This window comes from Phyllostomus hastatus, unplaced genomic scaffold (genome assembly GCF_019186645.2).
Source record: "Phyllostomus hastatus isolate PE091 unplaced genomic scaffold, TTU_PhHast_1.1 phas_contig_549, whole genome shotgun sequence".
Taxonomy (NCBI): Eukaryota; Metazoa; Chordata; class Mammalia; order Chiroptera; family Phyllostomidae; genus Phyllostomus; species Phyllostomus hastatus.
In genome coordinates this window covers 794,935-939,113 of record NW_025333907.1, presented here as the reverse complement: position 1 = coordinate 939,113, position 144,179 = coordinate 794,935, and the positions used below count along the sequence as shown (strand labels likewise).

General features: G+C 40.1%; 4 protein-coding genes and 2 pseudogenes across 4 annotated transcripts; all 6 read left to right on the top strand.

Annotated features, from left to right (window-relative positions):
- Window positions 1-3,204: 3,204 nt before the first annotated feature.
- On the top strand, window positions 3,205-30,207 carry PPP2R1A (protein phosphatase 2 scaffold subunit Aalpha). Its single transcript, XM_045847308.1, has 15 exons — window positions 3,205-3,374; window positions 9,179-9,269; window positions 12,918-13,018; window positions 17,057-17,289; window positions 18,287-18,434; window positions 18,553-18,708; window positions 20,910-21,024; window positions 21,140-21,210; window positions 21,654-21,788; window positions 24,043-24,216; window positions 24,506-24,566; window positions 25,303-25,457; window positions 27,100-27,242; window positions 29,504-29,595; window positions 29,748-30,207. The coding sequence occupies exons 1-15, from the start codon at window positions 3,297-3,299 to the stop codon at window positions 29,762-29,764; spliced, it is 1,770 nt and encodes a 589-aa protein (XP_045703264.1). The 5' UTR covers window positions 3,205-3,296; the 3' UTR covers window positions 29,765-30,207.
- Window positions 30,208-35,785: 5,578 nt separating this feature from the next.
- Window positions 35,786-61,191, top strand: LOC123824177 (zinc finger protein 85-like). Its single transcript, XM_045847293.1, has 6 exons — window positions 35,786-35,952; window positions 45,177-45,468; window positions 48,365-48,491; window positions 48,998-49,090; window positions 56,506-56,579; window positions 57,192-61,191. Exons 2-6 carry the CDS (start codon window positions 45,454-45,456, stop codon window positions 58,842-58,844), a joined length of 1,962 nt encoding a protein of 653 aa, XP_045703249.1. The 5' UTR covers window positions 35,786-35,952; window positions 45,177-45,453; the 3' UTR covers window positions 58,845-61,191.
- Window positions 61,192-79,252: 18,061 nt separating this feature from the next.
- On the top strand, window positions 79,253-100,068 carry LOC123824124 (annotated as a pseudogene).
- Window positions 100,069-103,753: 3,685 nt separating this feature from the next.
- Window positions 103,754-120,674, top strand: LOC123824123 (zinc finger protein 737-like). Its single transcript, XM_045847233.1, is given in 6 exon segments — window positions 103,754-103,789; window positions 105,448-105,574; window positions 105,937-106,032; window positions 106,177-106,277; window positions 118,943-120,378; window positions 120,380-120,674. Coding segments are annotated over 6 exon segments (2,073 nt in total). The 5' UTR covers window positions 103,754-103,771.
- Window positions 120,675-129,802: 9,128 nt separating this feature from the next.
- LOC123824122 (putative protein ZNF720) lies at window positions 129,803-134,743 on the top strand. Its single transcript, XM_045847232.1, has 3 exons — window positions 129,803-129,817; window positions 134,153-134,279; window positions 134,640-134,743. Exons 1-3 carry the CDS (start codon window positions 129,803-129,805, stop codon window positions 134,741-134,743), a joined length of 246 nt encoding a protein of 81 aa, XP_045703188.1.
- A 2,243-nt stretch (window positions 134,744-136,986) lies between these two features.
- LOC123824198 lies at window positions 136,987-137,452 on the top strand (annotated as a pseudogene).
- Window positions 137,453-144,179: the final 6,727 nt, after the last annotated feature.

Here is a 144,179-nt window from a genome sequence, read left to right as displayed (position 1 = left end):
GAGGTCAGGTAGTGGAGACAAACTACCATCAACTGTCACCAGAGTGTGGCTTGAGTTTTTAGATCAAGTGCCACTTCTGATACACAGTTTGTATTGTATGAATGATATTCTCTCTGTTGGCAGGTTGGAGGCCTGTATCCACAGCCCTAATGGGCTATCACCTCTCTGCCAGTGAGTGAGGCTGATGTACCCTGACCATATTCAGAGTCCCAGTGACATTACAGTTGATTGGGACCCTATGAGCAGATGTACTAAGCTCAGTCCTCCCAGCAGGGAAGAAACGTCTGTTGTCGCTCTGGCTCCCCACCATCTACAGGAGGCCAAGACTTACTTTTCTGTGAGATGGAAGGCGGCACATGTCTGTGAGTGTTGATTTTGTCATTTGGAGCCTCTAGCAAAGGCAGCAGGTCCCCTTAGAGAAGAGGGCACATTTGGTGATACCCTGACACAGCTAATAGGTACATTTTATTTATTTTTAGACAGAGGGGAAGGGAGGGAGAAAGAGAAGAGAAAACATCAATGTGTGGTTGCCTCTCACACGGACCCTACTGGGGACCTGGCCTGTAACTAAGGCATGTGCCCTGACTGGGAATCGAACCGGTGACCCTTTGGTTCACAGGCCAGCACTCAGTCCACTGAGCCATACCTGCCAAGGCTAATAGGTACACTTTTGAAGGCAGTAATTAGCTTACTAATTGGGCCTTTTCAAAACTGAAGTATGATTTTTAGGAACATGTGAAACTCTGGCTTGATAAATAAGAAAAATTCAAACAAGTAATTCTAAAGATCAAAGTGGCTTTATTCAATGATTCATTAATCTAGCAACATCCCATCTAGCAAATAGAAAGGAGCTCCAAAGGACTACAGAAAAGGAAAGATTTTTAAAGGTGGAAAAAGAGAAATCAGAAAAAGGAAATTTTTAGCAAAATTGCAGTTTTCAGCAAGAGGGAGGATTGCCTTGTAAGGGGATTAGAAGGTGACAAATTTTACCTCACTGGTGCTGCCCAGGTAATTCCAGGTGGAGTGACCAAAGGTCAAATTCCAAGAGCCCTTGAAACTGCCATTAGATTAGGTATTGTGTCTTGTTTTGCTGATGTGGGGTTTCCTGCAAGTGACTCCACTTTGGACATGCTGTCTCCTTTTTAACAGGTTTGATATTACAAGTTTGGAATGACTTGACTTGGACTCCACTACTCACAAAATAGGAGGGGTCCAAAAATTCCTGCATTTCCTGTCAAGTGCACATTCAAGAATGAAGCTAGTCTGGCCCCAGCAGCACCTTGGCTTTACAGAACAAGTGGTACCTGTCCTTTACAGAGGAAATTTTAAGTATCACACTGCAGCCAAAGCCACTGGCACTAGGAACCCCCATCCTCTGAGATTCTCCTCATTGCAGGGCCCTGGTTTACTGGTGATTTAAGCTGAAACCTAATGGTGCCCCATGGGCCCAGTGGCTGTTTTGTCTCAGTGCCAGCTGTGCAGAACTGAAATCAGATATGGAGGTTCCCTTCACTGGTCAGCTCCCAGGCAGCTGGACTGTTGCCAGTGGTCCAGACATTTAGTTTGCCAATTGGAAAACTACAGATTGGCAGATTAAGGACACCCTACTTTTGGGTTGTGAACTGTGGAAACTAATTGCAATGCTAAAATAGTTATCTGGATTACTCATTTAGGTGGTGGTGGTAAGGTCTGTTCTTGGTGAGTGACCAGAATCAAGCTGCTGATTCCACCTGTTTCTGATGCTTAGGCTACCTCTTTACCTTTGTTTGTTTGTTTTATTGTAATATAGTTGACAAGTGTAATTTTAAGATATAAAGTGCACCCTTAGTTAAGAACCAGTCTCGCTGAGCTGGTGGGGTGGGGGGAAATCCTAAGAATATAAAGGTCAAGGTGTGAATTATGCAAGCGCCCCACCCCCATCCCATTACTGGGTTTCCTAAGTAGATTGGGTAGGGGTTCTTTGGAAAAGATGGTTGGGCTATTTAGACCTACCCAGGAATCCTACTCAGGTTTACCCTTCAAGTGAAAGAATAAAGGGGGAAGGAGCATTTCAGGCCTCCCCATCCCTCAACTCCCTCAGAGTGTTCTTAAGACTGCAGGTGCTGGGGGCTGTGCTGGGTGAGGTAGGAACAGAGTACAGTCGGTCCGTCCCTGCTCCTGCCTCCAAGGCACAATCACAGCCCCAGCCATGGGAATTTTGAGACAAAGACAGAGAGAAGGAAGAGGGATTAATTGGCTCTGGGGGCTTGAGGCCCAAGCCTGAAGTGAGGGAAGGAGAGGGTAGACAGTTACAGTGTGTAAAGATCTGAAAATTGAGTAGGAAAACCTCTCCCAAGTAGGAGGTACGGTTTGGGCACGAAAAAGCGATGCGCCTGCTGCTCAGAGGGCCGTAATTTTCCGGCGCGCTCAAGTGGGAGGTAGAGGGTGTGTCTAGAGAGGATTCAGAAGTTAGAGGCACAAGGGTGTTGAAGACCAGCCCGAGTGGCTTGTCCTAGTTTTTTTATTTGCTTTTCAATTCTCACCCAAGGACATTTTTCATTCCTTTTTTTTGAAAGAGGGAAAGGAAGGGAGAGACAGAGAAACACGCTGGTTCGGGGATCGAATACGCAGTCTCCGTTACCAGAAAACGCTCCAGCAAGTGGGCCACACTAGCCAGGGCCCACAAGGGGCTTGTCTTTTAATCCAAACATTAAAGCAAATCACCACCCTCCTCTGAGCCTCAACGTAATACGGCGAACTAAATTAAAAACTCACTCTTCTCCTCGGGCACAAGAGCGCGGAGAGCGCTCCCGCAACCAACCGATCCTTGACCTCACAAGCCAGAACTAGCGGCTGGTTTTGGCTCCCCCGACACTGCATTCCTAGGACGCATGCGCAGAAGCTTTCTATAGGACTCGCAGGTGGACAGCCTTCGACTCCTCCAAAACATGCTCTTTATTGGCTAGAAACAACTGCTCATCTTGGCCGTTGCTAGTAGCAACGTAGGCGGGTGTAATGTGGATTTCTGAGCTACAACGTACTTCCATTTTCTACCCACCGTCCCCACCTTGGCCGCCGCAGGCCTCACCGCTGTCCTCCGACCAATAGCAAATGGGCTAGTGGGCGGGACTTTATTAGTCCGGACCAAACAAATGCGGGCTCGTCCCACGTAGGGCGGCCAATAACCGAGGGGCAGCCCCTGTAAAGTGGCTCGGGTGTCCCCACGATCGCCTTTTCCTTCTCCGGGCTGTGCCCTCCCCAGCCCGAAATCAGCAGGGCGCGGGCCGCAGTCTGACAGAAACCGGGCCGGAACTAAGATGGCGGCGGCCGACGGCGACGACTCCCTCTACCCTATCGCGGTGCTCATAGACGAGCTCCGCAACGAGGATGTTCAGGTCCGGAGACCACGGGGGTCTTTGGGAAGGAGGGAAAGGGGACCGGGAGCACTGGTGGCCCTCGCGGTGAAGGCTCGGTGTTCCCTGGGAGTGGCGGAAGGGGTGGCGGCCAATCAGCGTCCAGCTCTCTTCTCTCCGGATCTCTGGACTCGAGGAGACCGCGCCCTGGATTGGGTGTCGGCCCAGCGGAGGGCGGGAGCGAGGGCGAACCTCGAGGGTCCCCGGGCCTGCCCAGTGCGCGCGGGCGGTTCGGGGCCTGGAAGGCCGAGGCGGGACGGAAAGTCGGCAGCCAGGGTTCGAGAGAGGGGAGGGATCGGCGATTGGCAGCGGCCTCTGAATGGGCCCTTGGGGTTAGATGCGAGTGGGGGAGGGGCCGCCTGATTGGTCGAACCCGAGTGGGATTTTTCTCTTTTTCTGGGTTTCGGATACTAAGCCTCATCGCCGCGGGGTCAATTCCCGAAATGGGAAGGTGAATTGAGAGGTGAAAGCTGCCTTCCCAATACCTGCCCTCCCTTCTGGTTCGGGAGATCTTGCTAAATTTAGGAGAGTTGAGAGGTGGAGCCCCGCCCAGCTTCTGGGACCCTCCCATTGTCCCGGTTGCGGGTGCTTGACTAAACCGGCTGACATTCTGGTGAGTGGGATGGGCAAGGCTCAGGTCCCTGAGCCCGGCTGGCGTGGGATTGAGAAGAGTTAGGCTCCACGGTTTGCCCACCCAGTTTCACCTGCCACCCGCCGCGTGATCTTGGGCAGATTACTTCAATGCTCTGGACCTCTGCTTTCCACGAAATGTGGGCTAATAGTAATAGTCGCGGCCTCTTTGGGGAGTGGTGAGGGACTGAATGAGTTAATAATACAAGTGTCATAGAACGGTGTGTGGCCTCTTGTAAGAGCCCAATAAATGTTAGCTCTGATTATCGGGAGATGTAGCTGAAGAGGTCCCATCCGCCCTTTGGGCCTCCATTTCCCTGTTTATAAAAGACAGCCGGTCGCCCTGGGCCCAGCCACTGAGGTTCCGGCCGGGTACCTTGCTGGTTCTGGAGTCGGGTACATTGCTGGTTCTGGAGTGACACAGGCTGCGGCTGTATGGCCAGCTCTTACACTTGCTGATTGACACGGGCAGGTTACTTCAGCTCACTGAGCCTTCAGTGGCTCAGGGAGCTTTCCTCTTCTCTCCAGTGGAGGTAATTATCTAGTTCATAGGGCTGCTGTATGAACTCATTTGTTCACTGAATACCTGCCACGTGTCAGGTACACTGTTGATATAGTGGTGACATCAGTGGTTATATAAGAGACAGATGTGAAACAGAGCTGAATACTTGAGTAACTTGTGTGAGATGCTGAGGGAAGGAAACGGCAGGATGTTGTGATAGTAACCCAGTAAATATTTGTGGGGGCCTGTACTCTGTGTGGGGCACAGATGCACAGCAGAGAACCAGACAGAAACCCCTGACGAGCTTACCTTGTGGTGAGGGGAAACAGACCATAAGCAAGACAGTCAATAAAATGTGTTGTCTGTTAGATGGGGATAGTGCTAAGAAGAAAAATGAAGAGAGGTGGGGGGGTGAAGTTTTCAAGAGTGTTCAAGGAAAGCCTTGTCAAGAAGGTGATGTTGGAACAAAGACTTAAAGGAAGCAGCAAGAGTAGGAGCCAGGAGGCTGTCTGGGCAGAGCATACAGCAGGCATGAGGTGGGCCAGTCAGGGAAGGGATCTCTAAGGATGCAGAGTTTAAAATGGGACCAGAAGGACCTAGTCCCTGGAGGAAGCTGGGGAAGCGCCTTCCAGGAAGAAAGAGCAGGCAGGTAATGGCAATTTTGCCCACCAGGAGACATTTATTTGATAATGTCTGGAGACATTGTGGGTTGTCAAAACTGAGGTGTTAACTGGTATCTAGTTCATAGAGGTCAGGAGAGCTGCAAAATTTCCTGCAATTCACAGGACAGGCCCCACGTCAATGAATTATCTGCCCAAAATGTCCACAGTGATGAGATTGAGAGTCACAAGTCTCCCAGGGATCTCACTGGGCTAAAATCAAGGTGTTGGCAGGACTGCTTCCCTTGTGGAGTCTCCAGGGGAGAATCTGTCTCCTTGCATTTTTCAGCTTCCAGAGGCTGCCTGTATTTCTTGGCTTTTGGCCCCTTGCTCCATCCCCAAAGGAAATTCTAGGACTGGAGGTGAGGCATAGGAGTCAGTGCCACGGGAGAAGGTAGACCAGGGTCTGGCCATGCTACGAGTTACTCAACCCTTCTGGGCCTTGATTTTCTTGTGAAGTGGAAGAAAAGGTAGAAGACATACTTGGCCAGGGTACTATTTAAGACTTTGTGGAAACATACCTGTGTCCACATCTTAGAAATAGGATGTGACAGGCTCCGACCCCTTTTTGTACAGTGCCTGGGGATTTGGTGAAGCAGAACTTAGAAATAAGGTTGCCATCTGAGAGTATAAACCAAAAAAGAAGTTGGTTGGATGGTGCTAAGGAACATGGGTTCAAGTTCCAGGCCCCATCACGAATTCACTGGGTGACCTGCATTTCACTCTCAGTGCCTTAGTTTCCGTGTCTGTAAAATAAACACAAAGGTGGTATCTGCCTCATGGGTTTGTTACAAGATTTACAAGAGCCCTGGCTGCTGTGGCTCTGTGGATTGAGTGCTGGCCTGTGAACCCAAGGGTCACCAGTTTGATTTCCAGTCAAGGCACATGCCTGGGTTGCAGGCTGGGTCCCCAGTTGGGGGTGTGTAAGAGGCAACCAATGGATGTATCTTTCACATATCAGTGAATCTCTCCCTCTTTCTCTTCCTCTTCCCCTCTCTCTAAAAATAAATAAAAATTTTTTAAAAAAAGAATCACAAGAGAGAACATATGTAAAGTCTTGAGCTTTATACATAGTAAGCAGTCTTTACATGGGATGATTTCTTACTGATATTAATAGCTGTTCTATCAGAAATGTTACAGAGGATCCAACAAGTAGTTGTTTAAAGAAGTGAAGGGCTCATTTTCTCTTTATTACGAACAAGAATTATAGAATTTGGGTCAGATTGTGCCCTTTTCACCTGCTTCCTGTGGTCACAAGCTTGCTGCCTCATTGGCTCTCATTAAGTCTTTGCTAGAAGCAGGGGCTGTTCTAGGACAGAGGTTTTCATTGTCCTTTTGCCAAGGAGGAAAATCTTCCCTGGGAGCTCTTCAGCTGACTTGCTCTTGTGTCTCTGTCCAGAACTAGGTCATGTGCTGTTGGTTGGGATTAGGTTTAGCTGTAATAGGAAAACTCTAAATAAATGAGCTTGAAGTTTATTTCTGACTCAAGATCAGAAAATCCGGTGGTAGTAAAAGTTTATGTGGCACTTTGTGGTGTTAGGGTCCCCTGCTTGCCTGTTGTCCATCTGTCCTCCTTATCCCCCAGGTTACCTCAAGGTCCCATGATGGCCGCTCAAGCCTCAGACATCATAGCCCCATTCCAGACAGGAGAGGAAAAAGCTATGACCTGACCTCACCCGCTGTCCTCATAAGGACACTCCCTAGAAGTCACACACAGCATTCCCACTTAGATTTCATTGACCACACATTAGACTCATGGTAAAATCCAGATGAAAAAATGATTAGGAAATGTCTTTTCTTGGTGGGGTAGGGGTCATGTGCACAGCTGAAAACCAAGGGTTAAGGAGCAACAGTTAGCCAATGCAGCTCTTAACCTGAGGTCCATCTATATTTTAGGGCAGGTCCGTGAATTTGGATGAGAATAATAACATCTTTATTTTCTCTAACCTTTAAATCAAATTTAACTTCCCCTTCTATTATGAACTCTAGTATCACAAGAGCATATTGTAAGTAGCCTTAGTAAAACCTGTGACTCTGTCACCAATGGAAATCATGACTGTTCCTTTCTCATTTCAGCCATTGCAGATACTTATAGTGCTGTTGGTGCTCATTTCTGTTTCAAAATTGTGGTCGCTATTAGACCTGATAAAGAGGTCCATGGACCCCCTTCCCCCCACCTCCCAATAAAAACACAAATGCAGGTTGTTGGTGGTTACAGGTTAAGAGCTAGCTGGCTGGAGTTCAGATCCCGCTCCTGGCACCTACAAGTGCATGAAGTTTCTTCACCTCCCTTAGCCTTTCCTTTCTCTGCTGTGAGGTGATCCTGTATTTACCTTATGAGATTGGTATAAGGATCAAATAAGTTAAAACATGAACATATCAAGAACAGTGCCTGGCATATAGTAAATGCCATGGATATATTTGCTTTCTTTATTCTTTCACTGTGGGAGGGGGGAAAGAGACCTTGGTGAACAGCTACCCAGCCGCCTTGTGCACTTTTTGGTACCGAAACAACACCAGGACCCTGTCAGCAGGGTGAGGTGGTTGTACTGCCATTATTGATCTACCTCTGATGCTAGGGTATTCCCAGTATTGTGTCACTTGGTACTCACAGTAACCTTCCGAGAGTAGATATTATAATTGCATTTCACAGATAAGAAAATTGAGGCTTGGAAAGGTGCAAAGTATGGCCCCAGATCCCACAGCTAATATGTAAAGCAGCTTCTTAGCCTTGAACACAGGCAGTGCGGCTCCAAAGCACTACCCTATGCTGCCTTTCATAAGCCTTTATAGTGCTGTCTACTGAAGAAACCAGCAGATACTTCTTTAACAAAAGATTTTATTTATTTATTTTTAGACAGAGGGGAGGGAAAGGAGAAAGAAAGGGAGAGAAACATCAATGTGTGGTTGCCTTTCACATACCCCCTACTGGGGACCTGGCCCACAACCCAGGCATGTACCCTGACTGGGAATCCAACTGGTGACCCTTGGTTCACAGGCCCATGCTCAGTCTGCTGAGCCACACCAGCCAGGGCCCAGCAGATACTCTTAACAATACCCAACCCAGAATCTCCAAGGATGCCCGTGGCAGGGTAGGCTTTCCACCAAGGCAGAGATGACCTGATTCTCATGGGTCCACCCCTTGGGCGTCTTCCCTAAGTGACAGCATGATGTTCAGATTAAGGGTCAGGGCACTGGCTTCTGGTCCTGGCTCTTCTACTTTCTAGCAAGTGACCTTCTATGTGCCTTAGCATCCTTGCCTGTAAAGGGAGGATTCCAGTAACAATATCTACCTCAGAGCAGAGTTGAAGGATTGAATATGTTCATTATCCATGTTGAGCCCTTGAATGTTGCCAAGCACATGGTAAACATCCTCTAAACGTTAGCTGCTATTGTTCTGGCATCATCACGATGATATTCTCTGCCACATCTCACTGTCCTCAGGGCAGCTGCTTGCCTGTTATGGCTCTGGCCCAGGTGTACATTTCCCCATAGCCCATGTGTCAGAAGAACCCAGAGACCCAGCTTGAAGGTGACAAAAAGGAAAGAGATAGGCAGCTAAGTCACTGCTTTCCCTGAAGTTTTATTATAGAAGACTTCAAACATACAGAACATTGAAGGACTAGTACCAGGGCCGGCACAGAGGAAGTACTCTGTGACGTGGCTGCTGCTGTTAGAGTGTGATGTGTAGTGTGTCCCACAGTGCGGGGGGGGGGGGGCGAGGGCATGTGTAGGGAGTTGGGGAGAGGTAGGTATGGTTTTCCACAGAATGATCTTGGAGAGCGCCACTGCACAAGTGTCAGCCCAGTAAGACCCAAAAAAGGCTTTGCTGAGGCTGTTGCCCCCATGATAACTTAATGACTCAAGGTCACAGTGGCATGGTTGGTGTTCACCAAGTTATTTGATATCTTCACACATACTTAGTTCTGGGTGCTGTCAGACTCCTTGAGTCTGGGCTTGCTCATGTTTCCCCCTCCTTTTCTTGTTCTCATTAGCTTCGCCTCAACAGCATCAAGAAGCTGTCCACCATTGCCTTGGCCCTCGGTGTGGAAAGGACCCGCAGTGAGCTTCTGCCCTTCCTTACAGGTAATGAGGTGCAGTCCTGGGGCCTGGGTGGAGTGGGGACTATTAGGGTGGTGCCTGCTGGATAAGGGACCTCACCGTGGATTTAACGATCATTTGTAAGTGTCCGTCCTGTGCTAGGCATCATGGGTGGGCAGGGACTCTGGAGAGAAGTGTAGTCCTCTGTGGAAATGATCTGGGAAGTTAGGAGCAGGGATTGGGGACAGGAGCCTGGAGGCAGGTGGAGGCAAGTATGAGTTGTACTCCAGCCATTAGAAGCTGGTGACTTAGACTACTTCACTCTCTGTATAGTTTTATATGTAAAATGGGGTGAGCATATATAATAATAATCACCAATACTTAACTGTGTGCCAGGCACTGTGCTAAACCCTTTCTTGTGAGGAGTGAGTTCATTGCCTGTTGCTCAGACTGGTGACTGTGCTCAGTAAGTAAGTCGCCATCATTATCCAAATTAATCCCACAGCAATTCCTAAGGTTGGTAAGGCTGCCCCCATTTTTTGGATGAGGAAACTGAGGCAAGAAAATATGAAGTAATTTATTTCCTCAAGTCATACTGTTAGGAAGTGACTCAGAGAGGATATTGCCTAGTCATGCTGGCTCCAAACTCACAGCTTTGGTTAATGTCTTCAGGTCCCTACTACCTGGGTTCAAATCCAAGCTCTACTACTTCCTAGCTGTGTGACTTCAGACGAGGTATTTCATATCTGCCTGCTTCCAGTTCTTCATGTGTGAAGTGGGCATAATTGTATAACTTGACAGGAAAACTAAGATGACATGTGAAGTGCTATAACGGTGCCCAGCATGTGGTAAGTGCTGCTTAACTGTAAACAAGTAGCCTGTTCTGAGCACTCCTATCTGTGAAGATTGAGGTACAGCACTTAGGGCAATGTCTGATGCCAATTACTAGTAAATTCTCTCTTCCCATTATTCTCATTACAACTTTATACGAATTAAAATTGCAGTGAAGGCCTCAGAGTCACACAGAGCCTTGTTACTAATGAGCTTTCCTGCATCCAATCCTTTCTCTTGGACCTAGTGACAGTCCTGGGGAAGAAGGGGACGGAGCTTGTGCTCCTTCCTCATTTGACAGATGAGAAAGTAAGGTCTGAAGAGGTACAGGGACTTGCCCACAGTGACTCAGCTATGACTCAGGGGCAGAGGTGTATCTGCCTCTGAATGCCATGTGAGGAGTCGGCATCTGCACATGTGACATTGAGCAGATGGCCCCAAAACAGCTTGCTTCCACTGCTGAGCTGTTGGAGAGACCTGAAAGCTTTCAAATGCTAAGTCAGGGATAACTTCTGAGGCAGTGAGGGACAAGGTGTGTGACGCAAAGTGTAAAAAAATAGTTAAAAAGTTGTAGAGAAAGAAAAAGTTGGAGGAACCTGGGATTGACACCCAGTGGTGCCACCAATCTCCAACCTGCTTGGCAAACCTGGGTGAGCCACTCCACCTGTCTGCCTTAGTTCCCTCATCTGTAAGAGTCAGACCTAACTCAAAGGGTCAGTGGAAGGATAAAGTGCTCCACTCAGAGCCTGGTCTGGAGAAAACACTCAGTGCCATGCCGGTGGCAAATTCTGTAGTGAGGTGGTGGGGAGGCAGCCCAGGCAGGAAAATCAGCGAGAAGAAACTGCAAATGGAGGCAGGCTGGAACCTGGTGATTCATCAGGGAGAGGGGCAGGGGCAGGGGGTTGATGGTGGGTTGGATTTTGCAGGCCTTGGGTTACCAGGTGACAGTTTGGGTTTAATCCAGTAGATGAAGGCAGGGCAGCCATTGTAGATAGATGGTAGAGGTTGGGAGCATGAGATGTAGAAAAATAAACCTATGGGCAAGGCAGAATTGTATTGAGAGTGGGATGGGTGAAAGGAGGTCAGAGGCAAGATGTCACCTTGGGACACAGCAGCTAACAGCAGAGACCTCAGGGCTAGACTGCTGGGTTCTGTCGGCCTCAGTGGGCTTTGTTGCCTCACCGGTAAAAGGGGAATGAATACTCATGTAATCTAAATTAGGGCCATTGTGAAGATTCAGGGAGTGTAATGTATGTGTTATCTTTATTATATTATAGAATCCCATATAATACTAATAATCCAAGTGAAGGGACGGTAGGGGACAGAGTAGTATGGGAACCATAGCTTGAAGAGGAGCCACTTCTTTAAGAGAAAGTTTTCTTTGGGCTGCTGTAGTCCCAGGTGATAACAGATTTTCTTTACTTCAGGCTTTAAGAAATCAGAAAGTGTTCAAAATAGTAAATGGCAGATATACTAAGCTGATATTGTTTCAAACAGAACAAGCTAAAAGCCTTCTCTAAGCTTCCACCTACAGAAGGTTCAGAATTGGCATTATGAGGGGAAATTACCACATAATGTCCCCACTGTGTTAGAGAGACCAGTGCTGTGGTAATTTTTGGCCATAATTTGTGAGACATTGGGGAGCTCCAAGGTGAGTCAAGTCACCTGTGTGTCTGTCATCAGGCTGCTTAGTAACCTGCCATTTAAAGTCTTGTACTCAGGTAAACATTAATGAAAAATATGCTCTGAAATCCCAGGTTTGCCTTGAACACACCTTGTGGTTTTGTGGCAAAGAACTTTGAGTGTAGGTTGCCTGAGACAGAGGGAAGTAGCTTGATATCTGCCTTTAGACCCTGACATTTCAACATCAGAAAAGAGGAGTAGCTGGTGGCTACAAGATTGGGGCAATGGTGATGACATTATGAGAGGGCTGTGGTAAGGAGGTGACCCAGAGCTCAAACCTGCCACTTCCACTCCCCAACCCATTGGCCAGAGCTTAGTCATGTGGCCATGCTAGCTGTAGGGGAAGGGAGCCTGGGAAATGTAGTCTGGCTGGATTGCCATAAGTCTGACTTCAACTCAGGAAGTTTTGGTGCTAGGGGATGTTAGCATCTTCTGTCGTGGAGGTCAGCAGTTCCACCACCTCAGGGAAGACTGGATGGAGCTGGAGGGAAAGGTCTTCAGCATCAGGGTTCAGCATCAGGACAGAGCATTCTTCACGCTGTCATGTAGTTATTTCAGCAAACCCGATTGGCCTCCCACTGTGCTGTTCTCTGGTAGGAACTGGGACACAGAGAGGAGCCAGCCTGGACTCCTATGACAAGGGACTCTGATAAAGGTGGTATGAGTGGGGGGAGCCTAGAGAAGGGACCTGTCTGATTTGGTCAGGAACTCTTGGCGAAAATCTGTAGCTGAACCAAGTCTCGAAGGATGAAGAAGAAATTCTCAGACCAAAGGGAAAGAGGTTCCTGCAGAGAGATTGTGCTGAGGATGAAAGCTGGACTGAGCCAAAAGCTTCCTTCACTGGCTCTGCTCTTACTCACATGGACCCTTTGCTCCTCCCTAACCCTTGTTGAGAGGTGGAGGCGAGGAGTACCATTTTACAGGTGCAAAAAAGACTCAGAGGTGGTCTTACTCACCCTGTGTCCTATACCTTGTCAGGGGCAGAAGTAGTACTTGGGTGCTCTGTCATTCGACCCAGGCCTGTGCCTTGATCTCTTTGCCAGTCCTGGGCAGTGTGGGGGTTGTCAGTGCCCACAGTTTGAGGACGCAGAGTGAGGCTGCTTGTTCCAGCTTAGATCTCTGAGAGGCCGGGGTTAGATTTTGGGTGCGACTGGAACAGAGTCTGTCTTGGTCCCACAGATACTATCTATGATGAGGATGAGGTCCTCTTGGCCCTGGCGGAGCAGCTGGGAACCTTCACCACCCTGGTGGGAGGCCCCGAGTACGTGCACTGCCTGCTGGTGAGTCTGGAAGGTGGGGAAGTACCTTTGCCCTCCCCTTGGGAGTCAAGGAGGGGACAATGTCTGAGGCACCAGGAGGTCATCTCCTCAGAACACATGGGCCTTGGACATTCACTTTAATCCAGTAAGTCAGAGCTTTGCGTTAGAATCAGGCTGGCTTCTCCCACTGGTTTACTATGTGACTTGTAAAAATTACTTAACCCTTCTGTTCTGTTCTTTGCTCATCTCTAAATGGAACTCATTAACATCTATCTTTATAATTGACTTAAGAAGCCCTTAATAAATAAAATCTTTTAGAAAAAGAAGAAGCCTTTAGGCACAGAGTAACTCTTAACAAGTGTTAGCTGCTGTTGTCATGAGTGCGTGTGTTATGTGGACATGTCCACCGTTGGGGTAGGGAGGGTTCCCTTTTTATAGGTGAACCACTGGAGCACCGAGAGGTTGAGCATTTTGTCCAAGATCGAATGGCTAGTAAGTGGCAGAGCTAGGATTCCAGGTGTGTCCGTTGGACTCTCCCTCAGGCCCCTGCCCACTGCCTGCCTGTCTGGCCCTGCACTTGTGATGACCAGGGACATAGACATGCATCAGATGCTAACAGGAACTGCTGTCTGGGAGAGGAGGAGAGAGGTCTCCAGTCCTGTGATCTGGGAAGAAAGCACCTTAGAGCTGGCCCAGGCCATGGTTTTCTCTGTTCCCCAGACCCCTGAGCGTTCGCGTTTTCCCCAGTCATTCTGTATTTCATGGTTTCTAAAGACACATTTCAGACTTTGGCCTCTGCACTTGATGGTGTCCTGCAGTTATCATCAGCAGCCATTGTTCCTTTTAGTGGTATGAGAAGCATCTTGGATTTCAGCAAATGTGGTGATTTCTTTTGTCCCAAACAGCATTAGTCTAAGGGAATTTGCTAATTGCCATTCATTGGTGGTATATGAGCTTTCACCTGTGTGTATGTGTATAATACGTTTGTATGTACACAGGAAACTATATATGAATGAGTTCGTTTACATTTCTCGTAGAATAGGGCTGTGAAACAAGAGGAACGGGAGGCCCAGGGACTGGCCTGAAAGGGGCCCTTGAACTCTATGGAACTCTCTGCAGCCACTGGCCTTTGTCATCTGAGAGAATTCACAGCTTTCAGTAGCTTCTCAGAGGACTTGAGCAGAAAATGCTGCTAAGAACTCCAGAGCTCATAGGTAGGGTAAGACTCAGGCTTGCTGGGAGCCAGCACTGGCACCCAGGGGTCCTTCCCCAGTCAGGACAGAGTCTGCCCACAGAGCATTCTCAGTGAGGTGAACCCCAGTTTTCCCACGCTTCTTTCTGGGGAGCAGTCATGTGTGACCTCTGGTACTGGCCAGCACAGACACCCTGAGGCCCTCTGGGCCTGGCAGTGCTGGGAATCTAGATAGGAGTTAGGTCAGAGTGGCTGACACTCATTCAGTGCTCGGTGTGGCATATGTGCCAAGTGCCCGAGGCATAGTAACCCATCACATCTCACAGTGACCCTGTGAGAAACGCCCCAGTTCACAGATGGGAAGCTGAGGCACTGCCGGTTTAAGTGAATTACCTGAGCAGGAAAGAGGCATTCAGGATTTGAACCCAGGTTGCTGCCTCTTAATCACTACCTCTCCTCTGTACCATCCTCAGAGGGCTCCTGGGTGCTTCAAAGGCTGCTCAGAGCTGGGAAAGAGGGAAGCTGGGGCCTTTACTTAGAACCCAGAGGAAGCACCTAACCCAGTTTAGATGAGATGGGGGTGGGTATGGAAGGCCTCCTGGAGGAGGAGGCTGTTAACCTGGATTTTGACAAGTTATGAGAAATGGAAAACAGCTATTGTGCAGTTTGTTTATCCCATACATATGATCAAGGACTGTGAGCTGTGGGAACCCAGAAGGGCGCCTGACCCAACCCAGCCCTCCATCTCGGTGGTAGTAAAATGGAATTAATTTCCCAGGTACCCATGCAGCCATGGCATCAGGATTGTTCCTATATGCACAGCTCCTAACCTTTTTGGAATGGTGGATCCCTTTGAGAGTCTGGACCCTCTCTTCTTGAGGCAACAGATGATTTTAGGATTTTCTCCCCTCCCTCTCCCTCCTGGCTTGGTCTCAGTTTGGGAACCCTGCCCTCTATTATTCACACACAGGCCCCATCACAGTGGGTCCTCATTTGGCATTTCCTGAGTGTGTACCTTCCTGTGCTCCACCTTAGACTCTGATTCTTCAGGTGTGTGCTGGGGGTACCTCCTGGGTGACCCTGGTGTGGGCCATCCTGGCACCACACTGCAAGAGCCTGCCCCTGTGGTAATCTCTGGTGCACAGACCCATAGCTAACTACTGCCCAGCCTTGGTCCCCAGGCCTCTCTGACCATAACAGGTTGTGTAAGTTCGAATTCCAGTCACTTAGTAAACGCTGACTGAGTGCCAGTACCTGCAGTAGCCCAGAGACATCACCCTCCCACTGCAGCACCCCTGTGAGCTGTTCCTGAACCCAAAACCCTGGGAGAGTTAGCAGGACCTATGACAAAGGCTCACCCTGGGGGGCCTCGGGCTGGCACAGCATTACATTTTCCTCTTGAATCATTGCCAACCTTTTGTAAATGAGATTTTTAAAAACTTAATTATTTAATTTGTTTTAAAATGTTTTATTTTGGTAAAATATACATATATTTTTACCGTTTTATTCATTTTTAAGTGTACAGTGCTATGTACACTCACATGATGGAGGAGCCATCCCCACCATCCGTCTCTGCATCTTACCTTCCCAGAGTGAAACTATAGTCATTGACCAGTAACGCCCCCTGCCCTCAGAAACCACCATTCTACCTTCTGCATCTATGGGAATCCTGACTGGCTGATTTCATTTAGCATGTCTTCAAGGTCCATCCGTGATGTAGCACAGGTTAAATAAGATTTGTTTTACACTTAAAACCTGGCCCTTTGACCACTCTTGGAAAACCAGATTGGCTTTTACCAGCTATGTCATCCCCCCACCCTCCTCAGGGATGGTTGATGGTGGGAAGCAGCTTTCCTCCCCGGGCTGCATGCCATGGTTTCTGTCTCTCTCTGTTGTCCCCACCTGTCGCCTTTCCTTACTGCTTCATTCTGGTATCTGTCTGGGCCCTGGCAGCATTTTCCTTTGTGATTTCTTCCTGCCTTCTTTTCTTGTATCTGTCAGACCATACTGGACTTCAGACCTCCACACCTTTATTTGAACAGCATAGAGTGATAGAGTCTTCCTTCCTTAGATCAGTGCTTACTGAGTTCCTGCCCTGTGCTAGGATCTCTGCTATACTCTGGGGACACAGAGGTGAGCTAATCAAGTGTCCCTCCAGGCCTCACACTAACAAACCATTGAGCAGTCCCAAGCCCTGGGGTCCCCTGCTAATGCGAGCTCCTGATGCAGTCGCCTGTCAGAAACCACAGCTGTGCTTTCAGCCCTTGGAGACCCTGGAGTCAGGTGACCTGGTTTAGAGCCTGGAGTGTGAAGCTAGTGACAATTGTGGCCCTCTCCTCAGAAAGTGACATGAATCTCCCTGGCTGGTGTAGCTCAGTGGATTGAGTGCTGACCTGTGAACCAAAAGGTCACCAGTTCAGTTCCTGGTTGGGGCATGTGCCTGGGTTGTGGACCAGGTCCCCTGTTGGGGATGTGTGAGAGGCAACCCATCATTGTATCTCTTGCACATTGATGTTTCTCTTTCTCTCCCTCTCTCTAACCCTCTTTTCCCCCTCTCTCTAAAAATAAATAAATAAAATCTAAAAAAGCAGGGGGGTGTTACCTTGATATTCCAAAGATTTTTTTTTTTTAAGGAAAAAGAAAGTGATATTACCATTTTGAGGTTCCTAGACCCACCTCGCTGAAGCTCCCTTAAGGACCTCTAAACGAGGCTTGTTGTGGTTCTTCAGAGAAGACACGCTGGTTGAAGGCAGGGATGGGGTGATTACAGAAGGTTTCTGGAGAAAATGAACCCATGAGGGTTAGGGCTCCAGGGCCAGGGGTGGTGGGGAGGGAGCCATTCTGTGACATCATGCTCTGTGCCATAGCCACCCCTGGAGTCGCTGGCCACAGTGGAGGAGACAGTGGTGCGGGACAAAGCAGTGGAGTCCTTGCGGGCCATCTCACACGAGCATTCGCCATCTGATCTGGAGGCTCACTTCGTGCCACTGGTGAAGCGGCTGGCGGGCGGCGACTGGTTCACCTCCCGCACCTCGGCCTGTGGCCTCTTCTCTGTCTGCTATCCCCGTGTATCCAGTGCCGTGAAGGCGGAACTTCGACAGTGAGTCCTGGCCATGGCCCCTGAGAAGCTCAGCCTCCCCCTCAGCCTGGTCCTCTTCTCTCAAGCCCCAGCCTATTTAGGACTCCCCAGGTCCCAAACACCCCTGAGCTCTCTCACCCCCCAGCTCCCTTCCCACTCTTCGGAGAAGCTGTCACCAAAGGCCTGGCCTCCAACCCAGACACTGCCTCTTGCTTGTTTATGAATGGAAATGACACTTCCTTCTGAACCATTGGTTCTTGGGAGGATTTAAAAGAATTACCGCAGATGAAGTGCTTAGAACAGAATGTGGCACATAAAAGTACGTAATAGGTGATGTGTGGTGCTATCTTAGTCCTCCCCCAGGTTCAGACCCCTTGGTAGATGCACTGTTTCTTGGTTCAGCCTCCTCCACACTCCTCCCCCTGGGCCTGATACCTCAGGGAATTCCTTGTATGCAAGACTTGCCTCCCTGAAGAATGAATGAAAATGGTTTTAATTGGATGGCAATTTCCATTAATGTGTTTTTTCTCCTCCCTCTGGACTTGTGTGTACCCACCAAGCCCACAGACTTTTGAGCAGTAAGCCTAGGCCCTGAGCCCTTACTCACCCAGAGTACAACTGGACAGCTGCCCACATGTGCTTAGAGATCTGCTTTCAGCCTACTGTGTCTCCAACAGAATAGGTCACTGCCGAAAAGTAAAATCTTTGAGTTGCTCCAGACCAGCATCTCAGCTACACAATTTTATGTGGTCATTATAACATAATCAGCACCTACGTTTCTCTACAGACTTATGTGCAGACAGGCTGCTATGTGCTCACACATGTGAATTTGTTTAAGCCTCATGATGAGCCTGTTTGGATAGGTACTGTCCCTATCTGTCCATTATATAGGGCAGGGAAGATGGAGAGGACAAAGTCAGGACCTTTGTGACTACAGTCTGCTTGCTCCTCTCTGCCATGTTGCCTGCTGCCTTGAGATCCCAGGATTCCTTCTCCTAAGCCCCATCCTGACCCCCAGGTACTTCCGGAACCTGTGCTCAGATGATACCCCCATGGTGCGGCGGGCCGCAGCCTCCAAGCTGGGAGAGTTTGCCAAGGTGCTGGAGCTGGACAACGTCAAGAGTGAGATCATCCCCATGTTTTCCAACCTGGCCTCTGACGAGCAGGTGGGTTCTGCTGTCTGGACCTCCCCAACCCCTCCCTCTGGCAGGCCCTGCATCCAAAAGAGAATTCCAGTGCTAACGGGGCCTCTGCTGCCCTCTCTCTGCCCACATCCTCTCCTAGGACTCGGTGCGGCTGCTGGCGGTGGAGGCGTGTGTGAACATTGCCCAGCTCCTGCCCCAGGAGGATCTGGAGGCCCTGGTGATGCCCACCCTGCGCCAGGCTGCTGAGGACAAGTCCTGGCGCGTCCGATACATGGTGGCTGACAAGTTCACAGAGGTAAGTGAGGGACTATTAACAGCGTCTCACATATAGGCAAAATGAGGCCCTTAGATGCAAAGGAGTGACATGCGTAGCAGCAACTAAAGTTCATTGTGGTGACATCGTCAGGTGTGTGAGCAGTGTGGTCTCTGATCATCCCATTGGACCTCACTTCACACACCGACCTGGTTGCTTGGTAGTGGTACCTCGAAGCATCATTTTGAGAAGGGCTCTGATGGCCAAGTTCTATGGGAGAGGGTGACCAGGAGCAGAGAAGGGTAGTAGTGTGTGTGCCTTCCTGACCTGATCAAACTTTCTGTTCTTGGACAAAAGGGACGACGTAGCCTGTCCCTTTCGCTGGGGTTTGCTGGGGCTGCTGTTGCAAAGTACCACACACTGGGTGTACTCCATTTCCTCACAGTTCTGGAGGCTACAAGTCTGAAGTTAAGGTGTCAGCTGGGTGGTTTTGCTGAGATTTTTTTCGTGGCTTGTGGATGGCTGTCTTCTCCCTGTGTCTTCACATGGTTGTCCATCTGTGCATGTGTTTGTCCTAATCTTCCCTTAAAATGACTGCAGTCATTTTGCTTTAGGGCCGTCCTAATGACCTCAGTACACTTTAATGCTTTAGAGACCCTGTCTTCAAATATAGTCACCTTTGACATGCTGCGGGGTTGAGACTTCAACATATGAATCTTGGTGGTGGGGAGCACAGGCAGCCCAAATGCTTGACTAGTCAGTGACACCACAGGCAGACAGAACAGGGACGAATCCCACATCTCTTGAATCCCGGGACAGTGCTCTTTCCACGGCACTCACATGTGCTTTGATCCCACTAGTATGTGTGTCGAGCACCAGTTCTTTGGTGGGCACTGGAATGCTGTGAATTCAGCACGTTCCCATCTGTCGTGGAGCAGATGGCCTAAGGGGAATATCCAGGGAGATAAATGTTGTAGTCAAGTATCCTGGATGCTGGGGCGGACACATACGTGGGCATGGATGAGCTAAGGAGAGGAGGTGGTGTGACAGCTGTTCTAGAACATGAGTGGGTGAGAGCTGGAGCAGGAACTGATCTAGAAAAAGGGTAACACTTGCAAAGGACCTGTGGAGGGGAGAGCAAGCACAGGCAGGCACAGTCAGGGATGGCCCCTGGGGGCCCTTCAGAGAGGAAGCTGGAGTGGAGAGATAGGCAGGGCCCATCCAGAGAGGCCTCAGAGCCAGTGCACCCTGCAGCCCCTGGTCTCTATGAATATTTCCCCTGTGTTTGCTGGAAGGACTTGGAGTCTGAGGATGACATTTCCCAGGAACATCTGTTTTCCTCTGTGAAAATGTTAGCACAACGTGGTTGTGCTGCTGTGGCTCTGCTGAGAGCCTCAGCACCACAGTGAAAGGGGCTCCTTCCCAGTCTTGGCCCCTGGGCAGCATGACCTGGTTCACACTGGGGTTACATAAGAGCTCAGCCCTGTGAGAGCAGGGATCTTAGGTGGTTAAACAGTGCATTTGTTATATGAATACGAGGTGACATTTGCCCAGGATAGCATTAGGCCCTCCAAGGTCTTTACTTGTTTATTTCCTTCTAAGCTTCGAACCACCCTGCTGCCTACCAGGACTTCAAGACCCAGCTTTACAGTAGAACCCTGGTGTCAGGACAGGCAGGGCCTAGCATGCTTTCTTGCCCTTTAATTACCTAAGTGCTTCCGGTAACCAATTTTTAAAAAAGAAAAGAAAAAAACCACAAGTACATAAATCAAACAGTGAGAGCCACTATATCAGAATGTTTTGGATCAGGTAACGGAAAACTCAGCCCAAATAGCCTGAGCCATATGGAAGTCTCTTACTATTTTTCGTGTAGACACCACCACTATGCAGTAGGTATCCTTGTGGTCTATATTTTACTTTGGAGGAAATAGGATCAGAGATATTAACTGACCCATTCAAGTTCACACAGTTGATAAGTAAATTTGAGCCAGGCAGTTGGACTGCAGAGCCATACTTGTAACCACTGCCCTGCTCTGCCCAACTCTCTCACATAGTGAGGAAACCTTAGCTCAGAGATCCAGAAACTTGCCTGGGGTCACTCCCTGGGCTAGGAATAGATCTTGGCAATGCTTGGGGTCATACTTTTGCCCCTAATTCTGGTACCTTTAATTTTGATTTTGGTCTCATTTGCCCAGAGAGCTTGCCAGACTCTCACTTTCCCTTACCTCCTGCCCTTTTTGCAGCTCCAAAAAGCCGTGGGGCCAGAGATCACCAAGACAGACCTGGTCCCTGCCTTCCAGAACCTGATGAAAGACTGTGAGGCCGAGGTGAGGGCCGCAGCCTCCCACAAGGTCAAAGGTTGGTGCTGGCGACCAGAACACCACAAGTGGGTGGGAGTTGGAGGTGCAAGTGGGTGGGGGTAGAACCAGGATATCAGGTCTCACTGCACCCTCCTCCCTTCCCTTGTCCACAGAATTCTGTGAAAATCTCTCAGCTGACTGTCGGGAGAATGTGATCATGACCCAGATCTTGCCCTGCATCAAGGTAAAGGGGATTTAGTGGGAGGAATAGAGCAGACTGGGGCCTGCCAAAAAGAAGGGTGGAGATTGGGCTTTAGGGACAGCCAGATGCAAACTGAGTTCCCAGCTTTGTAGGGCTGGGCCGGCTTGGGTTTGAAGTAGTTGGGGACCCTGAGAGAAGGCAAAATCTGAGGCTAGGAGCTGAGCTTCAACATGAGATGCTTCCCCCTCAAAGGCCACTGAGTCCCCACATCCAGAATGCTTTGGGATCAGATGGGGACTGCCAGAGCAGGGGTCATTGAACTCAAAGCAGGTGGGACATATAGGAAATTATAATTCCCCTTATAACCTAAGCTGTCCCTGCTTCATGAATGACAAGGGCAAAAGCAGACCCCGACTCAGGCTTCATAGGCACTGGAGTGTACTTGACCACTAACCCTGTGGCTGCCCCTTTCTTCTTCCTCCCAGGAGCTGGTGTCCGACGCCAACCAACATGTCAAATCAGCTTTGGCCTCAGTCATCATGGGCCTCTCTCCCATCCTGGGCAAAGACAACACCATTGAGCACCTCCTACCCCTCTTCCTGGCTCAGCTAAAGGATGAGGTAAGGGCACTGGGCAGGCTCTGAATTCAGGTTTGCAGAAGCAACTGGTGGTGGGTCAGCTGTTTTCTCAGATTGGCCAGTTATCTCCTAGAATCTCAATAGACTTCCAGATCTCTGATGAGTGAATGTGGGCTCGATGGCCTGTGCAGTCACTTGTTTGTTTATTGGGCAGTTGTTTTGCATGCCCTTACTCTGTGCTAGTCCTTTTCCTGGGCATTGAAAGTGCCAGAATAGACAAGGTCTTGATCCTCAGAGAGAGATTGGCAGTGGAGAGAGACATATGGGTGATCCCATGATTCCATGACAGTACAGGTTTATGTTTATTGTGGTACAAGCTAAGCCCCCAAAATACAGTGGCCTAAATAAGGTGGAGAATTGTTTCTCTCACAATAGTCCAGAGGTGGGTGGGCCTACGTGGGCATTTAGCTCTGCCTTCTTCAATGCCTTCTGTGTCTGAGTCGGCTGCTCTGATTTTTAGCACCTCCTGGCCAGCATGAAGGGAGAAGGCACTGGACAGCAGCAGGCTTAGGCCTGTAAGCCCAAAAGAGGGCACCCATCAGCCTACTCACACCCCTGTACCCCATTAACCAGAGCCAGTCATGTGAGCATCCCTAGCTTAGTTGGCCTGGGGTATAGAACATGAGGGAGAACAATGGCTGGGCAATGGCTGGGGGGCTCATGGGCCCCAGCCAGAGGAGTGTGGACTTAAATCTGGTGAATGGAGGAGCTGGAACAGATGCGGGTGTTAAGAAGGAATGCCAAGGCTATTGTTGAAGAAAGAGTGAAGTCCCACAGCCAGGGAGGTACAGGACCACTAGCTTCTAGTTGTCCTCTGCCGCTGGAGTCACATGGACAGCACTCACATTTCCCACTAATGCTGTGTGGCGTTATGTCAAGAAGTGCTGCTGCTAGGGAAGTTCACCTCGGCCTGGGATGGAGCCTGGAGCCCCAGCTTGGTTACTGTGTCCCCACCCTCTCAGAGTTCATGGCCACAGGCCCCCAGCATAAATTGGGTTGTTAGCACAATCTGTCTGGCTTGGCTCCAGGCACCCAGGTAAACAAAGACTAACCAGGCAGAATAGTCCAGGGGCTTAGAGACCATCCATTGGAATGTGCCAGCCTGCTGAGTAACCCTGTACTGCACTGCATGCTTACATACTTGCTTACTTTCGTCATTGATCCATTTCTTACTTGATGTGCATTAGAAAGGATTAGCGGGTGGGTCTACTGTCTAGAATATGTGATGTAGGACAAGGACCTGGTAGGGCTTCTGCTTCAATGAACAAGAATTAATTGTGTTTATGTACCTTGTCTTATAAGTTGCTTCACATACTTTATGGAAGGTAGATGGGGTCTATATATATGTATTGTAAATCAGTACTCATAATATTGGTAGTCAGCAGGCAGTTTAAGAATACTTCTTTATTTCATTGTTCATTCTTTCAGCAGCAATGTATTGAGCACCTGCTATGGACCACAGACTATGCTGGGTACTAGAGAGAGAGAAGGCTGAATGTGACGTGCTCCTTGTGGAGCTCAAGGACTAGCAGAGAGAATAAAAGTAATAGAAGTGATCATGATAAGCTCCCACAGTGTTAAGTCATTTGTGGATCAGATCAAGTGCGCACTTGAATAGGCTTACCCACCCTTTGGGGCTGGATGAATGTTTCTTTGTCACAGTTTGATATCCAGAAGTGTTTCCAGCTAGCAAATAGCCTAGTGGGATTATTACATGTTTATATTTTCCAGGGTTTCATGTTTCTATACTGCAAGTCCTGCAAGTCTTTCGAAATAGCTGAACATTTCTTGTACTATTTATGAGATTTGAAAAGCTGCTTCTCTTTTTTTTTTAAGATAATTTTTTTTAAGATTTTACTTATTTATTTTTAGAGAGGGAAGGGAGGGAGAAAGAGAGAGAGAGAGAAACATTAATGTGTGGTTGCTGGGGGCCGTGGCCTGCAACCCAGGCATGTGCCCTGACTGGGAATAGAACCTGTGATGCTTTGGTTCGCAGCCCAAGCTCAATCCACTGAGCTATGCCAGCCAGGGCTGAAAAGCTGCTTCTCTTAATAATCCACATTGCTTGCTTCTCATGTGCCTTTAATGTGTCCCCAGGGCCGGGAGCTGGGCCTGGGCAGTAGTAGGTCCTTGGGAGATATTTGTTACACAGAGTTGATGTTGTTGGGCTGTTTTCATCCTGTTCTGGGTCACCATGTGAAGTGCATGCTCTCAGAACCCTCTGTTCTCTCTTCAGTGCCCAGAGGTACGGCTGAACATCATCTCCAACCTGGACTGTGTAAATGAGGTGATTGGTATCCGGCAGCTCTCCCAGTCCCTGCTCCCTGCCATTGTGGAACTGGCTGAAGATGCCAAGTGGCGAGTGCGGCTGGCCATCATTGAGTATATGCCCCTGTTAGCTGGACAGCTGGTGAGTGAGGAGGTTGGGTGCCAGGCACACTGCCGGGGGAGGAACAGCCAGGGCCTAGTGTTGGTGCAGTGAGATGAGGGAGCTGTGACCAGCACTGCAGGCTGTGAGGACTGTCGGGGAAGTGGGAGGAAGGGGCACAGGAAATAGGGCCCTGGAAGATGAATAGAATTCAGTTAGAAATAGAAGGGAAAGGAACCCCTCCGGAGAAGCGGAGACGTGTTTATCTGTGTGGGGATTTGCTGGAAATCACCCAGACTTCCTCCATCCCTTAACTCATTTTCTTCTGCAGGGGGTAGAGTTTTTTGATGAGAAACTCAACTCCTTGTGCATGGCTTGGCTTGTGGATCATGGTGAGTTGCCTCCAGTGGGCTGGGGGAGGAGATGGGGCTCCAGGAAGATGGGTGGCAAGTTGGCTGGGGCCAGTGCGAAGAGTGGGCAGGCTGGAGTCATTCTCCTTGCATCAGGTGCTTGTCAGATGTGGACCAATTCCCTTGCTTTTTGGTATCCTGGAGAGGTGTTGGGTTGGAGGGGGACATAACAGATCACGTAGGGGCTGCTTAGTGTAGTGGAGAGTCCAAAGGCCACCGAGCAGACAGGCCTGGGTTTGAATCGCACCTCCTGTCTTTTGAAGCTTATTAAGCAAGTCACCTACCACACTTCTTTCATGAAACCTGGGAGTTCTCATCCCAGTATTTTAGGGCCATGGTGAGCATTGCTCACTGTTTTCACTAAGACTGGTAAAAAAACAGAAGTTAACATCTGTCTGTATCAGGCACCATTCCAAGTACTAAGCACTAAATTCTTTGCCTGGGCATATCACTTCTTAAAGCCCTTTGTCCCATCTGTAAAACAAGACCAGTAATGGAACCTTTGTCTTGGGGCTGTTGAGAGGATACTGCATGAAAAGAAAAGCTCACGTTTAGTATGTAGTGAGTCCTTTTGTGAGGAGCTATTGGGTCACCTGTGGCCTGAGACCTAGGGGCTGCAGGCTGCTCAGGAGTCAGTAGAGAGCATGGCTGTTAGATCTCACACACATCATTCCTTCACCTCCTGAATCCCTGCTGTGTCTCCCTTGCTCTCCTGCAGTCTATGCCATCCGTGAGGCGGCCACCAGCAACCTGAAGAAGCTGGTGGAGAAGTTTGGGAAGGAGTGGGCCCATGCTACTATCATCCCCAAGGTCTTGGCCATGTCTGGGGATCCCAACTACCTGCACCGCATGACCACACTCTTCTGCATCAATGTGAGCACCCCCACCTACCCACCTGCCTGTCCCTAGGAACTAGGCGTGCCTGGGAGAGGGAGGGTAGGGGGGTCCTCAGGGGAGACACTTGGCTTAGAGTGGGAAAGTGGTGGGGACCTGGGGTGGCAGGAATGTAACCCTAGGAAACTGTAGGCCAGAGGTTGGGGCTCCCCCAGTCAGAATCTCAGGGCCTCTGGGGGTGGGTACCTGCCTGGTGAGAAACCCAGGACAAGGGAGGGGCACTTGGCCTATTGAAGCAGTGATAGCCAAACCTTTCTGAGCACCCTATCCTTTCCCACACGTTGGCATGCATATTTATTTATCATAGAATGGGAAAGTGTGAAGGCTCTAGACAGTGTCAGACCTATTTTTTTTTTATTGATTTTAGAGAGGAAGTGAGTAAGAGGGAGAAACAGAGAAATATCAATTTTTTGTTCCACTTACTCATGCATTCATTGGTTGAGTCTTGCATGTGCCCTGACTGGGGATCGAACCTGCAATCTTGGAGTATTGGGAGAAAATTCTAACCAACTGAGCTACCCAGCAGGACTTAGACTTAATTTTTATTTTTTATTCTTTTTTTTATCTTCACCCAAGGACGTGCTTATTGATTTTAGAGAGAGGGGGCGGGAGGGAGAGAGAGAAGGAGAGAAATATTGATCAGTTGGTTGCCTCTTATTCATGCCCCAACTGGAGATTGAACCCACAGCCTTTCAGTTTATGAGTTGATGCTCCAACCAACTGAGCCACAGTAGCCAGGGCACAGACCTAGTTTTTAATTCTAGCTCTTGAGTTTATTAGCTACGGACCTTGGGAAGCAGAGCTCACTTCTAAGTGCTTGAGTTTTCTCGTCTGGAAAGGATTTGTGCTGGCAGTCACAGAACTTTCTTCACCAGGTTGTGACAATAACTGGGTTGTACATGCAAAGGGCTTAGAACAGTAAAGTAATAAGAGCAAGTGCTCCTTCCTGGTCTTTACAAATAAACCATACATGTGGCTAGAAATAAAGGATAACATTTTTTTAATGTGTTCTTTTTTTTTAAAAGATTTTACTTATTTCGGGGGGGGGGCAAGAAAAAGAGGGAGAGAAACATTGAAGCGTGAGGGAAACTTTAGTTGGTTGCCTCTCATACACCCCCAACTGGGGACCTGGCCCACAACCCAGGCATGTGCCCTGACTGGGAATCAAACCTGTGACCTTTTGGTTTGCAGGCTGGCACTCAGTCTACTGAGGCACATCAGCCAGGGCAAAAGGATAACATTTAAAAACAGTTATAACTAAGTGTTCAGATAATTTATGCCCATGCCTCATCTTGGAGACCACTGAACTAAGGAAGGGGTCTGGGGTTTAGGAATCAAGCCCATTCCCAGAGGATGAAGGGAAATATGGGGATGGATCCAGGACCACCTAGGCTGGGAGTTACCTGGGCTGGGAGATAGTAGTATTAGGAGGGTGTTAGGGGAGATGGAAACTTCAGGAAGATAAATTGTGCCCTGGGAGGGTAACTCTGGGCTCAGAGTCCTCATATTGCTCAGCTTTATCCTCAGGCCTGGTAATCATTGATATGGCCTGGTCAGAGGAAGAAGGAAATGGGAGTTAGCCATGAACTTTGGATAATCACCCCTCTGCCACTCATCCCAGGTGCTGTCTGAGGTCTGTGGGCAGGACATCACCACAAAGCACATGCTGCCCACAGTCTTACGTATGGCTGGGGACCCTGTTGCCAACGTCCGCTTCAACGTGGCCAAGTCCCTGCAGAAGATAGGACCCATCCTGGACAACAGGTGAGGCCTGTACTGACCCTTAAACGCTGGAAGGGCAAATCTGGTCATCTTAATTTTTGACCTTTGAAGACAGAGCCTAGAGTTTGAGATGCTGCACTGCTCTTCCCTTTTTGTGTCATTGTAGTGGGTCTCTTTTTCCCAAGAGAGACATTTAAAATATTTAAATGTCTCTCTTTTAATTTCCTCAGATATAGAATGAGAATTCACATGGCCTAACTCACCGGGTGGGAAGGGGTAAGAGGGCAGCAGGTCTGTATACTAACAACAAATCATTAGAAAATAGAATTAACAAATACAAATATTTTTGTATGTGTGTAATTTATAAGGGCACCAAAGCCGTGAAATGCCCAGGAGTAAAGTTAATGAAAGATATGTACACCTCTAGTGAAAACTATAAAACCACTGCTTTGAGAACTCAAAAAAGACCTACATAATATTTTTGGATGGGATGGTTCCCCAAATTCTTGTAGAGGTTCAGTGTAATCTCAGGCAGTGTCAGCAGATTCAGTAATACTGCTGTAATCTCAGCAGTGATAGGTTGGTTCTGGAATTTACATGGAAACACAAAGATCTGAAAAGCCAAGGAGATCCTAAAGAAGAACAGAGTTGGAATACTTGTGCTACCAGATACCAAGACTCACTATGATACTGCTGTAATTAAAAAGTGAGGTGTTGGCACAGCTTTCGAATGGCCAGTGGGACAGGATGAAGGGCACAGAAACAGACCTGTGTGTATTCAGCTTGTGCCACTGTGGTTCGGGGAGGAAAGTGGGTATTTTCCATAGATGATTGGGTCAGTTTGATAGGCATGTGGGAGGAAAACCATTCACCTGAGTGCATAAAGTTGGAGATAACAATCATAAAGATCAAGAGAAAAAAGATCTTAGAAGAAAGCATCAGAAAATATCCTCAAGACTTACAGTAGGCACAGGTTTTACAAAAGCTCACCAGAGGAAAAAAATAAGTTGTCCCTCAGTAAAATGAAAGAACTTCATCTAGAGAACACTGTGAGACTCTGTGGTAGCAAGCCATTGACCAGGAGGAGATATTTGCAGTGCACATTTCTGACAGAACACCTTACTCAGAATTACTGTCCTGCAAGTTGCCACCACCAAAGAAAACCCAAGAAAGAGGTGGGGGGAAAAAAAAGACGAGCTTACAAAAGAGATTCCCACATAGCCAATGAACATATGATCAGATGCTCAACATCACTAGTCATCAGGAAAATGCAAGTGAAAACACACCCCAGAATGGCTAAACTATAAAAAGCTTGGTCATTTGGTGTTGGTACGTTGTAGGCGGGGCTGTAGATGGGTGCAGTCTCTTTGAAAACTGGTGAAATCTAGTGAAGGTACACTCCATGAGCCGACACATCCACTCCTGGGTATATATCCTAGAGAAGTGAGTGTTTATTTCTAACAGAAGAACGTTTGTGGTAGCTTTACTCACATTGTCCCTGAAATGGAAACAACCCAAGAGCCCAACAACAGGACAGTGGGTAAACTGTGGTTTATTCATACAGTGAAAAGGAACTGCTGTACTCAACAATGAAGCTGACTCTCATGACTCTCAAACCATTTTGTTGGGTGAGAAGCCAGACCCAGGAGAAATGTATCCTGTGATTCCATTTATATCAATTTCAAAAATTGAACGGATCCAGATGATAGAAATGAGAATGAATATATGGGGAAGGAGAGGAGCTGTCTGTCACCATGGAAGGGGACCCACGATGCCTGCCTCTCTGATGACTTTCTTTGCATCTGGTCCAGGACACCACCTTACACTTTTAGTTCCTCTCTGAAGTATACCTTCATTTTCCAACACAATGGACTGTCTGTGCAGACAGATTTCCCTGGCCCCCTTCCAGGACAGCAGGTGCCTCCCCTGGGCTCCTGGAGGGTCAAGTACTTCCCTTTTAGCACTTGCCTCTCCTCTGTTTCTTACCATCAGTTGGTTTTGTCTCACTCCTAGCCCAAGCTCCTCATGGACAAGAATGAAGAGTGTTGGGTTTACCTTTGTTCACATCCCATCCCCAGTAGGCCCCAGTAAACAGGTTAAACAAATGAAAGACATCCATCAGCTGACCTCAGAGACTTGTGGGTTATGTGATTCTCTGTTCCTGTTGCCTAGATTGTTTGACCTCCCTGTACCTGTTCTGGGCCCAGAGACCTCTTAATTCCCAGGTGAGCCTGTGTCTGCACCTCGTTCTCCCAGCCCTGCCCAGCTCACCCTTTCTTTGGCCTTCCCCCTTCTCCTTCCAGCACGCTGCAGAGTGAAGTAAAGCCCATCCTAGAGAAGCTGACTCAGGACCAGGATGTGGACGTCAAGTACTTTGCCCAGGAGGCCCTGACTGGTAAGGCTTTGAGAACTTGGAGACCCATTGGGAGGGTGGTGTGCAAGGAGGGGCCAAGGCCTGGGAGCAGCAGCTCCTGGCAGAGGAGATACAGGAGCAGTTGTGGGTGGGCTAGCTGTGGTTCTGACTCCCGCCTGTTCCTGTTCCCCCAGTTCTGTCTCTCGCCTGATGCTGGAAGAGGAGCCAACGCCGGCCTCTGGTGTCCACCCCCAGGCCCCAAGTTCCCTCCTTTGGGAGACAGCGGGGGGCCTTTGACTGTCACTCCCTGTGCATGGTCTGACCCCAGGCCCCACCCCAGCACGGTTTCTCTTCTCCCCAGCCTGGGAATCTGACTTCTCACTGTCTACCTTCCAAGGGGCTGGGGGAGCACAAGGTGGAACAGGGCAGTGACCCTGGGAGAAAGGGGTGGCTACTCCCACCTGAGGGAGGAGAGAGGTGAATATCCCAGGTCACTGGTTCCTGCTGCTGTAATGGGGACCCCTCCCCAGTCTACTTCTCCACCTCCCTCCCTCCCCCTCAGTGGTTTTTTTTGTGTGTCAACTGTGCCGTTTTTATTTTATTCTCCCCCCTCCCCTCCCACCCCTTCACAGAGAAATAAAGGTCTAGAAGTAGCTGGTCCTCTGGTCTGTCACTAGCATGGAGGAGGGGGCTCCATATCAGGGCCATGGTCTCTGCCCTGTCTTTGGGAAAGCCCTATTACTGGGCATGGGATTCCTATGGGGAGTGCAGCTGACCTGCAGAATAGAGGGTCCCTGAGGTAGTGCTGGCCGGCAGAGTCCTGTACTTATGGGATAGGGGCATGGCCACAATGAACTTAAACCACAGGCTTCGCAGTTTTGCAGACGTTGGTGGTGGTGAAGAGCAGGTACCTTGGAGCCAGACTGCCTAGGTCCAAATCCCAGTTCTTTCCATTAAGTGCTGTGTAACCATGAGTAGGTTACCCAGTCTCTCTGAACTTGGTTTTGTACTCTGCAAAATGGGAGTAACTCTAGCATGTAAACTGTAGAGCTGGTTGTGAAGACTAAATGAGTTCATGCATGTCAGGTGGGTAGTGGTGCCTGGCACAGAGCAGCAGTCAGTGAGGTAGCTCTGACTTAACCAGAGAACCTCCTTTGGGCTGGTTCCTGCCCCTGAGAGGGTCTCAGGATCATCAGGGCTGTAATGGAACAGGAGAGATGACTGCCTGGATTTAAGGTAGTTTCCCAGGTCTCCTGAAATTTGGTGTGGCAGGTAACTAAATTCTGGCCAATCAGTGTGAACAGAACAAGATCAGAAGAGCATTGGTCCTGACGCTGTGACGACCCATATCGGTATCAGTTACCTAGCTGAGTTAGACTGTTTGAGTGACTGTTCGTTTGGGATTTCATCACTTGCAGGTCACCTGAATTCTAACTGATGCAGGGGCCAGTGAGGCCTGGACAGAGGAGCAAGAGACTTAGTGGATGGCGGTGCATGTAAAGTTTCACAGTGGGCATGAGGGTGTGATGATACTTCAGTGAAATTTGGCTCAGCGGGGTGGAGAGGAAATTGGTATATTGGCTGGCAAGGTGATTTCACCAGCTCAGTCCTTACGTTAGTGAGTCCTTACTGTTTGTTAGTTTAGGCCCAATTGGGCCCTGGAGGAATGAGGGTGAATGAAATCCTGTTTTTCCCATTATTAGCTTATTTTGTGTTAGTTTCATAAGGTCAAAGCCTGTGGTTTAAGCTCATTGTGGCCATGCCCCTAGCCCAAACAGATGTACCTTTCCTAGGATATAAATATTTGAAGGACTTGAGTGAGTGAAGAATTCATGAGATTGGGAAGTAGGGGTTGGAGGGGCAATATAATCACTTTCAGCATGATATTGAATGTTCTAGCTTAGCAGGCAGCCTACCAGTAGTTACTGAAGGAACATTCAAATGAATGAACCATGGTGTTACAGTTATGTTTTACTGCACAACAACCTACCCCCAAAGCTTAGTGACTTCAAACAATAAAGATGTATTCTTCCTCATAATTCTGTAGTCTGGGCTTTGCTCAGTTGGAAGGTCCTAGTGCTCCTTGTGGTGTCTCCTGGGGCTGAAATGTTTGAGATGACTTTCTCACTCCTATGGCTGGTACCTGGGCTGAGGCCTGGGACAGCATGTGTCCCAGGTAGCCTGTCCACGGTGGCTGGACCTCTTCACCTGATCGCATATGTCTCCAAAGCAGTTTCCAAGAGAAAGAGAACAGATCCCAGTTGAAAAGTGCTTTTGCACCACAAACCAAAACCAGCCACATGGTCAAGCCCAGAGTCTGTGGAGGGTCCCTGCCAAGATGTGAAAACCTGCAGGTGTGCCCGTGTAACAGCGTGCCACACGCTGTGCAGTGACAGACTTCGAGTTCCATCTTAGCTGTGCTACGCACATGGTCAGGGATCAACAGCACAAGGAGTTGAGGCTGATTTCAGAGTACATAGAGCATTTTGGAGCAAGGTGAAGAATTAAACATCCTACTGGAAGAACAGCCACAGGGTGTTTTGGCAAGGGAGTGACAGCATCAGAATTGATGGGGGGGCCACGAGGACAGGAGGTTCGGGAGGATTCTGGTTTAAGTGAGAGGAGCTTTGAGCTGGAGCAGGTACCATGGAGTGAGGGAGGTGGTGGGTAAAAAGGGGAACAATAAAAAGATTCCCAAGGAGACAGATTGGAACTCGGTGACACCTAGTTTTGGAGACTGAAAGGAACAATGCAGTCACCTTGGCAACCATGATTCAAGTGTTCCCAGCCTTATCACTCCCTTCCACCTGGAAAATGTCCATTGTTCCCATAAAATTGCATGTCTCCGCATCTTCAACCTTTTGGCCATAACATGAACATCTGCAAAGCTGCCTTCCTTCTACTCTTCAGGGAAACAAAGTAATTCAGTATGGGGAATGGAGTAAGTGAGAAATGGCATGGTACAGGTGAGCACGGAGAAGGATGTAGGGGCCAGATACCAAAGAGCCTCCAGATACCAGGATGAAGATCTTGAACTTGGCCCCAAGGAACAGGGTCCAGTGAGACTTGGGAAGATCCTTCTGGGGTCAGACAAGTCCAGGGGACCATGGAGGTAGTAGGGGTGATGGTCCTAGAGAGTGAGGTCAGGGCCTCAGCTAGGGTTGTGGCCAAGGAAAAAGGACAGGGATTGAGGTGGTGGACTTAACTCCTTTTCAAACCCTCAAGGAGTGTCAGGAAGGAAGGCCCTGTCCCTCCAGTCCTCCCATCTAATCAACAGATCTGTAGGCCTACCACATGCCCTGTTATCGCCCCTCTCCACTCCAAGCACTTCCTGTAGTGCAGCTGTGTTTTCCAGAAATGGGAATAGACCCAGTGTGTTGGGTGTGTGATGTGGGGGTCTTACAGACTGACCACTTCACAACTCCACAAATCCAGACATAAAAATACTTTGGTAGCTTAAGATCCTCCTAGGGCCCAGCCAAGGAGGGAAGCTGGCCCTACAAGTTAGATAAGGAAAAGCACTGTAGGAAACATGGGTCCTGATCTCTTAGCCATGATGCAAAATGTGGAAATCCTTGTAGGCTTTTTAATGAGTCATTGGGGGCAAAACCAGAACTCACCTGAACTGCTATGACAAAACTTGACTTAGATTGCTGTTGAGGGTTTCGCCCTCTTACATGGAATAGAAATCATAGCAGGAATATCCATGTGTTAGGAATATATTGAATTAATTAAAAAACTCCACAGAAAATCCCAGGCCCAGATGACTTCACTAAATTCTATCAAAACAGGAGTGTTCAACCTGTGGCCCATGGCCCACATTCAGCCCAGGATGGCTGTGAATGCAGTCCAACACAAAATCATACATTTACCTAAAACATTATGAGATTTTTTTTTGATTACGTGTCACAATGTATTTAATGCGTAGCCCAAGACAACTTGTCTTTCATTGTGGCGCAGAGATGCCAAAAGGTTGGACGCCCCAAAGAATTCTAATTCTTCACAAACCCTTCCAAGAAGTAGAAGGGAAAGATACACTTCCTGATTCATTCTGAAGCCAGCATTACTCTAACACTAAGACCAGACCAAAACACCAAATGAAAGAAGTCTACAAACCATTATCTCTTATGAAGTCATGAATCTTGACACCTGGATGTCATTTTTGGACCAATAGCTTTAGCATCTCTTGGGTGCTTGTTAGAAATGCAGAATGCCTTATCCCAGACTTGTTCAGTTTTATTTTTTTACTTCTGTCTTTCATGCTGAAAATCTTAATTTTTAGTGGAAAATCTTAGTGTTTAGTGTAAAAACAATGGACATAATTGTTTTATTCATATTTTAGGATAAGTGAGTATGTAATATGTAATACTTATATAAATAGAATATATGTTATATAATTACACATTCTATCTATTAGGAAAACAATAGATTTACTAATTCCAAACTAACAGATTTACTAATAATCAGTCTGCTGAGTATAGCTCAATGTTTCTTTATGGCTTGCCTTGTTTTTGAAGAAATGCCCTACTTATGTGGCCTGAGGTCACATAGTTCTTTTAACTTACCAGCTCTCACTTGAGAAGTGCTTCAGCCATGGGATGCCTAAAAAAGGCCCCCTGGCCCTGTGATCCCATTAAAGTCCTGACTTCTCCACCTAGAAGGTGACTCTACTTCTGTGAACTTGCAGTGGGGAGACTCAAATGAAAGCATGGCTCTATTTTGTAAGGAGCAGTTACTGATCAGCCCCCACTGCAGGCTGTGCTTACTCTGCAAGCCTGGGCCTCTGTGGGAGCTGAAGTTGGTTCTCCTAGGCCCTTGATCCTGGAGCTTGCTCAAGGTGATGAGACTGGTGGGGCCAGGATGAACCACACTGCCCTGATTACTCTTACTCTTCAGGCCTCTCCCTTTTTTACTATGGAGTAGTATTAGGTAGGCCAAAAAATCTGTTTAGTTTTTCCATAAAATAAAGGACACATTTTTCATTTTCACGAGTAACTTCATTGATTTGGATATTTTGAGTATGTCAGCTATCTCCTGCTGTTAGCTTTTAATGAGTAGAAGAGGAGTGCTGCTAGAACAATTTTTTTTTAATCCTCACCCAAGGACTTTTCATTAGCTTTTTGACAGAGAGAGGAAGGGAGAGAGACAGACATGGATGAGAGAGAGAAGCATGGATTGGTTGTCTCCATATACATCCATGCCAGGACCAGGAATTGTGCATGTCTGGACTGGGGCCATATGGGGTCACATCCTGACCAGGGATGAATCCAAAACCTAGGCACATGGTCTGACTGGGAATCAAACCTGGAACTTTCAGTTACAGGACAATGCTCCAACCACTGAAACCACTGAGCCACACTGACCGGGGCTAAAACATCTTCCAACACAAAACCCCATAGCAAAGAATTATTTGGCCAAAGTGTCAGTAGTCCCAAGAAATTTTGCAAACCACTTTTGATATATTCCATCAGTCACAACACCTCCATACACCGCAGAAGTCTTTGCATTTCAGTTGCATTTTTACCTTTCTTGAAATAATAAAGCCATAGTAGAATGAAAATGTTGTGTATCTCCTGCCATCTTCAATATTAAAATGGCTGCACAAAAATTCACCAATTTTGATACTTTTTAAAAATTCACACTGATATGACAGATGTCAATACAATTTACCAAAATTGTTCCAGTGACATTAAAGACAACTAAGCGCTACTAGAGCCATTGTATAAAACTGGAACGAACTTTTCGGCCAACCACAGCTTTTTTATCCACTAATCCACTTGCTGATAGACACTTGGGCTGCTTCCAAATCTTGGCTGTTGTAAATAATGCTGCAATGGATTAAATTCAAGTTGCAGGTGATGGTCCTTCCTGGATCCAACCTTTGTTCCATCTTCGCAAAAATAGTTTTCACCTGTTAAAAGCAGACGTCTTAGCTTTCAACATAACGTGGCGCACACAGCTCTAAGCATTTACCTTAAACTGGAACATCAACTTAAAGCACGCAGAAAGGCGCTCAGCTCCACATACCAGGAAAGAAATAGAACAGGTTCTAAAATTCAGAAAAGAAGAGACCCTCTGAGAGCAAGGCTTAATCCAGGCCCCTCTTCTACATTGTTCCGCCCCACACTCTCCGCTTTGGCCCAGCCCAGCCTTGATTTTCGACTCCTCGTGGCTCGAATGGTGGGCCCAGGACACACCCCTGATCCCGCCTTTCAGACAGCGCGCACCCGCAGATGCTTACAGACCCGGAAGTGGCTGTGGAGTATGGAAGGGTACACTGGCCTTTCTGGTTTCAGTATTGCTGGTGTAAACATGAGCGTCTCAGTCCACATTTCTCCACGCATAAAGCCTGAGAGTCACTACAGGCGTTGAAGTCCCCGAACGTGACTTTCTACAGCGGTGAGTCCGGCGTCCCCTCCAGATTCTCCAACCCCGACCATGTTGCTACCCTGACCGCCTTGCTGCCGGGTGAAGGGTTAGCGTTCGTTTCGGGGAAACTCTTGAGGCCGTCCCGCCCGTGGTCTCTCCGCCTTCGGGCCGTTGGACTCCGCCTGCCGCGTGGTTTATCTGCTTAAAGGTGTTCCCTGGGCAGCCCTTTCACCCCGCTTTGTTTAAAGTATCGGGAGATGCAGGCAAACATTTTGCGCCCCTCCCCCCTTCTCTCAGCTCTCTGTCCCTGGAGCCGGGACTGCACCCCGCCCTAGGGATCTGCAGACCCTCTCCACCTGCCGCACACTTAATAAGAGACCCCAGTCTTAGGAAGAGCACACTTTCCATGGGGTGGGACTTAAGACGGGAGAACGCCGTGTCCCCAGGAGTGACCTGCCCCACCGGGGAGGAGCTGTGAGGAAGCGGTGAAGGCGAAGGGGCGGCCAGGAAAGCGGCGGAACCAACTGGTGAGGGGATCTGAAGACGGAATATGAGAGACGGACACTTGAGGGAGAGAAGATGTCGGTGCGGGGCTCTAAGAGACTGCAACGTAGGGGAGCAGGGAATATGGGAAGAACGGGGCAGCCACGTAGGAGTGAAAAGGTAACTGGGGAAAGTAGCTGGAGGAGGAAGACAGGGGCGGAATGCCGAGGAGACTGAGGAGCCCCAGAGAGACGAGAGGAGCTGACAGGGAGAGGGGCCTGTGAACAAATGTGAGGCAGCAAAGGGCGAGGGGCTTCAGACGGACGTAGTGGTTCTATGGAGAAGAGGTGGGGGAGCTAGAGCAGGGACAGAAGGGGGGTTCGGGGGTGACGGGTCAGAGGGAGAAACAGCACTGAGTCAGCCCGCTGGGGGGTGACAGGAAAAACTGTAGTAACAGGGGCCGCAGAGGGGACACAGGCATGGAGTGTGTGGAAACAGACGCAAAGGTGTATGGAGGTGGGAGCAATCAGAAAGATCAGGGAGAAAGCGCAACTGAAGATGAAATAGGTTTCATGAGATTTTCGAATCAGGTGTAGGGACAGGAACAGGAAAGGGGAGTAGAAGCAGGGGAGGTGGAAGGGGAAACACAGGAAAGGACAGCAGTTCAGAGAAACAGGGAAGAGACAAACATCCATACACAGAAATGTAAGTACCAGGAAAAGAAGTGGAACCGGATGTGGAAAAATGGTGAGCTGTTGAGGTATGGACGATTAATTTGTGAGATACCGGCTTTTGCTGAATTGTTCCTGTTAAACAGTCGAATTGGAATTGCAGAACTTTTGTATATAAGGTTTGTTCGTTTTGTAATTATTTGCATCACCAAATAGCTTCCATTTACAACCCTTATTCATTCAGAGAGGAGACACTTGTCTGTCAGTAGTGGGTCCCTTCTCGTTTCCTGGGATGGCAAGAGGCAGGTGACCTGGAACAAGGAGTGACTGAGTCTCACCCCATGATTCTTTCAAGAAATAATGAAAACATTGGGTCTTTTTTCTCTCCAACAAATTCACATTTTTATATCTCTCACATTTAGTTTATCTTATAAAAACATATTAAAATAGATTTTAATTATGAAATCTTTTTTTGTAAATCATCATTGACTTCTGAAACAAGCTTTGTGACATCTCAGATAATCAGCTCTTACTGTCCTTTCTTAAATATGAGGTAGTCTCAACTTTTGCAAAACTTTACCTTTAGAAGTCATCACATTTTAAAAAATCATTTTCCACGTTAAATATGTTGTGTCTAATTTAGATTCTGAGCCCTGCACCCTTTCTGCTGTTTGTCATATGATGCAACATCCATTGGTACTTAGTGAATATCAGGCTATTGCACTGTGTATGTTGTAAGGATGTCAATGATCTTAATAGTCAGAACCTAGTTTCATGAGTTTGTCTAATGTTTTGTAGCCTTTTCCTTCCCTTTATGTGATTTGTTGAATTAGTGACTGTGAGCCACAAAGGAGCTGTCCCTTCTTATTCATTTTCTATAAATGTTGAAGAATAGACTGGTGTCACCTGGAACTTGGTTCCCACAGAGCTCATCTATTCATGGTGAAGTGATCTGATCAGCATATCTCCATAGTTAACCTTTTTTCATATCATTCAGTATCAAAATCCATGTTCATCATTTTATATTTTTTAAATAAAATGTTATGGTTTCCTGGAGAAGAGGAAGGAAATGCCTGTGCCTCTTCATGTAACCTGGCAACAAACAACTCTGTGATGGGAACACTGTTATCAGCAACTTTTGTACAGATAAGGAAACTGAGACACAAAAGTGAAAGGCACAGATATTGGAATCTCCTAGAGTCAGACCTTTGTTTTGTGATTATGAGCTGTGTGACTTTTCTGCAAATTATTTACCTCTCTGTGCCTTGATTTCAGCCCCTGTGAAAAGGGGATAATAATGGCACCTGCTTGCCAAGTGAGTGAATTTGTGGAAAGCAAAGCCTGGGCACAAGGCCCGTGTTACTGAGATGATTACTGCAAAATCTTTCTGTTTAATCCCTCTGTGCCTGTCCAGAATCCAGTGAAGCCTCCCTTCCTCTCTTGCCTACCTGCTCTCCTATTTCCACACCCAGTCCCAGGTTCTTTCCTTTGTTACACCTGCCCCATTTCTTGCTGCTGCTCTGGTCAGGCAGTCTCAACTCCCTTGCCTGATGGAATTTTGAAAACCCCACCCAACCAGCCCCAGGATAGTAGAAGGTACTGGAACACCCTGTGCTTTCTCACACCTGGAGGGATTGCATAGGCCCTGTCCTACCCAGCTCCAGGAGACCACTGTCTCCAGGCTTGTGGACTCCTGCATCCAATTATCTGTGTGGGGGCCCCTCACTCCCATAGATCCCCACTGAGTTCTCTCTTTCCCTAATCTCCCTCCTCCACCAGATTCCCCACTATTCACCCAGGCAGTGGGCCACAAACAAGGCCCTTTTTACCACCCGTGTCAGTCTCTAGCCCTGTCCCTTCTGATCCCTGACCCTGACCCTCTCCTCTGCTCCATCCCTATAGTCTCAGCCTGGCTGAGCCTTGTCCTCTCCCCCTGAACCCTCACCCAGCTTCTTCCTAGACCTCCAGTCTCTTCCAATCTGATCCTTTTACCCTCAGAAGGGTCTTCCTACATCCAGAGTTGACCCTCCCCCTCCTCTGCTCAAACCCTTCATGGCTCCCCGTGCCACCCATCCCCCCAGCAAAGTCTAGGTTTAGCCACAGTTGGGTGAATGGAGCCTCTGGCCACTCTCCTCAGCCTTTCCCGGTACCTCTGCCCAGCACCTGCTGGCTCACCCATTCCCTAGGTTAGGGCATCCTCTCATCTTTTTTCCCCAATGCAGACACCAGCTAGCAGCAGCGTGAGCAGCCAGTGAGCCAGAGCAGCTGTCAGGGCTGTGGTCCCCAAGGCCCCAGGACCCTTTGAGGACAGCAGGAGGGAGGAATCTGAGGGCAGAGAGGAGGATGGATGTCTGAGGACAGGGGCCTGGCCAGATAAGGAAAGAAATGCTTCCTGGTGCTGGCTGTGTGATCTTGGGTGGGCTGCTGGCCCTCTGTGCCTCAGTCTTCTCTTATGTAATGGGGACAGTCATTATGCCTACCTCCTAAGGTTGTCACAAAAATTACATGAGTGAAAGAGCTTGGAACAATGTCAGGCACAGAGGAAGGTTGCATTTTATTTTATAATTAGACAAATGTCTCTTGTGCTTGTCTATCAATTTGTTTATTTCTCTTCTTTGTGTGAGCTCAGTGTGGGTGACAGGACTCTGGTCTGTCTAATTTATTAGCTGAACCTACTATTTAGTGCTCATTAAATAATATAATTTAATTTAAATCAAATATTTGAATAAATGAACAAATGGAAGATAAAACAATAACAACATAAATTGCACCATGAAGATCCATGTTAGCCATAAGGGTTTATCATAGTGAATGTGCAGTGTTCCAGTAACTTGGTTTTTCAGTTTTTTCATAATAATTATGTTGGATGCTATTAAATTTTGGGACTTATCTATGTTAATCTAATCACATTTCCTCCCTGTAAATTAATTAATATCACTATTACTTTTAAAGATTTTTAGACTTATGGGTAATAAAAAGTATTTTTTAAATATTTTATTTATTAAATTTTAGAGAGAGGGAAAGGGAGAGAGAAAGAGAGGGTGAGAAATATTGATGTAAGAGAGAAACATTGATCAGAACCTCTCTTTTGCTCCCTGACCAGAGGCCAAATGCACAACCTAGGCTTGTGCCCTGGTGGGAAATTGAACTGGCAACCTTTCTCTTTGTGAGAGGACATTCAACCAACTGAGCCACACTGGCCAGGGCCATAATAAGTATTTTTCATATATAAATCCATGCTTAGAAATCCAACAATATAGTCACACTCACAGGAGCAAACATTAGATTGGTGTTGCCAGAGGCTGACAGGATGGGAAAAGGGGAGCTGGTGTTCAGAGGGTACAAATTTTAAGTTAGAAGATGAGTAAGTCCTAGGGATCCACTGTATAACAGTGTGCCTATAGTTAACACTATTATATTGTGCACCTAAAATTTCATAGAAAGGGTAGATCTTTTAAGAATTCTTATCTCAGTCCTGGCTGGTGTGGCTCAGTGGACTGAATACTGGCCTGTGAACCAAAAGGTCATTGGTTCGGTTCCTGGTCAGGGCACATGCCTGGGTTGCTGGGCCAGGTCTCCCCTCCCCCGCCCCCACCCCAGAGGGGTTGCTCAAGAGGCAGCACACACTGATGTTTCTCTTCTTTCTCCCTCCCTTCTCTCTAAAAACAATTAATTAATTAATTTTAATAAAAGAACTTGTATCAGTAAAAAAGTAACAAGAACAACAGTAAAATATTTGTGGGTCATTTGGAAAACATAAAAAAGAATGGAGTTGTAGGTGATATTAAGTATTAAAAATAATTTTGTGCAATAGTCTAGTTTTTTTGTGTGTGACTTTTAAATCTAGGATTAATTATTTATGAGATGTGAAATTTTAAGACATACCAGTTATATATGATATATGAACACCCAAATCTGGACAAGCTTCTAGAATATGCATCAAAGTGTTTTTGCTGTGCTCCTGCCCTATCTAATGGAGGGATATGAAATGGATGATATAAGAGTGGGAGAAGGTTGACAAATTTGGAAGATGTTTTAAGGGTACTTAGAAATGCATTTTATTTAAATTTGTAATTGTAAAAAGTTATATTTTAAAGCATTTAATAAAACTAAGACATTCATGTACTATTCATGAAATATGTTTCATATAATTTAAATCACTGTTGGTTACATTTTGATTAAAATTTAAAATCTGGCTCCTATTTTCATAGGTAAACATGCTTGTAAATTGTCCTTCAATAAAATCTAGCTGTTCCAAATCCCAGATAGTTTCCTCTCTCTTTTGTCAAGGGTGGAACACCCCTTGGTTAATGGTTCTTATATATGGAGAAAATAAAGTGTACACTTAATTTTTAAATTTGTTTTTGACTTTATGATGAAATTATCTGAAGGGAGTGATCATTATTTTTTTTACTAATTAATTGTTTTTATTTTTCAGCTTTTTAAAGTTTTACTAAGATTTAAAACTATTTTTCTCATTTTAATTGAGATATAATTGACATATATAACATTAAATAAGTTTAAGTTTTCTTTGTAAATCAGGCACAGTGGAAAATTAACAACAATAACTAATAATGAAGTAGAACTACTATAACAATATACTGTAACTAAAGTTCTCTGAATATTGTCTCTCTCTCAAAGTATCTTTTGAACTGTTAATTTCTGAAATTGTCCATTTAACATTTCAGACCTCAGTTGACAGCATATAAGTGAAGCCAGGGACAGTGAAACCAAGGATACAGGGGGATACGGTTCAGTACAGTATAGTAATGTTGTGCATTACATCCCAGGAGCTCTTTATCTTACAAGTGGACATTTATTTGTGCCTTTTGGCCACTGTCACCACCCTGACCTTTCCCCCGAACCCAGTCAGGCAACCTGCAATCCAATCACTGTTTCTGAGATTGTTTTTTTCAGATTTTATGCATAAGTGAGGTCATGTAGTATGGGTCTTTACCTGCCTGACTTCACTTAGCATAATGCCCCTAAGGTCCTTTCAGGTGCTGCAAACAGCAGGATTTCCCTCTTTTTATTGCTCAATAGTATTAGATATATTCATACATAGTATTCAATAGTATACTGTATATTCTATTCTATACTATGTATCCAGTATTCTATATATATAGGGATATATATTTATATATATATAATACCACATATATATACTATTCCATATACATACACATGGAATTGTGTGTGTGTGTGTGTGTGTGTGTAATTCCATTCAGGGTGGGGCAAATGTAGGTTTACAGTTGGGAGTAAGCAAAACACACAGTTAATAAAGCTATTTCAATAATTATAACCTGCACATTTCTTTATACAAACAACTGCAAATCAACTTATGTCCCACTCTGTGCATATATGGAAATTTCAAATCCAGCATTTGTATTTATAGGTAAAGATACTTAATTACATATATGCTCCTTTCTTTTTCTGCTGGTAGACATTTAGGTTGTGTCCTTGTCTTGGCTTTTGTGACTGATGCTGCAGTGAATGTGGCAGTGCAGAACTCTTTTGGGACAGCAATTTCATTTATGAAGGAAGCTATTTTTAAAGAGTGTACTTTTATTTTACTGTGACTTGTCAGTGTAACTTCTGTGGTCCAACTCTGAGAAGCCCTCACTTGTGATTTCACAGTGGAAAGCAGCAGATCCTGGGCATATTAACGGATTATGTTTCTTGAGAAAACTATAAGGCAAGAGGCCACCTGAGGCAGATCCTGACTTCAGAGTAGTGGAAAATAACATAACCCTGGGATTTACCAGGACAGAGTATATGCAATACTTTCCTGTAGGACAGAGATGGGGACCATGTTAGAGAGAATTCTTATGCCTGGTCTCATATTTTGTGTAAGTGTTCCATCTGGACGATACACTTGGTAGTGGTTTTTCTGTCTCAGAATCTCTGCCCCTCACTTGGTTGTAATTTATCTGACTCATTGTCCACCTGTCACCTGCTCTGCAGTAGACAGAGGGCCTTCCCCCAGCCTACTCTCATTTGGGCAGATACAGGCCCAGGGAGGTCCTGACAGAGACTGGGGAGGGTAGAAGAGATCGGGGACTTGTTCCTCTCCTATTTTGCTTCAGGTGGCATCTATATCATGGCTCAGATGATGGTCCTGGCTGCTGGGCTCCAGCAGTGCCACTTCATTCCCACTGACTGTCCAGCCCTGGGGGTAGAAGGAGCTTCGAGCTGGGCTCATGTGTTACTTCAACATTCTCTCTGAGTAAAATACCCAGAGTGGTTTATTTTTGTCAGTGGACATTGAAAGATGGATAAATGAAGTGTGAGAAGCATGAGGAATTGTAACTTAAATTTAGTAAATTAGGATATGTAAAATTTGTTGTAAAAGATTCTACCATATTTTATTTATTCATGTGTTTGTTTATTTGTGTTTATTTTTAGAGAGGGCAACATGGGGCGGGGGAGGGAGAGAGAGAGGAAGGGGCAAGGAGGGAGTGAGAGAGAGATTTGTTGCACTTTTTCATACATTCATTGTTTGATTCTTGTATATGCCCTGACCGGGGATTGAACTCCCAACTTGGGCTCAATAGTCTAGCCAACTGAGTGACCTGGCCAGGGCTCCATATTTTATATTAGAAACATTTACTTTGGCAAAGATTTTACTCTATTTTCCTTTGAACCTAAAACAGCTCTAAAAAATAAGTTTAAAAATTAAACTACAGTGGTATGTGGAGCATGAAACACTTGAGAACATTTTAAACGATTGAAAGCTCTGAAAGCATATTGGAAAACTAGGCTTTTAAAAAATGTACCTTAATTACATTTAAGTAATTAAGCTCAGTGGGTTGAGCACTGACTAGAAAACCTGAAGATCACAGTTCGATTCCTGGTCAGGGCAGAGGCCTGGGTTGTGGACCAGGTCCCCAGTTGGGGGTGTGGGAGAGGCAACTGATTGATGGTTCTCTCTCCCATTGACGTTTCTTTCCCTCTCTTCCTCCTTCCCCTCTCTCTATAAATAAATACAATCTTCTTAAAAATAGAAGAAAATAGATATATATCATATACCTATAGCTAGGTACTACAATTGTGTCTTCACAATTCATAAAATTCTTTCACACACCCATAACAAAGAAAAAATGCTGATCTCTGAATTCAGTTATAATCTGCTTTATTACTAAACACGTATTACGATTTCCTCTGTGTATCATCAAGTCTGCATTTATGGCATCATTTTCAAAGGCAGCTGTTCCTTCCTAGCAGATGGTTAATCTGTGCCCATTTCTCCTTTTGCTTCCCGTGCTCAGTGGACATAGATGTGGCTGTGCCCATTGCAGGACAAGTTCTGCCCCTGGGAATCTGACCAGGGAACCTAGTCTTCTAGAAGTTTTTGCCTCAAGTCCTTCCAGTGCCCAGATGTCTCAGGTGTGCTGGGTCTGATATCTGTCACCCAGTGCTACTGAAATCAGCTCTGGGGGAGCAATGAAGGCACCTCAAGGGAACTAGGTAAAGATGCCATGTCATGGTCCTCACTGCTGACTTGCAGAACCATAACTTAGAGTGGGACCCTGATCCCCAAGGGATCATCATGCTCATTAAACTTAAATGGTTCCCCTCCAGGTTCCCATTAGCTCACTTGAGGAGTTTTAAGAAATGACATCAACTGTGTGTGCCCCCACAGAGTTGGTCAACTACTTGGGATGGAGCGTCTTTGTTTTTTTTTTTTTTAAATACCGTGAGATTTACCTGTATACAAATTTCTTTTCTTTAAGATTTTATTTATTTTTTAGAGAGGGAAGGGAGGGAAAGAGAGAGAGAGAGAGAGAGAGAGAGAGAGAGAAACATCAATGTGCGGTTGCTGGGGGTTATGGCCTGCAACCCAGAAATGTACCCTGGCTGGGAATCGAACCTGGGACACTTTGGTTCCCAGCCCGCGCTCAATCCACTGAGCTACGCCAGGCAGGGCTGCGTCTTTGTTAATGAGGTGCTCCAGTTAATGCTCAGGTGAGCCCAGGGATTAGCAGGAGGGCTTCCGAATGCATTTTTAGAGTGGGGAGAAATCTTTGTTTAGAGGAGATAATGGAGTTCTCTGTTGGGGCTGAGGGTTCAGGAAAGCAGCACACATTCTCATTGCTCTAGGAGTTTATGGACATCTGTGGAAGGAGAAAGCACCTGAAAACCAAGAAAAAACTGGCAGTGTGGTCTCCACCTAGAAGTTTATTGTTCCTGACTCTTCTATGACAAAGGACAGGAGAGAGTGGCCTTTTCAGCTTTCCAGGTCCTTCTGCCTGTGAGTGTGGTGGAAGTGGAGGAAGGGACTGTGTGGACACCTTTGAAGGCACATCCTCAAAATGCAGACATGACTCCTCAGCACATCGTCCCCTGAGAAAACAACCCAGAGCAGGACCAGGACAACATGGCTGCTTTTCAGGTAAAAGATACGACTTGAATCAGAGGCTGTGTCTGCTTTCTTTTTAACATCAGTGGATTTAGAACCTGCAACCTTTAATCCTCTAGTTGTGATGTTTTTTCCTAGTGATATTTTCACTTAATTATTTTTTTCTTTTCTTGTTGTGATTGTCTAGGTCAGCAGTTTATATAGTTTTCTCCTTTGTCCCAGAGGCTTCTCTACATTCTCTTTATCCAGCCTTCCCAAGGTCATGAAGAATTCCCACCTTTAATTAATGACCCTCAACCACAGAACACATCCCTTCTGTGACAGATTAACCTGGAAGGTACCCATGTCCCACATCCCTATTGAGATGGTCTCAGAGGCCCAGGTATCAATGAAGGGACATGTAGGTTTTATGTTCATGTAGCTACCTCATGAGATCTGAAGAGCAGGGGTAAGAAAATGCAAATTTTACTGGTCAGGCTAGCTCAGAAAGTTCTGACAAGAATAGTTAGAAGAGACTTGCTCACTAGTTTGGTCAGAAAGACTTACTGTTTAAATGCATTGTAGAGTTACAGAACATAGAAGGTATGTGTGAGAAGGTATTAGATTTGCAAAAACGAATGACTTTTTGTGATCATATTTAGGTTATGATTTCCTTATTTATGTATTTTTGCCAGTAATGTCACAGCAGTGATGACACATCCTTCCTTTTGCTTCAGTCACCAGATATCCATTGTTCTAGTCACCCTGATATTCACTTGGCTAAGGTGCTCTCTTCACTATGGAGTTAACAGTTTCTCTTTATCATTAACAAGGGTCTAGCAGGGAATTATTGAAAGATATGAAAAAACTGTCACATTTTATCTGGACATTGTTGTCTTCTATTTCTGTTGTCTTCTTAGTTTCTATTTGCTTTGGAAAATGAAAACTCTACTTTTTTTTACTGTACTTACTGACTTTAGAGAGAGAGGAAAGGAAAGAGAAATATTGATTTGTTGTTCCACTTACGCATTCATTGGTTGAGTCTTGTATATATCCTGACTGGAGATCGAACCCAGATTGTTGACGTATCAGGTTGACACACTAACCAACTGAGCTACCTGACCAGGGCTGAAGACCCTACTTTTAATTTCCGAGAGATTACTGGCTGTGGGGAGGCTTTAACCAATCAGGTTAAAAATTTTAAGTTCCCATAAATTTTAATAATGTTCTACAGTCATGTTACAGACATACTTCACTTTATTCCTTTTTGTAGTTTCATGAAAATTTACAAGAATTATATTAATGTATATTCAAGTCAGTAAAATTTCTAAGGTATAGTTCACCAAAAATGGTACATCAAAATTTTTAAAGAAATGAAAGACTGGAAAACAATAGCTGTAACTTATTATTCTTTGTTATTGTGTGTTCCTTTCCCTATTGTGTTTATAAAACATGGTATCATCCACAAAAAGATTGATGAGATTTGCAGAATCAAAAATTCCATTCCCTATCACTGTTAACATGCTCTTAGTTTCCATATGTACGTCTGTGTGAATAAAATGTTAACATTCTTTGAGCTATTCTTTCTCCTTTCCTGCTTAGGATGTTTCTGTTATTCTTCTCAGTTACAGAAACTGCCATGAATGCTCATGACATTCTTGGTGCCTGTTGGCCTGTGTTCTTTCTGAAAAATTCTAGAATTGAATTAAAACTCAAGATCTACTGTTTACTGGAAGTTTCACAAAATATTCTTATAACATAAAAAATAATCTTTTTCTCAGATCACATATATATTAAAAATTATATACAAAACTGTTGGAATGATATCTAGTATATAAGACATTATCAAAAAGGATTATGGTTGCTATGCTTCCTGTTTTATGAGAACAGTAAATTCTATGAAACTCTTTCAGCTGCAAGTCATCTATGAATTTCTCTGTTTTCTTTTTCTTGCTATTCAGAAGTATGGCATGTGGACCAGAGACACTGGCATCATTAGTAAAAAGTGAGCTTGTTGAAGAAGCACAGGCCCCATCCCAGAACTCCTGAATCAGAATCTGCATTTTTATAAAACTGCAGTTCTTCCCTTCCCTTCTCTCTCAAAATAAACAAAATCTTTAAAAAAAAAAAAAAAAAGCCCTGGCTGGTGTAGCTCAGTGGGTCGAGCATGGGCCTGAGAACCAAAGGGTAGTTGGTTTGATTCCCAGTCAGGGTACATGCCTGGGTTGCAGGCTAGGTCCCCAGCAGGGAGGTGTACGAGAGGCAACCACACATTGATGTTTCTCCCCCTCTCTTTCTCCTTCCCTTCCTCTCTCTCTAAAAATAAATAAATAAAATAAAAAAAAAAAACACTGCAGTTCTTTGTTGTCTGTGTTAAACTTCAACTCCTCACACTTCCAACTTACCATGTCTTCTCCACCTGAAAAATATACACAATTGATTCTGAATGATACAATTATAACTCTTAGAAATCCATGTGTCTCTGTTGATGCCTTCATTTTATTTTATTTTTTTCATCTTTTTAATTTTTAACTTTTCAGAGAGGAGAGGGGTGGGAGAAATAGAGGGAGATAAGCATTGATTGGTTGCTTCTCACGTGCCTCTCAATGGGAGACCGAACCTGCAACCCAGGCATGTGCCCTGACCAAGAATTGAACCAGCAACCTTTTGCTTTTCAGAGTGACACACCCAACCAACTGAGCCACAGTGGTCAGGACGATGCCTTCATTTTAAAGTTCATTTTCCTGAAAAGTACTGTCTCTGCAGTGGATTTGTGGAGATGTGACATCCTCCTTTCTCGGTGTTAGAAGATACATTAGAGAATATTACTGGGTCACAGTGATCTTACTGGATGATTCAGTATACTCTCCTAGGTCAAAACCACTGTTTTCAAGTTGGGTTATATTATGAATTCTGTTGGTGGCCCCTTGGTAAATGTCTTTTCTTTTAGAGATCATTGACCTTCAGGGATGTGGCTGTAGATTTCTCTCTAGAGGAGTGGGAATGCCTGGACCCAGCTCAGAGGAAATTGTACATGGATGTGATGATGGAGAACTACAGGAACCTGGTCTCCCTGGGTGAGGATGACTTCCTTTCAGAGTTCCAACTCCACCCACAGAGTTTATTTCTTTCATGAGGAGATCGTCTCCTTGTAGCTTCTGCTTTGTACAGTAGACTTTTAGATCCCTGGTCTCAAGAAAGAAATGGGGATTTTCTGGTGTAGGAAAAAAAAGCTGGGGGTAAATTGGGACAACTGTCACTCAACAGCAATAAAAAAAAGGAAAAATCAAAAACATTTTTAAAAAGAAAAAGAAAAGTTTTGTGATATATATGAAATAGAATCCTATTATCTGAAGACCTTACATGTTGTCTAGAATAATTAATGTGCTAACAGAAAACAGTATTTTGGAAAATATTCTAGAATATTTTCTAGAATATCCTAATATTATACCATTTTCTAGAGAATATTAGAATATTTTCTAGAATATTCTAATATTATACCATGTCTTCTTACTTGAGCACAAACTGGATTGGAAATGGGAGCATCTCTATCAAAACTCATGTTCTTTTTTCTGATAAACAGGTCTTGTTGTCTCTAAGCCAGTCCTGGTCACCTTTTTGGAGAAAATAAAGGAGCGCTGGGATGTGAAGGGAAAAAAGACATGTGCCCTCTCAGGTAGGTGGGAACAAGGAAGCTGGTGACACAGGTGAGAGGTCCAAAGGCCACGAAGGAAGCTAGACCCTGACGTGTGATTTGAGAAGCTCTGCTTCAGTGGAAAAGATTTTGAGAAGCCCAGGTTTATTTCTGTTGCTGTCATAGAAATAGGGACAGTGCATCTGCAAAATGTCCCTTGCTGCTGTATCCTCTCAGGATTCTGCTCTGTTCTAGTGACCTCCATCATCACATTAGCTGTGGGGGCAAAGACCCTGCCTTTATCTGTGAGGGCTGCCATGGTCTGGCTCCTCTTCCATTGCTTTGGGGACCTAGGAATATCTGTGCATGATGCTGAGGAATTGGATGTTAAGCCTTTTTTTTTCTTTTGGTCTCATGTAGAGAGTTTATGAAGGAAGAGGTTGAGACCCTGGAATTTGGTGCAGAAATCCCAGGAAACCTGGAGACAGGTGTCATGTTTTCTGATTTATTTCTAATCCTGTGGAGGCTTCACACAAGACCCTACAGAGTTTAGACTCAGTGATTTCATCACAGCACAATGAATATCAGAAAATCTAATTATCTCTTTTACTTCAAAATGCCCTTTTGCTTTTTTGCTTTGTATTATATAACATCAATTTCTGGTCTGTAGTCATCATTTCTCCATGTTAGAATAGTGGACTGTGTGCATTTACCTCATAGAATTCCTCAATAAGTTACTACCACAGGTGTCCTTAGAACAGTGCTCAACACGTAGGAAGATCTCTATTGTTACCTGATTTCTTTATCTCTATCATTTTATCATTCTCTCTTGTTTGGACTGTGCCTGATGTGTTTTCACTTTGTAATTAGATCTTTGTCAAATTTCTGCCTTGACATTCGGAAGTGCTGATACAATATGCTCGAGTGTTCTCCTTTGGTAAGAAGTGAATTCCAGAATTAGACATTTCATATTTAGGAAAATGTTTTGTCCCTCAATTTAAGTTTAGTTCAGGCAAAAGCAATGATTAGGTTTTTTATTTGTTTTCCTCAGCATGTCTTTTTTTCTTTTTAGCTTGCATTTTTTAACAATTGAATCTTTATTCAGCATGTCTTTTAATGATAGTATACTCAATCTCACATGTTTAGTTTAATCATCAGTTATTCTCTGCGTATTTTACAAGTTTGTTATGATTCTTTTATTTAGAAATGAAGGCTTTTTTTTTCCTGTAGGATGGATTGCAGCCTACACATTTTGTGTAAGAATAGCTGAAATAGCAGTGTGCAGATGAGTTTTTGAGTTGTAGGTTTGAAACCTGTATGCTTTTGCAAACCAGTGTCACCCCAATAAATTTTTTTATATTTATTTATTTTTAGAGAGAGGGAAGGGAGGGAGAGAAACATCAACTTGTGACAGAAACATCGATCAGTTGGCTCCTGCATGCTCCCAATTACGGACCTGGCTCACATGTGCCCTGACCAGGAATCATATTGATGAGCCTTCATTTCACAGGCTGGCGTTTGATCCATTGAGCCACACTAGCCAGGGCACAGCAATAAATTTTTACAAAAGAATAGCTGAAATATATTAACAGCTGAAAAAACTTCTTGGATTATTTAAATACTTCTTTATAAAATTACTTTTAGAGCTATTTTTGAATGATTTTAATGCATTTTCTGTGAAATTTTTGTGTTGTATAATACATGCCAGTGATGCACAATGCTTGCTGTTCATGGAGTCACATTCACATTGGAATTTATAGTTTATAGAAGAATTCTTTTTTAATAGTACTTCTATGTACTGATAGTACTCAGATTTCTGGATTTAAATTTTCCATTCTTGTTTTCCAATTCCATAACAATGTATTTGTTTTTTAATGGTAGTTTCCCGAAATTTATTTTACATTTTTGGTTTTTATTTATATATTACAAAGTAAGTGATACTCAGTACACTTAAGACATTATGGGACTTAATTCAAATATGAATCAGCTATATGTCTATTGCCATTGAAATTATGTGCATGTTTTTCTGGTTAGCTTTACCCTACTTTATTAATGACTTATCTTGTGTCTTTCTGTGCTTGGTTAATGGTTAGTGTAGTTACATAGGTATGAAAATAGTCTTAATTTTATATCTGTTTATGAATTTATATTCTCTTTATGAGAGGGAAAGACTTTTTTAAAATTGAAGGTAGTTTTTGAAATGTTGTATAACTCTATCTCTTTTAGATGTTGTTTATGTTCAATTTTGTTAAAAACCGTGTGAGAAAAAAATCTACCATCTTAACCATCTGTAACTATAGAGCCCAGTGGTATTAAGTATACTGTCTTTGTTGTGCATCCAATCTCGGGAAGCATCCATCTTGCAGAAATGTCACCATGTCTATTTTAAACAATCACTTCCTCATTTGTCTTCAAACCAAGGCTTAGGTAACTACTTTCTTTTTCTTTTTACCAGGTGGACTCCATTAGATTACTTACCTAAGTGGAATCCTGTAGTGTCTCTTTCTCCATTTAAAAAAAGTCCTCAAGGTTTGTCTTTGTGATGTCAGGTGATATGATGTGGTTCTATTTCATGACAGAGTTGTATTAAATTGTATGTGTATGTTACATTTTCTTCATCTATTTATCTATCCATAGACATTGGGGTTGCTTCCACCTATTAGAATCTTTTGTGAATAACATAGTGGACACAGCTGTGCACATGTCACTTGCAGATCCTCCCTTGAATTTTTTTCGCTATATACCTAGAAGTCAGATGGCTGCATCATAGGATAGTTCTATTTTTAATTTTTTTGGCAAACACCACCACATTTTTCATACTGTTTATACCAATTTATTTTCATTCAACCACTGTATAGGGTCCAGTTTCTCCACATTTTTGGAAACACTTGATATTTTTGTTTCTTTGAATCTGGTCATTTTTATTGTTGTAAAGTGATTTTATATATGTGCGTGTACATATATATATATATGGTGTGTGTGTGTGTGTGTTTTAATGGAGGATACAAACATTTATCCCTCAGATGTGCATCAAGAATCATAGGAATGATGCATAGATATAACAACAGATACTTCAGAGAAGAAGGTCTGTGAATGACTTTCTTAAAGAGCAGTTTTAGGGCTCCCTAATGTTTGATTTAATACACTAGAGAGTTTAAATCTTAATACTATGAATTGAAAAACATGGTTAATAATTTGCCCTGAAAAAATCTGAAGTATATAAAATTAACTTTGGTTTACATGCAATAGCATGGAAGTTATATTTGCTCTAGGTGTTGTTTCTGGGATAAACAAATAATCTAAAACACATTTTGAAGTGAAGTTGAGATAAATTTTGTGACATTTAATTTATTCCAAATTGTACAGCATCATTATTAAAATGGTGTTTTTCTTTTCAGTTTGTTATCTTCACCATTGTAAATAATGCTGCAGTGGATGTAAGGGTGCATATATCTTTTTGAATTCATGTCCTCATATTCTTTGAAAAAAATCCCCAGAAATGGAATGGCCCTGTTACGTGGTATTTGCTTGTAAATTTTTGAGGAATTTCCACCTTGTTTTTAAATGGCTGCACCGGGCGGGGAAGGGGGGGGAGTTGGGGAAAAAAATGGCTGCACCAATTTATTTATAATCTCACCAGCGGTGTATTAGCGTTCTCATTTCTCCACAACATTAATAATACCTGTTACTTGTTGACTTATTAATGATTGTCACCCTGACAGGTGTGTGGTGATATTTCATTGTGGTATCAACTTGCATTTCTCTGACAATGAATGGTGTTGAACATGTTTTCATGTATCTATTGGTCATCTTCATATCCTCCTTAGAGAAATGTCTGTTCAGGTCCTCTGCCTGTTTTTCAATTGGATTGTTTGGGCTTTTTTGGTGTTAAGTTGTGTGAGTTTCTTTTATATTTTGCATATTGAGCTTTTAAAGATGTATTATTGGTGATTATCTTACCCTATTCAGTAGGTCATTTTTTTGTTGTTTTGTTGTATTTTTTTCCTGTACAAAAAATTTACTCTTAGTCTCACTTGTTTATTTTTCTTGTTAGTTATGCCTAGGGAGACATATCAAAAAAAAATATACTTGTAAGAGCAATGACAGAGTTTATTGACTGTCTTTTCTTCCAGTGTTTTCATAATTTCAGGTGTTATATTTTAACTTTTAATCAATTTTTTAGTTTATTTTGGTACATGGCATCAGAAAGTGGTCTAGTTTTAAATTTTTTGCATGTATGTATTTAGTTTTTCTTGCACCATGTTTTGAAAACTGTCTTTCCCCATTGTGTATTACCACATTTTTTCTTATAGATTAGTTAATTATATACCTTTGACCATTTTAAAAATTGCGTTACTTTTTTCATTTTTTTGTAAAAGTTCTTTATATATTCTGGATATTAACTACTCATTAGATATATGTTTTGCAGAAACTTTCTCCCATTTCCTAGGTTCTTTACTCCACTGAGTATCTGCTTAAATGTGTAGGAGTTTTTATATTTTGTTCAATCCCGTATGACTGTATTAGCTTTGTTTACCTTTGCTTTTGGTTTTATAAGTAAAAAATTTAAATGTCATGAAATCTTTTCCATAACTTAGAGTAGATTGAGTCATTAGTTTTATGTTTAAATGTTTTATCCATTTTGATTTAATATTTGCCTATGGTGTTACGTAACGGTTCACCTTCACTCATTCTTTTACATGTGGACATCCAATTTTCTCAACACTATTGATTTATGAAAATATCCTTTTATTATATTGTGGTACAAGAAGGCTTGTTGAAGGTCATTTGACCTTGCCCAGGAGAAGTTGTATGTAGGCTCCATGTCCACCGTGCTTCATTGTTTACCTCTATTAATGTCTGTATTACACTTTTTGATAACAGCAGCTTGGAATATGGTTTAAAATCTGAAAGCATAGTGCCTATAATTTTACACTTTCTTTCCATGATTGTTTTGGTTACATGGTGTCCTGTGACATTCCATATTAATTTTAGGATGAGCTTTCCAATTTTTTTTTGCCACAAGTGTCATTGGGATTTTGATAGAAATGCTTTGGATGTTTAGTCTACCTTTGGTACTACTGACTGCTTATGCTATTAGCATTCTAATATAAGATCATGGCATGGGTAGTTCATTTATTGAGTTCTTTAATTATACTCAGCAATATTTAATACTTCTTATCATACAAGTTGTACATCTCCTTCATTAAGTAAACAACCAAGTATTTTATTGTCCTTTATATTATTATTCATGTAATTACATTCTTAATTTGTTTTTATATTAATTTTTGTTTACAGTAACAAGGAACACAACTAACTTCATGGTTTTATATCTTTTGAGAAATTTGTTTGATTTAGGTTTTTTTAGAAACATGGAATCTGTGATTTCCAATACATAATTCTGTCACCTATTAACAGATTTTACTTCTTTTCCATTTTTGTTGTTACCATGGGAGATACTTCAAACATTTTAAAGTTATAACATTATGCTTTAAACTGATTGTTCAGTTGCGTATAAAAGCTCTATTATTTGCCCTGGCTGGTGTAGCTCAGTGGATTGAGTATGGACCTGTGAACCAAAAGGTCGCTCGTTTGATTCCCAGTCAGGGCACATGCCTGGGTTGTGGGCTAGGTCCCCAGTAGTGGGGCACACGAGAAGCAACCACACATTGATGTTTCTCTGCATCTCTTTCTCCTTCCTTTCCCCCTCTCTAAAAATAAATAAAATCTTAAAAAAGAAACTCTATTACTTGCCATCTCCACCCCTTATGTCACTTATGTTATTGATATCACATTATATTTTCTATGCTGTGTACTTATAGATTTAAGATTTTGTTGCTTTTATTTTTAAAGTTCTATAGGAGAAATCAAAATGATTTGTGTTTCATGATTATACCACTGTGCATTTTTGTATTGGTATATATATTTATATGTATAACAAATCTTTATATGTTCATATGTTTTAGTGTTGTTTGGAAATTTTTGATACATCTGGAAGTATTTTCTTACTCAGTTTTCATAGGGAAGATTCAATGGTGAGAGAGTTTTCAGTGTTTTTGAGCTGGAAAACTTTTTCTTTCTCCATTGTTCATGTGTCTTGCTTGATAGTTTTTGTTCTTTCACTGGTTCAGTATTTTATTTCATGCTCTTCTTTTTCATAAGGTTTCTGCTGAGAAAGCCACTGATGATCTTAGAGGAGCTGTGTTTCCCATGTCAAAATTTTTTTTATGCTTTTAGGAAAGTTGTCTGGGATTTATAATGTTTTCCCTATGTCTTTCTGTTGACATTTTTCATTTATCCTATTTAGCATTCAGTGAGCCATTTGAATTTGTATGTCTCTTTCTTTCTACAGATTTCAGAATCTTGAACTATTAATTTTGCATATAAGTTGCATACTCCATTTCACTGTTCTGTCTTTATGGGGTCTACTTAATGTGCAAAGTGGTCAATTTGTTGGTTTCCCATGAGTTCCTTAGGTTCTCTTCACTGTTCCATATTTTTGTTGGCTTCCTTGTATTGAAATTTTTAATGAAGTATACACAAGCTGTTTGATTCTTCAAATTGGTCATATCTTTTGTGATGAGTCTATTGTATTTTAAAATTTTGATACTGTTTTTCAGCTTCTCGTTTCTGTTTGGTTTAATTTTACATTTTCTCTCTTTGCACTTTCATTTTGATCATGCACAGTTTTTTATTATGTAGTTGTCAGTTTTATCTAATTTCCCATTTTTAATATGGTTGCTTTCGATTCTTTTTTGAGGTAAGATATTTTTATTAATGTAGTATGAATTTCTGTAGATTTATATTGTTTTTCTGACTGGACACTATCTGTTTTTCTTTGTCTTGATATCTTTGTTGAGGTTCAGATTCTAAATAACAAGGCTTTATGAACTTGTGTTCTATGGGAATAAATTGTGGTGGGGATGCATGTTCTTGTTCTTTTGTGCAAGTTCAAAGTGCTTTCTGTTTCTTCCTCAGATCCCATGGTGACTTTCTGTTCTTCATATCTGTCTTTAGTCTTATACAGATGTGGTGTTTGAACAATTACTCATTTTTTTTAGTTGCTACTATAATGTATTCACCGTGTATTGCCATTTTTTAGCACTCTGTGTGGTGCAAAACAGAAACACATTCTTCAAGAAGCTACAAAACAGTGAGTCACTGAACACACTGTACTGTTATCTTTTTCTCTCCAGAGAAGAAACTGGGAATTGGGACTTTTCTTACAATATTGGCAGTGTGTGCCATGGGGGTTGAGCAGTATTGTTAGCAATTATAACCAACTTTTTGTCTCACTTTGATGTGATTTTTTTCATTGTACCTTTTGTGGGCTTGCTTTGAACTGTTCACTTGCTTTTGGGATACTCAGAAATGTAATTTTGTGTATAATTGCTGGTAAGTTCAAAGTACAATCACTTGAATGTCATAACTGTGAAAACTGATTTCCTATCTTTCAGCTATGTCATCTGAAGACAACCAAGCCTTGTTACGAAAGCCAGGAATAGAAGATTTATTCTCTAAAATAATACTGGTAAGATATGGAAGGTGTGGCTTTGATAATATACACTTAATGCAAGCCTTTGAATTTGAGGAATAGTGTGACAAGAAGAAAGAATGTTAATATGAACAGAACTAACCTGGGACAATTATTCATAATAAAATTATTGTTACCTAAAGAAGTCAAAGATACTACACATTTGGAAAAACTCTCACATTAAGTCAGTTACATTTGCAGATCAATGAGTTTCTGTGTGAAGACTGAAAAAAATTTCTGAAGATGTATATTCTTGGAAAGGAAAATATGGGAAATCTTAGAACTCATATAATCCATGGTGTGAATAACCATTTGTGTTGTTTAAAATGTAGGATAGGATTAAACTTTCAGTCAGTCATGCCTAAAATTTAGATTTATAGTGCACATATAAAATTAAAATGTGGTGAAATTGGCAATCCCTTTATCAGGAAATCATTGTTTTCCCATCATTAAATGTTTTCGTATTCCAATATCTATAATTTTTATAAACATGGAGTGTTTTTTAATACAACCATCATGGTTTAATAACTATCAAAGAATAGTTATTTGGAAATAAGTGTATATGTTTAATCAAATTATAGCTGTCACTAAAGCCCTTTCTATCTTCAGTGTTACCAGAGTACATATAATGGAGACAGAAGTTATCAGTTCAATGAACATTGGAAACACTTTAACCAAGAGTCCAATCCTAATAAACATCAGAGAACTCAGCTTCCAGAGAACCATTGTGAAGTCTTTGACCAAAAGTCAAATCACAATACTCATCAGATTATTTCAATTGTAGTGGAAAAGACAAGCAAACAAAGTAAATATGTCAAATCTTTGAAGCCATCTGCAAATCACACTGAACAAGACAATATTTATTCTGGGGAGGAAGCTTACAAATGTAATCAGTATGGGAGAGTCTTCAGTCAAATATTCAATCTAAATAGACATAAGAAAAGCCATACTAGTGGTAAACTTTACAAGTGTAAAGTATGTGGTAAAACATTTAATTGGCCTTCAGGTCTTACTATACATCAGATAATTCATACTGGGGAGAAGCCTTACAAATGCAGGGAATGTGGCAAAGACTTTTGCCCATCTTCCAAACTTACTAAATATCAGAGAATTCATACTGGAGCAAAGGCTTACAAATGTTTAGAATGTGGCAAAACCTTTATCTGCTACTCAGAGCTTACTAAACATCAGAGAATACACACAGGAGAGAAACCATACAAATACAGAGAATGTAGCAAAGCCTCTATCCAGTCCACAGACTTTACTGAACATCAGAGAATTCATACTGGAGAGAAGTTTTATAAATATAGAGAATGTGGCAAAACCTTTAGCCAGCGTTCAGCACTTACTCAACATAAAAGAATTCATACTGGAGAGAAGCCTTATAAATGCAGAGAACATGGCAAAGGCTTCAGTCAGTCCTCGACCCTTACTGACCATCAGAGAAACTATAATGGACAAAAGCCTTACAAATGTGGACAATGTGGCAAAGCCTTTAAATGCTCCTCAAAACTTATTCATCATCAGATTATTCATAGTGGAGAGAAACCTTACAGATGTAAGGAGTGTGGGAAAACCTTTTTGTGGTATTCATACCTTACTAAACATCAAATAACACATTCTCGAGAGAAGCCTTACAAATGTAGAGAATGTGGGAAAGACTTCAAGTGGCATTCATATCTTACTGAACATGAGAGAAGAGTTCATACTGGGGAGAAACGTTACAAATGTAGAGAATGTGGTAGATCCTTTATCTATCACTCAGAACTTACTCACCATCAAAAAATTCATATTGGAGAGAAGCCTTATATATGTAGTGTATGTGCCAAAGCCTTTAATCAGCAGTGGTGTCTTATTCGACATGAGAAAATTCATACTGGAGAGAAACCTTACAAATGTATAGAATGTGGCAAAGCCTTTAGTGCATCCTCAACCCTTTCTGAGCATCAGAGAATTCATACTGGAGAGAAGCCTTTTAAGTGTAGAAAGTGTGACAAAGCCTTTAATCAGCGGTGGTGTCTTACCCGACATGAAAGAATTCATACTGGAGAGAAACCTTACAAATGTACAGAATGTGGCAAAGCCTTTAGAGCTTCCTCGACCCTTACAGAACATCACAGAATTCATACTGGAGAGAAGCCTTATAAATGTAGAAAATGTGACAAAGCCTTTACCCAGCGTTCAAAACTTACTGTACATCAGAGAGTTCATACTGGAGAGAAACCTTACAGTTGTAAGGAGTGTGGTAAAACCTTTGCTTGAGAGTGAATCTTTCTAAAAATTAGATAATTCATTCTTGACAGAAGCCTTACAAATATAAAGAATGTGGCAAACCCTTTAATTACCACTGGCCTCTTACACAAACACCAGAGAATTTATACATTGTATGTGCCAGAGCCTTTAATCAGCAGTGGTATCTTACCCAGCAGGAGTGAATTCATACTAGAGAGAAACCTTACAAATGTAGAGAATGTGGCAAAGCCTTTAACCTGTGCTCAAAACTTGTTCAACATTGCAGAATTTGTGCTGGAGAGTAATAATAATAATAATAATAATAATAATGTAAATAACTTGGCAAGATATTTAACCTTTGTTCAAGCCTATTGAGCATCAGAAAAATAAACCTTATAAATATAACACATGCTCCCAGGTCTTTATCCTCAATCATAGTTTTCTCAATATTTGATCATTAATACTGCATAGAAGACTAACAAATAAAAATGATGTGGCCAAAGCTTTACCCAGGATGCAAACCTTACTAAACATTAGAATTCACACTAAAGAAAAACAATACAATTGTGAAGAAGGCGAAAAGACTTTATTCAGCATTCATAGCTTATTCAATGCATGAAAATTCACACTAGAGAGAAACTTTAAGGGTAAAGAATGTGGAACACCTATGGCTGGACCTAGAACCTCACTCAATATCAGGGATTGCACACTGGGGAAGAATTCTATATTCATAATAAAAGATGAAAGACTTGTCCACATTATACACTTCACAAAAGCCCAAACAACTTAGGCCTTAAAGTGACTTTAAAGATGTAAATAATTTGCAAAAGTTTGTAATTGAATAGGAATTTTAAAATATTACTGAATTCACAGAATGAAGGTCAACAATTGGTTTTAGGTATTACTATAAATCAGAATACTTACACAGAATAATCCAATTTTTAAAGACTCAGATAAGGACTTCTATTTGCTTCAGAGTATCAAGGGGATGGATGTTTCTATATGTATAATTACAGTGTATTCTATTTTATATTGACAGTATATTAGATATTTTGAGAAGAAATATTTATGATTCCACTGTCATAATAATTAGTTACTATGTTTTTATTCCTAGTGTATGTGATGAGTTTGAATGTTGCTTTTTTTAAAGATCTGTGAACTCTTGTATATTAGGTGAGTTTCACTCATATCTACTTTTACATGGAAGATTGAAGACATAATGCACAATGTATGAAAAAATCTAAATGGAGATGTTGTTTGTGGTTGACTTAAAATGTTGTTGTATGTCACCATGAAGAGCATCTTTTTTTGCATCGGTGTAAGGCTGTGGAGCATTATGAATTTTAAGTTCTTTTTCCAATAACTCTCTTTAAGGAAAATATGGTGGCAATTTATTAAAACCTTGATGTATCTTCATAGTAGCCATAGACAGATGAGATGATGTGGTTGAAATAAAATAAAAAAGTGATCAGGGATATCTGAAAAAGCATAGACAACTCATTTCTTTTTTTAACTATTCACCCAAGGATAAGTTTATTGATTTTATAGACAGAAGAAAGGAGGGAAGAGAGAGAGAATATCGATTGACTTCTAAGACCATAAAATTATTGTATTTCCATGTTTGCTAAATAATTAGCCTCCATTCTGAAAACCACAAAAGCACAGCTGTCAGATCACTATATAGTAAAATCCAGTCAAAAGACAAAGGGTAGCTGAAGGAATAGAACAAGACCTATAGATATGCTGTCTACAAGAGACCCACCTCAGATCAGAGTGAAAGTAATGACGTGGAAACAGTTCCCCTCTACCTTTGGGCTCTGAAGAACCTACTCTGTAGAAAATTTTGCTCTAGTGAGCAATCTATATCATGGAAAGTGCACGTATAATAGATATAAAGAATAATCATGTTCATAGTTAGCTGTCCTATGGTAGAGGTAACTTTTAATGGAGTCAACATGTAAACAGTCTTTAGATACACAGAAACTTCTTTTGGCAGGTGCTCAGGCAGGTTAGAGCAGGCCTGATGGGTAATTCAGGTAAAGATGCTTTGCTTTTATCTGAACCACTTAATAGATGACTGCTTTACTTTCTCTTTTTAAAATTTGGAAATCCAGTGTTAAAAAAAAAAAAAGAACTGTGTTGCCCTGTCTAGTGTGGCTCTGTTGGTTGGGCATTGTTTGGAAAAGCTAACAGTCACCAGTTCAGTTCCTGGTCAGGGAACATGCCTCAGTCGCTGGTGGTCCCTGGTCTGTCAGGGTACATGGGAAAAGCAACCAGTTGATGTTTCTTTGTCACATTGATGTTTCTCTCCCTATCTTTTGGCCTCCCTTCCCATCCCCTGAAAATAAATAAATATAATCTTAAATAAAATGAAATAAAAAAATAAGCTTTGTAGCCTTGGCTGGTATGGCTCCTTATACCCAGTGGTTAGGAGTTTGATTCTGGGTCCAGGCACTTGACTGGATTGCAAATTTGATCCCTGATCAGGGTGCCTACAGCAGACAACCAATCAAAGTGTCTCTATCACACTGATTTTCTCTTCCTCTCTCTAAAACCAATAAACTTTTTAAAAAGTAGCCGTTCCCTGAAGGAACATATAATGAATTTGAAGTTACATTTCATTCAGATATAACTGACATAACTATATTATAATGTGAAGAAGTGTATCTCAAAGGTATTTCAAAATAATTTATTTGAAGTGTGGTACAAAAAACCACTTATTTTAATGCAATTTATAACATTTTAAGTTATTTTTCTTTTTAAAGCAATGCTTATTGTCCTAAATGATTGCATGCCTTAGCTGTCTACATCTCATATCCCAGGTCGTGTCCTTGTGAAAGTTTCTAGAGTATTGTTGACTCTTGGCCTCCCTGGTAAAAGGGGTATAGAAAGGACATGCTGCTGGGTGTCAGGATAAAATTGAATCCAGAGAGAGCTGGGAATTTCATATTCTAATTCTTAATCCATACAGACACTATTGGAGTTCTTGTTTAATAAAACTGCTTAAATTAATTCTAATTGCAGAAATGTTCCTGGATCCAACCTCCTCCCTACTCCCAGTCCCTCAAAGAAATCCCAGTTCTTGCCGAGTTGCTTCTGCCTTATGAGCCCTGGATCTAAACCTCTTTAGCTATAAAGAGGAAAACAACTTAGTTTCCGACACAAGTGGCTCACATAATTCTAAGCTTTTACCTTAAAACTGACAGATGGTGTAACTTAAAATACTGTATTTTGCCATGTATAATGTGCTCCCATGTATAACACATACCCACATTTGTGGCTTAAACTTTCAGGAAAAAATAATTTTGTTTTAATTTTTTAATTCAATTATTTATATTTAGGAACAACTGATTATTGTATTTCAGAATATTATTTTGCATACAGATATCATTATTGCTTTTTAGAGTTACACTTTTAACTCATAAGCATAAATAAAAGAATTAAAAACACATACAGATATGGAATTAGTACTACCTATGTATAATGTGCATCCTTATTTCCCCCTCAAAAATGTGCACATTATACATGGCAAAATATGGTAATTAGAAAGCCACACTGCTGCACAGACACGAAAGACAGCATTTTTTAAATTGTATTTTTCAATTACTGTTTACATTCAATATTATTTTGTATTAGTTTAAGGTATATAGTTGAACAATCATACACTTTATGAAGTGTTCCCCCTGGTATTTCCTGATAGCCAAGGTTTGCAGGACCAATTCCTGGTTAGGGCACATACAAGAATCAACCACTGAATGCAAAAACAAGTGGAAAAAAATCACTATTTTAGCCCTGGCCAGGTAGCTCAAAGAGCATTGTCCTGCTATGCCAAGGCCTGGGGTTTGATCCTTGGTGAGGGCACATACAAGAACCAATAGATGTGTAAGTAATTGGATCTCCATCTGTAAAATTAATAAAAATAAAATTCAATGTATCTGCCTCCTCTTAAAAATCAATTTAAAAAAACATATCCGGATGGGGACTAAAATTTTTTTTTAGTTCTTTAAAACAAGAAAGGCACTTTGGGAGCCAAGTGCAGAGAAGCTCAGGGCCCGTCCCCCGCAGCCTGGTTCTCACACAGCTTCAGTTCGGGTTGCTTGTGGTCACTGCATCCCTGGCCTCGCAAGCCCCAGCAAAACCACAGACGCCCCTATGCCTACAGGTTTTTCTTTTGCTTCCTACACAACAAATGCAAGCCTGGCTGTTATCTCCAAGTCCTTGCTCTACGACGGTTTTCTCCAGTATTCTCCCAGTTATTGCGCATGCCTGGCTTCTAAGCAGGCCCCACTCTCTCACTAATCGCCTCAAAGGCCACGGTCCTTCACCAACTGCCGTTTCACTTGGGCAAGGAAGGAGCAGGAGCCCCAACCCTCGCTCTCCTGCGCTCAGCCCAGACTCCGCCCCTGAAACGGCCCCTTTTCCCTCCTGTCACCCTCGCGAACCCGAAGGGTGAGAGACAGGGGAAGTCACACTGCAGAGCGTTTCTGCCTTTTAGTTTATACCTGCCTTTCCCAAGCTCATTTTCATTCAGGGCGTGGTGGTCTTCATGGTCTTTAGAGTCTCTGTAGCTGGCCCTTCCGCTCCCGTAAACTCAGGTGGTGTGGTGAGAGGTGCGGTGCTTCCCTAACATTTAAAATGGCTGTCAAGCCCCTCGCTGCTTTGTACTTCTCTGCCTTCATGTCATTTCCCTTCTTACCCTTTACTGACGTCTTTGGCCTTCAGGCGCCATTGAAGTCCCCCACGAGGTGGATTCGCGCCCCACATCCTTGCTCTCCGGGCCTCTGGGGGCAGTGTCTGTGATTCAAACACGTCCTCAGATCACTGGGGAGAGGTAGGAGGGGCCAGTTCCAGGTTGCCAGGCAATGATAAACAGTCTAGGACGGAATTGGCTGAGAAGCTGAATGCCCCAGAGTTCACGGAAATAAGAAGACTGGCTCTCCAACTCTTCCTCAAGGATGCTTGGATGACTGTGCTGTGGCTGCCTGCATTTCCCAACAGACGGTATTTTGAATGGGAAGAAACCGGTCATAGCCTAGGATCTGGCTGGCGTGGCAGAGGATGGCAGGTTATTTTTGGGGGGTGTTCTCAGGAGGGAACAGGCTCTGAGGCAGAGCCTGCCATTCTTCCAAAATGGTGTAGCTTTTTAATCTTATGTTGTTTTAGTTTGCAAACTAATCCTATAGAAATAAGAATTAAAACTAACAGGGGGAATGATAGGAGAACTCAGGTGTTAGCTTTAGCCTTAACTGATAGGCTTAAGTGATTAAAATTGCACCTAAAAAGTGTTTAGTCTTAATAGATAGGCCTAAGTGACTAATTCTTTTGGAAAGCTGTTATTCCAAAATTGTGAAGGTTTTGAATAAAGACTCATTTTGTTTATCACCAAACCTTCGCCTCTGGAATTTTGTTTAGAGGGTAGTGACAAGTAGCAGGACCTCAACTTGCAGTTCGGTAACATCCCCACCCGGCTCTGGGAGAGGCGGGGTGCTCTTTTTGATCCTGGGATTCTGGCGACCCCACCCATGTCCTGAAAGACTCCCTCTTCGTCCCAATCCTCACACCTTTCCCTAGCCCAGCCCCTCAGCTTCTCAGGAATCCCCTTCATAGTCGCTGCTCTGTTTGGGGTTTAATCAAGGCTGACCTGTGACCCCAAAGGGAGTGTCAGTTCAATGGAGGTCCCCACCACTGCTACCTGTGTATGAAGGTGTCACCAGGAGAGCTGCCTGATCTGTAAAAAGCTGTGGGAAAACTCACTTGTTTGTCTCTGAAAGCAGTTTACAGCCTTTGAATTTCTCCTTTAGTGGTGGGTGGCAGATACAATCTCTCCCACCTGGTGGGGTCATTACTGTGTGTATGCTGGTGGCACAGGAAGGGGGTGTGTGGATAAACAGCATACTTTCAACTTCCCAGATCCACTGCTAAAGGCTCTTGTTTCCTAAATAAGCTCAGGCGAGGAGGACAAGGAAAGAAAGTGGGTTCAGCAAGGGCTCTTTCTCAGCTAAAGTTATGTTCTCAGTAGTTGTGTCTTTGTTGCCTGAAATGGCCTTTGACTTGCTGATCATCTCTGACTCTGAAGTGTCTTGCCTGACATTTGTTCACACTTAGCCTGGGCCTTCCCTCAGTGCTTCTCATCTCAGCTTAAATTGTATCTTACCATGATCCAGGGACATGAATATTTTTACAACCACTATGAAAGAACATGCACATAGAAGTCATGTAATAATATGCACAAATACCAGGTAAGTCCTGGAAAAGGGACCAATAGGCAGAAATCTTTATGACTGTGTTTATAATACATTTGAAGCTAAATGACTGGGTCACTGACTTGAAAATCTGTGATTGGAAATGGTGAGGAAAGTTGACTGAGTGCAGTGAGGGACGGTGTTTTACTCCATCATCAATTTTAAAGTAGGAAGTCAACCACTAAGTCTGACACTGGAGATTCTTTAGATCGTTTTTTGTCACATCTATTTCTTGGAGTTTGCATTTCCCCCCTGTGGATTATATGCTTTGACATAGAGAAGTCTTTATGTTTAATGCAGGAAAGTTTTCATCAGGGTTTATTTTGGGCCATTTTCTCTTGTTCAATTGGTTTAAGTATCTATGTTACTCCAATATCACACTGCTGTGATTACTCTTGTTTTGTAATAAGATTTCAGTCTGAAAATGTTAAGCCTCCAACTTTTTTCTATTTGAAGAGTGTTTTGGCTCTCCTGAGTCCCTTTTGCTTGTTTTCATATGAATTCTTGGTTATTGTTTTTTATTTTTTCCTGCCAATTTGCCTTTGGAATTTTGATAGGGAATCCGTTTAATCTGTAGAACACCTTGGATAGATTGGATATTTTAGGACATTTCTTTCTTTCTTTCTTTTTTTTGTAATCTCCTTTCTTTAGCATTGTTTTTTTTTCCTTTTCAATGTAATCCTTTCAACTTGGTAAATAGGATTGTTTTGATAAGGTTTTTTTTTTTTGACCCTTCCTAGCAACTTTCTTGTAATAGTTCTGTAGTTGTAATATTTTTTTTTCCTTTGTGAAATCTTTATGATTTTCTACTTCCTTTTATTCAACTAGCAAAGAAAGAAATTTACTGCTTCTTTTCAATTTGGATGACTTTTCTTTCTCTTGTCTAATTTGCACTGGCTAGGACTGCCAGTAGATTGTTGAATACTTGTGCCAAAATATTCATCCCTGCCGTTTTCCTTATCAAGAAGCTGAAGGTTTCTGAAAGTCACTGTTGAGTATGACGGTAGCTTTTGAAATATGGCTTTTATTCATGATTAGGTAGTTTACTACTAAAGGTAATTATCAGAGGTATTTTTTAGAGATTTTATTTATTTATTTTCAGATAAAGGGGAAGGGAGAGAGGGAGAGAAACATCAATTGGCTGCCTCTCATACACCCCCTTGCCATTTTTCATTGTTTTCACCATCAGAATTCGTATTTCTTATTTTATATTTATAAAAGAATTTGCTATGGTTTCCTGGAAAAAGAAGGAAATGCTTGTTCCTGTTCATCTAACCTGGCAACAAACAACTCTGTGATGGGAGGACTATTATCAGCATCTTTTGTACAGATAAGGAAACTGAGGCACAAAAGTGAAAGGCACAGATATTGGAACCTCCCAGAGTCAAATCGTGCATCTGTGACTATGAGTTCTGGCAAATTATTTATATTTCTGTGCCTTTGTTTCAGCCCCTGTGAAATGAGGACAATAATGGCACCTGCTTCTCAGTTAAGTGAATGAATTTGTGGAAAGCCTGGGCACAAGGCCTGTATCACTGAGGCAATTACTGCAAAATGTTAGATCCCTCTGAGCTTGTCCAGAATCTAGTGGAAGCTCCTTTCTCCCTCCCTTCTGACCCACCTACCTGCCTCCAATCCCCATACCCAGTCCCAGGTTCTTTTCTCCATCACATGTGCCCCATCTCTTGCTGCTGCTCTGGGCAGGCAGTTTCAGCTCCCTTGCCTAGCATGTGTGGAATTTTGAAACTCCCACCCAACTGGCCTAGGCTAGCAGAAGGTACTGGAACACCCTGAGCTTTTTCACATCTGGAAGGGTTTGCATAGGCCATGCCCTCCCCTGCTCTAGGAGATCACTGTCTTCCGGCTTCTAGTCTCCTACATCCAGATATCTGAGTGGGGGCCCCTCATGCCCACAGGTTCCCACTGAGTTCTCTCTTTCCCTAATCTCCCTCCTCCTCCAGATTCCCCACTGTCCACCCAAGCAATGGGTCACAAACAAGGCCCTTTTTTCCAACCCCCAAGCCTGTCAGTCTCCATTCCTGTCCCTTCTGATCCCTGACCCCTGATTTCTGTTCCTCTCCTCTGCTCCATCCCTATGTTCCCAGCCCAGCTGAGCCTATCCTCTCTCCCAGGACCTTCACCCAGCCTCTTTGTAGGCCTCCATTCTCTTCTAGTCTAATTCCCTCCTTCATGGCCCCAGAGGGTCTTCCTGTAACCCCTTCCCTGCTGAAACCCCTCCATGGCTTCCCATGTCATCCCTACCCCCCAAAAAATCAACGGTCACCCACAGTTGGGTGACTGGCCACCCTCCTCAGCCTTTCCTGGCCCCTCTGCCCAGCACCTGCTGGCTTACCTGCTCCCCAAGGTAGAGCATCCTCACTTTTTCCCCCAGTACAGGCAGCACCCAGCAGCAGCAGGAGCAGCAGATGGGTCTGAGGGGCTGTCAGACCTTTGGCCCACTGTGCCTCAGTTTTCTCATCTGTAATGGGAACAGTCATTATGCCTACCTCCTATGGTTGTCACAAAAATTACATGAGTGAATATACAGAAAGAACTTGGCACAGTGCCTGGCATATAGGAAGTTGCATTTTATAATTGGACAAATGTTTCTCATGATTATCAATTTGTGTATTCATATAGGTGAATTGATTATCACCTGCCTTATTTATTGAGGAATCTACTCCTTAGTGCTCATTAAATAATATAATAGTTTAAATAAACCAGATATTTGAATGAATGAACAGACAGTAAAACAATAAAAATAGCTCTGGCTGGTGTGGCTCAGTGTATTGAGTGCTGGCTTGTGAACAGAAAGATTGCCAGTTGGGTTCCCAGTCAGGTCACATGTCTGGGTTGCAGGCCAGGTCCCCAACTGGGGACCTGTGAGAGGCAACTGATTGATGTATTTCTCACACATCAGTGTTTATCTCCCTCTCTTTCTCTCTCCCTCCCCTTCTCTCTAAAAAAAAAAAATGAAATCTTCCTTTAAAAAATTGTTTAAAAAAAACAAAAACAATTAGAACATAAATTTCACATTGAAAATCTTTGGCTGCCTTAAGTTAGTGAATCTGCAGTGTTCCAGTAACTTTTCTATTTCTTTCATAATAACTATGTTGGTTGCTATTAAATTTTGGGACTTACCTATATAGTTTAATCATATTCCCTCCTTTTAAATTTATTCATATGACTATTACTTTTATAGATTTTTAGATTATGAGTCATAGAAGTGTTTTTAATATATAAATCTAGGTTCAGAAATCTAACAGTATAGTCATACTCACAGGAGCAAAGATTTGAATGTTGTTGCCAGAGGCTGCGGGGATGGGAAATGGGGAGTTGCTGTTTAGAGGGTACAAATTTTGAATTATAGAAGGTAAACATGTTCTAGGGATCCACTGTATAATAGTGTGCCTACAATTAACACTACTGAATTGTGCACCTACAATTTCATTGAAAGGGCAGATCTTTTCTTCTTTTTAAAAGATTTCATTTATTTTTAGAGAGAGGGGAGGGGAGGAAGAAAGAGATGGAGAGAAACATCAGTGTATAGTTGCCTCTCTTGTGTGCCCTACTGGGCATGAGCCCTGCCTGGAAGTCAAACCGGTGGCCCTTTGGTACACAGGCTGGCATGCAATCCACTGAGCCACGCCAGGCAGGGCTGAATGGGTAGATCTTGTGTTACATATTCTTACCACAATAAAATAGTAATGAGAACAACAATGAAACATATTTGTAGGTCATTTGGAAGACATGAATATTAATGAAGTATTAGGTAATAAGTATGAAAAAGAGTTTTGTGTAATAGTCTAGGAATTTTGTGTGACTTTTAAATCTAGGAATAATTGAGATGTAACATTTTAAAGCCTGCCAATTATATATGATAAATGAACAAGCTCAAATCTTGATGAGTTTCTAGGAAATGTATTCAAGAGTTTTGCTGTACCCCTACCCTACCGAAAGGAGGGATTTGAAATGGATGATGTAAGAGTAGGAGAAGGTAGACAAATTTGGATGATGTTTTAAGGGCATTTAGAAATGCATTTTATCTAAAGCTGTAAATGTAAAAAGTCACATTTTAAAACATTTACTAAAACTAACACATTCATGTGTTATGTATAAAATGTTTACCATAATTTAATCTAATTCACTGTTGGTTACATTTTGATTAAAATATAAAATCTGGCCTTTATTTATATAGGTAAACATGTTTGTAAATTGTCCTTCAATAAAATCCAGCTGTTCCAAACCCCAGTTTCCTCTCTCTTTTGTCAAGGGAGGGGCCACTGAGTAAAGGGACCCTTTGGTTAATGGTTCTCATACCTAAAGAAAATGAAATGTACACTTAATTTTTTTCAATTTAATTTCTCTTTCACTTTATTATAGTGAATTTATCTGAAGGGAGCAATCACTGTTTTTTAGTAATTTTTGTTTTTAAATTTTATTGAGGTTTAAAAGTATGTATTTTTCCCAGTATGACTGAGATATAATTGTTATATAACATTGAATAAGTTTATGTTGTATAAGGTAATGATTTGATATCTCTTTGTATTGTGATTTGACTTACACAATAAGTTTATTGAAAGTCATCTCACATAGTTAGTTTTTTTCTAGCATTGAGAACTTTTGAGAGAGAGGAACACACATACATAAAAGGCAATGAATAAGTACCTATCAATAATAACCTTAAGCATAAATGGATTAAATGCTCCAATCAAAAGACATAGAATAGCTGATTGGATAAGAAAACATGACCCACATATATGCTGCCTACAAGAGACCCACCTCAGTATAAAAGACCTGCACAGACTGAAAGTGAAGGGCTGGAAACAAATTTTCCAAGCAAATGGACAGGAAAAAAAAGCTGGGGTAGCAATACTCATATCTAACAAAATAGACTTTCCAAAAAGGACCATAAAAAGAGACCCAGAAGGTCACTTCATAATACTCAAGGGAAGAATCCACCAAGAGGACATAAATATTGTAAATATATATGCACCCAACATAGGAGCACCCAAATACATCAAGAAAATCTTAGAGGACTTCAAGAAAGATATGGACAGCAACACAATTATAGTGGGGGATTTTAACACCCCACTATCAGAAATGGACAGATCTTCTAAACAAAATATCAACAAAGATATTGTGGCATTGAACAATACCCTAGATGAAATGGGCTTTACTGATATATACCGAGCCCTCCATCCCAGAGAAGCTAAATACACATTCTTTTCAAATGTACATGGAACATTTTCAAGGATAGACCACATGATAGGACACAAAACAAGCCTCAACAATTTCAAAAAAATTGAAATCATACCAAACATTTTCTCGGATCACAAGGGACTGAAGCTAGAAAACAACCCCAAGAAAAAAACTCCAAACACTTAAAATCATGGAGATTAAATACCATGCTATTAAACAATGAATGGGTCAAGAATGATATTATGGAAGAAATCAAAAGGTTTCTGGAAACAAATGAAAATGAACTGACAACAACGCAAAACTTATGGGACACAGCCAAGGCAGTCCTGAGAGGGAAGTTCATAGTGATACAGGCCCACCTAAATAAGTTAGAAACATTCCAAACAAACAACCTAACCCTACGTCTACAAGAACTTGAGGAACAACAACAAAGACAGCCCAGAGCAAGCAGAAGGAAGGAAATAACCAAGATCAGAGCAGAATTAAATGACATAGAGACTAAAAGCACAATTCTAAGGATCAGTGAATCCAAGAGCTGGTTCTTGGAAAAGATAAACAAAATCAACAAGCCTTTAAGCAGGCTCATGAAGAAAAAAAGAAGACCCAAATAAACACAATCAGAAATGAAAGAGGAGAGATTACAACACATACCACAGAAATACAAAGGATTGTAAGAAATTATGACAAAGAACTGTATGCTAAGAAATTTGAAAACCTAGATGAAATGGACAAATTTCTAGAAAAATATAATCTTCCAAAGCTCAATGAAAAAGAAGCAGAAAGCCTGAACAGACCAATAACAACAAAAGAAATTGAAGCAGTAATCAAAAAACTCCCAACACACAAAAGCCCTGGACCAGATGGTTTCAAAGAATTCTACAAAGCATTTAAGGAAGATCTAACCCCTATCCTTCACAGACTATTCCAAAAAATCCAAAAAGATGGGAGACTCCCAAACTCTTTTTATGAGGCCAACATCATCCTAATTCCAAAACCAGATAAAGACACAACAAAGAAAGAAAACTTCAGGCCAATGTCATTGATGAACATTGACGCTAAAATCCTCAACAAAATACTGGCAAACCACATCTAACAATAGATTAAAAAGATCATACACCATGACCAAGTGGGATTCATTCCAGGGATGCAAGGATGGTACAATATTTGCAAATCAGTAAATGTAATACATCACATAAACAAAAGCAAAGACAAAAACCACATGATCACATCAATAGATGCAGAAAAAGCATTTGATAAGGTACAGCACCCCTTTATGATAAAAACACTCAGCAAAGTGGGAATAGAGGGAACATTCTTCAACATAACAAAGGCCATATATGAGAGACCTACAGCCAACATCATACTCAATGGGCAAAAATTAAAATCTTTTCCACTAAGATCAGGATGAAGACAAGGGCGTCCACTTTCACCACTTCTATTCAATATAGTACTGGAAGTTTTAGCCACAGCAGTCAGACAAGAAAAAGAAATAAAAGGCATCCAAATCGGAAAGGAGGAAACAAAACTGTCACTGTTTGCAGATGGCATAATAGTACACATAGAAAATCCTATAGATTCCACAAAAAAACTACTTGACCTAATAAATGAATTTGGCAAAACAGCGGGATACAAAGTCAATATCCAGAAATCAAGGCATTTCTGTACACCAATAATGAAACAGAAGAAGCAGAAATCAAGAAAAAAATCCCATTTGAAATAGCAAAAAGAAAAATAAAATACCTAGGAATAAACCTAAGCAAAGAGGTAAAAGGCCTATATTCAGAAAACTACATAATACTCACGAAAGAAATTAAGGAAGACACAAACAAATGGAAACATAGACCATGTTCATGGATTGGAAGAATTAATATCATCAAAATGTCCATACTACCCAAAGCAATTTACACATTCAATGCAATACCTATTAAAGTACCAGTGGCTTATTTCACAGACACAGAACAAACACTTCAAAAATTTATATGGAATTATAAACAACCCCGAATAGCTGCTGCAATTTTGAGAAAGAAGATTAAGTAGGAGGGATCACAATACCTGACACTAAACTATACTACAGGGCCACTGTAATCAAAACAGCCTGGTACTGGCATAAAAACAGGCACATAGACCAATGGAACAGAACAGAGAGCCCAGAAATAAACCCAAGTCTCTATGGTCAATTAATATTTGACAAAGGAAGCGGCAACATAAAATGGAATAAAAATAGCCTCTTCAACAAATGGTGTTGGGAGAACTGGACAGCTACGTTCAAAAAAATGAAACTCGAGCACCAACTTACACCATATACAAAAATAAATTCAAGGTGGATAAAAGACTTAAATATAAACTGTGACACCATTAAAGTCCTAGAAGAGAACATAGGTAGGAAAATCTCAGATATTTCACGCAGAAACTTTTTTACTGACATGTCTCCTAGAGCAAGGGACATAAAGGAAAGAATAAACAAATGGGACCTCATCAAAATAAAAAGCTTTTGCACAGCTAAAGAAAACAGTATCAAAAATTAAAAGAGAACCAACTGTATGGGAAAACATATTTGCCAATGATACCTCAGACAAGGGTTTGATCTCCAAAATATATAAAGAACTTACACGACTACACTCTAAGAAGACAAGGAATCCAATTAAAAAATGGGCAAAGGACTTGAACAGACACTTCTCCAAGGAGAACATACAGAAGATCCAAAGACACACGAAACGATGTTCAATATTGCTAGCTATCAGAGAGATACAAATTAAAACCACAATGAGATACCACTTCACACCAGTCAGAATGGCCATCATAAACAAAGCAACAAACAACAAGTGTTGGAGAGGTTGTGGAGAAAAGGGGACCCTAGTGCACTGTTGGTGGGACTGCGCACTGTTACAACCACTATGGAAAGCACTGTGGAACTTCCTCAGAAAACTAAAAATGGATCTGCCTTTTGACCCTGCAATTCCACTGCTGATACTATATCCTAAGAACACTAAAACACCAATACAAAAGAACTTGTGCACCCTGATGTTCATAGCAGCACAATTTACAATAGCTAGGTGCTGGAAGCAACCTAGATGCCCATCAGTAAATGAATGTATCCAAAAACTATGGTACATTTACACAGTGGAATTCTATGCAGCAGAAAGATAGAAGGAGCTCCTACTCTTTGCAACAGCTTGGATGGAGCTTGGAAAGCATTATGCTAAGCAAAATAAGCCAGGCAGTGAAAGACAAATACCATATGATCTCACCTTTAACAGGAACCTAAACAACAAAAGAAAGAAACAAGCAAAATATAACCAAAGACACTGAAATAGGGGACAGACTGACAGTGACCATAGGGGAGAGAAGAGAGAATTTCAGGGGAGAATGGGTAGGGTTTACAGGAGCAAATTTAAAGGACACATGGACAAAAACTAGGGGGAGGGTAGTAATGGGATGGAGGTGGGGAGGGTTGGGTTGGTGGGCTGGGTTGGGAGTAAAAGGGAGAAAACTGTACTTGAACAATGATTAAAATTAAAAAATAGAAAAAAAACATAATAAAAAAAGAAAACTTTTAAAATTTACTTTCTTAGCAATGTTCAAATATATGGTGGAATATTTCATTTTACCATAGGGGCTTTGCTCCCAGATTCCTATGGATGCCGAAATCTCAGATAGTCTCGAACCCTACATATACTATCATTTTTCCTATGCATACATATTTATGATGAAATTTTCTTTGTAAATAAGGCACAGTAGAAAATCAACAAAAACAATAAGGTAGAACTAGTATAGCAATGTACTGTAACTGAAGTTCTCTGAATATTGTCAAAATAACTTTTGAACTGTTAATTTCTGAAATTGTCCTTTTAACATTTCAGACCTCAGTTGACAGCATGTAACTGAAGCCAGGAACAGTGAAACCAAAGATAAGTGAAAGTACAGTTCAGTACAGTATAGTAAGGTATAGTCCACATGTACATTACATCCAGAAGCTCTTTATCTCACAAGTGGATGTTTGTGCTGTTTGGCCTCTGTCAACCCTCTCCCTTCCCAATCAGGCATCCTTGAATATAATCACTGTTTCTGAGATTGCTTTTTTAAAGATTTTATACGTAAGTGATGTCATGTAGTATGTGCCTGACTTCACTTAGCCTGATGCCCTCAAGGTCCTTTCAGGAGTGGCAAACAGCAGGATTTCCTTTTTATTATTGCTCAGTAGTATTACATATATTTATATATAGTATTCTATAGTATACTGTATACAGTATATTTTATTCCATACTATGCACCATATTTTTCAGAGTATAAGACACATTTTTACCGCATTTTTTGCTTCAAAATTATTGTTCCTATTTTTCTCCTTTAAAACCTAAGTGCATCTTATCATCTGAAAAATAGATGCACCTAGGTTTTAGAGGACAAAAATAGGGAAAATTTTTTGAAGCAAAAACTGTGGTAAAAAGTACATCTTATAGTCTGAAAAATACGGTATATAGTATTCCATATGTATGAATATTTATATACAAATCATTCCACATATATCGTGTATATACAAGGTTCGTCCAGAAGGTATCCAGCTATGTGAAAAATAGACATTTATTGAAGAAGATACAAGACACAAGAAACATTATACATAGGATGATGATGCCCTAGTCCCCTTCAAAGTAGGCACCTTGGAACCTCACACAGTTCTCCCAATCACAATCAGCTGCCCCATTGTATTTTCCTGAATCTCATTGACAGTCTGAAACCTCTTCCCTTTCAAAGGTGATTTTAATTTTGGGAAAAGCCAGAAGTCACAGGGCGCCAAATCTGGGCTGTAAGGGGGCTGAGTGACCTGAGAGATTTGATGTTTTGTCACAAACACTAGGGGTAATGCATGAGCTAGTGTGTGGTTGTGATGAAGCCGCCTGTCACCAGATGCCCATATCTGCGGCCTTCTGAATCATCCAAATAGCTTCTGTGGAGGAATGCTCAAGTTTAATGCAAAATTTGATGCAGTTTCATTGCTCTACACACTCAGTCATTTTGAATGTGATGGCCACACCGGATACATGCTGACTCAATAGTGTCTACCACCCCCACTGACTAGTAGTTCAATTAAGTCATTATTATCCACACATGTGCATTCCAGTCCACTCTCCTTGGCTGCCAGGTTACATCGATGTTGTGCAAACTGTTCTCATTATATTAACAATTATTAAATGGCTGGACTTTTTCTGGACAGACTATATATCATACACACACACACACACACACACACACACACATATGATGTACTATCTGTATAATATAGTATTCCTTGTAGGGGTGTCCAACCTGCAGCCCACAAGCCTCATGCAGCCCACAAGCCTCATGCAGCCCAGGATGGCTGTGAATGTGGCCCAACACAAAATCATAAATTTACTTAAAACACTATGAGATTTTTTTTTGTAATTACATGTTGCAAAGTATTTAATGTGTGGCTCAAGACAACTCTTCTTCCAGTGTGGTGCAGAGATGCCAAAAGGTTGGACACCTGTGCTTTATAGGATCTGGCAAAATTAGGTTTACATCTGTTTACACAAAATACATTATTCATAAAGCTATCATAATTATCATAACCTACTTTTGTCCCACCCTGTATATATATAGAAATTTAATATCTGGCACCTACCCTGGCTAGATAGCTCTGTTGATTAGAACATTGTCTCCATATGTCAAGGTTGTGGGCTTGATCCCCAGTCAGGGCACATACAAGCATCATCCAATGAATGTATGATGGAGTGGAACAACATATTGATATTTCTCTCTTTCTAATTCTCTCTCACTCCCTCTCCCACCCTCTTCATTCTCCTCTCTCTCTAAAATCAATAAATAAAAATAAAAAATAGAATCTGGTGTTTATATTTACAGGTAAACATATATATGTCTTTTAGGTCTTAATTTTGTGTAAGTGGCCCACCTGTAGGGTGTATGTGGCAGTGGTTTTTCTGTCTCAGAATCTCTGTCCCTCACTTGGTTGTAATTTATCTGACTCACTGTCCACCTGTCACTTGCTCTTCAGTAGACAGAGGGCCTTCCCCCAGCCTACTCTCGTTTGGACAGATACAGGCCCGAGGAAGTCCTGGCAGAGACTGGGGAGGGTAGAAGAGATTTGGGACTTGTCCCTCCCCTACTTTGCCTCAGGTGGCATCTATATCATGGCTCAGATGATGGTCCTGGCTGCTGGACTCCAATAGTGCCACCTTGTTCTCACTGACTGTCCAGTCCTGGGGGTAGAAGGAGCTTCCAGCTGGGCTCATGTGTGTCACCTCAACATTCTCTCTGAGTAAAATATTCAGAGTGGTTTATTTTTATCAATGGACATTGAAAGATGAATAAGTGAAGTGTGAGAAGTATGAGGAATTGTAACTTAAATTTAGTAAACTAGGATATGTAAAATTTCTGCTGTAAAAGATTCTGCCATATTTTATCTTAGAAAGATTTACTCTGGAAAGATTTTACTTTCCATTTTCCTGTGAATGCAAAATTCTAAAAAGAAGAGTTTTAAAAATCAAAGTACAGTGATTTATGGAGCATGAAACACTTATTTGAGAACATTTTATTATTCCTAAAGATTTTTATTTACTTATTTTTAGAGATAGTGGAAGGGAGAAAGAGAGAAACATTCTCAGCCCACAACCCAACTTGTGTCCCGACTGGGAATTGAACCGGCAACCTTTTGATCACAGGCTGGCTCTCAAACCACTGACACATGCCAGGGAGAACATTTTAAAAGACTGAAAGCTCTCAAAGCATATTGTAAAACTAGGCTTTTGAAAAGTGTACCTTAATTATTGCACTTTAAAGATGGGAGAAAATATATGTAACTAAACCTGCGGCTGGGTACTACAGCTGTGTCTTTACTATTCATAAAACTCATGTACTCACACACACAAAGAACAATGAAAAAATGCTGATTTCTGAATTCAGTTATAATCTGCTTTATTACTAAACATATTACAACTTCCTTTGTGTATCATAAACTGTGAATTATGGCATCATTTTCAAAGGTGCCTGTCTTCTTAGCACAAATGGTTAGTGTGTGCCCATTTCTCCCTTTGGTTCCCCTGCTCAGTGGGTATAGACTTGGTATGGCCATTCCAGGAGAAGCTCTACCCCTGGAAATTTGACCAGGGAAACTTCCCTTGTAGAAGTTCCTGCCCCTTAAGTCCTCAAACTATGCATAGATCTTATGGTGTGCTGGGTCTGATATCAGTCACCCAGTGCTACTGAAAACAGCATGTGGGGAACAACTCAGGTGCCTCAAGGAAGCTAAAGATGCCATTTCATAGGCCCCACTGCTGACCTGCAGAATTATAACTTAGAGTGGGGCCTGGTTCTCCAAAGGATCTGCATGCTTTTTTTTTTTTTTGGATGTTAAATTGTTGATTACTCATGATAATGAATGAATGATACACAAGCTTCATTCCCACCTATAATTTAATCTGGCACTGTAATTCAGTGCAGATATACAGCATATGATGTGCCAACAATCATTAATAACCATAAAAAAACATGACTCTACTTGGGTGACCCTTTTACTGGTGAACTCCTGGTCACAACATAGTATCTGTCAATTCAACTGCACCAAGGTTGCTGAAGACACCTGGCTTCTGTGCCCAAGCAGATTGTAAATAAATGTCAAATGGAACCCAGCATCTCTCACTTCACACTGTTGGGCTAACTTACCAAGATGGCTTCAAAGTAGACTATCTTTACACAGCGCATTAAAAAAAAAAGACATTTATTCAGCGTGTCAGTGTGAGAGACATTCACACCTGTATAGAGAAGTTTTGTGAGTTAATTTGAGCCAAACTGATGACAACTGCTTCAGAAACAAAATCTCAACAGATTGAAAAAATGTTCTGGAAAAATGGCAGTTTTGCACCCTGCTTTATACATTACAGTCAGAAGAGAGGATGGAAGTGGGTTATATGAAATCCATTGGTGATATTTTAGGGATGCAAGAGAAGGCAAAGTAGGGAAACTTCTGGGATTAGATAAGAGGTAAAATGATAAAAACATACTTCTTTTACATAGGTGGGTACAGGATAGTTAAGAGTTAACAATTAAAGCAATAAAAATGAAGGGACATGTGGTCTCCCCTCTAGTCTAGTATCTGTGTTTTGAGGAATGTGGAAAAGGAAATTACTTTGATATTCCAAAGGTATGTTATCATGGATGCAAAAAGATAATAGATAGACTTAATCAAGGTAAATATTGACTTTTGTCAGGGAACATTCTAGCCTAGGACATGATTACCTACCATGCCCTGTTTTTAGTTAATAAGTTTTAATTTCAGACCATCCTTCCTGGGTAATTTAGGTCTCTAAGTTAGTAAGGTTGCCTCTCAGGCCTCCCCAGAGCTTGTTAGGTTTAGTATCTGGCCCATTTTCATCCATAAACATCATGATCAGAGTATTATATTTAGCCATCAACAGTACATGTACAAAAAAAAACCCCAAATATGTACATTAAAACCCTTTGTTGTAATGCATCACATTTATGCTTCTTAAAGTTAAATGGCTTCCCTCATGTTTCTGTTAGATCATGGGAGAAGATTTAAGAACAGATATCACCCTTGTCCTCTCCAACAGAGTTGGACAACAGAGTTGTATGCATTTGTGCGAGTAAGGAGCAGGCTTTGGTCCGGAGAGATAATGGTGCTCTGTTGGGTTTGGGGGTTCAGGAGAACAGCGCACATTCTCATTGTTGTAGGATGTCTCTGGGGAAGGAAGTGCATGGAAAGGGGAAAGAAAAAACTTACAGTGTGGTCTCCATGTAGGGGCTCATTGTTTCTGACTCTACTGTGACCAATTACAGAAGAGAGTGGCCTTTTCAGCACTTCCAGGTCTTTCTGCTTTGAGTGTTGTGGAAGCTGATGAAGGGACTGTGCTGATGTCTTTGAAGACACATCCTCAAAATGAAGACATGACTCCTCAGCATATCCTCACCTGAGAAAAGAACACAGAGTGGGAGCGGGACAACATGGCTGTGTCTCAGGTAAATATTCTGTCCTGCGTCAGAAGTGGTGTCACCTTTTTTTCTAACATTCCTAAATTTAGAGTCTGCAACCTTTAATTCTGTAGTTCTGCTATTCCTGCCTAGTGAGGTTGTTCTGCACTTTTTTTCCCTTCAACATTGTCAAGATCAGCTCTTTAGAATGCTTCTCTCCTTTGTCCCAGAGCCTCCTCTGCATTGTCTTTATCCAAGCTCACCAAGGGCATGAAGAATTCTCACCATGAATTAATGACCTTCAGCTACTGAACACATCCCCTCTGACAGATCAATCTGGAAAGGCACCCGTGTTCAGCATCCCTGTTGAGATAGGCTCAGAGGTTTGGGTATTGGTGAAGAAGGGAAATGTAGGTTTTAGGTTCATTTGGCTACATCCTTAGCTCTATAGATCAGGATTAGTTAAGTAATAAAAATAGCTGAGAAAGTTCTGACAAAAGAGAGCAGTTAGCCTTGCTCACTAGATTGGTAAGAAAGACTATTTAAATACAGTGTTAGAGTACAAACATGGGAGGTATGTGTGAGATGACATTTGCAAACACCAGTGTTTTTTGTGGTAATATTTAAATTATGATTGATTTATTTATGTATACCAGTAGTGTCACACCAGCAATGACATATCACTGGAAATCCATTGTCCCAGTCTACCTGCTATTCACCTGTCTGAGGTAGATTTTTCACTATACAGTTAATAGTTTCCCTTTATCATTAACAAGGGTCTAGCAGGGAATTATTGAGAGATGTGAAGAAATCGTCACATTTCATATAGAAAGTCCCCTCTTTTTTTAAGTTTCTCATTGTTTTGGCAAATGAAGATCCCAGTTTTCTCTACCAGATATTGACTTTTGACGTGGAGTGTTTAATCAATCAGTCTTGTTTCTGTAAATTTTGATCCCATGCCACATTTATGTTACAGAGATCCTTTGTTTTATCTCTTTTTGTATTTTCATTAAAATTGACAAAAATCATTAATTTTATTTATTTTAATATTTTCACTGTATTTTAGTTATTTATTTTATTTTTTTCATTACCATTTAGTCCCCTTAGGGTCATATAATTAATGTATGTTCAAGTCAGTTAAATTTCTAAGATACAGCTCACCATAAATCATACACAAAAAGTTTCTAAGAAATGAAAGACTAAGAAATTATCATTTTAACTTATTCTGTGTTATTATATGTGTTCGCTTTCTTGTGGTGTTTGTAAAACAGAGTATCATCCACAAAAAGATTGATGATATTTAAAGATTCAGAAAATAATCTTGATGTTATTGATGTGAATATTCTATTTACTGTCACTATTAATGTGCTCATAGTTTCTGTATGTATGTATGTATGCACAAAATGTTGACATTATTTCAGCTATTCTTCATACATGCTTAACCTGTTTTTGTTATTCTTCTCAGTTACAAAAACTGCCACAAACATTCATGACAGTTCTTTGTTCATCCTGGTCTGTGTTCTTCTTGAAAAATTCTAGATCAAGTTTGGAATAATACTTAAGGTCTATCATTTACTAGATGTTTCACAAAATATTCTCATAACAGAGGAAGAATAACCTTATTCTCATATTACTTGTGTATATTTTAAATTAATATATGCAGAACTCTTGGAATGATATCTAGTACTGTAAATAGTATACATTCAAATAGGATTGTGGTTCCTATGTTTCTTATTCCATGAGGACTATAAATTCCATAAAACTTTTCCAGTTCAAAGTTATGTATGATTTTTTTCCCTGTATTTTCTTTTTTGTTCTATTCAGTAATATGGCATGTACACCAGAGACAGTGGTGTCACTAGTAAAAAGTGAGCTCATTAACGGTGTGGAAACACAAGTCCCATTCCAGGACTCCTAAAGCAGAATCTGCATTTTTACAAAACTGCAGTTCTTTGTTTTCTGCATTGAACTTGAAAAAGTCCTTAATACTTCCAACTTACCATATCTTTTCCAGCTGAGAAATATACACAATTGATTCTGAATGACACAATCACAACTCTCAGAAACCCGTAGGCATGTGTCAATGCCTTAATTTTAAAGTTTATTTTCCCGAAAAGTAAAATCTCTATAGTGGATTTGTGGTCATGTGTCATCCTCATTCCTCAGTGTTAGGAAACACATTAGAGAATATCACTGGGTCAACATGATCCTTACTGCAAGTCTTGACTGGTGTGGCTCAGTTGGTTGGGCATCATCCTGCAAAGCGAAAGGTTGCAAGTTCCATTTCTTGGTCAGGGCATATGCCTGGGTTGTGGATTCAATCCCTGGTCAGGGGGCTTATAAGAGGCAACTGATCTCTCATATCGATGTTTCTTCCCCTCTCTATTTCCCTCCCTGTCTCTCTAACAGTAAATAAATAAAATCTTTAAATAAAATGATCTTACTAGATAATTCAGGATACTCTTCTAGTTCATTACTTCTAATACTGTTTTAATATTGGGTCATGTTGTGAACCCTGCCTGTGGCCCTTTGGTAAATGTATCATTCCTTTCAGGGATCAATGACCTTCAGGGCTGTGGCCGGAGATTTCTTTCAGGAGGAGTGGGAATGCCTGGACCCAGCTCAGTGGAAACTGTACTTGGATGTGATGATGGAAGACTACAGCAACCTGGTCTCCCTGGGTGAGGCTGACTTCCTTTCAGAGTTCCTGCTCCACTCACAGGCTTGTTTCCTTAATTAGTTTAACATATTTTGGAGACATTTGCTATGTATGGTAGGCTTTCAGATTCTTGTTCTCAAACAACAAATTGGAGGCTTGTTTGTATAGAAAAGAAAGGCTTCATGATGTACATGAAAGAGGAACACAGTGTTTGAAAATTTTGCATGCTGTCTAGAATAATTATGGTGCTGTCAGAAAACAGTATTTTAGAAAATCAGTTTTTAGAATATCCTAATTTCCTACCATGTCTTCTCACCTGAGCATAAACTGGATTTAAAGTGGGAGAATCTCTGTCAAAGCTCATGTTGTTTTTTTCTAATAAATAGGTCTTGTTGTCTCTAATTCAGTCCTGGTCCCCCTTTTGGAGTAAATGAGGGAGCACTGGGATGTTAACAGAAAACAGATATTATCTGGTCACCCAGGTAGGTGGGAATTAGGAAGCAGGTGACACAGGTGAGAGGCCCAAACGTCATGGAGAAAGCTAGACCTTGAAGTGTGGTTTGGAAAGCTACTTCAGTGGAAAGGATTTTGAGAAGCCCAGGTTTGTTTCTGTTGCTGTCATAGCAGGCCAGCTCACCTCCAGCACACTCCTACAACCTCTTGGGTCTCTCCTGTTCCAATGACCTCTGTCATCACATTAGCAGTGGGGTCAAAGTCCTCCCCTTTGAACTGTGAGGGTTACCATGGTCTGGCTCTTCTTCCATTTGGGGATCTGAGAAAATTAATGCACATTGCTGAGGAGTTGTATAATAAGCTATTTTATTTTATTGTTTTTTTTAAGATTTTATTTATTTATTTTTAGAGAGGGAAGGGAGGGAGATAGAGAGAGAGAGAGAGAAACATCAATGTGCGGTTACTGGGGGTTATGGCCTGAAACCCAGGCATGTACCCTGGCTGGGAACTGAACCTGTGACACTTTGGTTCGCAGCCCATGCTCAATCCACTGAGCTACACCAGCCAGGGCTTATTTTATTTTTAAAATTGATTTTAGAAAGGTAGAGAGAGGGAGAGAGACAAACATCGATTTGTTGTTGCACTTATTGATGAATTCACTGGTTGATGGTTCTATGTGCCCTGACCAGGGGTTGAACCAGAAACCTTGGTTTATTCTGATGACTCTAACCATCTGAACTACCTGGACAGGCTCATTTTTTTAAAGGTTTCTTTTTGTCTCATGCAAGGAATTTATGAAGGAAGTGGTTGAGATCCTGGAATTTGGTACAGAGATCTCAGAATCCCTGGGGACAGGTGTCATGTTTTCTGGTTTATAATTTCTTATCCTATGAAGGCTTCAAAATAGATTTAATGATTTCATCAGAGCAGAATGCCCCTTCTGAAAATGAGGAAATTTAATTTTCTGTTTTAATTCACAGTGTTCTTTTGCTTTGTATGAACTAACATAAGAAATTTCTGCTCTATATTTTTAATTCTTCTGTGTTAGAATAGTTTAATGTATCTATTTACCTTGTAAAGGTCCTTAATAAATTAGAATAAACTATCCAAAATAAACTAGAATAAAATAAAAATAAACTGCCATAGGTGACCTTCAAACAGTGTCCACCACATAGGGAAGTCTCTATTCTTACCTGATTCCTTTATCACTATCATTTTATCATTCTCTCTTGTTCAGTCCAAAGCTGCCTGGGACTATGTACTATGTATTTTCACTTAATAATTAGTTCTTGGCCACATTTGTGCTTTTAGATTACTGAGTGCTGAGATAGCATGTCTGAATGTTGTCCTTTGGTAAAAGGTGAGTTACAGAATTATTATACACCCTACATTTAGGAAAATGTTTTGTTACTCAATTTAAGTTTAACTTTAGACCAAAGCAATGATTAGATTTTTCATTTGTTTTCCTCAGGCATGTTTCTTAATTATGGTGAACTTAATCTCAAATGTTTAAAGATCAGTTATTATTTGAATATTTCACAACTTTGTTATGATTTTCTTATTTAGAAATGAAGGCTTTTTTTTTGTAGGGTGGATTGCAGCCTACACATTTTGTGTAAGAATAGCCAAAATAGTAGTGTGCAGATGATGTTTTATTGAGTTGTACGTTTGACACCTGCATGGTTTGGCAAACCAATGTCACCCCAATACATGCAATTAAAGAAAAAAAAAAGAATAGCCCTGGCCAGGTGGTTCAGTTGGTTGGAGTATTGTCCCATACACCAACAAGATTGTGGGTTCGATTTCCAATCAGGGCACATACCTAGTGTATGAGTTACATCCTTGATCAGAGCACATATGGGAGGCAAGAGATCCATGTTGCTGTTTTACATCAATGTTTCATTCTCTCTTCTGTATCTCTCTGTTTCTCCCCTTCTTTCTCTATCTCTCCCCTTCCCTCTCTCCCTTCCTCTCTCTCTAAAATCAACAAGCATATCCTAAGGTGAGGACTAAAAGTAAAAAGAAGTCCTGGCTGTTGTGGCTCAGTTGATTAGAGTGTCATTCCATACACCAAAAAGTCACAGGTTTGATTTTCAGTCAGTGCACACACCCAGGTTGTGGGGTTGATCCCTGGTTAAGGCATGGGTGAGAAGGCAGGTGATTGAACTTTCCCAGATCAATGTTTCCCTCCCTCTCCCCATCTCTCTCTCTCTCTCTCTCTCTCTCTCTCTCTAAGCAATGAAAAAATGTCTTCAGGTGAGGATAAAAAAATAAGTAAAAAATAAAATTAAAAATTAAACTAATTTATAAAAGGAATAGTTGAAATACGTCAATAGCTGAAAATTTTCTTGTTTCATTTAAATATTTCTTTATTAAAATTATTCTTTAGAGCTATTTTTTTGGTAAATTTTTTCTGCCATATAACACATACCAGGCTGATATATCTGTTCATACCATGCCCCTCTCCTTTCTTGGAGAGCAAATAAAAACTATTCTCTCTAAAAAAAAACAATGCATGCCAATGATGCAAAATTCTTGCAGTTTTGGGGGACACACCATAGTTAAAACTCATAGTTATATAGAAGGATTCTTTTTTAATAGTACTTCTATACAGTACTCAGATTTGGGGAGATAAATTTTCTATTCTTGTTTTTCAATTCCATAATATGTACTCCTTTTTTCATGGTAGTTTCCTCAAATTTAGTTAATTGCATTTTGGGGGTTTGTTTCTATACATTGAAAGTGGCATCCTATAGTAGTTGTTTCTTTGTGACTTGTGTTCTTCAATCAAAAAATGTCCTCAAAGTTTTTCTATGTGGTATTAGGTGATAAGATCTGGTTCCATTTCGTGGCAAAGTAGTATCGCATTGTACAAATGTTACATTTTCTTCCTTTATTCATCTTTCCCTGATGTTTGGGTTGCTTCTACCTATTACAGGCTTTTGTGAATAATGCTGCAATGGACATAGGTGTGCTAATCTCTCTTGCAGATCTTCCTTTGACTTTTTTTTGGTAGATATCATGAATTAGGATAGCTGTATCATAGGACAATTCTGTTTGTTAATTTTTTGACAAATGCCATTCTGATTTTTATACTGTTTGCACCAATTGATATTTTATTCAAATGTGCATTATGGTCCAGTTTTTCCATATTTTTAAAAACATTTGACTTTTTGTTTCTTTGATAGTGGCTATTTTAAATGGTGTAAGGTGATATCTCATTGCCTCCTTTTAAAATAGGAATGCAAACTTTCATATGCTTTTATGTACCTAAGGAACCATTGAAAATATGCATTGACCTGAGAACAGAATGTTCAGAGAAGTAGAAGTCTGAAGATGAATTTTTTAAATAGCAATTTTAGGTTCACAGCAAAATTGTACAGAATTTAATGAGAATTCCCACGTGCTCCCCTACCCTCAGATGTATAACCTTCTACTTCTCAATGTCCTCCATCACACTGGTACATTTGTTATAGGTATGAACCTACATTGGCACATCATCATCACCCAAAGTTTATGGTTTACCTTGGGGTTCACTGCTGGATTGTAGATTCTATGGGTTTGGAAAAATTAACAGTGAAATATATTTACCATTATACTATCATGCACACTAGTTTCATGGTCCTCAATGTTCTCTGGGCTCTACCTGCTCATTTATCCTTCAAACTTTTGCAATAATTTATCTTTTTATTGTTCCTCTCATTTAGCTTTTCCTGGAATGTCATGTAGTTGTCATTAGATAGTATGGAGACTTTTAAAATTTCCTTTATTGACTTAATTCTTTAGGTTATCTAGGTATCTAGGTTTCTTCCATATATTTTCATGACTTGATAGCTTGTGTCTTTGGTTTTTAATGATTTTTTTGTCTTCCCCTGAAGACCTTTATTTTTTATTGCTTTTAGAGAGAGGGAAAGATAGAGAGAAAAACATCGATGCAAGAGACAAGTATCAGTGGGTTGCCTTCAGTACACACCCAGACCAGGGATTCGAACTTGCAACCCTTTGGCTATAGAATGAAACTCCAACCAACTGAGCCACATTGGCCAGGGCAATAGCCTATTTCTTCATAGTGCTGAATAATAGTCCATTGTCTGTATTTATTACAGTTTACTTGTTCATGTACCCTTTGACAGATATCTTAGTTGTTTTCTATTTTTGGAAAATATGGGTAAAGCTAGTATAAATATTCACTTGTAGGCTTTTGTGTGGTTAAATACTTTCTGCTTTCTGGTTAAACACTAAGGAACACCATTACTGCAGTATATAGTAAATGTATATTTAGTTTTATAAAAACCTCCAAATTGTCCTCCCTAGCAGCTGTGTAGCATTTTGCATTTTCACTAGTAGTGAATGGAAATTCTGGTTGTTTCCAGAATCCAGAGCATCATTTGTTGTCAGTGTTCTGGATCCTGACCTTTCCTGTAGGGGTTTAGTGTTGCTTCAGTGTGCTGTTTATTTAATTATCATGGTTTTAAAATGAATTTCCTTGATTACATAAAATATAGAGGATCTTTGTGCACACTAATTTTCCATGTATACCTCTTTTATAGTGTGCTGTTGGTTAAGGTATTTGTCCCATATTTCAGTCAGATTGTTTCTTTTATCATTGTTGAGTTTGAAGACTTCTTTGTTTTATAGAATAGTCCTATACATGTTATCTTTTGGATATATTTTTTTCTGAGGCAGTAGCTTCTCTTTTTGTTTTTGTTTTTGTTTTTGTTTTATGAGGATGACTTATCTGTTTGTTGTTTTCCTTAATGTTTCACTGGAAACATGGAAGTTTAAATCCCAATACTGTGGATTGAAAAAAAACTTTGTATGTCATATTATGTAGTTGTCTGTTTTGTCTTATTTTCTACCTTTAAGATATTTATTTTCAATTCTTTGTTAATTAATTAATATATTTCCATTAATATAGTGCAATATCTATAGTGCAGTATCTATAGTGTCTATAGATTTATCAGGATTTTCTGATTGACATTGTTTTTTATTTCTCCATATGCCTCAGTGTTTTTCTGTTTCTTTGTATGCCTCAATATCTTTTATTGAGGTTTGGGAATTCTGAACAACCAAGCTTTATTAACTTGCTTTCTATAAGAAAACACAAATGACAGTCAGTTGTGCTAGAAGTTGTAATTTCTGTCAAACCTGTTCCACACCTGTTCTGCAAATCCTTTCTGGGAATTTATATTCTCTGCTATTTGTGTGTGTAAGTTCACAATTTAAAATGTTTTCTGTTTCTTTTCTAGAGCCCATGATATCTTTCTATTATTGAAGTCTGTCCTCAGTACTACAGTCTCTTTGGTGTTTGAATGATAACTTAGCTTTTTTTATTGACAAGCCATTACAATTAATTCACAGTGTACTGCCATTCTCTTAGTGCTCTGTGTCCTGCCAAACAGAAAAGCATCCCTTGGAGTGCTGTAAAAGAGCCAGATCACTGAATATACAGTACCCTTATCTCTTGCTCTTCTGAGTAGAAACTGGGACTTGGAAGTTTTATCACAATATTGTCATGATGTGCCAGGGAGAGAGAGCAAATATTGTCCGCAGATGTAAACAACTTTTGTATTTTTTTGATATGACTCTCACTCATTTTTACCTTTTTTGGGAATGCTCTGAACTATTAAGTCACTTCTGAAGTACTCAGAAAGGGTCAGCAATTACTGGTAATTTATGTCATTGTGGAGAAATGAAGGTTTGGTTCTTACTTTCTTTTTCTTTTCTTAAAAATGTTTTAAGATTTTATTTATTTTTAGAGAGAGTGGAAAGGAGGGATAAAGAAAGGGATATGTGAAAGAAACATTGATTGGCTGTCTCTCGCACACACCCCAACTGGAGACCAGGCCTACAACCCAGGCATGTGCCCTGACCAGGAATCAAACCTGAGACCTTTTGCTTTGAGGGACGATGCTCAATCAACTGAGCCATGCTGTCCAGAGCTTAAGATTTTTTAAATTTATTTTTAGAGAGAAGGGAAGGTAGGAAGAAAGAGAAGGAAGGAAACATGGATGTGAGAGAGAAACATTGATTGGTTTTCTCTTGTACATACCCCAACCAGGAACTGAACATGCAACCCAGGAATGTTTCCTGACCTGTAATCAAACTGGTCACCTTTCACTGGTCACTGACCTTTCACTTTGTGGGATGACACCTAACTGACTGACACCAGTCAGGTTTAGTTCTTACTTTCTGCCATCAGATTAAAGTCCTGTGATTTGTGATTTGTATTAATTATCTGCATTAGAATTTAAAGTATACTCACCAGAGTTTTGTATGTGTGATCCTTTATTTGGTATCTTTCAACTATGTCCTCTAAAGACAATCAGGCCTTGTTTTGAAAGCCAGAAATAGAAGATTTGTTCCATAAAATAATACTGGTAAGATATACAGGGTGTGGCTTTGTGAAAATACACTTAATGAAAAACTGGGAATTGGAGGAAGAATGTGACAAGGAGAAAGAATGTAATTATGGACAGAACTAACCTGGGGCAGTTATTCATAAGAAAATCCTTGTTACCTAAGGAGGTAAAAAAATTACATATCTTGGGAAAACTCCCAGTTTAAACCAGTTCTATATGAAGAACAGTGTGTTTCTAGATGTAAAGACTGAAAACAGTTTTCTAAGGATATATATTTTGGAAAAGGAAATGTGGAAAATTTGGGAATTCACCTAATCTGTGGTGTGAATAATCATTTGAATTGTTTAAAATGTAGAGAGTGATTAAACTTTCAGTCATACATTTCTACAAATTAGAGATTTAGAACACACATAGAAAATCTAAATGTCATCAATTTAGTAATACCTTTAATAAAAACTCTTTATTCTTCCCCATATAATCTTTTTTTGTTTCTATGTGTATGATTTTTGTAAACTTGGGAGAATTTTTTAATATAACAATTATGGTTTAATAGGTATCACAGGATAGTTATTTGTGAACAAGTTTACATATTTAATGAAATTATAGCTGTCACTAAAAGCCTTTTTATTTTCAATGATTGCCAGGGTACATATAATGGAGACAGAAGTTATCAATGCAATGAACATTGGAAAAACCTTAACCAAGAGTCAAATCCTAATAAACTTCAGAGAACTCAGCTTCTAGAAAACCATTATAAAATCTTTTACCAAAAGTCAAGTCACAATATACATCAAATGATTTATGTTTTGGAGGAGACAAACAAACAAAAGTAAATGTGACAAATCTTTTAAGAAATCAAATCATACTGAACAAGAGGATATTCATACTGGGGAGGAAGCTTACAAATGCAACCCGTGTTGTAGAGTATGCAATCAAATATTTAATCTAATTAGAAACAAGAAAACCCAAAATGGAGAAAAACCTTACAAATGTAAAGAATGTGGTAAAACATTGAATTGGCCTTCAGGTCTTACTCTACATCAGATAAATCATACTGGAGAGAAGCCTTACAAATGTAAATCATGTGGCAAAGGCTTTAAGTGGCATACATATCTTACTCTACATGAGAAAATTCATACTAGAGAGAAACCTTACAAATGTAGAGAATGTGGGAAGGCCTTTTATCAGCACTCAAAACTTACTCAGCATCAGAGAACACATACTGGTAAAAATCTTTACAAATGTAGAGTATGTGGCAAAGTCTTTAAATGCCATTAATGTCTTACTGTACATGAGAGAATTCATACTGGAGAAAAAACTTACAAATGTATAGAATGTGGCAGAGCGTTTATCCAGTGCTCAAAACTTGCTCAACATCAGAGAATTCATACTGGAGAGAAGCCTTACAAATGCAAAGAATGTGGTAAATCATTTACCTGAGCTTCAAGTCTTACTCAACATCAGAAAATTCATACTAGAGAGAAACCTTATGAATATAGAGAATGTGGCAAAGCCTTTAACAAGCACTAGAAACTTACTCACCATCAGGGAACTCATAGCATACAGAAGCAATACAAATATAGACAATGTGACAAAGCCTTTAAACAGCATTCATATCTTACTCAACATCTGAAAATTCATAATGGTGAGAAACCTTGCAAACATAAGAAATGTGGTAAAGCCTATTCTCTGTATTCAAGATTTACTCAACATCTGATAATCCACACCTGCAAGAAACCTTACAGGTGTAAGGCATGTGGTAAAGCCTATAGTTGATGTTCAAGGCTTACTGAACATCAGAGAAATCATACTGGAATTAAGCCTATCAAATATAGAGAATGTGGCAAAACTTTTATCTACAACTCAGAGCTTACTAAGCATCAAAGAATTCATATGGGAGAGAAACCTAACATATGTAGAGAATGTGGCAAAACCTTTAGCCAGTCATCAGACCTTACTGAACATCAGAAAATTCATGCTGGAAAGAAACCTTATGAATGTGAATGTGGCAAAGCCTTTAATTGTTCCTCAAAACTTGCCATCAGATCATTCATACTGGAGAGAAACCTTACAGATGTAACAAATGCAGTAAAGCCTTTCCTTGGCATTGGTATCTTACCAAACATCAGATAATTCATTCTCGAGAGAAGCCTTACAAATGTCAAGAATGTGGCAGAACTTTTAATTATCATTGGGGTCTTACACAACATGAGACAAACCACAGTGGTGAGAACCCTTACAAATGTGGAGAGTGTGGCAAAGCCTTTAATCACTCAACAAAACTTATTCAACATTAGGTCATTCATATTGGAGAGAAACCTAACAGATGTAAAGAATGTGGTAAAGCCTTTATTTGGCCTTCATATCTTACTCAACATCAAAGAACACATACTGGAAAGAAGTCTTACAACTGTGGAAAATGTGGCAAAACTTTTAATTAACATTGGTGTCTTACCCAACATGAGAGAATTCATACTGGAGAGAAGCCTTATAAATGTAGCATATGAGCCAAAGCATTTAATAATTGTTGGTATCTCACTCAACAGCAGAGAAGTCATAGTAGAGAGAAACCTTATAAATGTAGAGACTGTGGCAAAGCCTTTAACCTGTGCTCAAAGCTTACTCAACAGCAGAGAATTCATGCCAGGAAAAACAATAAAAATGTAAAGAATGTGACAGAGCCTTAATTCAACATTTACAGCTTGATCAACACATAGGAATTTACAGTAGAGAGAAATCTTGAAACTGAAGAATGTGGGAAACTATATCACAATGGACCTGCAGCCTCACTGAATATCAGAGAATGCATGCTGGGGAGGATTTTTACATTTGTAATAAAGGATGAAAGTTTTTTGTCCAAAATATACACTTCACAAAAGTCCAAAGAATTTATGCTTGAAAGTGATTTTAAGTACATAATTTTTTTTCCCCTGGCCAGTGTGGCTCAGTTGATTGGAGTGTTGTTCCTTAAACAGAAAGGTCATGGGTCTGATTCTGGTTCAGGGCACATGCTTAGGTTGCAGGTTCGGTCCCCACTGGGCATGTGCAGGAGGCAACCAGTTGATGTTTCACTCTCATTGGTATTGCTCTCTTTCTCCCTTTCTCTCTGGAATCAGTGGATATATTTTCAGATGAGGATAAAAAAGATATAAGAATTTAGGAAAGATGTAATTGAAGATGGATTTTAAAATATAAGAATTAACAGTAGAAAGTAAATAATAGTTTTAAGGTATTGCTCTAAATCAGAATTTTATTATAGAGAATAATGCAAAGTTTAAAAACAGAATAATTAGCCCTGGCTGGTGTGGCTCAGTGGATTGAGTGCCAGTCTGCACACTGAGAGATTGCCAGTTTGATTCCCAGTCAGGGCACATGACTGGGTTGTGGGCCAGGCCCCCAGTTGGGGGTATGCAAGAGGCAACTTGTTGGTGTATTTCTCACACATTCATGTTTCTCTCCCTCCCTTTCTCCCTCCTCCTCTCTAAAAATAAGTAAAATCTTAAAAAAAACAGAGTAATTAATCTTTGCTGTGCTCCAAAATATCAAGGGGATTGATATAAGGATATCTATAAATATAGTGTATTCTATTTTATAGTGACAGTATTTGAGATATTTTGAGAAGGAAATATTAATGTGATTCAACTCTCATATCAATTGATGCTACTATATTTTTATTCTTAGTGTATATGTGAAATTATGGGTTTGATTGTTGCTGCCTTAAAATCTGTGAGCTTTTCTATACTAGGAGGGTTTCATGCATATTCAGTGGAATATTAAGGACATTTTAATGCACAATGTGTGAAATAAATCTAAATGGAGATGTTTGTGGTTGACTTCCTAGAATGTTTTGTATGTCACCATGAAGGGTATCTTTTTTTCCCATTAATTTAAGACAGAAGAACATTTTGAATTTTAACCAGTTTTTCCAATTACTTTTTAAAGAGTATTATGCTAAGTGAAGTAAGCAGACAGAAACACAACTACCATGTGATTTCAGTAATGTGAAATGTAAATAACAAAATACATGAATAAACAAAACAGAAACAGACTCATAGATACCGAGAACAAACTGGCCCCAACTGGTGTGGATCAATGGGGTGGACCTCACTTCACAGAGTAAAAAGTCACTGGGTCGATTCCCAGTGAGGGCACATTCCTGGGTTGCAGGCCAGCTTCCTGGTTGGGGATGTGTGAGAGGCAACTGATCAATGTTTCTCTTGCACATCAGTGTTTCTCTCCCTTTCTTTCTCCCTTCTACTCCCTCTAATAATTAAATAACATCTTTAAAAAATCCCTGAAGCTTGCCAGATCTAGAGAGATTATAAGAAAAATTGGTAGTTACAAAATAATCATTAGGATGTAAAGTACAGGATAAAGACTATAGTTATATAATATAATAATTATGTACACTGTCAGGTGGGCATAAAATTATTGGGAGAATCACTTCATAAGTTATATAAATGTCTAGCCATTATGTTGTACACTTTAAACTAATAAATGTTATGTGTCATTGAAAAATTATAAAGGATTTTAATAGACATCTTCACAGAAGATTACAAATGACCAAAAAGGAATTCACCAAAATTAGTTGATCAGAAAACAAAGTCAAAACCATAATGAGATATCATTTAAATCCTGCTAATATGACTATAGTAAAACAAAAAATAACAAGTGTGTAAAGATGTGTAGAAAACAGAATTCTGATACATTGTAGAAAAAATGGTGTAGTCACTGTGGAAAATGGTGTGGCAGGGCCTTAAAAAACTAACCTGTGTTGCCCTGGCTGAGTAGCTCAGTTGGTTGGCATGTCATACTGTATACCAAAAGGTTGAGGGTTAGATTCTGGATCAGGGCACATACTTAGATTGGGGATTCAATCCCCTGTCAGGACATGTACTGGAGTCAACTGATTGTTGTCTCACTCTCATATCAATGTTTTTTTCTCTCTCCCGTCTCTCTAAAATCAGTAAACATATACTAAGGTGAGAATTAAAAAAAAATTTAACTGTGTTATCCAGTAATGCCATGCCTAGATATATGTCCCCCCAAATTGAAAACCAGTATTCAAATACATACTTGTACAGAAAACTTCAGCACTATTACTGTTAGCCAAAAGCTGGAAACTAACCAAATATCCATCAGCAAATGAATAAATAAAATGTGGTATAGTCTTACAATGAATTATTCAACCATAAAAAAGGAATGTCAAACTAATACACACTAGACATAAAAGGTCACATTTCACATGATTCCATGTACATACAATGTCCAGAATAGTTAAAACTGTAGAGATAATAAGCACATATTTTTCAAGATATCACTTCCAGGGGTGGGGGGAAAAGAGAGAATGGGAAGCAACTGTATTACTGGTAAAGGGCTTCTTTAGTGGATAATAAAATTATGTTAGAATTAGTTATAATGTTTGTACAACATTGAATGTACCAAATGCCACTAAATTGAATTTTAATACAGCCAACCTTATACTATGAATTTCACTTAGTTAAAAACCAACAGAAATAAATTAACTTCTTAAATCCTCTTACACAATTAAGTCAAAAGGCCCTCTGTGGCCAAGTTAATTTTTGCTATACATCTGCTGCTCTCATTTGTGTCAAATTAAGGACTCTGTCCCTATCAATTGGATGAAATCTTTTACTTTCAGAGGTACTTGACATTCAAAAATGTTACTGGCCATAGAATTCTCTGAGGAAGAGTGGGAATGCTGGGATGCTGCCTAAAGAGAATTGTGCAGAAATGTGATGTTGGATAACTATAGGAAACTGCTTTGCTCTAAAAATCAGTAACTAGTCCTGACCGGTGTGGTTCAGTTGGTTGGGCGGTGTCCTGCAGAGTGAAGGGTAGCCATTTTTGTTTTGCTTAATATTTTATGTATTTTTAGAGATGGGGGCAGGGAGAAAGAGAGGGAGAGAAACATAGGTTTGTGAGAGAATCCACTGCTTGCCTCTCATACACCCCCAACCAGGGACTAGCCTGCAACCCAGGCATGTGCCCTGATTGGGAATCGAAACCAGTTACCTTTCAGTTCACAGGCCAGTGTTCAATCCACTGAACCGTACCAGCCAGGGCAGAGTCACTGTTTTGATTCTTAGTCAGGGCATGTGCCTGGTTTGTGGGTTCGTGCCTGGTTGGGGCACATACAAGAGTCACCTGATCAATGTTTTTCTCTCACACAGATATTCTCTCCCTTCCTTCCTCTCTTCACCTATCTCTAAAAAATAATAAAATCTTTATTTTATTTTTTTATTTTAATCACTGGTCAAGTACAGTTTTCTGACTTTTACTCCCATTCCAGCCCACCCCTCCATCCCTCCCCACCTCCGTCCCATTACCACCCACCCCTAGTTTTTGCCCATATGTCCTTTATATTTGTTCCTGTAAACCCTTCCCATTCTCCCCTGAAATTCCCTCTTCTCTCCCCTCTGGTCACTGTCAGCCTGTCCTCTATTTCAGTGTCTTTGACCATATTTTGCTTGTTTCTTTGTTTTGTTGTTTAGGTTCCTCTTAAAGGTGAGATCATATGGTATTTGTCATTCACTGCCTGGCTTATTTTGTTTAGCATAATGCTTTTCAATTAATAAAATATTTTAAAAATGAAAATCAATACATATATTTGTATATATTTAAAATTTTCCTTGTGAGTCTTTGAGCAGCCCTGACTTGCTACTCTAGGAATAAAGGAAAGGAGATGTTGGTCAAATAATACCAAGTTTCAGTTACACAGGACGAATAAGTTGTGGAATTCTAATTTGCTGCATGGTGACTTCAGATAATAATGGTGGATAATATATTTGAAATTTGCTAAGAGGGCAGATCATAACATTTTCCAACATAAAATACCCTAATTATGGGTATTTTAATTTATGGGTATTTTAATACCCTAATTAATTAAGTTAATTGACTTATCTTTAATAAAATCTTTATTTTATTTTTTTATTTTAATCACTGGTCAAGTACAGTTTTATTAACTTTACTAATAGATAAGTCAATTAACTTGATTGTGGAAATATATTTCACAACATATATGTGTATTTTTTTGGATGTGAGCAACACCTGGATTTGCAGGTAAACAAGGTGCTGGATAGGATGGCTCCTACAGCACACATTTTTTAATGAGAAAGATGCAAAACATGCACAACTTTGCTTTCATTTGCTTTAACATTTTTGGAAATTTTAAACTCCAGCCCCTCAATAGATAAAAAATAGCAAACCCAAATTATAATTTCTAAACTGCTAACTGTGGAGAGATCTTAGGGCGGGGCCAAACCTGAACACGGACATAGAAGAGGTGGATCTGGGCATGTTAGCGTAGAGAGTGGACACTCGACTTCTCATCTCCATGTATCAGGCTTTCCTCTAGTTCTGACTTTCTGAAGTTGTCACAAATGTACGATTTTATTCTACTTAAGCCCATTGTCAATGCCATGTACTAAGTAACCTGCAACTTAATGTGCTCACTGTGAAAATACTTTCATTTTGAGCCTGATTTCTGTATACCAATAGATTCTATGAGAAGCATTTTTTAAATCCTCGAGTAGATCATCAAGTAATATTTCATGACCTATGAAACACACTTAGCATATCAGGACAACACTCAAATCAACTGAGCTACCCAGTCAGGGAAAACTTAATTGATCTTATTTCATCTTTTTTTTTTGTATTGGTGTCATCTCTGGAAAGCTACTGGCAAATCCAAAGTAATGAAGTTTAACCCTGTGTTTTCATCTAAAAGTTCTACTATATGTTTACCTCTTACATTTACCTCCCATTTAGTTTCTGTCTTGGTTACATTATAACTATTTTTATTTAAAACATCTACTGAATGAAAGTCCCAAAATGGGAGCTAAGGTTTTTGTGAGATGGGTGTGCCGTGAATAAGAAATGCTTAATATTAACATAATCAGATTCCTTATACATTTTAAAACTATGTAATTTAAAAACCCTCTCTTTCCCTTAGTTTTAATTCTGAACATTTCACTCTATTATAAATTATTAATATTTTTTTCAGTTAGAAACATTGTGATTCTCTAACTTTAAATGCATTGAAAATCAGGCAAAGCCTGTTTCCCATACCAGTTGTCTTCTCCATAGATTCTTGGGCAGTTGTGCATATTGATACATCACTACATATGTAGTCTCTTTAGTTCTGGATTATGTAAAGCAGAGAAGGCATCCAGATGTGTCCCTTAACAATCCTGACTGACCAACCTTGCTGATAGTACGGAGTATACTCCCCATCTCTTATCCATGCCTAAGTAGGCACCCCTTCACAGGATGGGGTTCCCATGTTCAATGCCACTACCTTAAGCAGAGACATGTGGTAAGGATGTTTATTTCCTTATGTGAACCATAAAAACAAACAGTAGCACTAGTTTTCCAATTATCAGTAGCATCAGTTGTACCATTAAAAAATTTAATGTGAAATATGCAAGTTAAAACCTATTCTATTTGCTGTGGAGCTTCTGAAGATGGTCCCGGCAGACTTTGGATCAACCAGATCATAAATGTGCACCTCACAGGAATTTCTAAAAGGTTATTTCCAATAAAGGGCATCTTTCTGTTTTTCTCAGAACTAATGTGAGTTTTGAAACTTTTGAAATATTTTTTACCCTAATACTTTTAAAAAGATTTTATTCATTTATTTTTAGAGGGAAAGATTTTTTCATGTATCTACTAATATAATTTAGAAGTAGAATAAACAAACTGTTTGGCTTTCGTTAATGCTTACATATCTAAGTGTAAAAGGATAAAACTGTATTTATACTTTTAAATAAGCATTTTATAATGTTCTCTTTTGATTTTCAATGGACTCAGAATACATTCTAATTCCCACTTTAATTTATTCTTTGTCCCAGGATTAGTGCAAAGCATGTTATTATTTTCTAACATTTCAGGATTTCCCAAAGATTTTTCTGTTATTGATTTGTATCTTAAATCCACTGTATTGTAATATTTTTTATGACTTGAAATCTTTTAAAACTTACCAAGACTTGTTTCATGGCACATATGCAGAGTCTTGGTATAGTATTATGAGCATTTTTAAAGATTGTGTATCATTTTCATGTTTGGTGGAGTGTTGTTATGAAGAAAAATCTCAGTTTTCCTTTTGTGTAGGGAAAAATCCCTACTGTGGTTTCTCTCCTCCTGTCTTATTTACTCTTACTTGACTACTACACTCTCACTAAGCACTATACTTCTGACACTTCTGGTCACCAAATGTGTGGGGTTTTTCCCCCTTCCAATGTTCTGGGACAACAGCTGGGTATTGTAGCACTGAAAGCAATTCTGACACTGTATCCCAAAAGATAGCATCAGATCCCACAGGCTGCCCCTTCTACCTACAACACAGATGTCAGTCAAATCTGGTTGACAGTATTGTTTCATGTGTGTTTAAAAATAAATAGTCTGGCCCTGAATGGTGTAGCACAATGGATGGAGCATGAGCTGTGAATCAAAGGGTTGCAGGTTCGATTTCCAGTCAGGGCACATGTCTGGGTTACAGGCGAGGTCCCCAGTTTGTCGGGGGGGCATGAAAGGCAACCACACATTGATATTTCTCTCCCTCTCTTTCCCCTTCCCCTCTCTCTAAAAATAAATAAAATCTTTTTTAATTGAGGAAATAGTCTTTATCCTTATGAATATGTTCATTTCACTCCCTTGTGAGTTTTACAAGGAATAAAACTTCTTGTAAACGAAATGATTTCTTGACTTTCACCAATAACTGTCCATTTCCCAATGCTTTTGAGTTTGATGAAAAGTTCCTCCAACCATGTACTTAATTTGTTTATGAACATGGGTGTGCATGTTGAAATCTCTTTCATGACTGTTTGCAGTATTATAAAATAAAGTATAATCCCCATAATTACATTCCAAATATCATCAAAATTATTCCCAACATTGTATTAAATATGTGGTAAATGCCGTGGACAGTATGGTTCAGATAGCTGGAGGGAGTTTGTCCTGTAAACCAAAAGGTGGCACTTGCAGTTTGTCACATGTGTGGTTTGTGGACTAGGTCAATAGCGTGTAGAAGACAGCAATGAATCCATGGTTCTCTTTCACATCAGTATTTTTCTTTAAAACTGGAAAGAATTCTTCTTAGTATGAAAAGCAGCCTTTGCAATAAAAATAGGAAAGTTTTGAGTTATCATTAATAACAGATATCACAGTTATACTTAGAGGAAAACTGCAAACATAATGACTTTGGAAGGACTTCTGGCAGGACGAATTTTTACTGAGTATCAGAAATTCATTCTGGTGGAAAAGTTAACACATGATGTGCATTGCAATGTATGTAACTGATGGTCAAACATAACTTAAGTCAATGTACGTCTAAGAGAAATGTATGACAAAGATCTTATCCAAAATTGAATCCTTGGGGGGTCATCGTAACATTAATTTTGGAGAGAAATTTTACAAGTATTAGGAATAATGATGTGGGTAAGGAAAGGCTATAACAAATGATAACGAGGTGAAGGGGAGCTCTTGCAGTGCCCCTAACATGATCCCTTCCCCTTCCTGCGGCCATCTCATCACAGGTGTGGCCACTTGTCACTCCCAGCCACTTGCTAGAACCACTCTGTTGTAAATCCTCTGTGTCTCGACTTGGGAGGCGCTCGACAGCGGAGGCGAAGCGCACGCGCAGTTTCTTGCAGACCTAGAAGCGGCTCTGGAGTAGCCACATCCTCCCCGTCTTCCTGCTGGTGGTCTTCCGGTGCAAACCTCTCGGTTCAGTCCACAGCGTAAACTAGTACGAATCCTTGGGGTCGCTGCAAACGTTGAAATGCCCCACTTCTGAACCCCCTACAGTGGTGAGTCCGGCCTCCTAGTGAGAGGCGGGAAACACAGACCTCTTCCCTCCGGGAGGGGGCGGGAAATGGGTTGACTCAGTGTTCGTTTCCGCGGAAACTCAGCCAGTTTCGCCGGTAGTCCCTCCCTTTACACCGTTGGACACCGTCTGCTCTGCGGTTTATCAGCTTAAAGCTCTTCCCTGGGCAGCCCTCCCACCCCACGTTGTTCGAGAGACAGCTCGAGAGACAGCTCGAGAGACACACTCAGGAGATGCAGTTAAACCGTTTGCGCCCCGCTTCCCACCTCGCCTCTCTGGGTCCCTGAAGCCCGGACTGCACTCGGGCCTGGAAATCTGCAGGACCTTCCCCTTTGATAAGAGACTCGAATCCCAGAAAGAGCACACTTTCCATGGGGTGGGACTCAGGAGGGAGAACACACTGTCTTCAGGAGAAGTGACCTGCCCCACGAGGGAGGGGCTTTGTGGAAGCGGAGACAGTGAAGGGGCAGCCGGAAAGCGGCCGAACAAGGCTGTGACGGGGATCCGGAGACGGACTGAGGGAGACTGACTCGTGAGGTGAAGAAAAGGTCCGTGAGGGGCCGTAAGAGACGGCAACGCAGGGGATGTGGGAGGGATGGGACCTCGAGGTAGGACTGAAAGGGTAAGTGGGGAAAGGAACCTGAGGAAGGAGACAGAGAAGAAATGCGAAGGAGACGGGGAAGCCCCAGAGAGACCACGAGAGCTGACAGGGAGAGGGGCCTTTGAGCAGACGCGGGGGCAGCAAAGGGCTATGCGCTTCAGACGGAGGGAGTGGTTCTGAAGAGACAAGTTAGGGGAGCGAGGGCTGGGACGGAAAGGGGGTTTGAGGTGACGGAGCTGAGGGACAAACAGCACTGAGAGTCTGCCAGCGGGGGGCCGAGGTGACGGGAAAGATTGTAACGGGGGCTGCAGAGGGGACACAGGCATGGGGGTGGGAGGAGGGAAACACCCAGACACATGGAGATGGGAGCAATCAGAAAGATCAGGGAGAAACAACAGCTAAAGGTGAAATAGGTTTCAGTTGTTTCACGGAACAGGTGTAGGGACAGGAATAGAAAAAAAGGGAGAAACAGAAAAGTACAACAGTGCAGAGGGACAGGAAAGAGACAGAAACAGATCCATACACAAAAATACATGGTAACGGAAGAAGAGGAACCGTGATGTAGAGAAGTGGTAAGCTGGTGGGATGTAGATAATTAAGTTGTGAGATACCGACTTGTGGCTTTATATGTTTAATTTAACATTTGCCGAGTTGTTTCCTTTAAATAGATTTGAATGAGAATTACAAATCTCCAGTTTATAAGGCTTGTGAATAGTATAAAAATTTCTTTTCAGTTGAAACCCCTTAGTCACTCAGGGCAGAGACTTCTCTGTTAGTCATGGTTCCCTTCTCATTTCCTGGGATGGCAAGAGAGAGGTGACCTGGGACATGAAGTAACTAAGCCTGTTATCAAATGATGCTTTTTCAAGGAATATTAAAAACATTGGGTCTTATTTTTTTTCTTCCCTAGGGATTTACTTCTACACCTCACATTGAATTTATTTTTAAAAAACCATTGAGATAAATCTTAGTCTGTTGAATACCTACTTTTCTGTAACTAGTCAGTAAGTTTTGAAATAAGCATTGGGGATGTTTCTTAACCAGCATTTAACATTCTTTTCTAAGTATGAGGTAGTCTTAACTTTTTTAAAACTATGACCACAGAAGTTATTACATTAAAAAGAAAAAAATCCCAGATGGGCTCTGGCTGGTGTAGCTCAGTGGATTGAGCTCAAATCAGTGACCAAAGCATTGCTGGTTCGATTCCATAGGTTGTGGGCCAGGTCCCCTCTGGGGGGCCTGTGAGAGGCAACCACACATTGATGTTTCTGTCTCTCTCTCTCTCTTACCCTATCTCTAAAAATAAATAAATAAATTTTAAAAATACCATTATACAATCCCAAATTGTTTTCCTTTTAAATATATTGTATTTAGTTTATATTCTGAACTTGTATCCTCTCTACTCTTTATCATATGTGGAAATATCCATTGGTACTTAGTCAATAATATCAGGCTATTCCAGTGTGCACTTACTTGGTAAGGATGTCAGTGGTCTTAATAGTCAGAACATAGTTTCATGAGTTGGACTAATGTTCCTTCCATTTATGTGATTTGTTGAATTAGTGAGCACAAAGAAACTGTTCCCCTCAAGTCCCTCTTGTCCTTTCTGTGAAAATATTGAAGGATGGACTGGATTGACCTGAAACTTGATTGGAACAGAGCCCATCTATTCATTTTGTAATTTGATGAATGTATTTTTATAGCTAAGTTTTTAAAAAGTTTTCAGCTTTACAACCTATTATCATTTTATGTTTTTAAAATAATTCACTGTAATTTCCTGAAAAAGAAAAAGGAATTCTGCCCAGGCAGCCTGTCCTTCTGGAAGTTCCCTCCCCAAGCCATTACAGTACCCAGAGGTCTGAGTTGTGCTGGCTCTGATATCTGTTGCCCAGTGCTACAGAAAACAGCTCTGAGGAAGGCACCAGAAAAAAATTAGTTAAAGATGCCATATCATGGGCCCCAATGCCTACCTGCAGAACGATAACTTAGAGTGTGGTCCAGATCCCCAGGGTATCTACATGCTTATTAAAGCTAAACTGTTCCATTCTGACCAGTGTGGCTCAGTGGGTTGGGCGTCCTCCTGCATAGCAAAGGGTGATTCCTGGTCAGAGCACATGCCAGGTCTCCAGTTGAGGGCAAATGAGAGGCAGCCTATTAATGTTTCTTTTCCTCTCTTTCTCCCACCCTTCCCCTCTCTAAAAAAAGCAGCAACAACAGCAACAAAAAACAACTGAAAACTAAACTCTTCCCCTCTGAGTTCCTGTTAGGTCACATGAAGAGTTTTAAAAAATGGCATCAGCTGTGCCATCCTCCACAAAGTTTGACAACTGTTCTGGGTGGGGCATCATTGTTTAATGAAGTGCTCCAAGTGATGCTAAGTTGAGCCCGGGGATTAGCAGGAAGATTCTGAGATGCATTATTATTTTTTTAAATATATTTTTAAAGATTTTATTTATTTATCTTTAGAGAGGGAAGGGAGGGAGAAAGAGAGAAAGAGAAACATCAATGTGTGGTTGCTGGGGTTCATGGCCTGCAACCCAGGCATGTACCCTGACTGGGAATCAAACTTGTGACACTTTGGTTTGCAGCCCGCGCTCAATCCACTGAGCTATGCCAGCCAGGGCGAGATGCATTATTTTTGTTGTTATTTTATTTTGTGTATATAAGAAATTTTATTTAGAAAGTCAGAGGTAGAAGAAGTGAGCTCTGGGAACAAGAGACAGAGGCAAAAAAGCCCTTGGAGCTTAGGAGAAAGAAAGGATCAAGGTTTTCTGCAAGGGGCAGGGAGGGTGAGGAAGTAGGGAAACACACTCACGGTTGCATTTGTGAGATTGTAGATCAGGCTCTGGTCAGGGTAGGTAATGGGGTGCTTTATTGGGTTTGAGGATTCAGGAGAGTAGTGCACATTCTCATTGCTCTAAAGTTTATGGATGTCTGTGGGAGGAGAGAGCACATGAAAACAAAGAAAAATCTCACAGTGTGGTCTCTACCTAGAAGATTATTGTTCTTGACTCTTCTATGACAAAGGACAGGAGAGAGTGGCCTTTTCATCTTTCCAGGTCCATGTAGGAGCTCACTGTTTCTGAGTGTCCTGTGAAAAAAAGAACACAAGAGGGAGTCCATTTTAGCATTTTCACATCCTTCTGCCTGTGAGTATGGTGGAAGTGGAGGAAGGGACTGTGTGGATACCTTTGAAGGTGCATCCTCATAATGCAGATGTGACTCCTCAACATATTTGCCTGAGAAAACAGCCCACAGCAGGAGCAAGACTAGGACGACATGGCTGCTTCTCAGGTAAATGATATGTCCTGGGTCAGAGGTTGTGTCAGCTTTTCTTCCTAACATCTCTGAACTTAGAACCTGCAATCTTTAATTTTCGATTTTTGATGTTCTTGACTAGCAAGGTAGTTTTCATCTAGTCATTTTCTTCTTTTTCTTCCTGTGATCATCAAGGTCAACAGTTTATATACTTCTCTCCTTTGTCCCAGAGCCTTCTCTGCATTTTCTTTATCCAGGTTCCCCAAGGACATGAAGAATTCCCTCCTTGAATTAATGACCTTCAACTACTGAAAACATCCCCTTTGTGACAAATCAACTTGGGAAAGTTCCCATGTCCAGCATCCCTGTTGGGATGGGCTCAGAGGCTCAGGTATCAATGAAGGGAATGTAGGTTTAGGTTCATGTGGCTGCAGCATCAGCTCTGTATACCAGGGGTAAAAAAATGCATATTGTAGTGACCTGGATAGCTCAGAAAGTCCTGAGTAGATAGAAGAGTATGTAGAAGGGACTTGCTCACTAGATTGGTAAGAAAGACTTGCTATTTTTTTAATGAGTGATTTTGTTTGACTTTATTTGTCCACATTACTTCTTGGTTACTTTTTAAAGTATTTTTTATTGATTATATTATTACAGTTTTCCTAATTTTTCCCCTTTAACCCCCCTCTGCCCTGCCCCCAACAAAGACTTGATATTTAAATGTACTATTAGAGTGCAGACATTGGAGATACATGTGCATTGACATTTGCAGAAATTAATGTTTTTTTGTGATCATTTTTGCATAACGATTTCTTTATTTTTCCTGTGTAATGTCACATCAAATAGCTTACCACTAATGATACACAAAAATTTTCAAAGAAATTAAAGACTGAGCAACAAAAGTTTTAACTTTTTTTTTCATTACTATGTATGTTCTTCTTATTGTGTTTGTAAAATACAAAGGGTATCATGCACAGGACAATTCATGAAATTTATAGAATCGCTAATTAATCTCAATTTCATGGATGTGAAAGTTCTATTTTTTATCACTTTTAAAGTGATATAATTTGCAATTCTATGGAGGCTTCAAATAAGATACTACAAAGTTCAGTCTCAGTGATATCATCACACACACATTTCCCATAGAGTATCTATCTATGTATGCATAAAATGTTAATATTATGTAAGCTACCTTTTCTTCTTGCTTTTTGTTATTCTAAGTTATAGAAACTGCTGTGAACTTTCATTAGGTTTCTTTATGTGTATTTGCCTATGTTTTTTAATATTTATTTTTTGAAAAATTTTAGATCATGTTGGAGTAAAACACATGGTGTTTTACAATACACATGGTGTTCTACTGTATGTTTCACAAAATACTCTGGTAACACAGGAAGAATAATCTGATTCTAAGATTACTTACAGTAAATTTTAAAACACAATTGTAGTTGCTATGCTTACTGTGGTATGAGAACTGTAAGTTCCATAAAACTCTTTCAGTTCAAAATCATGTATGAATTTTTCCCTGTGCTTTCTTTTTCTGTGCTATTTAGAAGTTGGCACATGGCCCACAGACATTGGTGTCACTAGTAAAAAGTCAGCTTGTTAAAAATGTGAAAACACAGGCCCCATCCGAGAACTGCATTTGTTACAAAAATGCAGTTGTTTGCTATCCACTTTAAACTTGGAGAAGTACTTATTCTTCCAACTTCCCTTGCCTTTTCCAGCTGAGAAATATAAACAGCTGATGCTGAATGATGCGAGTATAACACTCACAAATCCATATGCCTGTGTCTGTTCATTCATTTTAAAGTTTATTTTCCTGAAAAGTAAAGTCTCTGCAGTTGACTTGTGGACATGTGCCATCCTCATTTCTCAGCATTAGAAAATACGTTAGAGAGTGTTATGGGGTCAAAATGACCTTATTGAATGATGCAGGATGCTCTCTTAGGTTCTCTAGGTTAGAACCAGTGTTCTAACACTGTTTTCATATTGGATGACAATATGAACTCCACTGGTGTCTCCTTGGTAAATGTGTCTCTTTTTTCCTCCCAGCTATCATTGACCTTCAGGGATGTGTCAGTAGATTTCTCTGGGGAGGAGTGGGAATGCCTGGACCCAGCTCAGCAGAAATTGTACATGGATGTGACGTTGGAGAACTATAAGAACCTGGTCTCCCTGGGTGAGAATGACTTGCTGCCAGAGCTCCTTCTGCACTGGCATGGTTTTGTTTTCTTTCTTAGTTACATCATTTGTGGACTTCTGTTTTGTATGGTAGCCTTTCAAATTCTTGCTTTCTAGGAACAGTTCACAGGTTTTCTGGTATAGAAAAAAAAAGCTTTGCGATGTACTTGAAATAGGAACTCAGTGTCTTAAAACTTTACATATTATCTAGAATATTTAGGTGCTGTCCCAAAATAGCATTTTGGAAAATCATTTTGTAGAATATTGCAATATCCTACCATGTCTTCTCACCTTAGTACAAACTAGATTGGAAATGGGATAAACTATATCAAAACTCATGGTCTTTTTTTTAATAAACAGGTCTTACTCTCTCTAAGCCCATCCTGGTCACCTGTTTGGAGCAAATGAAGGAGCACTGGGATGTGAATAGAAAACAGACAATATCCGTCCACCCAGGTGGGTGGGGATAGGGAAGCAGGTGACACAAGTGAGAAGCCCAAAGGTCATAGAGGAAGCCAGACCTTAAAGTGTGGCTTGATAAGCTATGCTTCAGTGGAAAGGATTTTGAGAATCTCAGGTTCATTTCTGTTACTGTCATAGAGAGCCAACTTGTGTCCAACATGTCCCAAGTTCCTACATCTTCTCAGAACCCTCCTGCCCTAGTGACCTTTCTCATCACAATAGCTATTGGGGCCACCATGGTCTGGCTCCTCCCATTGCTTTAGGAACCTGGGAAAATTAGTGCACATCACTGAGGAATTGTATGTTAAGCTTTTTATTTTTTGATTTGCTTTTGTCTCATGTAAGATGTTTATGAAGAAAGTTGTTGAGATTCTGAAATTTGTTGCAGAAATTACAGGGATCCTGGGGACAGGTGTCATATTTTCTGGTATATGATTTCTAATTCTGTAGAGGCTTTAAATAAGATCCTACAATGTTCATTCTCAGTGATTTCATTACACATAATGCACATACCCCAAATGAGAAAATCTAATTTTCTGTTTCACTTCAAAAGGTCATCATTCCAGAAAAAAAAGGTAATTTTTCTTTGCATGAACTAACAAGAAATTTCCAACCTATATGTTCTGGTTTCTCCATGTTAGGATAGTTAAGTTCACCTATCACTTCACAGAATTCTTCAATAAATTATTGCCATAGGCAACCTTAGAACATTGCCTACCACAGAGGAAAGTATTGCTACCTGACTTCTTTCTCACTGTCATTTTATCATTGTCTCTTGTTCAGCCCAAAGCTGCCTAGATTATGTCCTATGTATTTTCACTTTCTGATTAGATCTTTGTCAAATTTGTTCTTTTAGATAGAGAAGTGCTGGTACAATGTGCTCGAAGGTACCCCTTTAGTAAGAAATTGAGTTATAGATATCTCAGACATTTCTTATTTAGGAAAATGTTTTGTTCCTCAGTTTAAGTTTACTTAAGGCAAAAAAACCGAGTGATTCCATTTTTCATTTGTTTTCCTCAGTATGTCTTTTAATCATTTTGTGCTTAATCTGAAATTTTTAGTTTAAATATCAGTCATCCCTGGCTGGTGTGGCTTAGTGGATTGAGTGCAGACCTGTGAACAAAAGGGTCTCTGGTTCAATTCCTAGTCAGGGCATATGCCTGGGTAGTGGGCCAGGTCCTTGTAGGGGGTCCACCAGGGGCAACTACACATTGATGTTTTTCTCCCTCTCTTTCTCCCTTCCTTCCCCTCTAAAAGTAAATAAATAGAATCTTAAAAGAAATCAGAAAGTCTGTTCATATTTTACAACTTTATTATGGTTTTTTAATTTAGAAATTAACTTTTTTCTGTAGGATATATTACAGCTTACACATTTTGTGTAAGAATAGCTGAAATTAATAACTGAAAAATGTTTCATGTCATTTAAATGCTTTGTTATTTTGCTCTCCCTCTCAGGAGCATGCTTGTGCCTTTTTCTCCCCTCTCTTCTTTTCCCCAGTCTCATAACCCTTTGCCTTTGCTTCTCCTAAGCTCCAAAGGCCTTTCTTCTATTTCTGTACCTTGTTTCCTGAGCCTACACAGCCAGGCTGGCTCACTTCTACTACCTCTGTAATTTCTTAATAAATTTTTCTTATAATTTGGAAAACTAATAAATAAATGCATCTCTGTGAAAATTACCTTTTAGAGGTATTTTTAAATGATTTGAATGCATTTCTCATGAAATTTTCCTGCCATATATCTCATGCTGTGATATAAAATGTTTATTGTTTATGCAGGCACACACTCAGCTAAAATTTTTAGTTATAAAGAATTCTTTTTCAATACTACTTTCATATAGTATTTGGAATTTTGTTTTGCATTTTTTCATTCAATATTATTTTATGTTAGTTTCATGTATACATCATAGTGGTTAGACAGTAATTTAATTTACAGTCTTACAGTGTCCCTCCTGATATTTCCAGTACCCAACTGGAACCATACATAGTTATTACAATATTATTTTCTTTTGGGTTGGCCAAAAAGTTCATTTGATTTTTTCCATACATGGCTCTAGTACTGCTTAGTTGTCTTTAACTTCATTTGAAATAATTTTGTTAAATTGTATGGTGACAGCTATCATGTCAGCATGCATTTAAGAAAAACTTATCAAAATTGTTATATTTTTGTGTAGCCATTTTAATATTGAAGATGAATGAAAATACGCAACCTTTTTGGCATATTATTGACATGACCACTGGCCTGCAGTGACTGTGGAACACTACGAATGGCTCGTGGAAACATGAGAAAAACATACACAGAGATAACTGGGTCCTGTGGGGAAATAGGGATGAAACAGCCACTCTCTCTAGTGGAGAGCGTCATGGCCACCCTCTCTAGTGGAGAGCGCCCCAAGCCCCCACCTGAGAAATCTTTTGATTAAAAATACAGACACAGTTTGTGGATTCCCAGTATGGCAGGGAAGATGAAAAGGAATAGGTAATTTTCAAAGGGTCTGACAGAACTCCCACTGGGATTCTGGGCAAAGTTTGGGGTTTTATCAATACAGATCCTAAAAGGCTAGTCTCATTTCCTGCTTGTGCCTTCAAATTCTAATTCAATAGCATCCTCCAGCAAACAGATCTCACAGGATCTTGCATATTCTATGTCCCAGGCCTGATTACCCTGGGGGTCCGCCGACTCTGGTCTGGGCTGCACCGCCCCTGTTATTTCCACAGGCCTGAGTCAGCAGAGGAGACAAAGGCAACCAGGAGACTTGGAATTCTCACAACTTAGAACAAGGACTCAGGCTTTTACAAAGCCGAGGGGACAGGGGTTGATGTTGATCACCTCTTCATTTCCACAGCCCCGAATCTCTTCCCTGAGGCCTCCTTGTGATCATGCCTGTCTTAGATGATTTCCCCCTTGGGAAATCTTACCCATCATTGGCTAACTGATCAAGCATAGGAGGCCAGGCACAGAATAGGCAGCATTCATGCCAGGGAAATAAGTTTTGTCTCCTTAGTGGCTCCTGGTTCAGAGGTCTCTCTCATTCAGCCTAAGTCACAGGGGATTACAGCTTTCTGAGACCAGGCAGGGCGGACTCCAACATATTATGCTTTATTATTTCAAGAAAGGTAAAAATGCAACTGAAACTCAAAAAAAAAAATCTGTGCAGAGAAGGTGCTGTGCCTGATCAAACATGTCTAAAGAAGTTTATAAAGTTTCATGCTGGAGAATTCTGGCTGGACGATGCTCCATGGTCAGGTAGACCACTTGAAGTTGATAGTGATCAAATCAAGACTTTAATTGAGAACAATCAATGTTATACCACACAGGAGATAGCTGTCATACCCAAAATATTCAAATCAATAAAGTTATTGGTAAAAATGAAAAATGTGTCTTTTATTTTATGGAAAAAATCATACGGACTTTTTGGACAACCCAATATTTTTCCTATGCTGTATTTTTACATACCCATGACTAGTTTGTAGCTACTATTTTGTATTTCTCCATTGTTTTACCGTTTTTATTCAGTCCTGCAATCCCCCTACCCCTCTGGCAGCCATCTGTCTGTTCTCTATCAGTCTATTTCTAGTTTGTTCATTTATGTTGTTCTTTAAATTCCATATATAAGTGAAATAATAGGGCATATGATTATATCTTTCTCTGCCTCATGTATTTCACCTAGCATACCAGCTTCTAGGTGCATTTTTACTGTCACAAATGGTAAGATTTTCATTTTTGTTTTGGCTGTTTATTATTCATATTTTTTATCTTTATTTTATTCTTTTTAAAGAAGACCCTTTAATATTTCTTGTAATACTGGTTTGATGATAATAAGCTCCTTTAGTTTTTTTTTTAAATGGGAAGCTCTTTATTTTTCAATTCTAAATGATAGCTTTGCTGGGTAGAGTAATCTTGATTGTAGTTTCTTGCTTTTGAATATTGTTTGCTAATCCCTTCTGGTTTGCAAAGTTTGTCTTCAGGAATCAGCTGACAGTCTTGTGGGAGTTTTTCTTTTGCTGCTTTTAGGATTCTCTCTTCATCTTTAACCTTTGCTATTTTAATTATTATGTGTCTCTCTGTGAGACTCTTTGTGTTCATATTGTTTAGGACTCTCTCAACCTCATGGACTTGCATGTCCATTTCTTCCACCAGGTTAGGGAAGTTTTTTTCGTCATATTTTCAATTTTTTGCTTTCTCTCTTCACATTCACAGGATGTGACTGATGGTATGCTTGACATTGTCCCAGGGTCTTTTTACACTATCCTCATTTTTTATACTGTTCTGAGTGTGTGTTGAAGGAGAAAATTTTGAATATAAATTTTCTGACAATATTATGTGAACTATAGTGAAATTTTAAAATTTATTCCAAATTATACAGCACCATTGTAAAGATAGTCATTTTTTTCATCAGTCCATATCTTGTTTATTTTAAATAATGCTGCAATGAATGTAGTGTTACAAAATTTGAGTAAATGTTCTTATATTCTTTGCATAATTCTCCAGAAATTGAATTGTTGATCCTATGGTAGTTGTTTGTAAATTTTTCCATAACCTCCAAATTGACTGTACCTATTTATCAATATAATTCTACTGACAGTGCATTAGAATTACCATTTCTCTACTATGGGTGTCTAACCTTTTGGCATCTCTGGGGCACACTGAAAGAGTTGTCTTGTGCCACATATTAAATGCACAAACACTAACAGAAACAAAAAAATCTCATAATGTTTTAAATAAATTTATGATTTTGTGTTGGGCCGCATTCATAGCCATCCTGAGCTGCATGTGGCCTGCAGACCACAGGTTGGACACCCTTGTGTGTTTACACCATTGCCAACATGTGTTTCTTCATTTATTGATGATTGCCATCCTGATAGGTGTTTGGTGTTGTTTTCCTGTGGTTTTAATTTGCATTTCTCTGACAATGAGTGATGTTGAGCATTCTTTTTTTTTTTAAGATTTTATTTATTTTTTAGAGAGGGAGGGGGGGAGAGAGAGAGGGAGAGAGGGAGAGAGGGAGAGAGAGAGAGAGAAACATCAATGTGCAGTTGCTGGGGGTTATGGCCTGCAACCCAGGCATGTACCCTGGCTGGGAATCGAACCTGGGACACTTTGGTTCCCAGCCTGCGCTCAATCCACTGAGCTATACCAGCCAGGGCTCGAGCGTTCTTAAGTATGTCTCTAAGCCATCTGTATGTCCTTTTTGTGGAAATGTCTATTTAGGTCCTGTGTCCATTACTTAATCAGATTGTTTGTGAATTCCTTATAAACTTTGGATATTTAGTCCTTGAGGTTGTATCATTGGCCAATCTTCACTTATTCAGTGGGTTGTCTTTTCATTTTGTTGATAATTTCTTTTCCTGTGCAAAAACTTACTTTGTTGTAGTCTCATTTGTTTATATATTTCTCTTGTTCTTCATGCCTTGGGAGACAGATCAAAAAAAAATATTTCTAAGAGTGATGGCAGAGTTTATTGACTATCTGTTTTTCCAGTGTCTTCATGGTTTCAGATTCTATACTTTAGTTTTTAATTTATTCTTAGTTTATTTTGAAACATGGCATAAGAAACTGGCCTAGTTTTATTTTTTTTTTTTGCATGTGTCTGTTCAGTTTTTCACACCATTAATTGAAGAAACTGTCTTTTCCCATTGTGTATTTGTACTTTTTTTCTTATAGATTACTTAACCATATAGATTTGGTCATTTTTTAAATTGTGTTACTTCTTTTTATATGTTGTTTTATAAAAGTTCTCCATATATTTTGGATTACTTGTTCACTATATGCTTTCCTGAAATCTTCTCCTATTCCACAGTTGTTGTTTTTTTACCTTATTGATTTAATGTACAGGAGTTTTTATATTTGATGTAATCCCATTTGACTATGTTTGCTTTGTTTACATTTGCTTTTGATGTTATAAGCTATAAATCAAATATAATAAAAACTTTTCTATAACTTTTGTTTTTCATTTTTTAAATATTTTATTTATTTTTAGAGACGGGGGAAGGGAAGAGAAAGAGAGGGAAAGAAATATCAGTGAGTAGTTACCTTTCACGTGCCCATTTCCGGGGACCTGGCCCGCATCCCAGGCATATGCCCCAACTAGGAACTGAACCGGCGACCTTTTAGTTCCCAGGCCAGTGCTCAATCCATTGAACCACACCAACTAGGGCTAAAATTTCTTTTTCTGCAGTTTCATTGTTAATACATAGGAAAACAGTGGATTTTTGTACATTGATTTTGTTGCAACTTTATTTTTTTGAATAGCCTGTTGGTGGAGTCTTTAAGGTTTTTCATATAAAGAATCATGTCATCTGCAAACAGTGATACTTTTGCTTCTCTTTTCTCAATTTGAATGCCTTTTATTTATTTTATTTGCTTGGTAGATCTGGCTAGGACTTCATATTTAAAGAATAATTTTACTGGATATATTATTCTTGGATACTAATTTGTCTTTTTCAATAGTTTGAATATTTTGTTCCAGTCTCTTCTGGCTTATAGAGTTTCTGCTGAGAATTTTGATGGTAACCGAATAGGATTTCCTTTATAAGTTACTTTTTTCTTTTTCCTAATGGCCTTCAGAATTCTTTCTTTGTGCATGATTTTTGATAGTTTTAATACTATGTACCTTGGAGAAAGCCTCTTGGGGAATTGAGGTAACTGGGTGTCCTATTTGCTTTCTTGGATTCAAGGACCTAGGTTTTTCCACAGGTTTGAGACTCCTTGTTAAGTATTTGTTTGAATATTCTCTCCATTCCATTCTCCTTCTCTTCTTCCTCTGGTATGCTTTTTATTCTTATATTATTCTTCTTGATAGAGTCAGATAGTTTTTGAAGAGCTCTTTCAGTTTCTTTTAAAATTTTAATCTCTTTGATGAAGTACTCGTTCTAAGTTGTTTTCTGAGTTCTAAATTACCCATCTGTATTTTCTCATATCTTGTTGAGTATTTTCAGATCTACAATATTCTCTGTCATTTATGTCACATTTTTAGATGTCTTTAAGTTTGTTTTCTGAATTTTTCAATTTTATTTACAAGCTGCCTTGAAACCTTTGTTAATCATAGTATTTGATGGATCCTTTATCTGTTTAGGTGTCAATGTGTGAGACGCACCTTTCTATTAGATTAATATGAAATGGTCTTTCTATTCTTTTTCTGTAGGTGGGTGCTGAACCACAAGATTTTTTTAGCTCTGTCAAATTCCAGTTTAGGCTGTCTCTGGCTTCTGAGTGTAGCTGCAATGTGCTGTGGTTGAATGGACTGGAAGAACTTGCCAGTTTCTTTATTGTTTTTCCCTCTCTGCAATTGTGACCTCTCTCCTGGGCAGGGTTCCCCCTATGCCCTAACCTCAGAATGGTCATAGAGTATACCCTTTGCTCAGGGAGAGATATTATTCTATAGTACTAGTTCTTGAGTTTGCAGATAATGTGTTTCAGAACCCAACACCAAGAGCAAAGGGAGGAGTGCTCTGGGAAGTTAAGGGGTGGATGCCAGGCTCTGTGGCTTTGTTTCTCTTTCTTAATTGCGGAGTACTGGCCAGCCAAAGCTGCAATCCCATACTTGCCCAAGTATCTCTGGCCAGCCTCAGCTTATACAGCTCATTTCTGCAGGAAGGTCCACCAAGTCTTTTACTTTTCCCAGCTCATGGGAGTGTCAGCCACATTTGGGTTCCTCCTCTCTTTGGACAGAGCCTTGCTGTGTGCTCCTGGCTAATGGTCAATGTTCCTGGCTTGTATCAGCTCTCTCCTTTTTCTCCCCCCTTTTTCTTTGCTCCATTTGCCCACCTTTAGATGTTTCAGTGCACAGATCTCTGAGGCATATTTGTGCATTGAGCAAAGGAAATACTTGGTTGAGCCATAGCTGTTCAAATTGTTGAAACTTCAAGGGGAGAGACCATGAGGATATCTCACACTGCCATTCCTCTGGCCCCCATAAGTTTTCTTTTAGTAGATTAAGAGTTATTAGCTTTATGTTTAAATATTTTATCCATATTGATTTCATATTTGTACATGGTATTAGGTAAGGGTCCAATTTCAGTCTTTTACATGTGGTCATCCATTTTTCTCAGCAGTGTTGGCTTAAGAGAATATCCTTTTTTTATTTTGTGGTATAGGTACATTTGTTGAAAATTATTTGACCTTACTTAGGAAAAGTTTTATAGGGTTGTGAAAAAGTAGTTTTACAGTTGTGATATCTGAAACATAGAGTTTGTTCTTATATTATTATTCATTAAATATTGTATTATTTTTATACAAACTAGTGTTAAACATTAGTTTACATTTGCCCCACCCTATATGCAGATTTTATATTTTTCTGTACTTCATTCTTTACTTCTGTCTTAATGTCTCTATTACATTTTTTGATAACAGCATCTTTGAAATATGTTTCAAAATCAGGAAACATGATACCTTTAAACTTCACACTTTCCACAGTTTTTTTGCTTACTTGGTGTCCTGTGAAATTCTTAATTATTTTTAGAATAAACTATTCTACTTTTACCAAAAGCATCATTAGCATTTTGATAGGATCTCTTTGCATGTTTAGATAACCTTGGGTACTACTGAGGGCTTTTATAATTTTCCCCATACAAGTTGTTTATCTCATTTATTAAGTGAATTCCTAAGTGTTTTATTCTCCTTTATGCAATTGTTAATGTAATTACATTCTTAATTTGGTTTTTGTATTCATTTCTGTTATTGTATAGAAATACAACTAATTTCATGGGTTGACTTTATATCTTGCCTTTTGAGAAATTTGTTTGATTTTTAAAATTTCTTTTTTTTAAATGTATGATTTTGCAGTACACAATTTTGTCACCTATTAACAGATAATCATTTTATTTTTTTTTGTTTGTGCCATGGGACATGCTAAAAACATTTTAAAATTATAATATACCTTAAACTGATAACATCAATTATATGCAAAAAATCTATTACTTGCCACCTCTACCCCTGTACCCACTTATGTTACTGATATCACATTACATCTTTTATGTTGTTTATCTTATAACAAAGTTTTAAGATTTTTTTTCTTTTATTTTTAAAGTTTTATAAGAGAAAGTGATTTGTGTCTCATCATAGACCACTGTGGATTTTTATATTTCTGTATATATTTACATGTACCAGAAACCTTTATGTATACTTATGGTCTTGTACTGTGTATAATTCTTTTATTACATGTAAAAGGATTTTCTTAAGCATTTTTTGTAGGGCAGGTGTAATATGAGAAAGTTCTCTGGGTTTTTCATCTGGAAAAGTCTTCCTTTCTCCATTGTTAATAATCTGTTTTCTCAGATACAGTATTCTTAGGTGATAGTTTTTCCTTTGTCCATTCAGTATTTTATTTCATGCCTTTTTTCCTCATAAATTTCTGCTGAGAAAGCCACTGGTAATATAAGAGGAGCTGTCTTTTCCATAAGTTTTTTTCCTTAATGCTTTCAGAATAGTTGCCTGTGATTCATACTTTGATTATAATATGTCCTTTTGTTCACATTTTTATTTCTATCCCATTTAGAATTCAGTGTACTGCTTTAATTTGTATGCCTCTTTCCACAAATGTCAGAATCTTAAACTGTCAATTTTTCATATATGTTGTCTGCCTCCCTTCACTCTCTTGTATTTATAGGGTCCATATTAATGTGCAACATTGTCAATTTTTGTGTTGTTCCATTAGTCCCTTAGGCTGTCTTTACTTTTCTACATCTCTGCTGGATTTTCTGTATCAAAATTTTTGATAAAGCTGTGTACTAGTTTTTTGATTCTTTAACTTGTCACATGGTTTGTTGATGATTCTATTTTATTTTTAAATTTGGGTATTGTGTTTCTCAGCTTCTAATTTTATGTGATTTATTTTTATACTTTCTCTTTGCATTTTTGTTTTGGTGATGGCAGTTTTCCTGATACTATGAAGTTGTCAGTTTTGTCTATTTTTTCATTTTAAGATGGTTATTTTCAATTATGTGTCAGGTAATTAATTTATTTCCATTAGAGTAGTTCCAATTACTGGAGATTTATTTTGTTTTCTGATTCAACAATTTTTTCCTGTTTCTTTGCATGCTCTCATACTTTCTATTGAGGAATTATAAACAACCAGGCCACAGGAACTTGCTTTCCATAGAAGAAGAAAAGAAATAACAATCACCTGTGGTAGAAATTCTAATTCCTGTCAAAACTGTTTAGGGGATGTATATTTGTTGTTCCTTGTGTGTATAAGTTTAAAGTGTAAAATGTTTTCCTTTTTTAGAGCCTATGATATTTTTCTATCCTTGAAAACTGTCTTCAGTACTACAGTCTCTGTGGTGTTTAAACAATGACTCACCTTTTCTTTTTAGTAGTCATTATAGTGCTTTCAGATTCCTCCCATTATTTGAGCATTCTGTGTTATGCAAAACAGAAGTTATCCCTCAAGAATCTGTGAAACAGCAAGATTTTTGATTTTTGAACACACAGCACCCTCATCTCATTCTGTCCAGAGAAGAAAGTGGAAATTAAGAGTTTTCTTATAATGTTGGCATTGTGTGCCAGGGGGTTTGAGAAGATATAGCAACTATAAGCAACTTTTTGTCTTTCTATGATGTGACTCTTTTTGTTACATTTCTTGGGCATGCTGTGAACTTTCACCTTTTTAAATTTAATTTTTATTTTTTTAATATATTTTATTGATTATGCTATTACAGTTGTCCCAATCTTTTCCTCCTTTGCCTGCCTCTTCCTGTTACCCTTCTTCCCTCAAGGAATTTCAACCCCTCTTAGTTCATATGTACAGGTTGTGCACATAAGTTCTTTGGCTTCTCCATTTCCTATACTATTCTTGACACTTCCCTGTCTATTTTGTACCTACCAGTTATGCTTCTTAATCTCTGCACCATTTCTCCCACTTTCCCCTTCCCCCTCCCAGCTGATGATCTTCATAGCTATAATTCTGTTCCTGGTCTGGTTGTTTGCTTAGTTTTTTTTTTCCAGATTCAATTGTTGATACTTGTGAATTTGTTGCCCTTTTAATGTTCATAGTTTTGATCTTCTTTTTCTTAAATAAGTCCCTTTCACATGTCATATAATAATGGCTTGGTAATGAACTCCATTAGCTTTACCTTGTCTGGGAAGAGCACTTTATCTGCCCTTCCATTCTAAATGCTGGCTTTGCTGGATAGGGTAATCTATGTTGTAAGTCCTTGCTTTTCATCACTTTGAATACTTCTTGCCAGCCCCTTCTTGCCTGTAAAGTCTTTTGAGAAATCAGCTGATACTCTTATGGGAGCTCCTTTGTGGGTAACTCTCTGCTTTTCTCTTGCTGCTTTTAAGATTCTCTATCTTTAACTTTCGGAATTTTAATTATGATGTGTCTTGGTGTGGTCCTCTTTGGGTCCAACTTGTTTGGGACTTTTTTATGCTTCCTGGTCTTCTATGTCTATTTCCTTTGCCAAGTTAGGGAAGTCTTCTTTCATTATTTTTTTAAGTAAGTTTTCAATTTCTTGTTCTTCCTCTTCTTCTGGTACCCTTATAATTCGGATGTTGGTACGTTTAAAGTTGTCTCAGAGTTTCCTCAGCCTATCCTCATTTTTCTAAATTATTTTTTCTTTCTGATTTTCTGATGTAATGCTTTTTCCTTTCTTGTGTTCCAAATCATTCATTTGATTCTTGGTTTCATCCTCTCCACTGTTTGTTCCCTGTAGATTTTTCTTTATTTCACTTAGTGTAACCTTCATTTTTTCCCTTATGTTTTTGCCATACTCAGTGAGTTCTTTGAGCATCCTGATTACCAGTGTTTCAAACTCTGCACCTGTTGGGTTGGTTATCTCCATTTTGTTTATTTCTTTTTTTGGAGTTTTGTTCTCTTCTTTCATTGGGCCACATTACTTTGTCTCCTCTATTTGGCAGCTCTTTGGTTTTATTCTGTGTGTTAGGTAGAGCTGCTTTTACTCCCTGTCTTAGAAAAGTCACCCATCTGCATGAATGTGGCTTCTTTAAATCCTTGGTTGTTGGACTTTTATACAGCTTGATTTTATGGCAGTTCTGGTTGCTCTTTGTTTTGAGATACAGTTGTGATTCTCTCTGTGGTTGCATGAGGAGGCAAAGCTTATTTACCTATGCCTCCATCTTGACCAGAAGTCTTGGCATGCTGTGAACTCTTAAACTTGCTTTAGGAATACCAAAGAAGGTAATTAGGTCAATAATTGCTGGTAAATTCAAATTACATTTATTTGAATTTTGTAACTATGATAATTTATTTTATATCTTTCAGCTATGTCATCTGAAGACACACAGGCCTTCTTGCAATATCCAGAAATAGAAGATTTATTCCCTAAAATAATACTGGTAATATATGGATAGTGTGGCTTTCATAATGTACAATTAATAAAAGCCTTGAAATTTAATAAAGAGTGACAAGAAAGGATGTCAATAAGGACAGAACTGTACTGTGACAATTATTCATAATAAAATTTTTGTTATCAAAATAGGTCAAATATATAACACATCTTGTGAAAGCTCCCACTTTGTTACGCTTGCAGAACAATGTATTTCTAAATGTAGACTGAAAATAATTTTTAAATGTTATACATTCTGGAAAAGGAAATGTGAAGTATCTGGGAGCTTACATAATCCATGGTGTGAATAATCATTTAAATTATTCTAAATATAAGGTGAGATTAAACTTTCAATAAGTTCTTTCTAAAATTAAGAGATTTATAATGTACATATAAAATTTAAATGTGATTGGGCAATCACTCTAACAATAATTTATCATTCTAAGACTGAAAATAATATTTTTTATTAATGTATATAATTTTCATAAACTTTGGAGTACTTTCTTTTACAACCATCTTGGTTTAATAGGTATTTTAGAATAGTTATTTGGGAGTACATGTTCATGTTTAATGAAATTATAGCTGTCACTAAAGCCCTTTCTATTTTCAATTGTTACCAGAGTTCTTATAATAGAGAAGGAAATTATCACTGCAGTGATCATTGGACAAACTTCAATCAAGAGTCAAATACTAATGAGAGAATTAAGTTTCCAGAAGACCATTATAAATGTGGAAAAGTTTATGGCCGAAAATCAAATCACAGTATTCATCAGATAATTCATGTGGCAGAAAAGACAGGCAAACAAAGTAAATGTGACAGATCTTTTAAGCAGTTTTCAGATCATATTGAACAAGATGATATTTATAGCCTGGAAGAAGCTTACAAAAGTAATGCTTGTGGGGGAGTCTGCAATCAAATATTCTATCTAAATAGATATAAAGAAATCCATACTGGAAAAAAAACATACAAATGTGGTAAAACATTTAATTGGCTTTCAGGTCTCACTTTGCATCAGATAATTGATACTGGAGCAAAGGCTTACAAATTTAAAGCATGTGACAAAGCGTTTTACCAGCACTCAAAACTTACGCAACATCAGAAAACTCATACTACAGAGAAGTCTCATAAATGTGAAGAATGTGGCAAAGCCTTTAGCTATGGTTCAAAACTTACTCTACATCAGAGAATTCATACCGGGGAGAAGCCTTATAAATGTAGAGAATGTGGCAAAGCCTTTAGCCAGTCTTCAACTCTTACTGACCATCAGAGAATTCATACTGGAGAAAAGCCTTACAAATGTGGACAGTGTGGCAAGGCCTTTATTCGCTTCTCAAAACTGAATCGTCATCAGATCATTCATAGTGAAGAGAAACCTTACAGATGTAAGGAATGTGGAAAAACCTTTTCTTGGCATTCGTATCTTACTAAACATCAAATAACTCATTCTCAAGAGAAGCCTTACAAATGTGAAAAATGTGGCAAAACTTTTTACTACCATTGGTGTCTTATGAAACATGAGAGAAATCACAGTGGAGAGAAGCCTTATACATGTAAAACATGTGGCCAAACCTTTAAATGGCATTCATGTCTTACTGTACATGAGAGAAGATTTCATACTGGAGAGAAACCTTACAAATGCAGAGAATGTGGTAAAGCCTTTTATGAGCAATCCAAACTTACTCAACATCACAGTATTCATACTTCAGAGAAGCCTTATGAATGTGGGAAATGTGGCAAAGCCTTTAAACGCCATTCATATCTTATTGCACATGAGAAAATTCATACTGGAGAGAGACCTTACAAGTGTAGAGAATGTGAGAAAGCTTTTAGCCGATCCTCACACCTTGCTCACCATCAGAAAATTCATACTGGAGAGAAGCCTTATAAATACAGAGAATGTGGCAAAGCCTTTAGGCAGTCCTTAGAACTTACTGACCATCAGAGAAATCATACTGGAGAAAACCATTATGAATGTGGTCTATTTGGCAAAACTTTTAATCACTCTTCAAAACTTACATGACATCAGGATCATACTGGAGAGAAACCTTAGAGATGTAAAATGTGGTAAAGCCTTTGCTTGGAATTTGTATCTTACTGAACATCAGATTATTCATTCTCACTAGAAGCATTGCAAATGTGGAAAATGTGGCAAAACCTTTAATTACTCTTGGAGTCTTACCCAGCATGAGAGAATTCATACTGGAGAAAAGCCTTATAAATGTAGTGTATGTGCCAAAGCATTTAATCAGCATTGGTGTCTTACCCCAAATGAGAGAATTCATACTGGGAAGAAACCTTACAAATGTAAAGAATGTGACAGAGTTTTTAACCTGTGCTCAAAACTTACTTAACACATGAGAATTCATACTATAGAGAAACCTTAAATCTGAAGAATATGGGAAATCTATAGCTGAACCTACAGCTTTATTCAACATCAAAGATTGCAAAATGTGGAGGAATTTTACATTCATAATAAAGGATGAAAGTTTTTTTTCTCAAAACATACTTAAAAACAGAAAACAATTTATGCCTTAAAGTTACTTTAAAGATGTAGAAAATTTACAAAAGTGTGTAAGTGAAAATGATTTTTAAAGTAGCAGAGAATCCACAGTAGAAAGTTAGTCAAATGGTTTTCATGTATTATTCTGTATCAGATTTCTTATTATATAGAATAATCCAAACTGTAAAAACTAAGTACCTTTTTAATATGCTTCAAAATATCAAGGGGATAGAGTTTCTATATGTATAAAAATTATAGTACATTCTATTTTATAGTGACAGTATTTGAGATATTTTGAGTAGGATATATTAATGTGATTCTACTCTAATATCGATCGATTGCTGTTACTATGTGTTTATTCCGAGTGTGTATGTGAAATCCTGAGTTTTAATGTTGCCTTAAAGATCTGTGAACTTTTGTATATATTAGGTGGATTTCACTCATATCCACTTTTCTATGGAAGATTTAGGACATTGTAAAATGCACAGTGTATGAGGTATTGTTCACAGTTGTTTAGAATGTTGTTGTATGTCACCATTGAGGGCATCTTTTGTTGCATTAATGTAATACAGGAACATTAGTAATTTTCACTACATTTCACAGTTACTCTTTAAGAAAAATATGGTGGCAGTTAATTAAAATCCTGATGTATTTTTATAGTATTCATAGATAGAAGTGATGAACATTAGTTTATATGGTTGAACTTAAAAAAAATTGGCCTGGGATATGTGAGAAAGTACAGACAACTCATCTCCAAGTTTATAAAATTATTGTAAATTTATGTTTAATAAATCATTATCCTCTATTCTGAAAACCAAAGAATGCACAGCTATCACATTATTATATCAGAAGAACAGCAACAATTCTTAAATGTTTATAATGTGTATATTACAAATGGTGACATGGTGGGTTTGACATGCTTTATTTAGACTATGTGTGAATTTAATATTTTTATTAATAAAGCTGAAGTTAAATGTGTTCAACATATACAACCTTATTTAAGGTTGTAATAATATTTCTATTTGATAATGCAGTGCAATTATGTCATCAGCAATCCCTTTCCTTAGTTGTCTTAAACATTAAATAATATGAAAATTTTCTCTGTTATTCATATTTTTCCTTTTTGTTGTACCAGTTGGGGCATTATAAAAGTTACAATAGAGATGACCTAAGGGTTTTTATAGTTCAGCTAAACTACTTCATGATATTGTTGCTGTGGCATTTATTTTCTGTACCTAGGGACCTTGAACTGACACTAACCTCTCCCAAAATTGCAAGAACTAGACAATAGTTCACAGAGTCACAAGTAAATTTAAGATCCTGACATGACCCTCTGGCAGCCCCTGCTAGCAACAGTCTTTCTTCCACCTCAGGGTTTTCCCAATGCATGGGCCTTAGATAAGATCTCTGCACATCTTACAAAATCTTGCTCTTTTTGTTTTATTTTGAGCAGTGCATATTTAGTGCAAGAACACTCAAGGACTCTGCATTATATGCCTAATAAAGGCACCTACCCTGAGTCCTACTATTCTCTGCAGGGATCCTGCCTTGACCTCCACATGTAGCCCCTCCAGGCCTGCTGTATTCTTCCAGGGCCTGTGAGTAATAAACTTGTCTCAATTTGTCTTGTGCTCTTTTGTGTAACTCCTGCTCATCATCCAATACCAGGGTGCTCTGCTTAGCAAATGCTGATTTTAAAAGTGCAAACAAGTACAATTTAAAAATTCTTTTTATCTTTTAGGCATATATACATATATTATCTACATATATACATACATAAATTTATATACATATATAATTTTCTTAGTCTACATAAAAGGATTTATGTGGTTTGATACACAGTAAATACAGTACATATGTATAGTAACCTAAAGATAAAACATAAGAATCAGAGGACTGAGGAAGCAATGTGTGTGTATATGTGCACACATATTTTAAGAAGTGTAAGTAAATAATGGGCCAAAATAAATAATATAAACATATATGAGTTAGTAAGTAATGAGAAATCTTAAAGATTTTAATGTCAGTCATTTTCTGTACATTACATTAGTGCACATTTTTCCAAATTTCATGACTCTTGGCTTGAGAATCTCACATTGCAATTTCCAGTTTTTTCCTTTGTATTTTCTGTGTTTCATATAAAGTTTACCAGCCCTGGCTGGTGTAGCTCAGTGGATTGATCACCAGCCTGTGAACCAAAGAGTCACTGGTTTGATTCCCAGGCAGGACACATGTCTGGGTTGCAGGCCAGGTTCTTGTGTGGGGCATGCAAGGGGCAACCACACACTTGATGTTTCTCTCCCTCTCTTTCTTCTTCCCCTCTCTCTAAAAAAATAAAATCTTAAAAAATAAAAAAAATCATGAGACTTACCATATGTTTTACTTATTCCATAGATAATATAACTTATATAAAGTGCTCAGTGATTTTAAAATGTTTTTCATAGACTTTAGTGGTATATAAAAGTCAACCTAAGAATGGAGGTAACACCCCCCTCAAAAAAAGAGAATTATTACATTAGATAAGCCAGTTGATTAAGACTTAAAAACAATGGAGATAATTGACAGAGAGCAGATGAAGTTGTAATTTGGTGTATTTTATTTTTTCTTTTATTGGAGAAAAGCACTATTACATCAAAATTTTAAAATCATTCCCAATTCTTGTAAGTGATGTCATCAAAGTTATTTTTTATTCTCTGCAAATGTGGTCAGCTGAAAACTTGGTGTTGTCATTTCAATGTGGTGTTCTGGTATTTACATAAATTTAAAAAAACAGAACTGTGCTGTTTGTGTAATGGACACTGTAATTAAGAGACATACTCCAATTGCAGGGATGTTGCAGTGCTAGGTAAGAGATGAATGAATTGACATTCACCCAGGATGTAGAATTGGCATGAACTCTGCATATGGAGAAAGGACATCTGTTTCCTGTCTGCACTACTGATTGAACTTTAGGAAATAAAATCTATTTGTTTTATTTTTATTTCCTGTTCCTTTGTGTTCTTTCATCTTTATTCTCAGCTACAAAGACATCACAGCCATTCTCCTTTTGAGTGCAATGGCTACAGCACCTCACTGCTCTCCCACATCAGCCACCCAAGTCCTTGCAAGTTCTGACTAGTAGGTTGGAATTTTTTTAATGCAATGACACACATGAGAATTTGGGAAATAGTTTGCCTTACATGTTTACAATGTGGGTAGCCCTTCCTACATGATCCAGTATGAGCTATAAAGTGACCTGCAGATGCCGGTTACTTTTGCTGGGCTTGAGGTGCCCAGGAGAAATCAAGCTGGGAACAAAGGCCTGTTGCTGCTGGTGCCAGGCCTAGTGCCGTGTGGCAAGAGTTATGGGGCGTGCTGAAGCCAGATGTTGTTTTGTGAGATATTAGAAATGTCTGAAGTGTGATGCAAGACAGGCTGCTTGTGTGGAAAAGCCACTGTAAAGAGCTTGGGTGGGCCTGCAATTTCGGTGGGGCAAGATATGAGGGAATTAGCAAGATGGCTAACAGCTGTAGCCAGATGGTTGAAGACTCAGATATGCTTCCCACCTGCGGTGTCTAGTGGTATGTGAGGAGGGGTTGTCGGGACTCAGAAAAACAACATTGGTCTCTGACAGTACTTCTGTTCAGTACAAAGTTGTTCCTCCATCTTGCCTTAACACCATACAATTCAGTTCCTTTTTTAAAAATGGCCAGTTGCTGCCACAGTACTGGAGGTCAGAGTGAGTGAGTCCATGTAAGTCCATGCTCAGACCCTTTGACAGGGCGACATGGGACTGCAGATACCCACTTTGTCACTCAACCAAAATCCCACTGGTTTCTACAACCAGAAGTTATGGGGACTTGTCTTCCTGGCCCTGGAATGCTGGGCAAGGGTTATGGTGTGGGGCTAGAATCTTTCGCTCCTTAGTGGGGAAGTCTGCAGCCAAGTCATTTTTCCCAGTTTTAATTTACCTACCACACATGGGTGTGGGACAAGACCTTTTCTTATCTCTGCCCCTTCTACTAGTCTCAGTGTGGCTTTTTTGTATCCTCAGTTTTGAGACTTCTGTTCAGTGAGATTTCAGGTAGTTTTGAATGATGGTGGTTCTGTAGTTTAATTGTAATTTTGATGTGGTTGTGGGAGAATGAGTAGTGTTTATACTGCCATCTTGACCAGAACCCCCTAGGCTTTCTTATTTTAGATTGATCATATATGGTGTATGAGAGCAATTCTAAAATTTTTCTGTCTCTGCTTTATTTCATTGAACATAATGCCCTCATGGTTTATGTGGGTTGGTCCAAGAGGCAATGTTTTTTTTCTTGTATGGCTGAGTAATAAATATTCCATTCTAATTCTTTATATACAGAATATTATTTATCTATTCACCTGTTGTTAAACATTTTGGTTGCTTTTGTGTATTGGCTTTTGTAAATACTGCTCCAATAAACCTGGGTATGCAGGCATTTTTTTTTGAAGTAGCGATTCTATTTTAAAAAATACATTTCCTGAACTGAGATATCCTAATCAAATGGTTTTCATTTTTAAAATATTTTATGGAACCTTTACCTTGTTTTCCATAGAGGCTTCACCAATATAAATGCCCAACAACAGTGTGCTAGGATTGACATTTTCAACCATCTTGACTACACTTGTTATCTCTGCTGTGTTTGAGGGCAGTTGTTCTAAGGGGTGAGAGTTGATATCTCATTCTGGTTTGGATTTGAATTTTCTCCAAGAGAAGAGCTGGGAATTGGGATGCTCTCTTTTGTTCTATCTCACTGTAGTGTACTGGGGATGGAAGTTGCCTTGAACTTTCATATAATTTTTGTTCAGTGTTTTAGGGGTAGGTATTTGTTTCAGTGCTACAGCTTCTTACCTGAATTTTAGAATTTTCCCCAAGGAATTTTTGTTTTTATGTTGTGAACTTGGTCTGTTCATGGGGTTATCAGTGCCTAGAATTTTCTGTCTGCTCTATTGCTGACATCACTCCAAACATCTATTTCATTGCAGAAGTTGTTACGTGATATGTGATAGCAAGTGACTGGAAACTTGAGCAAAGGGGACACTAATTTTGAATATCAAAACAAGGAGCCTTAGCCTAAAAAGTTTATACCAAAATTGTTAAATTTCTTATTTTAACATATATTGTGAATATTTATTTATTATATTTCATTGGAGTTTGACAGAGTGTAACTTTTTATAATATGGTTACTGATTGATTTATTTGTAGTTTTATTATAGGTTCCTAGAATATTTTCTTTTTTAACTTCTATCTTGACATATATAGATGATAGTCTTTCAGGATGTATTTAGCAATATAACCCATGCCTTACCTGTTTATATTCTAAAATGCCTATTCTTTATGGGTACTGATATTTTTTTTAAAGATTTTATTTATTTATGTTTAGACAGAGGAAAGGAGGGAGAAAGAGAGGGAAAATAAACATCAATGTATGGTTGCTTCTCACATGCACCCCACTGGGGACCTGGCCCACAGCCCAGGCATGTGCCCTGACTGAGAATCAGCCCTTTGGTTCCCAGGTTGGTGCTCAGTCCATTGAGCCACACCAGTCAGGGCCTGACAGTTTTTTCTTTAAACAGATATTTAGAAAAGCATTTTGTTCTAAGAGAATGTTTTACTGATTTTTGATATTATCAATGCTAATATTATTTGTACAATTTTAAACTGTCCTTTATTTACATTATTATTAGGGAATCCTGTTTTTGATTATTTACCATGGTAATATATTGTATGTTGTTTAGCATTTATATATGTTAAACATATATGTCAAAAATATGTGTAATGTTTCTCAATTTTAACATAAGCAGTATGGTTACTGCAAATTGGTGTATATTTTGGGGTTATGGTGGAAAAACACTGTTTCCTAGAAAGCTAAAGGTAAGTTTTCACAACAAGAATGTATTTATTATAAGGTGTTTTTAACTAAGCAACCCTAAAACTAATTTGAATGGCATGTGACCAGTATTTCATTACTAAAGAATGTGATTTTATTGGTATTTTCAGAAACTGGAGGACCACAGTTTGGAATGGTATATCAAGTTTCTAGCCCTCTCTTTCTCTCTCACTTCCCCTCTAAAAATAAATAAATTCTTTTTCTTAAATTATAATGAAAATTTGGATAGGAAGCAATATGTGTCATGGTTCATGTAGAACTCTATTACATTTGTTTTTATGTAACACATTCTTCATATCATTTCTTCCTTTGACATGAAAATGTAGATAGAACAAAGACAGGGACAAAGTAAGTGCTCTATAAATATGAAGTAAAAGAGTTACTCTAAGTCTCAGGAGGCAAACACCAGGCCTGTGGGCCGAATCCGGCCCTCCACCTTGTTTTATCCAGCCAGGCACCTGTTTCTACACAGCGCTGAGCTCCTTGCCCCTAGTTAAGGAGTAGTTTCATTTATATGGTCCTAAAATTACATTTGACCCTCTGAGGGCAACCATGAAGCTGATGTGGCTCTGGTGAAAATGAGTTGGACACCCCTGCTGTCCAACAGGTCTTTGGTTCAGTGAAAGAACTGGAAGGACACATGTTGTGAACAAGTCTTTTGGTGTGTGATTTGGCTTTGGTCATCAAGAATACATTTTAATGCCCACTTTAATTTTTCTTTGTCCCATGGTTAGTCACAGGCATGTGATTATATGCCCAATATTTAGGAATTTCAAAGAATTTTTTCTATTTTTTGTTTCTATTTCAATCTACTGGGCTTAAAGATACATATTTTGTATGAATTGAATTCATGAAAAATTTATCAAGAATTGCTTGGGGGCCCAGAAATGTTTTGTCCTGCTGTAGTGCTATGTGCATATTTAAAGGTTGCATGTTGTTCTTTAGATAGGCAGAGTGTTCTATGGAAGACAAAACGCAGTTCTCCTTCACTTTTGTAGGGAAATGTTTCTAGTGTGTTTTCTTGCCTCTATGACCCCTTTAGTCAGACTAATATTACCACACTCACCCATCACACTAAACTTCTGACACTTCCAGTCACCAAATTGTGTGGTTTTCCACCACACCCAGGAATCTCTGGGACACCAGATGGGTATTAATGGATTTGGTAACATTCAATTGAGAGTCATACAGCACTAAACTACAGTAAATACAAACATACGTGAAATTTTACAAATACAGTGAGTCAAAGATTTCATTTGAAATTTAATTTTAGGAGTGCCATAATATTAATTTTTGATGGAAAGTTCACAAATTTTGTAATTAAGTTGAAGCCATACAAAATGGTTCCTAAGTCAAAGAGAGGGGTCAAGCAAAAAATATAACCAATGAGAAATATGTAGAAAGGAATCCTGGCCCCAATCCCGAGCCCTCTTCTTCAGGCTGCTACCCAGGTCTCCACCATCCACGTGCGCGTATACAATTGCCGCCCACCACTGGAAGTGCTCCGCTCAGACTCCTACCCTTGTGTGCTTTGATGAAGCGCGCATGCTCACTTTTTGAGACTCTGGGAAGTCTTCATACAGCCGTGGCCGCCACTCAAATCTTCCTTCTTTTGGCGTTTCCAGTTAAAAACAGATCCTATCAGTTCTCATTCCTGCACACATTCTAGCTAGCCGGAGGTTTGCTAGTGGCATTGACATACTCGCTGCCGCACCTCCCACAACGGTGAATCCAGAATTCATGTGAGACCCGTTCAAAACCCTGACTGGTTCGCTACCTGGCGGAAGGGCCATTTTTGCGGAAACACTGAGCAATCCCGCCTGAGGTTTTTCTCCCTCCCTTTCGTGGATTTTCTGCTGACAGCCATTGCTTAGGCAGCCAGCCCACCAGTTCCCATTTAACATCATAAGTAAGGTAAAGCAAACAACCTGTGTGCTTCACTATTCTCTGCCCATGGAGCTTATATTGCTTCCCGGGGTGGTGATGTGCCAAAGCCCCATTTGAAATCTTCCCTGATGAATAAGATGCACTTCCGACCGAGACATGGTTTGGAGGAGTTATGAGAGTGAGTGCAGGGGCAGCAAGGCAGATTATGGGTGCCAAGTGGGGCCTTGATCCCCAAGGGTTCTGCAAGCTTTTTACAGCTAAACTGTACCACTTCAGGTTTGTTATTAGATCACCTGAGGAGATCTAAGAAGTGACATTGTTGCGGAAGATCACTCACTTGCGGAGAGATGACGAAGCACAACCTTTATTACCCCCGGAGGCTCAGAGGGGAGTTAACCATCCAAATCCTCTGAGCCAAAAAGGCTGGGCTGGAGACTTCTTTAAATACTTGTTACAAGGCAGAAAGGAGGAGGGGGGGTGAGTCATCTGCTAAAGCAAGCATACAGAAGGAGGAGCGAAGGTCAGTGGCCTTGAGATAACTGTTACCTTGGTGACGGCTCCTAGTCAGCTCCTCCTCATATAAAAACAAGGGCACTGTGACATTTTATAAGTGTCACAGAGAGCACTGCTTATCAAAGAAGTTACAGAGCATAGAAACTTTTTCATGGGGTTTTCTTTTCCTGCCACAAGATCACTTGTATGCTCCCCATAAAGGTAGTGAACTTCTCCCGTGAGGGATCATTGTTGAATGAGGTGCTCCAGGAGATGCTCAGGTGAACCCATTGATTGGTAGGAGGGCTCTGGGTTGCATCTGTGAGAGGGGAGAGCAGGCTTTGTTCAGGGCAGATAACGGAAAGCTCTGCTGGGTGTGGGGTTTAGGAGAGCAGCACAAGTTCTGATTGTTGTAGCAAGCAGTTTGTGGACCTCTGTGGGAGGAGAGAGCACATGAAGACAGGAAAACAGACTCAGTGTGGTCTCCATGTAGCATAGCAGCTCATTGTCCTGCCTCCCTGTCACAAAGGAGATGAGAGGGTGGGCCTTTCAGCATTTCCAGCTCCTTCTGTCAGTAACTGTGGTGGGATTAGATAAAAGGGCTCTGCCTTTGAAGACATATTCTCAAAATGCAAACTTGACTCCTCAGCATATGGTTGCCTGAGAAAAGAAGCCAGAGTAGGAGGAAGAACAGGACCAGGTGGATATGGCAGCTTCTCAGGTAAAAGATGTGTCATGGGTCAGAGTCTGTGCTTGCTTTTCCTCCTAATATGATTGGATTAAGAGCCAGCAACCTTCATTTCCTTTCTTTGATGTTCTTTGATAGTAAGGTTGTTTTTATCTACTTCATTTTATTTATGATTGTCAAGGGCAGTACTTTATAAAAAGTACTTTTCTCCTTTGTCCCAGGGACATATGTGCATTCTCTTTATTTAGGCAGCCCCAGGTCAAGAATTCCTGCCTTTAATTAATAACCTTCAAACACTGAACATATCCCCTTTGTGACATATCAACCTGGGAAGGCAGCCATGTGCAATATATTTGCTGGGATGGGCTCACAGGTTCGGGTATTGGAGCAGGGAAATATATGTTTAAGTTCATGTGGCTGTAGCATCACCTCTGTAGGTTAGAGGTAAGAAAATGCAGATTTTTCCAGTGAGAATCACTCTGAATGTTATGAAAAAGAAGAGTCAGTAGAATAGATTTTGTCACTCAATTGGTAAGAAAGTCTTGCTATTTAAATACACAATTAGTGTACTGAACATGAGAGGTACATGTGGATTGACATGGGAAAAAACTGTTTACTTATGATTATGTTCACTTAATGACTTTCTTATTTGTGTATTTCACCAGTAGTGTCCCACCAATAAGGACATGTCCTTCTGCATGCCTCAGTCACTGAGTATCCATTGTTCCAATCCACCTGATAGTCACTTGGCTGAGGTGCTTTCTTCAGTGTAGAGTTAGTAGTTTTTCCTTTATCATTAACCAGAGGCTAGCAGGGAATTATTGAGGGATGTGAAAAAACTATTCCATCATCTGGACACTTTCGTTGTCTTTTTAACTTCTGTTTGCTTTGGAAAATCAAGGCCTTACATTTATTTTGTAGAAATCATTGGATTTTGACATGTATGATTTATCAGTGAGGACTTGTTCTTGTAAATTTTTGTTATATTGTACACTCACGTCACACACATACTCTACATTATCACTTTGTATTTTCAGGTAATTTTACAAGAATCATATTGTAAACATGTTTAATTCAGTTCATTTGGTAATATCTAGATCTCCAAAATGATACAGAAACATTTTCAAAGAAATAAAATAATAAGAAACAATAGCTCTTACTTCTTTTCTATCATTGTGGGTGTATTTCTCTTTATTGGATTTATAAAATGCAAATGGTGTATTTGAAATGGTATATCAGATATGTCAGATTTACAGAATCACAAAATAATCTAGATTACATTGATATAGAAATTCTGTGTTGTGTTATTTCTCATTTATACCTAGTTTCCATATGTACAAGCATGTCTGACTGTGTGCATAAACTGTTAACAATTGAGTCATTTTGTCTTTTTACTTTCTTAAGATGTTTTCATTCTTCTCAGTTACAAACAGAACAGTGAACATCCATGAGGTCTCTATGTGTATTTGGCTGTCTTATTTTTAATTGTAGGTCAAGTTTGGAGTAAAACTCAAGGTCTACCATTTAATGTATATTTCAGAAAGTATTATATCAAGAATAATCTTGTTCTCAAAGTAACTATACTGAATTTTCAAGTAAAATTGTGACTGTATGTTTCCTACTTCTTGAGAAATGTAAATTTTATATAATTCATTCAACTCCAAATCATGTGTGACTTATTTTCTGTGTCTTCTTTTTTGTGACATTGAGAGGTATGGCACATGAACCAGAGACCATGGCTTCATTAGTAAAAAGTGAGCTTGTTACTGCTGGCCAAGATGAAGGCATAGGCAGACATGCTCTGCTTCCTTGCACAAGCAAAAGAAGAATAACAACCAATTTGAAAACAACAGAGCACCACAAGTGCCAGAGATTGAACTGTATGGAAGTCTGACAACCAAGAAGTTAAAGCAGAAATATTCATCCAGAATGATGGGAGGGAGAGAGATACTCAGTCAGGGTGGAGATGATGCACAGCACGGTGGGAGCTGGCATGCCAGGTGTGTGAGGCAGCTGCTGGTGGACTGTGGACGTGAGGTGGCAGTTGGTGGGCCAGGTGGTATTATATTCATGTGCAAATGAACCAGAGAACAATGGGGAAATGACAAAGAGCACAATCCAAGATTCCAGCATGGGAAAATTAAGCCACAAACCCCCTGGCTATAAAAACTTGTAAAGATTGCACCAATGGGAAAAATTCCCAGTCTCACAGAGGAGTCCATTACAGGGTGCCAGGGGATCCTAGGTTGTACACAAGCCCACTCACCATGGAATCAGAAAGGGCAATTTGCCTGAGGGTAGTGGGAGAATTGACTGAAAGCTGGGTGAGAGATGAACAAGCAGGATTGTTCCCTCTGTGACCCCTGCCCCACAAACAGCACCACAACACAGCAAGGTGGGTTGTCTTGCCCTGGCAAATACCTAAGGCTCCACCCCTTGGAATGTAACAGGTGCACCAAGAGAAAAAAATATGGCCCAAATGAAAGAACAGATCAACATTTAAACAAAAGATGCCTGGCTGCTGTAGTTCAGTGGATGAAGTGCCAGCCTGTGAGCCAAAGAGTTGCCAGTTCAATTCCCAGTCAGACCACATGCTTGGTTTGCTGACCAGGTTCCCTGTATGGGGCACGCTAGAGGCAACCACACATTGATGTTTCTCTTATTCTCTTTCTCCCTCTATACTCTCTCTCTAAAAACAAATAAACTTTAAAAAAATGAACTAAGGACCAAAGAAATAGCGGACCAAAGTAATAGCCAACCAAAGATGCAGAGTTCAAAACACTGGTAATCAGGATGCTCACAGACATGGTTGTGTAGAGCTACAAAATAAAGGAAGAAGTGCAGGCTCTACAAGGTGAAATACACAAACATATACAGGGAACCAACAGTGAAACAAAAGAAACTGGGATTCAAATCAATAATTTGGACCAGAAGAAGAAATAAATATTCATCTGGAATAGAATGAAGAAATGAGAATTGAAAAAAATGAGGAGAGGCTGAGTAAGCTCTGGGACAACTTTAAACCTTCCAACATCATAATCATAGGGATACCTGAAGGAGAAGAGGAAGAGCACAAAATGGAAAACTGATTAAAAAAACAATGAAGGAAAATTTAGTGAGTATGGTGAAGGAAATAGACATGCAAGTAAAGGGAGCTCACAGAGTCCCAAGGAAGTTGGACCCAAGGAGGAACACACCAAGACACATCACAATTCCATTACCCAAAATAAAAGATATGGAGAGAATCTTAAAGGCAACAACACAAAAAAGATTACCTACAAAGGAGTTCCCATAATACCAACAGCTGATTTGTCAAAAGAAACCTTGCAGGCAAGAAGGGGCTGGAAACAAGTATTCAGAGTCATGTAAGGCAGGAGCCTACATCTAAGATTAATCTAACCAGCAAAGCTATCATTTAGACTGGAAGGGCAAATAAAGTCCTTTCCAGAAAAGGTCAAGTTAAAGCAGTTCATCATTACCAATCCCTTACATGAAATGTTCAAGGCACTTAATCTAAGAAAAAGATGATAAAAAATATGAATAGTGAAAGGACAATAAACAAACAGTATTAACAACTGAACCTATAAATCAATACCAAAAGAAACACAAAATAAACAACTAGAAGAGGAACAAATTCACTGAAATGGAGATCATATGGAGGATGAAAAGTGGGGTGGGGGTGAGGGGAGAATGGGGGAGAAGGTACAGGGAAGAAGAAGCATAAATGGTGTGTACAAAATAGCGGGAATTTAAAATAGTGTAAGAAATGGAGAAGTCATAGAACTTATTTGTATGACCCATGGGCATGAACTTAAGTCAATTATAGAGCAGGGGGGTTGCAGGGTGGAAAGTGAAAAGGGGAGCAAAATGGAACAATTGTAACAGAATAATCAATAAAACATACTTAAACAAGTGAATTTCTGAAAAATGTGGAAACACAGGCATCACCCACAACTCTTAAATCAAAATCTGCATTTTAACACAAGGACATTTTTTGTTCCCTGAATGAAACCTAAAGAAGTTACTTACACTTTCAACTCACCATGCCTTTTGTAGCTGAGAAGTATACACAGCTGATTCTGAATGATACAAATACAACACTCAACAATCCATATGCCTGTGTGTGTTCCTTCATTTTAAAGTTGATTTTCCTGAAAAGTAATGTCTTTGCATTGGATTTGTAGACATGTATTATCCTCACTTGTTGATGTTACAAAATACATTAGAGAGTGTTAGAGAGTCAAAGTGGCCTTACTGAATGATGCAGGATATCTCCTAGGTCAAAACGACTTCTAACACTTTTCATGTTAGATGACACTGAGAACTGTGCTGTGTCTCCTTCATAAATTTGTCTCTTTTTTTTTCCAGGAATCTTTGACCTTCAAGGATGTATCAGTAGATTTCTCTTGGGAGGAATGGGAATGCCTAGACCCAGCTCAGCAGAAATTGTACTCAGATGTGATGTTGGAGAATTACAGCAACCTGGTCTCCCTGGGTGAGGCTGACTTCCTTCACATTGCCTGCTCCACCCACAGGATTTTACTTATAACACCTTGACATACACCTATAACACCTTTGCATACTTGACTTTGTATGGTAGACTTTCAGGTTCATAATCACAAGGGAGAACTTGGAAGTTATCTCCTGTAGAAAATAATGGCTTCAAGAACTATGGTCCTTAGGAACCCACTGAAAAATTTATGTGTTGTTAGAAGAGTTAAGGTGCCATCAGGAAACAGTACTTTGGAAAACTATCTTCTAGAATATTTTATTTTTCTCGCAGTGTTCTTACCTGAGCATAACGTGTATTGGAAATGAGGAATCTTTAAAATAATAATATTTATTTTGTACACAGGTCTTGTTGTTTCTAAGCCTGGCCTGGTCACATTTTTGGAACAAATGCAGGAGAGCTGGGTTGTTTCCAGGAAAAAGTCAGTATCCACCCCCCGAGGTAGGTGAGAATGCAGATTCAGATGTCACAAGTGAGTTAATGCAAAGGTCTCAGAGGAAGCCAGACCTTCAAATGTGGTTTGGGAAGCTGTGCTTCAGTGGAAATGATGTTGAAAACCCAGGCTTATTTTTGTTGCTGTCACAGAGGGCCAGTTCATCTCCAACAGTATCCTATGCTCCTACATGCTTTCAGAATTCTTCTATGACTCCAGTGACCTCTATTATCGTACTAGCAGTGTCATCCAAATTTCTCCCTCTATAAAAATAAATACATACAAACTTTAAAAAAGGTGTGCAGTGTGTACAATTAAGTTATTTTTGGACTGTGAGGGCCACCATGATCTGGATCTTCTTGCATTGCTTTGGGGACTTGGGAAATTTGTACATGTTTCTGATAAACTGTCCGTTAAAGCTTTTTCTCTTTTTTGTGTGTGTGCCAAGAATGGAGTTCATGAAGAACTTGGTTGAGATCCTTGAATTTGTGGCAGAAATCCAAGGAACCCTGGGGACATGTGTCATGCTTTCTGACTTACACGTTTTAAGCTTTGGGGGTTACAAACAACTCCCTACAAAGTTTAGACTCAGTGTTTTTCTTGTATTACAATGCACCTCCCAAACATGAGACAATCTACTTTTCTGTTTGACTTCAAAATGTCCTTGTGCTTGTGCAAATGTACCATAGTCTCTTGATGCATTGATTTCCTGATGGGCATTTAAGTTTCTTCCAGCATTTGGCCATTGTAAATTGTGCTGCTATGAACATTGGGGTGCACAGGATCTTTTGAAGAGGTGTGTCAGTGTTCTTAGGGTAGAAGGAGTTTCTAACCTTTGGGACAGCATGGATGGATCTGGAGAGCATTATGGTAATTAAATAAGCCAGGTGGTGAAAGACAAATATCATATGATCTCACCTATAAGAGGAAACTAATAAACAAAATGAACAAGCAAGCAAGATATAACCAGAAACATGGAAATAAAGAACAAAGTGACAGTAACCAGAGGGGAGGTGGAGGGGAAAATGGGGGAAAGAGGGCAAGGATTTTCAGGAACATGTATAAAGGACACATGGAAGAAAACTAAAGTGGGGTAGGATCAATGTGGGGAAGTAGGGGTGACTGTGTTGGGGGAGTGATGGGGAAAAATAGAGACAACTGTACTTGAACAATAAAAAATGTCGAAAGAACATGTCCTTTTACTTTGCCTGGGCCACTGAGGGAGAAGTATAGAGCATACAGAGGGCAGATCCAACCTGTTTTTGAGAGATTTAGGAAAGTCTGTGCCATGAGACAAGAGGCTCCATTTTTATGGAAAAGCCATTTGATATGGCTTGGGTGAATTGTCAAGTGGAGTGGGGCAAGGCTCAGGGAATCACGAGGACTGAGGGAATCACTATAGCATTAGCCAGGTCGGAGTGGACTCAGATATAGCACCTTCTAGCTCTGTTGTGGGGAGGGCTCAGCAGGGAAGAATGGCCTCAGATGACTTCTGTGTGGAAGAATGCTGCCCCTCTGCCTTACCCCTGAAGCCAGACAGTTGAGACCCTCCCTGAGTGTCCCTAGCACCTTTCAAGCTGCTGTCCCAACACTGAAGTTCAGAGGTTGTGTGTCCCTGTAAGTTAGTGTCAGGCCCTTTAAGAGAAAGACTTGGACTCCAGCATTTCTCAGTGTCAGTCATTATCACTGCTGGTTTTCCAGGGTGATTCCTTATATATGATAAATTCTCCAAACTTTGTTACTTGACTTTTTAGGGTTTTTTTTTACATATTAGTAAAGTAAATGATAGTTTTAAGATCAGTACTTAAGACATTGTTGGACTCAACTCACATACTAATGAGCCATATGGCAATTGCCATTAAATTTAAGTATGTATTTCTCTGGTTTTTTTTCTTACACTGTTCATGATATATCTTGTTTCTTTCTGTGCTTGTTTAATGGTCAATGGCTGTTTGGTGTTTTGAGTTACAGAAATAGTTTTTATTTTATATCTGTCCATGACTGAATTCCCAGTTGGAGCACATGCCTGGGTTGTGAGCTAGGTCTCCAGCAGGGGGCACATGTGAGGCCACCTCACCTTGATGTTTCTCAACCTCCTCTCCCCTCTGTCTAAAAATAAATAAATAAAATCTTTAAAAAAAAAGTTGTCCTAAGTTTAATGTAATTTTTTAAAAGATTTGATTCACGCCTTCCTGTTTCTCTGCCACAGCCTGTGCCTTCATTCTATCTGCCATGCCATGGCCTGAAGAGGTACACACCATGTCCTCCAGCAAGCAGTAGTGTCCTGCAGAGGAGGGCAGCACAGGGCTACCCTTCCTTCTGCTCTGGGAGCACTCCATTGCTGCGACCAAGGGATCTGCACAGGCGGCTGGCTCTTACCTGTACAGTGCCAATGGTTGCAGAGTGCCATCTAAGGAGAAAACCCTTGGAAAACTAACATTCAGATCGCTCTTGCTGCTGAGTCCTATGAAAGAGTAGCTCAATGTTCTGCTTTTGCTGCAAAGCACTTCCTAGATGTAGCACCTGGTGTCATAGATAAAGATTATGTAGAAAATATTGGTGCTGTGCTGTTCAATTTTGGCAAGGGAACTTTGAAATTAAAAAGGGTGACTGCATTGCACAGCACATTTGTGAATGGGTTTCTTTTACAGAAATAGGGTAAGTTCAAGGTTTGGACGACACTGAGTGGGGGTGTAGAGATTTGGGTTCCACTGGAAAGAATTGAAATGTATGCTGAGAACAAAGAATGGCTAAGCTTACTTTTTTCTTAAAAATAAGAAGTTTTTCTTTAGTGTTTGGGTGCTTAATCAAGCTTTAGGCTCCAAAAATACTTAGTTCTCTTATAACCAAGAAAGGGTATATTTTTTTCATTTTTTCTGCATTTGATTGTTGTATAGATCTGCATGGTAACTTAACACATGTTACTTTTTCAGTCAAATGTGTATCAGTTACTGATTCCTCACAGAATTCTATTATTTAATTTAGTGAATGCTGGCCTTTGAACAGCTTAATTTTCAGTTTACTTTATAAATGATAAGCAAAGCCTTTTATACAATGGATTTGAATCTTTTCACAGATTCTTACATATACTGAACTAAAAAAATAATAAGTTAAAGTCAAAAAAAGAAAAGATTTATAGCTCTCTCTTTCAGATATTATTTATTTTAAATTTTGTTAAAAAACCATGTAAATAAGAATCTACTTTCTTAATTATCTCTAACAGTACAGTTAAGTCATATTAAGTATACTTGTTTAATTGTGCATCTAAATGATGGAAACTTCCATCTCACAGAAATATCACAATATCCATTAAACAACCACTTTCTCATTTTCTTTAAAACCAAAGCCCAGGTAACTACCTTTTCTTTTCTCTGAGCTGGACTCCATTAGAACTCACCTAAGTGGAATGCTGTAGCCTGTGTCTTTGTGACTTCTGTGCTTCACTCAGAACATGTTCTAGTTTGACTTTGTGGTATCAGGTAAGAAAGTATTTTCTCTTTCCCAGCAGAGCAGTATTCCATTTTATATATGTACTACATTTTCATATCCATTTAAAAGATTTTAATTCATTCATTTTTAGAGAGAGGGGAAGGGAAGAAGATAGAAAGGGAAACACCAATGTGTTTTTGCAACTCACATGCCCCCTACAGGGGACCTGGCTCAAAACCCAGACGTGAGCCCTGACTTGCAATAGAACCAGGAATTCTTTTGTTCACAGGCCGACACTCCAGCCACTGAGCCACAGCAATCAACTGTATATACTACATTTTAAATATATCTATCCACAGACCTGGGGTTTGTTTCCACCTACCAGGCTTTTCTGAATAATGCTACAATTGACACAGGTATGCAAATGTCTCTTGCAAATCCTCAATTGAATAATTTTGGGGGGCATATAACCCTGTGAACTTTTTGTATCTAGAAGACACTCTAACCAACTGAGCACAGGTTCAGACAGATTGAATTCTCTTAATTCTATGAAGTTTGGTGTGTTTCATGCCTTGATATATTATTTCTTTAATGCAAAATATTTTGTTGCATATATTTCAGTTTACTTATCTATTCAGCTGTTGACAGATATATTCTCTGTTTTGAATTTTTAGAATTTATGAATGAAGCTTCTAAAAACAGCCCCTTGTAGGCTTTTGTATAGATAAAATTTTTAGGTCTTTGGTTAAATACTATGGAGCACACTTTGTGGCTTATATAATAACTGTATGTTTAGTTGTGTGAGGACTTCCAAACTCCTTACAAGTGGCTGTAGTATTTTGTATTTTCACCAACAAGGAATGAGAGTTCCATTTGCTCCACATGCACAGCAGAATTTGCTCTTGTCAGTGTTGTGGATTCCGATCTTTCTCATAGGGGTTCCATGTTGCTTGAATGTGCACTTTCTTTAGTTTTCAATCTTTTAATGTCCATTTCCTAAAAGACATAAGACATCGAGGGTCTTTTAGAAACCAACTTTTTCTGTATGTATTTTTTAAAATATTTTATTTATCTTTTGTTAGAGAAGGATAAGGTAGAAAGGGAAAGAAACATCAATGCATAAGAAACATTGATCAGTTGCCTCTCACACACCACCAAATGGAGATCTGGCACACAACCCGCACATGAGCCCTGACCAAGAGTCAAACTGCTGACCTTTTCATTCAAAGGCAAGTTCTCAGTCCACTGAGCCACAGCAGTCAGGATTTACAAATATTTTTTCTCAGTTCATGGGTTCCCTTTTTCCCTCATGATGATGATTGCTTTTCTGATTGTTTTTTTTTCTTTTTTAGCTTACTGTTTGATTTGAGATATGGGGTTTAAATGTTAATACCATGTGTTGAGAGACAAAGCTGGTTAATGATTTACCTTGAAAAGTATGCACTGGCCCTAGCAAGTGTGACTCAGTGCATTGAGCACCAGCCTGTGAACCAAAGGGTCACCTGTTCGATTCCCAGTCAAGGACACAGTTGGGTTGCTCACCAGGATTCCAATGTGGTGTGCAGAATACTCAACCACACACTGATATTTTGCTCACATTCTTTCTCTATCTCTTCCCCTCATTAAACATAAATAAATACAATCATTAAAAAAGTTTATACTGTGTACATTTAAGTTTTCTGAATTGATCAATAACATGGAAGTTATATTTGCAGGTCCTTCTTTTTTTCATTTTTTTTCAGGAAGCACATCATTAGTCATGATTTGAAGCAGATGTGTTGAGATACAATTTTTTAACATTAAACAAGTTCTGTTGAGAATGTTTCCAGACATGTAATATGAAAACTGAAGACATTTATTGAAGGAGATACAAGAATCACTTTACATAGGACAATGACACCTCATTCCCTTTCAAAGATAGCTCCTTGGGTCCTCACACAGTTTTCCCAGTTTTCATCATCTGCCCCATCCTATTTTCCTGAACATCATCAATCATGTGAAATCTCTTCCCTTTCAAAGGTGATTTTAGTTTTGGGAAAACTAGAAGCTGCATGGCCCAAATAATGAGCTATAGGGAAGCTGAGTGACCTAGGTTATTGGATGTTTCACCAAAACACTCTACATGAGACAAGGTGCATAAATGGTGCCCCTCTTGTGTTGAAGCTGCTATTCACCAGTTGCCCATTGTGGCAGCCTTCTGAGTCATCTAAATAGAATCCATGGAGAAATGGTGAAACTTATCAGAATATTTGATGCAGATTCTTTGCTCTACTCTCCCAGTCATTTTGAATGTGAAAGCCCCACAGTACACATGTGGAATCACCAGGGTCTACTGCCCCCACTGGTAGTACAGTGAAGTCATCATTGTTCACACATGCACATTCCAGTCCACTCTCCTTGGCTGTCAGGATACATTGATGAGGTGCACACCATTCTTGTTACTTTCTATTAACAATCATTAGATTTTCCTGGAAATCCTCTATTGTCACTAAAATAAAACCGTTTTTCATTCTGTTCTTCATCTTCACTATTGTAAATAATGCTACAGTGGATATAAATGTGTATATACCATTTGAAATGTATGTATTCATTTTGTTTGGATAACTCCCATGAATGGAATTGCTGTGTCCTGTGGTACTTGTTTCTAAATATTTGAAGAACATCCATCTTGCTTTCTGTAGTGGTTGCACCAATTTATTTATAATCTCACCAACAGTACACGAGGGTTCTCCTTTCTCCACATGATTGCAGGTAGTCATTGTTTGTTGATTTATTGATAATTGCCATGGTGAGAGGTGTGTTGTGGTATTTCATTATAGTCTCAATTTGCATTTTGTGATGATGAGAATGGTACTGAACATCTTTTCATATGTCTATTGGCCATCTTCATGTCCTCTTTATAGAAATATCTCTTCAGGTCCTCTGCCCATTTTTTTTGTATTGTATGTTATTTTTTTCATTTTTAATTTGTTATTTATTTTTATAAAGGAGAATGAAGGGAGAAAGAGAAAGAGAGAAACCTGGATAAGTGGTTGTCTCTTGTGCACCTCCAACTGGGAAACTGGCCCACACCCCAGGCATGTATCCTGATTGAGAATCAAACTGGCAATCCTTTGGTTCAGAGGCCAGCATTCAATCCATTGGGGACATGAGCCAATGTTCCCCATTATTTCATCAGATTGTTCTGTTGGTGTTGTGTAAGTTCCTTGTATACTTTGAATATTTAACATTATTTGTGGATATGTTTCCCTATTCAGTAGATTGGTTTGATTGTTTTCTTGATGATTTCTTTCACTATGCAGAAACTTATTTCTTTGTAGTCTTAGTTGTTTTTCTTTCTCCTCTTTGCTCTGCCTACCATATTATATCTAAAATACTTTTGTAAGTGTAGTGATAGAATTTGTCATCTGTCCTTTCTTCTAGTGTGTTCATGGTTTCAGGTCTTATATTTTAGGTTTTAATCCATTTTGAGTTTATTTTGTACATGTAATAAGAAAGTGGTCTACTTACAATGTTTTGTGTGTATTGGTTCAGTTTCTCTCAGACCATTTATGAAAGAATCTGTCTCATCTCATTGTGTATTCCTGATTTTTTTTCTTACACATTAATGACATATATTTGTCCATTTTAAAAATTGGATTACTTGTTTTATCACGATGTTTTGTAAAAGTCCTTCATATAACCTGGACATTAACTACTTATCAGATACAATTTGCAGAAATTTCCTTCCTTCTACAGGATATGATTGGAAACTACTGGTTGTTTGCTTTATGTGCAGGAGTTTTTATATTTGGTGTAATGCCATTTAATTCTTTCTGCTTCTTTAGATTTCCTTTGGGTGTTATAACAAAAAAAAATATCGTATAATCTCTTCTCTCAGTGAGTTAAGACCTAATCGCATTAGCACTGGCCTTAGTAGCTCAGTTTGTTGACCATCATTGCTCAAAGCCAAGGTCGCCAGTTTATTTCTGGGGAAATGAACATGCCTGGGTTGTGGGCCTGGCACCTGGTTGGGGACATAAACAGACAACTGATGAATATTTTTCTATTTTAATGTACTTTTAAATTTGAGTATTTTGTTTTCACCTTCTCATTTTCTGTTAGGCTTATTTTTACATTTTCTCTCTTTTCATTTTTATTTTGGTCATTCAAAGATATGCTGATATTAAGTAGTTGTCATATTTTTCTATGTTTCTATTTTCAGGTGGCTCTTTTCAATAATTTATCAAGTAATTAATATATTTCAATATAGGGAGTGTAAGTTTTTGTAGATATATTTTAGTTTTCTGATTTGAGGTTGGATTTCTTTTTCCTGTTTTGATATATTTGTTGAGGTCAGAATTGTAAAGAATTAGGATTTATAATCTTACTTCCTCCAGGTTAAGAACAAGGAAATAACACCCACCCCTAGTTCAGATTTTAATTTCTGTAAACACACGGGTTGTGTGTTTGTTTTTGTGTTTGTATGAGTTTCAAGTTTAATATACTGTGTTTCTTTTTCAAAGCCCAGGGTATCTTTTCATGCTTGATATTGGTCTTCATTCCCCTGGTTTCTATGGTGTTTTCAACTATTACCCTACTTTTTAGTGTACACTTTAATGTGTTAATCATGTGCTGTTATAGTGTGAACACTGTGTGTCCTCCAAAACAGAAACAAATATTTTGAAGATGCTTGAAAACAGTGAGATCATGGAACACACTGGACCCTCTTTGTGTCTAGAAACCAACTGGGAATGGGGAGTTTTCCTATCCTGTTTCCACTGTGTGCCATGGGATATGAGCACAGTGCTTGCCAAGTGTAAGGAACTGCTGATCCTCTTTTTGTGCCCTTTCCTCATTGTACAATACTTGGTCTTCTGCACACATTTAAAGTTTGTTTGAGTACTGAACAATGTAATTTCCTAAACAATTCCTTGTAACTTCAATGTACATTGACTTGCATTTAACACCTGTGAACCTTTATTTTGTGTCCTTTAGGTGTGTCACCTAGAGAAAACCAGGACTTCTTGCAAAGGTCAGGAATAGAAGATTTACTCTTTGAACCAACACTGGTAAGATATGAGAAGTGTGCCTTTGATACTGACAAGGAAGTGTGTGACAAGAAAGAAAGGATATTTAAATGGAGAGAACTAATTTTGAAAAATTATACATAAAAATCATTCTTATCTAAAGATGTGAAAACTATTAGAAATTTTGGAAAACTTCCACTTCAAAGCATTTACCTTTGGAGATCAATGTATTTCCAAATAGGAAGACTGAACACAATATTCTATATGTATGTATTTTTCTAAAGCACAGGTGGCAAACACAAGGCCTGCAGGCTGAAGATGGCCCTCTGCCTTCTTTAATCTTGCCCTGAACCTTGTTTCTACCAAGTAGCAGTGCCAAGATCCTTGCCCCTAGTTAAGAAATAGTTATATTTACACAATTCTAAAACTACATGCAGCCCACTAAAGGCAACTGTGGGGCTGATATGGCCCCAGGTTTAAATGAGTTTGGCACTCCTATTCTAAAGGCGGTCTCAAAAATCTAGGACATTTCATAGTTTGTGTTGTGGCTAATCATTTGAACTGTTTCAAATGCAGTTTGGGAATAAATTTTCAGTGAATGATTTGTACAATGTAGTCATTTAGAATGCATGTAGAAAGCTTAAATATGATCAATTTGACAATCGCTTTCCTCAGAAAATATTATACTTTTTGGAAATGTTTTTTTATTCCACTGTACAATATTTTTATCAACTTGGGAGTGATTTTTAATACAACCAACATGGTTTAATAGGGAATACAGAATGGTTATTTTGGAATAAGTGCATGTGGTTACTGAAGTTATGGATGTAACTAAAGCCCTTTCTGTGTTCAATGGTTCCCAGAGTACATGTGATGAGGACAAAAGTAATGAATGCAATAAACATTGGAAGAATTTTACCCACTCATCAACTCCTAATGTCTGTGTAAAGAGTCAGCTTCCAGACAGCCAGTATAAAGGGGGAAAAGTCTTTGACCAAATGTCAAATCACAATA

Excerpts from the sequence above, each read along its gene's own strand:
- PPP2R1A (XM_045847308.1), top strand. The coding sequence starts at position 3,297 with ATGGCGGCGGCCGACGGCGACGACTCCCTCTACCCTATCGCGGTGCTC. Across the intron at positions 18,435-18,552 it reads ACCTGGCCTCTGACGAGCAG|GACTCGGTGCGGCTGCTGGC; the intron begins GTGGGTTCTGCT and ends ATCCTCTCCTAG. Across the intron at positions 18,709-20,909 it reads TGGCTGACAAGTTCACAGAG|CTCCAAAAAGCCGTGGGGCC; the intron begins GTAAGTGAGGGA and ends CCCTTTTTGCAG.
- LOC123824177 (XM_045847293.1), top strand. Across the intron at positions 49,091-56,505 it reads AAAGACATGTGCCCTCTCAG|CTATGTCATCTGAAGACAAC; the intron begins GTAGGTGGGAAC and ends CCTATCTTTCAG. Across the intron at positions 56,580-57,191 it reads TATTCTCTAAAATAATACTG|TGTTACCAGAGTACATATAA; the intron begins GTAAGATATGGA and ends TTCTATCTTCAG.
- LOC123824122 (XM_045847232.1), top strand. Across the intron at positions 134,280-134,639 it reads CAGCAACCTGGTCTCCCTGG|GTCTTGTTGTTTCTAAGCCT; the intron begins GTGAGGCTGACT and ends TTTTGTACACAG.